Genomic DNA, 137,816 nt, shown 5'->3' on the forward strand with positions numbered 1-137,816 from the left:
ACCACAAACTACTTGATTCCATACAGATGGAGGTGGCCAAGCGACATGGGAGAAGAGGGAAGCCTGCGCTGTGTCACTGGGCACCACGGTGGTGGGGGGGGGGGGGAAGGTTAGGGACATCGATTACCACGTCACCAACTCTGGGGAGGATCAACTGTTTCTCCATCATAAGGCCAGCTGCTGCTGTGTGGGATTATCACAGTGGAGGGCCCTTTATAAGGCCAGGCAAAATGAAAGAAATCAGAAGAGCTCAGGCACGAGGTTAATGTTCAGCAGTGACTCCTGACTCATTCCAACTTTTGCGCTGAAGCACTTTGTAATCGGACTGACTCTTTGTGATAAAAACACACACAGACACAGAGTCCTTGCAGCAACTTCTTGGAAAAAAAAAGTAACCAATCGAGTGAGGCAAGGAGGTCAGAATGGGCTGGTTTGATCTAGAGTTTGATTACCGAGGCCGGGTTATATTAAAAAAAAGGGATCAGCCATTACACCCTTCTGCTGCAAAGACACTCAGAGGATTCCAGGCCCCGGGTCAGTCGCAGTCAGGAGTGTACTCCAAGGCCGGAGGTTTCGTGCTGGGGATGCCTCCCTATTCGGAGAAGAACGACCTGGATAAAGGTGAGGCGCAGATCGAGACGGTGGAGCCCGACAGCCAGTCCCAGGCCGGTGGGACGGAGAGGGAGGGCGAGAATTTGGAGCAGGAGGGTGCTGAGGAGAACCACGATTCCTACAAACGCTACCTACCAGCCGATGAGGGGCAGAGCGCGACCAGGAAGGCGGTGCAGAGGATACTCAAGATCTTGAAACGTAAGTTGAACCGTGGGGCGTTGGTCAGGCGAACAGTGTCAGATGTCAAAGCATGGAGAGTGGCCATTCGGCCAGTCATCCCCGCACCGTTACTTGCAAAGTCCAGAATCAATCCCACTGCCCCGCTCTCTCCCCATAGCCCTGTGTCAATTCCCAAACTAATCCCACTGCCCTGCTTTCTCCTTAGCCCTGTATCTATCCCCAAACCAATCCCACTGCCCCGTTCCCTCCCCAGAACTCTGTATCAACCCCAAACCAATCCCACTTCCCACTCTCTCCCCATGATCCTGTATCAATGCCCAAACTAATCCCACTGTCCTGCTCTCTCCCCATAGCTCCATATCAATCCCCAAACCAATCCCACTCCCCACTGTCTCCCCATGATCCTGTATCAATCCCCAAACCCATCCAACTGCCCCATTTTCTCCCCATAGCCCTGTATCAATCCCCAAACTAATCCCACTGCCCCGCTCTCTCTTCATAAACCCTGTGACAATCCCCAAACTAATCCCACTGCCTTGCTCTCTCCCCATAGCCCTGCATCAATCTCCAAACTAAACACACTGCCCTCCTTTCCCCATAGCCCTGTATCAATCCCCAAACCAATCCCACTTCCCGCTCTCTCCCCGTGATCCTGTATCAATCCCCATACTAATTCCACTGTCCTGCTCTCCACATAGCCCTGTATCAATTCCCAAACAGGCCCCACTGCCCTGCTTTCTCCATAGCCCTGTATCAATCCCCAAACTAACTCTACTGCCCCAATCTCTCCCCATAGCCCTGTATCAATCCCCAAACTAATCCCACTGCCCTGCTCTCTCCCCATAGCCCTGTATCAATCCCCAAACTAATCCCGCTGCCCCGCTCTCTCCCCATAGCCCTGTATCAATCCCCAAACTAATCCCACTGCCCCGCTCTCTCTCCCCGTAGCCCTATATCAATCCCCAAACTAATCCCACTGCCCCACATTCTCCCCATAACCCTGTATCAATTCCCAAACTAACCCCACTGTCCCGGTCTCTCCCCATAGCCCTGTATCAACCCCCAAACTAATCCTATTGTCCCACTTTCTCCCCATAGCCCTGTATCAACCCCCAAACTAATCCCACTGCCCTGCTCCCTCCCTGTAGCTCTGTAGCCCTGTATCAATCCCAAACCAATTCCACAGCCCCACTCTCTCTCCATGGCCCTGCTTCAATCTCAATCCAATCCCACTGCCCCACAGTGAACGGTCCAAGCATTGCTCAATGCAGCATTTCAATTGACAAGAGCCCCGAAGTTTGATAATGGTCTGGGAGCTGATCCTGGCTTTGATGCGTACTGTTCCATTACAGCGTTCATACTGTCGGTACGGAAGCAGATCCTAAAATTCGGAGAGGATTGGATTTTTCTTTTCCTGCTGGGTATGTTCATGGCCACCATTAGCTTCAGCCTGGACGTGATCACTTCAAAATTTCAGAGAGGTAACAAAGGATTTTCTGCTGGATGAGAAATTGTCTCTAAGTCTTTACTTCCTGTCGTTCAGCAACAACTTGGAAATACTAGCTTGAAAACTCATGTCAGGGAAAAGGTATTTAATTCTACCATTGAGTCACACAGGATAGACGGAAGCCATTCAGCCCAGCCAACTTGTGCCAGCTCAGAGCTCATCAGTCGGCCTCTCTCCCCTTGTGGTTTTCCCAGAGCCTCAGAGTAATATTTCCCTTTTTTATTGATTTCTCTGATTCCCCTTCTGAACGTTCCTATTGAATCTGCACCCACCGCCCTTTCAGGCAGTGCATTCCAGATCGCAACCACTCACCGCTTTTTAAAAAAAAAGAAATTGGCCTTATCTCGAGTCTAGATTACTTGCCACTGATTGGAAACTCTGTCCCTATGGTTACTGATCCCCTTGCAAGTGGAAACAATCTCTCCTTGGTTATTCTATCAAAAGCCCTCACAATTTTTAAGACCTCAGTCAAATCACCCATTGGTTTCCCCTGTTGCAGGAAAAGTGTGGAACAGTAAAGCATAGGAATGCACCCCCCCCCACCCCCACCACCCACCCCCCCCCCCCCCCCCACCACCCCCACCACCCCCCCCCCCACCCCACCATGCCCAACCATGTGCCAAATGAAACTAATCCCCTCTGCCTGTCCTTGGTCCATATCCCGCCATTCATGTTCATGTGCTTATCTAAAAGCCCCATAAATGTCCCTATCATATCCTTCTCCACCGCCATCCCGCAATGTGTTCCAGACTCCTACCTCCCTCTGTATAAAAAAACTTGCCCCTCACATCTCCTCTGAGCTTTCCCCCTCTCACCTTAAATGCATACCCCCTGGTATTAGACATTTCAACTCCAGGAAAAAAAGATTCTGACTGTCAACCCTATCTGTTCCTCTCGTAATTTTATGGATTTCTATCAAGCCTCCCCTCAGCTGCTGCTGCTCCAGAGAAAACAACCCGAGCTTTTCTAGACTCTCCTTATAGCTCATACCCTCTAATCTAGGCCACATCCACTCCTGCACCTTTCCCAAAGCCTCTGCATCTTTCCTGTAATGTGGCGACCAGAATTGAATGCAAGTGTGGCTGAACTAAAGTCTTATAAAGGTACAACATGACATCCTGACTCTTGTACTCAATTCTCTGATCAATAAGTGCAAGCACGTCAAAGGCCTTCTTTCCCACCCTGTGGTAAAGATACCTGTGTGGCTACTTTCAGGGTGGTATGGTCTTGAACCTCAAGATCCCTCTTTACATCCATACTGTTCAGGGTCCTGCCAAAACTCAACTTTTGGTGTTTCTCCATATAATCAAAGTCCCTCATTAATGGTACCTCTCTGCACCCCCTCCAAAGGCTTGTCATCCTTCCGAACCCATGGTGCTCAGATATGGCCACAAAACTCCAATGGCTTAGAGATAGTAACAGTTGGCCCTCTATAATTATATAGTTTACTTTGAGGGAGACAATGGTGTAGTGAGAGGGTCACTGGGTTAATAATCCACAGGTCTAGGCTAATATTCTGGGGATGTAAGTTCATAACCCCAACACACCAGCCGGTGAAATTTAAATGCATTTCGTCAAATCCGGCATGGTGAGCCATGACAACAGTCATTAAAAAAAATCATATAGTTCACTAATGTCCTTTAGGGACAGAAATCTGTTGTCCTTACCTGGTCTGACCTAGGTATCACTCCAGTCCCATAGCAATGTGGTGGTTAATATTTGGCAGCTGGTGAAACTTCAGTTCAATGAGTGCATCTGGAAATTGTATGTAGCTAGTCTCGGTAGTGGTCAGCATGATGACCATCAAGACAACCACCGCACAGAGGGTGGTGAGTGCCTGGAAAAGACTGCCAGAAGTAGTGGTGGAGACAAGTACAATATCATTGTTTAAGAAACATTTAGATAGATACGTGGATGGGAAAGGTATGGAGGGGTATGGACCAAACGCAGGCAAGTAGGACTAGTTCATTGTGAAAACTGGGCAACATGGATAAGTTGGGCCGAAGGGCCTGTTTCCAAGCTGCAGACCTCTATGACTGTATCATCAGTTGTTTAAAATCTATCTGGTTCACTAATGTCCTTCAGAGAAAGAAATCTGCTGTCCTTCGGTGATTTTGCCTACATGTGACTTCAAACCCACAGCAAATGGGAAGGCTGGTAAATGGCGTGGTGAGCCACTCTGTGATTTGGGAGGGCAACAAATATTGGCCTTGCCAGAGCTGCCCAATTCCTGTAAAAGGATTTCCTACTTACCTTGGTGGACCTCCATTGGGTAATCTGAGGGACAGATCACACTAGCAAGATAACCTTGCAATGTGGTTCTGCTGGCAGTCACGCTGAGAGCTTTTGCAGGGTTTCCACGGTTCCTTCATGTGATATGGGCATGATTCCTGATGAAAGGGTTTTGCCCGAAACGTCAATTCTCCTGCTCCTCGGATGCTGCCTGACCTGCTGTGCTTTTCCAATCTAATCTCTAGCATCTGCAGTCCTCATTTCCACCCACCACTGACCTGGACCAGCATTTGTTGCCCATCCTTAATTGCCCCTTGAGCTGAGGGTTCACTTCAGAGGGCAGTTGAAGTCAGCCTCGTCGTTGTGGGCCTGGAGGTACATATGTGTCAGGTCAGATAAAGACGGCGGGTTTCCATCCCTAATATTCTTCAGAGTTTAACCTGGGCCTCAGGATTACTAACTGAAAAATGTGTTGCTGGAAAAGCGCAGCATCCAAGGAGCAGGAGAATCGACGTTTTGGGCATAAGCCCTTCTTCAGGAATAGATGCTGCCCGACCTGCTGCGCTTTTCCAGCAACACATTTTTCAGCTCTGATCTCCAGCATCTGCAGTCCTCACTTTCTCCACAGGATTACTAACATTACCACAATGCCAATACTGCCACTTCCCCCTCTCACGTTCAAGATATTGAGGGGAACAGATAATGTAGAATTAGGTTTTATTGTCACATGTGCTGAAGCCCAATGATACAGCAGTGCAGTGGAATGTTCCCATTCCTAGCACCACCTTTGGTACCCAGTAGAGAAATAATAAAGTTAAAAGTTCAACATTACAGTCCTTCTTTAGCCATGTTGGAATTTTAAAGCAAAAAGGAAATATCGCTGGAAAGAGAGAGATGTTTCTGAAACTTCTCATCTTGCACCCATCGGTTTAATACAAGAATATATTTGTTTGATCGTGGGGCTGTTGGCGCACTTGGAACTATTCAGCATGGGATGCCCGATCACCGAATCATATCTAATGCCTTGCATTTGTTTTATCTTTTACAAGCACGGGGTGGTTAAGTATGGTCTATACTCTGCCTATTTTGAATACTTGAAGGAACATAGTTTTCACTTCAGTCAGCCAATCACTGGAGAAAGCACTGACAGAAAAGATACCTGGAACACGGGTGCTGTTTACCCAGAGACCATTCGTCAATATACCATCAGCCTGGCTTTTCAATTAACCAATGTCTTGGGACTCTCTCCTGAGAACATGGGGAGGCAAAAACACAAGCAGAAGCTTTCAGATATTATCGAAGAGTTAATGGCAAGTCCTGGCCACTGCCCACCTCGAAAGGTCAGAACGCAGGAGTGCAGTTGGTAATTGATCAGTAGGTGTTGGCATATTGGTAATGTCATATTGGCCACTGCTAAAGCAGTTTCAGATCCCAATACACCACAGCAGCCATGTGGAATTTAAATTCAGTGAATGAAATCTGGTTTCTCAGTCATGGTGATCATAACAGTATCGTCAATTACTGTAAAAACCCATCAGGTGTCCTTCAGGTCAAGTTGTCAACTGTCTCTACCTTCATTCCTGACCACCTATTGTTACAACCATGGCTTATCGATGGATTTTGGAATAGAATAAATAGACCCTTAACTGTGAAGACAGTTGCAGGAGACTGGTTTCACTCTGAGAGGCATGGCACAGAAGATGCCAACTCACTATCTGTAAATCCATCTTGTTAATTGGAGCAATCCCAACAGCCTGGAATGTTACCCTTCCTTCTTTTCCAATTACGGGACTGATTCCATAAGTGCTATAGCCATCTTGCTTTGCTCTGGTTCCTGTTTCACGCAGGCGAATGACTGCATGGGGTTTGCACGTTCTCCCCGTCGTCTGCATGGGTTTCCTTTGGGTGCTCCTTCTTCCTCCCACAGTCCAAAGATCTGCAGGTTAGGGTGGATTGGCCATGGGAAATGCAGGGGTAGGGTCTGGGTGGGGTGCTTTTTGGAGGGTCGGTGCAGACCCAATGGACCGAATGGCATGCTTTACAATGTAGGGACTCTATGATTCTTATGAATGACTTAAACCCAAGACAAGGGAGTGTAGTGACTACACAGAATAAGAGCTCATGGTGTTGGGGGTAACGTATTAGCATGAGCAAAGGATTGGTTGGGTGAACAGGAAGCAGTGAAGATGCATAGATGGTAATTTTCAGGCCAGTATGATTATACCTAATATGATATTTGCGAACTATACCAATCATTTGGATGGAGGGACCAAATGTCTGGTTGTTGAGTTTGCAGGTGGCATCAACTGGGCAGCATTACACACAGTATTGGCAGCAGCATAAAATTCCATCAGCATATTGATGTGATTAGGTGAATGGGCAGAGCTATGGCAGATGGTTGTTAATGCAAGCAGGCGCAAGATCGTCCATTTCAGACCAAGGGAGGAACGATCAGGGTATTTCTTCGAAGATACTGAATCAAATACACCGGGTGTCCAGTGAGATTTGGAGGGTTCAGGTGCCTAACTCTAAAATGCCACAAAACAGCCACAGAAAACAGTCAAGAGGGCTAATGGAATGCTGGCCTGCAAATCTAAAGGGGTTTTGGGGCAGCATGCTGGCTCACTGGTTAGCACGGCTGCCTCAGGGACCCGGGTTTGATTCTAGCCTCGGGTGTCTGTCTATGTGGAGTTTGCACACTCTCCCCGTGTCCGCATGGGTTTCCTCTGGGTGCTCTGGTTTCTTCCCACAATCCAAAGTTGAGCTGGCCAAGTGAATTGGCCATGCTAAATTGCCCATAGTGTTAGGTCCATTAGTTAGAGGTGCAGTAGCGCCTCGACTTATGAACTTAATCCGTTCCAGGACTCGGTTCATGAACCGAAAAGTTCGTGAACTGAATCAATTTGTCCCATTTTTCGGATAGCGTAAGAATGCTTGGACGGCTGTTCACAGCGCATGCATCAAAGACGAACTGAATGAGATCACGCAGGGCCCGAGAGCTTTTGCGTTCGACAAGCATGTAGCAAAGCAGAACAATGAAACCACGTGGTCACACACGGGCTTTTTGCATTCGTACCTTTGTTCGTACCTTGAATTTCGTACGTACATTGAAGCAAAATTTTACATATAATCCTATTCGTAAACTGATTTGTTCGTGAATGGGGTCGTTCGTATGTTGAGGTGCTACTGTATATTTAGGGTAGGGGAATGGGTCTGGGTGGGTTACTCTTCGGAGGGTTGCTGAAGGGCCTGTTTCCGTACTGTAGAGAATCTAATCTAAAAGGCTGGAGTGTAGGGGTGCAGAAGTTGTGCTGCAGTCATACAAAACCTTAGTTTGAGCCCCCTTGGAACACTGACAACAGCTATGGACACTGCACCATAGGAGGGATATTTGGGCCTTGGAGGGAGTTCAACATAGGTTTACAAGGACAATACCTCAACTTCAGGCTTAACTCATGAAGAGAGGTTAGACAAATTAGGCCTTTATTCTCTTGAATTTAAAAGGTTAAGGGGTGATCCAATTGAGGTCATCAGGGTATTAACAGGGAAAGACCTTGGAGAAAGTGAGGGCTACAGATGCTGGAGATCAGAGTCAAAAAGTGTGGCGCTGGAAAAGCACAGCCGGTCAGGCAGCATCCAAGGAGCAGGAGGGTCGATGTTCAGGAATCATGTCAATGATGCCCACATCACACGAAGAACACAGAGGACCCTTGGGAGCCCTGCAAAAGCTCTCATGGTGACTGCCAGCTGAACCAGTGTGACCCACCTTGCAAGGTTACCTTGCTATTGTGGTCTGCTCGAAACGTTGACTCTCCTGCTCCTCAGGTGCTGCCTGACTGGCTGTGTTTTTCCAGCTGCACACTTTTTGACATAGATAAAGGTAAACTATTTGCACTGATTTAAGATTCTAGAACCAGGAGACATGGTCTAAGAATTAGGGCCAGAACATTCAGGAGGGATGTGAGAAAACACTTCAACACACAAAGGGTGGTATAAGTTGGGAAGTCTCTTCCTCAAATGGCAGTCGATGCTAATTCTTTTGTTGAATTTAAATCCGAGATAGACATTTTTATTAAGCAAGGGCTATGGACCCAAGGCAGGCATTTAGAGTTAGGCCACAGATCAGCCATGATCTTACTGAGTGGCAGAGCAACCTTAGGGAGCTATTCCTGCATGTGTGTTCCTGGAATATTGTCGATTATTGCAAGGGGGATGCAATATAAATGCAGAGATGTTTTGCTATGGCCATACAGGACATTGGTGAGACCACATGTAAAGTACTCTGTACAATTTTGGTCTCCTCAGTTAAGAAAGGAATAATTTATATTAAATACAGTTCAGAGAATGTTCACGCAACAGATCCTGGGATGGGAATGGTTATCTTGTCAGGAAAGGTTTGAATATAAGTAGATAAGAAATAGGAGCCAGGGGTAGGCCATTTGGTCCCTCAAGAATGCTTTGCTATTCAACAAGATCACGGCTGCGAGTCTTTGGAGCTGTCTTCCCCAGAGAGCGGTGGAGACAGGACTCATTAATTATTTTTAAGGCAGATGTCAATAGATTCTTGACCGACAAGAGGGTCAAGGGTTATGGGGAGATGGAGGGGGAAAGTAGTGTTAAGACAGAGCATCCAGGACCTTACTGAAAAGTAAGCAAGCTTAAGGGGCCAAATGGCCTACCCTTGCTCCCAATTCATTGGGCCACATGCATGTTTATGTATGTAAAGGTTCAAAGAAAGGTTGGTTGTATGGGGGGGGATGTTGGCTGAATTATGTTATAAGTATTACATTAGATTCCCTACAGTGTAGAAACAGGCCTTTCGGCCCAACCAGTCCTCCGAAGAGTAACCCACCCAGACCCATTTCCCTCTGACTAATGCACTACAGGTAATTTAGCATAGCCAATTCACCTGACTTGCTCATCCAGGAGAGAATGTGCAAACTCCACACAGTCACCCAAGGCTGGAATTGAACCTGGGACCCTGGTGCTGTGAGGTAGTAGTGCTAACCACTGAGCCACCATGGTCTTTTAAAAGCCTCTCACTCCCCAATCATCCCTTTACCTGTGAATAGCCTCCCCCAATGAGCTTTTGAAAGGTCCCGTCCAATACCATCAAAATTAGCCTTACTCTAATTTAGAACTTCAACTTTTTAATCAGTTCTGTTCTTTTCCATAACTGTTTTAAAACTAATAGAATTGTCCCAAAGTGCTCCCCCATTGACACTTTATACATTAATGAGCTGATATGTTAAGGGTGCTGCTTGTAATGAAGGTTGTTAAGTTATCAGTGTTGAGCATAGAAGCAGGGGTAGAGCATATGGTCCTGAGAGCCTGCTCCACCATTCAATATGATCATGTCTGGTTATCCAACTCAGTACCTTGACTACCATCTATAAAGGTAAAAACAATGACTGCAGATGCTAAAAACCAAATACTTGTGGTGCTGGAAGAGCACAGCAGTTCAGGCAGCATCCAACGAGCAGCGAAATCGACGTTTCGGGCAAAAGCCCTTCATCAGGATTCCTCAAGAATTAATACGATCTTGAGTCCAAAAGGTTGCTAGTGCCCTGTGATTGGGACTGCGAAAAAGGAAGCTTTAGGCACTCTGAGATTGCGTCTGCTTAGCGGTCAGGCGATTTGTTATTTTGTAAACCTTCTCAAAGAGCTACATCTTGCAAAGAATGTGACAACAGGGAAAAGAAGGAACAGTAACAAGGTGCACAGGGTAGATTCATAAGAGTCTTTGGCAAGCTGTAGTAAAAACAGCCATAGAATCCCTACAGTGTCATTTGGCTCATCAAGTCTGCACCAACCCTCTGCAGAGCATCCCACCCCCTGTACCTAGCCCACACATCCCTGGACACTATGGGCAATTTAACACAGTCAAGATTAGAGTGGTGCTGGAAAAGCACAGCAGGTCTGGCAGCATTCGAGGAGCAGGAAAATCGACGTTTTGGGCAAAAGCCCTTCATCAGGTATATTCCAATCAGCTCTATTCCTGTTGAAGGGCTTTTGCCCAAATGTCGATCTTCCTGCTCCTCGGATGCTGCCAGACCTACTGTGCTTTTCCAGCACCACTCTAAACTACAGTCCTCACTTTTGCAATTTAACACAGCCGACCCACCTAACCTGCACACCCTCAGAACTGTGACAGGAAACCAGAGCATCCATGGAGGAAACCCATAGAAGACACAGGGCTATCTCCCAAGGCTGGGATCAAACCCGGGTGCCTGATGCTATGGGGTAGCAGTGCTAATGATTGAGCCACCCGTGCTACCCCCACAATGGCTGTTGTCCAGCTATAGACACAATGAATATTCATTAATCAGTGATTAAAGCCTCTCATCTCAAGTGTTTGTTTCTAGTTGGCATCCTACTCCAGCTGTGTCATCCTGTGCATCACAATTCGGACATCAATTTACTGGAAATACCTCTATCCACAGATAAAGAACGGTATTTAACTTGAATGGAAAATGCAAACCAGTCAGTGATCCGAAGCTAAAACAAACAGTTGATCTGCGATTGGCTTCAGTGGATTGGACCTTGTTCCTTTCAGGAAGGTCTTCATGTTCACAAATGTCTTGCTCCCATTCCATTCCAGTGAGCTGGCTGGTGAACCCAGGCACTGGCACACTCAGGGTGTTTGATGGTTCAGGTGGGCGGAGTATTTTGGGGTAGGGTGTGCACTCCCTCTGATCTTCCAGTCCTGACCTCTGCACGTTCCCAATGAGGTCTCCCTTTCCTCAATGAACCTTCTCCATCTGGCTGGGTCTCTGGCAAGGATCACTCACGAGTTTGCTGCAGGACTGTTTGTTTAACCTCCTCGGAGGGGGCAGGGGGGTGGAATTTGAATTCAATTTCTTTTTAAATGTCTGGAATTAAGAGTCTAATGATGACCACGGAAGCCATTGTTGATTGTTGGAAAAACGTCCTCCGGGGACAGAAACTGCTATCTCTACTTTTAGATTAAACAGGCCCTTCGGCCCAACAAGTCCACACTGCCCCGCCGAAGCGCAACCCACCAACACCCCTTACCTAACACTATGGGCAATTTAGCATGGCCAATTCACCTGACCTGCACATCTTTGGACTGTGGGAGGAAACCGGAGCACCCGGAGGAAACCCACGCAGACACGGGGAGAACGTGCAAACTCCACACAGTCAGTCGCCTGAGGCGGGAATTGAACCCGGGTCGCTGGCGCTGTGAGGCAGCAGTGCTAACCACTGAGCCACCGTGCCGCCCACTTGTTCTGGCCTAAGTGACTGCACAGCAATGCAGTTGATTCTTAACTGACCTCTGGGCAATTAGGGATGGGCAGAAAGTGCTGCCTAGTCAGTGATGCCCATATCTCATGAATGAATAAAGAAAAGGATAGTTGATTTGGGAGATGCCGCTGCTGGTTGGACTGCCTTCTGGCCAGCAGATTTGGAAGATCTTGTGAAAGCACCATAGTGGATTTCCAGGATCCACTGACTCAGATCGGTGGCCTTCATAGGGCAGGCAAGTTAACTGGCCATCTCCACCTCCATGATGTAAATAGTAGAGCTCCCATCTGGGGAAGAGCCCAGCATTTCTAACGTTTTGATGAGACACAAGAACAGTTTTTTTAAAATCTCCAATTTCTAGGGTGTCAGTGATGCGAGCAAGTCCTGGATTTGTTGTCCATCTCTAATTGCCCTTGAACTGACTGGTTTGCTACTATCATTCCAGAGGGCAAATAAGAGTCAACCCCACTGCAGTGGGTCTGGAGTCACGTGTAGGCCAGGCTGGGAAATGACGGCAAATTTCCTTCTCTGAGGGCATTAGCGAGCCAGATGGGGTTTTTGCAACAATTGATCATCACCATCACTGAAAGTTGCTTTGAATGTTAGATTTATTAACTGGATTGAAACTCCATCAGTTGCGACGGTGGGATTTAAACCCACAACATTAGCTGGGCTTTTGAATTACTCATTCACTGATGTTATCATTACGCTACCATTTCCCCTTAGCATGTCGAATGGATCAAGTATATCAGATGAAATTTAATGCAGCAAAGTGAACAGTGAAACATTTTGGTCTGAAGAAAGGGCAAGGCAATATAAAATGGAGGGCATAATTCGAATTGGGCCATATAATCTGAGAGAACTGGAGGTATACTCTTTTGCAAACCAGTAGAACAAGTCAATAACTAACCAACCTACTCAGAGGTGTCATGATACACCTCTGCTGCAGGTGGGACTTGACCCCAGGCCTCCCTGATCTCAGATAGGGGCTCTACCACTAGAGGGCCCTCTAGGCAGAGTACAGGGGACATTTACAAGCAGGGCTTAGAAGTCAAGTACAGGAGTTGAGGAAGATTGGATAGATTCAAGTTAGAACAGAGGAGGCCGAGGAGTGTAATAATTGGGGTGTACAATATAATGAGGGCCTGGGAAGAATCATTTCCACTTGTAAAGAGTTCATTTATTAGGGGGCATGAATTTAACATGATTTGTGCTGTAGCTGGGCATGAGGAGAAACCTAACCCAGAGGCTGGTGATTGTCTGAAATTTGCCACAGAAACCCAAAACTTATCAAAGATGAACCTGGATCTGACCTGAAGCACTGATGCCTGCAAGGCTATGGACCAGAAGATGGGATCAAATGGACAGCGAAATTTCTTTCTTTTCGGCTGCTCAATTTGATGGGTTGAATGACCATAATGTTCCAAAGGTTTCTTAAAGTTCTATGAACTGTCAAAAGTTGCTATATAAATGCAAGTCTTTTTCTATTTTCCCTTTGAGGAGAGACTGATTGGAACAAAATCTACCATGCCTGCTTAATATGTAACTACAGTGATTGGTGTGATAAACAAGACCAGAGTGACCAATTAACTATTGTAAAGATTAAGTAAACAGCTTTGCTTTTGCCAGGGTCAGAGAACAGATAGATAATGAAGACTATGAAATGCCCTCTAAAATCAGCAACCAAGAAAGTGTAGTTAGAGAGAATGACAGAGAGAAAGGACAAATCTACTGTCGAGTGTCTAATTACCTCTGTTATAAGGTTTGATCTGCAGGCTACAAACCCATGCTAATTCTCTGGGGACTTGGGGGTCAATCCCCACCAAAGGGCTGGGGAAGTTTAAATTTGATTAACGTAGGCAGCTCTAGCAAGGAATTTGAAATTATCTTTGCACTGGTTAACATGTTAACTTATTTCAATTAGCCAACTGCATGGCTGTTAGTTTGAGGTCACATGTAAGGTTGGGAGATGCCCTCCCGAAAGGAGGTTACTGAGCAAGATTTTTCTGAAAATTAACGAAGGTTGTCATTATTGAGGCGAGCCAGATTTACGTTGCATTGTTAATTGTTAATTACTGTGGGATATAACAGTGCCAATATTTATCACTCTGTTTAAGGATCCTGCTGTACACAAATTGGTTGTCATCGTTTCCAAATTATTACATTGACCGTCACTGGCTGCAAGGCATTTTGGGATGTCCTGTTTCAAATCCATTGCCCTTTCCCAGAAAGCCCGAGGTTAGCTAGGCAACCTTTACCCAATTGATAGCTAAGGTGGTTAAGCCGGCGTAAGGGATACGTGTCTTTATTAGTCAAAGCATTGAATACATTTGGTTTGTTTGCCTTTATTGGTTAGTACATTGAGTGTAGTAGTTAGAAGGCCAAATTACAGCTATACAGGATGTTGGTGAGGCCACTTTTGGAATACTGCATTCAGTTCTGGTCTCCCTGCCAAAGGAAAGGTGTTGTTAAACTTGAAAAGGTGCAGAAAAGATTCACGAGGATGTTGCTGAGCTTGGGGAGCTATAGGGAGGGGCTGAATAAGCTGGGGCTATTCTCCCTGGAGTGATGAGGGGTGACCTTACAGAGGGTTATAAAATCAGGAGGGGAACGGATAGGGTGAATAGTAAAGGTCTTTTCCGCAGGTTATAGAAGTCCAAAACTAAAGGGCGTAGGTTTTAAGGTGAGAGGTTCTGGGTGTAGGTTTGCTCGCTGAGCTGGAAGGTTCATTTCCAGACATTTTGTGACCATAGTAGGTAACATCTTCAGTGGGCCTCCAGGCAAAGCACTGCTGATGATTTCTGCACTCAGCCCCCTTGGCATCATGGGAGCCCACAAACCCACCAACACACTAAAAGCAGCTAATGAACTTGAAAGACCCTATACAGACAACAAGCAAAACTAATCTCATTTACAAAATACCGTGCAAGAACTGTAACAAACACTACATTGGACAAACAGGCAGAAAACTAACCACCAGGATACATGAACATCAACTAGCCACACAACAACATGACCCTCTCTCATTAGTATCCTTATATACAGATAAGGAAGGACACCACTTCAACTGGGACAACACATCCATCCTAGGACAAGCAAAAGAGAGACACGCACGAGAATTCCTAGAAGCATAGCATTTCAACCGGAACTCGATCAACAAACACATTGAGTTAGACCCCATTTACCACCCTTTGAGAAAAAGAACAGGAAATGAAATCACCACAGGAAATGACATCACCAACCCAAAGAAACCCAAACATATAAATAGAAAGCAGGAATCATCAGCAGGGCTTCGCCTGGAGGCTCACTGAAGACGTTACCGAGTAGGGTGACGAAACATCTGGAAATGAACCTTCCAGATCAGTGAGCAAACCTACATCCAGAACCTCAACCTGAGCTACAAGTCTTCTCAAAACTCATTGAGAGGGGAAAGATTTATAAAGGACCTCAGGGACAACTTTATCACACAGAGGGTGGTGTATGTATGAACTGAGCTCCCAGAGGAAGTGAATGAGGCTGGTGCAATTATAACATTTAAAAGGCATCTGGATGGGTACATGAATGGGAAGGGTTTAGAGAGATATGGGCCAAATGCTGGCAAATGGGAGTAGATTAATTTAGTATATCTGGTCAGCATGGATGGGTTGGACCGAAAGGTTTGTTTCTGTACTGTACATCTCTATGACTCTATAACAAGAGCGATGAGGTAATGATGGGGTTGTTAGTTAGGCCACAGCTGGAGTACTATATGCAGTTCTGGTCACCCCACTATAGGAAGGATGTGATCGCATTAGAGTGGGTGTAGGAGAGATTCACCAGCATGTAGGCTGAGGTGGAGCGATTCAGCTATGAAGAGTGACTAGGTAGACTGGGGTTGTTTTCCTTAGAGCAGAGAAGGCTGAGAGGGATCTATTGAGGTCGCAGAGTCATAGATTCATACAGCGTAGAAACAGACATTTTGGACCGACTAGTCTACGCCAACCATGTTCTCAAACTAAACTAGTCCCACCCACCTGCACTTGGCCCATATCCCTCTAAACCTCTCCTATTCATGTACTTATCCTCAAGTCTTTTAAACACTGTAACTGTACCCACATCCACCACTTTCTCTGGTGGTTCATTCCACACACTAACCACTCTCTGCGTAAAAAAGTTGCCCCCATGCCCTTTTTAAATCTTTCTCCTCTCACTTTAAAAATATACCCCCTAGTTTTGAACTCCCCCACCTTCGGGAAAAGACCTTATCTATACCCCTCATGATTTTATACACCTCTGTATGGTCACTCCTCAACCTCCAATGCTGCAGTGAAAAAACTCCCAGCCTGTCCAGCCTCTCCTTATAACTCAAACCCTCCATTCCTGGCAACGTCTGGGAAATCTTTTCTGAACTCTTTCCTTTTAATCCTTCCAATAGCAGGGAGACCAGAACTGGGCACAGTACTCCAAAAGAGGCCTCACCAATGTCCTGTACAACCTCAACATGATGTATAAAGTTCTGAGAGGCATGGACAGGGTAGATAGGGAGGAACACTTCCCCTTCGTATAGAGATCAGTGGCGAGGAGACACTGTTTTAATACCATAAGATGTAGGAGCAGAATTAGGTCACTCCACCCATCAAGTCTGTCCTGAGATTCTGATAGGGCTAGGGTTCGGGTAATATCCTTTAAGGGGAGGAGCAGGAGGTTTAGAGGCAATTTTAAGAAAACAACATTCTCCCAGAGGTATTGTCTGGAACTCACTAGCTAAAGAGTGATAGAGGCAGAAATCCTCAAGACATTTCAGAACTTTTTGGATAAGCACCATAACAAACTTGGCCATGGGCTAACTGCTGGGAAATAGAATTAGAATAGATGGGTGTTTGATGACCAATGGTGAACACAATGGATCAAGGGACCCATTTCTCTTCAGTAAAATCTCAATGACTATGGATTGGGAAATATGATATGGCACAATTGATAGATTAGATTCCCCTGCAGTATGGAAACAAGTCCTTCAGCCAACAAGTCCACACCAACTCTCCAAAGAGTAACTCACCCAGGCCCATTCTCCTACACTTACCCCTGACTAATGTACCTAACACTATGGGCAATTTAGCATGGCCAATTCACCTGACCTGCACATCTTTGGATTGTGGGAGGAAACCAGAGCACCCCTAGGAAACCCATACAGACAGTCACCTGAGGCTGGAATCAAACCCAGGTCTCTGGTGCTGTGAGCCACTGTGTGATTGCCAGAGGAGAGGTAATAAAAGCCTGGCCTAATATACAAGCAATAGATGGTTGGGGAAGCCTCTATCTGCAGGCAGTTTCCACTGTTGTTGTGTTCTGTTTAAGGGAGTTTACCTGTAAGGATTCCACATGCAATCTGTTCACAATGTTGTGACTCTGTCTGCCAGTTAGACTGCTGTGAATCTGTAGACTGCACACACTAGTCAGTTGTTAATGTAATGCCTACCTCATCATTGATAATGTGCTTTACAGTTCGAGATGAACTAGTCCACAGAGGTATTCGGATCTGGTGAGCAATTGATGGTTATCGTTAACAGGAACAACTTCTTGTAAAATTAGTTGTCAATTTTCACTGCCTCCTTCTTCTTTTCCCTGTGTCAGCCAACCTGTGGGTCTATGACACACTGGAAAATTATCGGTACCTGCAGTACTTCTCCTGGGTGCTTTATCACGTCATTCTCACCATGGTGTCCGCCGGAGTCGCCAAGTACATCTCACCACAGGCTGCAGGTACGTACTCTCTACCACCATCCATGCCCCTGCACATCGAGTGGGCACACGTGAGTCACCCATGTAATCGCCCTTTGGGAGTTTTTTGAGTTTATCAAATAGGAAAAGACTTGGATTATTTGAGGGGTTCATCCCCTTGGAGGAGTGCAGAGGGGCTGAGGGTCCACGAGTGGGGTCAGTGTGGAAGTGCGCTTTGCTGAGCTAGACTTCTCAAGCTCCGCAGCCACGTGAACTGCCAGCTCCGAGTCAAAGGGTTAGCAAATAGGACTGTCACTCCCGGTGCCTGATGAGGTGCTGTCTTCTGGCTGAGACATTAAACAGCGGACCAGTCAGTGTCATCGCAGATGAACGTATAAGAACCCGGGGCCACCCTTTGCCGAAAGATTAAAGAAAGGTCTGAATTTATGTGGTGCCTCTCAGGACCATAGACACATCAGAGGGTTTTACAGCTAATTTTACGCACTTCTCGAAGGACAGTCACAGCAGCAGTGTAGGAGCATAGCAGCCAATTTGGCATACAGCAGTGTGATAAGTGCTTGATTGAGGGACAAATATTGGCCAAAACATTGGTTGCATCTTTTAGAACCATTCAAGCAGAGATATTGATTCATTCTTTCCTGTGGCATGGGTGGGTAAGGATGACAGATTTCCTTTTTTAAAGGGCATCAATGAACCAGATGGGTTTATTTTTTTAAACAACAGTCAATGATAATTGTCGTTGACAATTGTGGGAGATTCAAGATGGCGGCAGTCTGAACAGTCTGCAGTGTTGGGTTCTGTGTCAAACCCCAGGCAAGGTGGGCTCTTACCTCACCCCCATTGGCTCCCCCCACCCCAGAGGAAAGTTTGTAATGCAAAATAGAGAGAATACCTAGAGTCCTTTTAAATTAAGATTTGACAGATCTGGAGCTGAAATGAAAACATCCAAAGGAAGGGGAGCAAAGGGAACACAGCAGGCAGGGTGCTCGATTACTATGTCGGGTACACCCACAGCCTTGACCTCAACTCCCATGGCTGCGCCATTACGTTCAGTGGAGCAACAGCATTTACTAACGGAGTTTGCAAAACTCCGTGACTAAATCGAGGGAGCGCTGGAACCAATTGCTGCCACGCTGGCAAAACATGAGCAGGAGATCGGGCTTTGGATCAGCACATGGAGGTGGTGGAACAAAGGACCACAGGGTGGTGGGGGGGGGGGAAGCCTAGTAAATACGGGTATAATCGCTGTTGTTCCTATGGATGGGAGCCTTGGTGGAGGTGTGGCAAGTGGAGTAATGTAATATAGTACAATGTAGTGTATTTTAATTTTAGTGGGTTGTAATTTAATTTAATGTTATTTTATTTAATTTGAGTTTTTGCTAATTTGGTTTAAGTTAAGTAAATATGAGACGAGTGTATCTTGAAGAATAGTAGGCAGTTTATTGTCAAGGTTACTGTAATATAATGCAATAGTACAATATTATTTCTACCTTACTGAACTTTTATAACTTCTTTTGGTTTTTTTTTGTAAAAGAGTGAAAACTTTTTTCAATAAGTATATACATCATTTGTACCGTAGCACTAGAGTAGGGCTTCCCCCCCCAAAAAAAATGGTCAAGTCCCTCAGGAGAGACTCAAACTAAACATTTGGAGTCACCAGGATCAAGGCAATGATAATCATCACAAAGTCCCAGACGAGTACCTAGCAACTAGTGGGTGGCACAGTGGCTGAGTAGTTAGATTATTTAACTACTGAGCAGTAGCTGTTCCAATATAGAAATATCAGATAAACACACTCTTGGCAAAAAGACAAATTCAGAAACAGATTGCCTCACATGCAGTTCTCCAAATCAGGAGGAAAGAATATTAAAAGACAATTCTGGGAGAGAGAGTGTAGTAGCTGGGAGGGATTCACTGCCTTCCAAACCTGCTGAGACTACAGCAACAACAACTGAAAGCTAAACCAAAACTTCCTGGATCTGTGAGAGCTTGACTGCACCCAGTCAGGCTGCTTCTATTGTTCGAACTTTAAAAAAATACACCAAGGCCTCACAAGTTGGTTATCTTCTTATAGACTGCTTGGTGCCTGTCCCTCAATCAATCTCTAAAGGAAACCAGGACAAAGCACACCTCTGAAAGCCACAGCATCATCACAACATACATGCTGCACAAATGCCAGGAAATGACCATCTCCAACAAGAAAGAGTCTAACCATTTCCTTTGACATTCAACAGCATTACCATCACTAAGTATCTCACTATCAACATCATGGGTTTAACATTGATCAGAAGCTGATGTGGTCCATGTGCACATTGTGTCTACAAGAATAGATCAGAAACCAAGAATACTGTTGGGGTAACTTACCTCCTGACTGCCCAAAGCCTTTATTCATCTACAAGATACAGGTCAGGCGTGTGATGGAATACTCCCCACTTGCCTGGATGGGTGCAGCTCCAATGACACTCAGGACACTTGACACCATCTAGGACTAAGCAGTGATTAGCACTCCATCCAGCATCTTTAGCATTCATGCCCTCCACTACCAAATCTCAGCAGCAGCAGCGTGTACCATTTACAACATGCAGTGCAGAGATTCACCAAAGTCCTTTGACTGCATTTTCCAAACCTGTTACCTCTTCCATCTAGAAGAACAAGGCCAGTAGCTGCATGGGAGCATCACCAGCTGCAGGTTCCCTTCCAAGCTACTTGCCGTCTTGACTTTGAAATATGTCGCCATCCATTCAGTGTTGCTAGGTCAAAGTCCTGGAGCTCCCTTCAAACAGCATGATGGGTGTTCCACAGACTTCAGTTGTTCAGGAAAACAGCAGACCACCACCTACTCGAGGACAATTACAAATAGGAAACTAATGTTGGTCTTCCCAGCAATGCCCACATACCATGCAAGAAATTTTAAAATTGCTGGCATTTGTACACAACAACAGCCTCCACCCAACCCTCTACATCAAAACCTCTCTTGGCATCTCTGAGACATGCTCTTTTTGCAAAATTGAGGTCTACAAAATCATGAAGGGTATAGACAGGGTAGATAGAGATAGAGCTAACACCAATTGTTACAGCTAACCTGAGAATGCAACTTTAAAAAAAAAACATTTTGTGATTTACACATGAAAGAAGTGAAACTATCATGGTATTCGAACAGATGGAAGACTCAACAGACAATCAAGGTATTTTTCAGTGTATAATTTCAGTTACATCACACTGTAAATTTTTGCTATAAATTCTATGCCTTACAATTGTGTCCTCCACTATCACCTGATGAAGGAGCAGCACTCGGAAAGCGAGTGTGTTTCCAATTAAACCTGTTGGACTATAACCTGGTATTGTGTGATTCTTAACTAGATCGAGATAAGCTTTTTCCCAGGGTGAGGGATTCTATAACGAGGGGTCACACATTCAAGGTGAGAGGTAAAAGGTTTAAGGGGGATAAAAGCGGCAAGTACTTTACACAGAGGTACCTAGAATGCGTTGCCAGCAGAGGTAGCAGAGGCAGGCATGGTAGATTCATTTAAGGGGTGTCTGGACAGATGCTTGAGTAGGTGGGGAGCAGAGGGATACAGATGCTTAGGAATTGGGCGACAGGTTTAGACAGTGGATTTGGATTGGCTCAGGCTTGGAGGGCCGAAGGGCCTGTTGCTGGGCTGTAAATTTTCTTTGTTCTCTGTTCTTTCTCCAGCATTGATAGGCTGAAGCCTTGCTCTTTCAATCTTTCCTGATAGCTCTATCTAGTTTAGTCTTAAAGTGTGACCCAATAATCCATGATACCTTTGATATAACAGCTCCTAATATAATCTGTTGTCTGTTATTTCAGCTTAAAATAAAGCTTAACACTAAATGAATGCACAGGTTGAAATTCCAATACATGTCAGAATATACTTTGCTCACCTCATTCAGATATGTATCAAGATAACTGACTGTTTTGTACATAGTGTCAATGCAGTTTTTTCTGTGGTCCTGGTATTTGTTTTTGGTTCCCGTTCTTGTGCCAGGGTCTGGCATTCCAGAGTTGAAGGTGACCTTGCGAGGCGTGGTGCTGGATGAGTTCTTTACCTTCAGGACCTTTGTAGCCAAACTCATTGGCGTCATCTGCACCCTGGCAGCTGGAAGTACCATTTTCCTAGGCAAAGTGGTAAGTGGGCACTGCATATCAATGGCATGTTCATTTCATTGCTAAGATACAGTGGTGAAGGGCATTGCTTAATCGGGGTACCTAGAGAACCAACAAAGAGAGAGTGCTGGAAAATGGGAGGATAGTAGATAGAAAACTGCTGCGTTTTCACAAATGAAACTATTATCAAAAAAAGTGTTTGTCTCTCATTTCATGTTTCATTAATTGGCTTGGGACTGAATTAACAGTGATGGCTGGTACGAGTTGTCCTTGCATCGTTGGAAGGGGTGGTTTGTGATGTTGTGGCCATTCCTCTATCTTACTGAGATCAACCCACGTTGTTAATATTCATCATGCCCTCATTATTATGCACTGGAAACTTAACTGGTCCACATAGGCTCCAAGAACAGGTCGGGAATTCTGTGCTGAATAACTCATTTCCTGACTCCCCAGATCCTGCCCACCACCGAGCTGGAAAAGGTCAGGAGTGTGATGGAACACTGTCCATCTATTTGGATGAGTGTAGTTACAAAAACATTTAAGAAGCTCCATTCCATCCAAGATAAAGTAGCACTATTAATTGGCACCCGTCCACCATTTTAAACAATCACCCTCTCCGCCCTTGATGCTGTGTGTGTGCCATCTTCAATGTACACTGTCAAAACTCATCTAGACACCTCTCGCCACCTTCCAAACCCTCTACCCCCTGGAACAACAAGAGCAACGGACACATGGGAACACCATCCCCTGCAAGTTCTTCCCTAAGCCACTCGGCATCCAGACTTTTTGGCATTCCTTCAGAGTCGTTGGATCAAATTCCCTCCTGCACTGTGGTGGACCTCCAGCTCATAGACTGCAGCAGTTCAAGGAAGCAGCTCGCCACCACCTTCTCTCGCACAATTACAGGTGGACAACCAGTGTTGGCTTAGCCCAGTGATGCCTACATCCTATAAGGAACGGGCAAGAGAAGAAATAGGCTGAGAGAGTAATGAGCCTTGAGAATGTGTTGACAGCTGATTTGGTTGGTATTAATTCAATGTTATAAGACATGGAAATGTAATTGGACCATTCAACCTATTGATGAGATCATTGCTGAAATCTGATCATCTTCGACACCACTTTCCTGCCTTTTTCCCACAATCCTTGATTCCCTTCCTGATTAAAAATCTGTCTATCTCAGTCTTGACTATACTCCCGCTCCAGCCTCTATAGCCATTTGAGGTGGATTCAGTACCATCTGGCCAAAGCAAATCCCCTTCCTCTCTGATCGAAATAGGTGATTGCTTACCCTGAGATTGTGCCCTCTTGTCTTACACTCTCCCACAAGAGGAAACAACCCGTCCTCATCTACCCCATCAAGTCTCCTCAGAATCTTGTACATTCTCATTCTTCTACAGGCCCGACCTACTCAACCTCTCCTCATAAAACAACGGGTGGCACGGTGGCACAGTGGTTAGCACTGTGGTTAGCACTGCTGCCTCACAGTGCCTGAGACCCGGGTTCAATTCCCGCCTCAGGCGACTGACTGTGTGGAGTTTGCACTTTCTCCCCGTGTCTGTGTGGGTTTGCTCCGGTTTCCTCCCACAGTCCAAAGATGTGCAGGTCAGGTGAATTGGCCATGCTAAATTGCCCATAGTGTTAGGTAAGGGGTAAATGTAGGGGTATGGGTCGGTGTGGACTTGTTGGGCCGAAGGGCCTGTTTCCACACTGTAATGTAATCTAATCTATAAACTCATCAACCTAATGAGGATTATGTGTATTGCCTCCAATGTCAGTCTATTTTTCCTTAGATAAGCGGTCCAAAGCTGTTCACAGTATTCTAGGTATGGTCTGACTAGTGCCTTGTACAGTTTTTAGCAAGGCTTCCTACTTTTAATACTCTCTTCCCTTTGAAATGAAAGCTACTTCCTTACTCCCTGTAACCTTTTTTTGTGATTCATTCATGAGTGAGGATCTAAAATTTGAATTTAGGTTGCTGTCAGAAGCAACAAGTATATGTAGATTTTTATTAACCACAAAATGGCTTTTCAATTTAAAATAACACAACAAAGTGGCTGAAAGTAATGATTTGACTCTGTGAACTTGTGCTGCTGCTTTGCTGGGTTAAGGTAAATGGATGGTAAGAGAATACAATGGATTTTTCATAATATGAGTTATAAGACAGTAATTTGGTATTCGAACTAACCTCGAACTGCTACCATGACATGACGACTTATGTAATTAAGAATCCTTTCCCAGGGAATATCATTGTATTAGCCTGTTGTCAATCACATCACCTTATTACAGTTGATTAGACTTTTCTTGTAATTAAGAACCCTTTCCCAGAAAACATCATTGGATTAACCTGCTGTAAATCATGTCACCTTATTGTATGTGATTGGTCTTTTCTTGTAATTGAGGCTGTACTATCTCTTAAAAAACATTTAAATAATGTGTAATTTTCGAATGCAATTGCACCATTTCTCCAGTGAACACAGAAGTTTTTAACCTCCTTGTTGCTGGTCAAATCAGCGCCCGCTGCCTTAATTTATTAAACTGGTAACCTTGCTTTAAACAGACCGTACCCCTAATGATTCTTTTGACTGATCTCGAACCAAGAGGCCCGTCTAGAGGGGTCCAGACTCACAAATCCTTCAGTGCTGCAGCTTCCTGCAGTCTTTCTCCATTGAAATAATATGCAGCCCCCTTGTTCTCACTGGAAAAGTGCATAAGCTCAAATTTTCCCCACATTACATCCCTTTTGCCAAGTTTTTGTTTTCAAGGGCGAAGTGAATGGTTCCCAAATGGGAGAGGGAACACACTGTAGGGAAGTGTCACCATGCTCATTAACGCTCAGTTGAAATGATCCCTGTAATTAGGTTCAGTTGACAGAAGAGATGCGCTATCATCTGCATTCCAGGACTACCAGGGACTTAGTGCATGGGGAGCACAAAGGACGTTTATAGTCTCATTCTTGAAGCACGGACCAGGTTTGATGGTACCAGCTGAGTTTCTCCTACTCAACAATGTTGGATTCTGATTTCTGCTGGGCACCACCTAAACAATTACCATCAGAGTTTCCAGCAGAGATCTTTCAGGATTACTGCTCACAGTTTCTCAACACCCACTACTGACAGGCCGATTAACCTTTGTGGTATTATGATTAGATTCCCTACAGTGTGGAAACAGGCCCTTCGGCCAAACAAGTCCACACCAACGCTCTGAAATGTAACCCACCCAGACCCATTTCCCTCTGACTAATACACCTAACACTACGGGCAATTTAGCATGGCCAATTCTCCTGACCTGCACATCTTTGGACTGTGGGAGGAAACCGGAGCACCCAGAGGAAACCCACACAGACACGGGGAGAATGTGCAAACTCCACATAGACAGTTGCCTGAGCCTGGAATCAAACTTGGGACCCTGGTGCTGTGAGGCAGCAGTGCTAACCACTGAGCCACCAGGCCCCCACTTATGGGCCAGGCCAGACCAGACCCCTTCAAAATATTGTAACGTAGCCTAGACCCTAACTTTTTCCTATTCTAAAGGCAAATGTAAAGGGCCTGGGTTCCAGATGCAATGCGACTGGTCAAACGACTTGACGTTAAGCAAAACACAATTTATTCAAATACTATAGTTAAAATACAACACAAGAAAGGAGAACTTAGAATAACAATGCTAGTGGAAGACTTAACAGAGTAATAGATGCAGTAAATATTACTAATTAACTGTTCCGATATAGTAACATCCCATAAACACACCCCTTGGGCAAATTCAGAAAACAGATTTTGTCTCACATGCAATCCAGCAGCATAGGAAGAGAATCCCCGGATTTTGGCTGTAATCAAGCGAGGGAGAAAAAAACTTCCACTTCTTCAAGCCCAAAACAGCTGAAAGCTAAAACTAAGAATCCTGGATCAGAGAGAGCTTGACTACACCCAGTCAGGCTGCTTCTATTGTTTCAACTTATAAAAAAAACCCCAAGGTGTCACAAGTTGTTTATCTCCTCATAGACTGCTTGACACTTGTCCCCCAATCTTTCTCTTAAAGAAACCAGGACAAAGCACAATCCCAAAAGCCACAGAATCATCAAAGTGGGTACTTATAAATATTGAATTGGCAAGATTGACCTGAGCAGTAGTGGCTTCTATAGGTCACTACAACAAAATGCCACCTGACTAAACAAACCTCTGGTCACCCAGCCAAATCCATTATTGGTTTATTTAGTGGTTTCTTCAAGTCAGCCAAAGACTGAATTGCGATTAGCTTCCTTGAGATTATCTATGGTTTAAACTGCACCCCTTTCAGTTGATACAAAGTTCCATCCAATCACCGTTAATTTCCTGTTTACGAGTGTGATCCTGCTACACAGTGATCCATGAGTGTGTCTCTACCCGCCAAGGTGCTAAGGATTTGACAAGTCAGACAGAGTTCTTCCACACTTTGTTATGTGGCTCAGTGTCTAATTACGTTCGACGGTCACTCCTATAAAGATCTATGAATTACTATTTTATTGGGAATGAATTTTGAGTGTATAGAACGATTTTGCTGGAGGTTAAAGCAGTAAGGGGCCCACTTGCAGAGCAGTAAACCTGGAAATGGCGAATCTTTACTGCCCACCTGCAGACATCCACCATTTCACACAGCACTGACAGTGGACATCTTGTGCTTTTTAAAAAATCTCTGTATTGTTCCACACAATTGGACAGCACGGTCAAACCCAGCATTTGTTGCCAGTCTCGGGCAAGGATGGCAGATTTTCCCTCCTAACGGGCGTTAGCGGTTTTGCAATGATCACTCCACTATTGCTGAGAGCTAACTTTCAATTCTAGGTGCTTTATTAATTGAGTTTAAATTCCACCAGTTGCCATGGTGGGAATTGACACCGTGCCCCCCTCCCCCAACCCCTGAACTTTAGCCGATACCTCTGCATTACTAGTGATGTTACCGCTGCGGCACCATCTTCTCATATAGTGCAGTGGGTGGTGTTCCTATCTCTGGATGAGATGCTCCACTGTGGAACTAGATGGCCACAGAATGTGTGTCATAATCTGGCCAAGCAATCTATAAATCCATTCAATACGCTGCTGGTGGATAATAGAGAGCCTTCCAGTCAGATGGAACCATGTGTAGCTACGACACCACGGCCTGCTCCTGTTAAAAGTCGCCATTCTCATTCTTGCGTGCAGTACCAAGCTTGACCTTATCATTTGGGAGTGGCAGTATTTGCACTGACTGGCTTCTTGTTGTTCGCAGGGCCCCTTTGTTCACATGGCAACCATCCTCGCCACGTTGCTGGGAAAGGTCATGGTCAAATTCGCAGGAACCAAAGAGGTAACCCTGGACTAAGACCCATTAGCTAGTAGGAATTCAGACACAACTGGATTAAACTGATCCTTGGTCACATCAATTCCACATAATCCAAATGGACAAATTCTTCTCAGTTCAACCTGACGTCAAAGAATCCCATTGCATTCCCCACTGAGCTGAATTCCAGTGGGCCCAGAGACTTCAATGTATAATCGAGGCTGGCACTACCCTCTAAAGGAGTGCTGCACTATCTGAGGGACAATCTTTCACCCAAGGTGTTAAACCCATTTTGTGTTTGCCTTTTGACAATCCCATGGGAATATTCTCATGACCTCTATCTCCACTGAAATTCAGCCCAATGGCACTGGTCAAATAAAAGTTGGGTTTTTTTTTCCCTGGAATCTCAGCTGTCACCCCTCAGGATATCTGTCCACTCCCAACTCGTGGTACCCTCTGGCCAATGATAAATATCTGTCGTATAGGGTCTTCGTTATCAAATGCAGGCCTCAGTGATCTCATCCCTGTGGGGCTAAGATAGAAACAGCAGGGGCCTGGGCGTGCAGATCATTCAAATGTCAGAAACGTTGGGAAGGGAGTGCAGATAAGATCCGTGAGAATGGCTTCGGGGATGAGGAACTTCAGTTCCTTGGATAGATTGGAAAAAAAAGTGGGACTGTTTTCCTCAGAAGGAGGAGGCTGAGGGGAGATCTGTTCGAGGCGTTCAAAATTATGAGGGGTCTGGACAGAGCAGACAGGCAGGACGTCCCCACCTGTGAAAGGTTAGAGAACTAGCGACCACAGATTTAAGGTCATTGGCAGAAGAAACAAAAGTGATAGGAGGAGAAAGTGGCTATACCTGCAATGTGCTGCCTGACAGCATGGTAGAGGCATCAAAACTTTCAAGTGAGTTCAATGCTATCTGCTAAGGAGTAACGAGGAAGGGGCCATGGAGGTGGGGGTGCAGGGTGAGGCAGGACAATAGCACTGAGTGCATTGCACATTCAGGGAGCTAGTACAGACATGATGGGCCAAATGGCTTCCTTCTGTCCTGCAATAATTCTATGATTCTGAGATGTACAGAACGTAACCAGAAGGGCTTTTGGATTTCAGGTTTTTCCATCTAAAGGACTGGACTACAAGGGGTTAGATGTCAAGCTTCAGAAACACAAGGCATTGGTTAGACCATAATTGGGACAGCTTAGTGGCTCAGTGGTTAACACTGCTGCCTCACAGTGCTAGGGACCCAGGGTTCAATTCCACCCTCAGGGGATTGTCTGCATAGAGTTTGCATGCTCTCCCTGTTTCTGTGTGGGGGTGCTCTGGTTTCTTCCCACAGTCCAACAGATGTGCTGGTTAGGTGGATTGGCCATTTAATTTGACCATAGTGTCCAGAAGTATGCAGGCTAGGTGGGTTAGTACAGGCTATGGAGATAGGGCAGGGGCACTGGATCCGGTGGGATACTCGTTGGAGGGTTGATGCCGAACCAATGAGCTGAATGTCCTCTTTCTGCACTGTCTGGTTTCTATGGAGTCAAGATGAGGAGTTCTGGGCATCAGAGTTTAGGAAGGAGATACTGACCTTGAAAGGAATATGGTGTAGATTCACCAGAATAATATCTGGACTTCACCAGTTAAGTTATCAGGAGAGGTTACACAGTCATGGCTCGCATTTCCTGGAATTTAGCATGTTAAAGGATCATTTGATCAAGAGAGTAAGGTGTAGAAAGGGGAGATAGAGAGAGAGCTTTCAGGAGTGAAATTAGGAAACCCTACAACACACAAAGGTCGGTCTGGGTTGGACCTCACTTCTGCCAATGGCGGATCATTCTGGATCAGTTGTTACTTGGAGATCTGAACTTGATATATTTTTGTTTACCAAGAACCTGGTTATAGATCAGCAACTGAAGGGCTGAATGGCCTCTTTGAGGCTTCTCTGTCGTGCATGAGATCCATGGCCTTTCTTCTTGTCCTCTGTGCAGAATAAAGGACGCAAATATGAAATGCTAATCGCTGGCGCAGCGGTGGGTGTAGCCTGTTGCTTTGTGGCACCGGTTGGAGGTAAGGACTTTTTCTCTCTCACTTCCTCCCATTCTTCCCAACCATTGTCCTGTGAGGGAAGCATGGACAGGCTAGGTCTGGATTTGTTGGAAATTAGAACAATAAGAGATGACTTGGTTCAACCCAATTGGAATAGACAAGATAGAAGCGGGAGATTGTTTCCATGGGTGGGTGAAACTATAACTAAGGGGCATAGCCTCAAAATAAGGGGAGGATCAGATTTCGGACTGAGTTGAGGAGGAATGTCTTTCACCCAAAGGATTGTGAATTTGTGGAATTCCCTGCCCGGTGAAGCAGTTGGGACTACCTCGTTGAATGTTTTTAAGGCAAAGATAGATGGAGTTTTGAACAGTAAAGGAGTTAAGGGTTATGGTGAGCGGGTGGGTAAGTGGAGCCGAGTCCATGTAAAGGTCAGCCATGATCTTATTGAATGGCAGAACAGGCTCAATGGTCCAGATGGCCTACTCCTGCCCCTAGCTCTTACCTTCTTATGTTAAGCATCTTGATAGGGGAAGGGATGTTTTGACCTCTGGAAGATTCTAGAACTAGGGGTCACTGTGTTCAGTTTTGGAAATCTGGTCAGTATGGACACGTTGGGCCGAAGGGTCTATTTCCATGCTGTTTGACTCTAAAATAAGGGATCACCTGTTAAAGCAGAGATGAGGCAGTTTTATTTTCTCACAGATGTTTGCGAGTCTTTGGGACTCTCCTCGAATGTGATGCCGACAGCGTGGGTTCAATTCCCACACCATCTGAGGTTATTGTGAAGGACTCTCCTTCTCAGCCTCTCCCCTTAGCAGCCCTGTGGTCCGATAAGACTCCATGGCGACTTGACTTCCTCAAGAGGCATTGGCAGCAGGGTCTTTGAATATTTTTAAGGATAAGCTGGATAGATTCCTGGTAAATAAGGGGGTGAAAGGTTATTGGAAGTCGGTGGGAATCAGATCAACCGCGATCTTATTGAATGGCAGAGACCAAGTGGCCTAATCCTGCTCCTGACTCATATTTCGAAAAGTCAGCCACACATACAAAATAAGGGGCTGACATATTATGTGGAAAATAAAGAGTAATAGCACTTACAAGCACAAAGTACAAGCCATTACAAGCTGTGACCCAGGTTAGTTAGACTGTTGAGAAGCAAAGCCAATCTTGGAGATAGAATCGATTAAACAAAGAAGTTGTGCTGAACATGTACCGAACCTAGGCTCGATCACAGATGCAGAGAACAGCAGCCGGTTCTCAATGCCGTATTAGCAAAAGAAAATCAAGGCATAGGGCAACGTTCAAAATAGGATGGGCATCAATGGCAAGGTCAGTACGTGTTGCCCATCCCTAGTTGCATGGTGGCTCAGTGGTTAGCATTGCTGCCTCATAGCGTCAGGGACCTGGGTTCAATTCCTGCCTTGGGCGACTGTCTTTGTGGAGTTTGTACATTCTCCCTGTGTCTGCGTGGGTTTCCTCCGGGTGCTCCCAAAGTCCAAAGATGTGCAGGTCAGGTGGATTGGCTGCGCTAAATTGTCTTTAGTGCAGGCTTGCTAGATTAACCATGGGAAAAACAGGGATAAGGACAGTGGGTCTGGGAGGGCTTCTTTTCAGAGGTTCAGTGTGGACTTGATGGGCTGAAATAGCTTGCTTCCACACTGTAGGGGAATCTACGAACTGTCTATAACTGAACGGAATGACTTGTGGTATTCTGATAGCCAGACTGTATCATCGGTGATCGGGTTGGGGCCTAATGGGCAAAAGTCCTGGTGAAGTCCAAAAACAGAATATCAGAACCATGTTCTGGAGAAACTCAGCAGGTCTGGCACCATCCAGAAGGCTGCGGAGAGGGAGAGAAACTGAATTCAGGTTTCGGGTCCAATATGACTCTTCTTGTGAAGCCATGCTCCTGCATGTAGGATAATAGTCAAGAAATGTTTACTTCCTCAGCATCAGTATATGGTGTCCAGTCTTTATCTGCCTAAGACTCATTTCAGAGAGTAGAGTCTGGAATCAAACATAGATCCTTTCAGGAAAGGATGATCAGACTGGGTCTCCTTTCTCCCGAAAAGCTAAGGTTCACGTTGGTCGTGAAAACGATGAAAGGTTTCCACAGCGTGGATATAGAGAGAGAGAATTTCCTTTGAGGGGAAGAGCAGGACTAGAGGCCACTCAGTATAAGAATGGGAATCAGGAGATACGCCTCCGGCCAGAGAGTGTTACCACAAGGGGTACTGGTGAAGAGGAGTTTATATGAGCATGTGTGGGGTCAGGGGAGTACTTTCCAAACCTTCTCCCAGCATGACCCATTGTAATTCCCCAGAATTCACACAGCGGAGAACATCTGAAAGTTGACGAGATGAGGCGTGGGGTGTGATTTTGGGCTTTAGCCACTGAGCAGGGTGTAGAGGACTCACGGGGAGGCTGCGTAAGAACGGAAACATTTTAAGCTACTGAGTGTTTTCACTGACCCTTGTTTGCAGCAGCATTCAGGCATCAAAGAGCTATCCGCTGGGCCATGCTCACTGGTAAGAAAAAAACACGCCATTCTCAGGCACTGTAAGTGAGAAAGAGAGAGATGCCTCTGTTAAGAGGTGTGTTGTGTCCCATTATTAGCTGTAGGATTGTTCTAATTGTTCCAGTGACAGACACAACTTTTTTGCCCTTCTCTCCCTCCCCCAGGAGTCCTGTTCAGCGTGGAGACAACAGCCACCCACTTTGCCGTACGGAATTACTGGCGAGGGTTCTTTGCTGCGACCTGTGCTGCTCTGATGTTCCGGGTGCTGGCTGTAGTAAACAACGAACACGGTACTGCTCTGGAGTTACTGAATGTCTAGGCTTCAGGCACAAAGCAAGAAACACGGCTGCTTGTTACCAGGTGGCAAAGTCCATGCTGACACTTTGAACAGCATCCTCGCCAGTCCCTGTAACGCTGCATTTCCAATGGCTAACCCACCCTAGCCTGCACATCCCTGGACACTATGGGACAATTTAGCATGGCCAATCCACCCTAACCTGCACATCCATGGACGCTATGGGACAATTTAGCACAGCCAATCCACCCTAACCTGCACATCCATGGACGCTATGGGGCAATTCAATACGGCCAATCCACCCTAAGCTGCACATCCCTGGGCAGTATGATTAATTTAGCATGGCCAACCCACCCTAACCTGCACATCTTTAGACTGTGGGAGGTAACTTGCGCAGACGTGGGGAGAATGTGCAAACTCCATACGGGCAGCTGTCCGAGGGTGGCATCGAACTCGGATCCCTGTTACGGTGAGGCAGCAATGTTAACCACTGAGCCACTGTGCCGCCCAAGCTATGGGGTAAATCTTTAAATCTGACTTCAATTGCTCTTATTCATGGGGACAAATCCCCTGAGAAGGTGGTGGTGAGCAGCTTTCTTGAATCTTAACAGCCCTTGAGGTGTAAATACACACATACAGTTTCCTTCTGGTCCATTCTTTCATGGGATGTGTGCACATCTCGGTCAAGGCCAGAATCTGTCGTTCATCCCTTATTGCCTTTGAACCGAGTGACTCACTGGGTCATTTTGGAGTCAGCCATTTTGCTGAGGCAGGCAGATGTGGGATTTTTACTCCATGAAGGTGAAAGAACGGTGGTCTGTTTCCACCTCAGGATGGTGCGTATGGTTATGAGGGGACTTTGGGCTGGGATTAGGGTTTCCCAGGTCCCTGCTGCTCCTGTCCCCCCCAGGTAGTGAAGGTTGCAATGGATGCTTAATAGTGTCACCCTCGAAGCTGAATTATGTATAATGTGCCCAGCTCTGGTCCCGAATTTTCCTTCTGACAATAGACTGGGAAGACAGTTTGAGTGGAGTTCAGTCAACCGGACCTTCCTGTTCCCTCAGAAACGGTGGCTGTGCTCTTCACGACCAACTGGAAGGTGGAATTCCCCTTTGACCTGCCAGAATTCCTTTCCTTCGCCATTCTTGGGTAAGTTTGAAAAGGTTTCACTCTTCCCAGAGAAAGGGGGTAGTCTTGAGGCATTAGGGGAAACGTCGCTGCCTGTTTTGTGGCTCCAGGTTCGTGATGCACTCCAGGGGTGGGCGACCAAGAAAGGTGTGACCATAGGACGGCCAAACAAGTCGATTATGATCCCGTTAATCTTTCCAAAATGCTTCTGGCAGGCGATAAGAGTGGGACAATCTTCTAGTCTCAGGCTTGAGCCTCAGGCTAACAATCTGCTCCAGGAAATATGAGCCAAAGAAACAGATATTCTGTCTTCATGTGTAGACTTGGGAAAGTTTTCTTTTCTGTTCTTGCCTGGGATGAGGGTGATGCTGCTGGCTAGCACTGGTATTTATTGCCCATCCCAGAACGCAGTTGAGTCAACCACATTGCTGGGATCTCAGAGAATCCCCACAGTGTTGAAGCAGGTCAGTCGGCCCATACCAAACCTCCTACCCAGACCCACCCCCATCCCCGTAACCCTGCATTTTCCACAGCTAATCCACCTAACCTGCACACTATGGGGGAATCTACCATGGCTAATTCACCCAAACCTGCACATCTTTGGCCTGTGGGAGGAAACCCATACAGAGACAGGGCGAACGTGCAAACTCCACACAGACAGTCGCCCGAGGGTGGAATCGAACCTGGGTCCCTGGTGCCATAAGGCAGCATTGTCAACCACTGTGCCACCATAACGCAGATCCCAGCATTTTGGTTGACTCTTGACTGCTCTCTGGTATGGGCAATAAATACGTATGGAGTTGTCATTTTTTTCTTTTCCATGGAGTGCAACAGTGAAATCTTGGTGACAAAATCGCTGCACGTAAAACAAAGCTGAAATGTCCATGCTGTGAATCACCTCCTACCCTGGACCTTTCCCATAGGGTCGTCTGCGGATGTCTGTGCTGTGTCTACCTGTTTTGCCACCGGAACCTCACCATATTTATGACCAACCACAAAAAGATCTCCAGGTTCATGGCTGACAAGTAGGTAACCCAAAGGAATGTCAAGGCTCTTTGTCAATTTCACATTTGGCTCTCTGTAGGACCAGACCAGTCATTAGCTGTAACCGTCTGGTCCTGTAAGTTTATTTCTTCATACATCCACCCAGGTTCCTTTGAAATCATTCACTATCTCCACTTCCACACCTTTCATGGCCAGCAAACTCGAGTTCAATTGTGTTTGCTACATAGAAGCATGTGCATCAGAAATGTGAATCCTTAAATCTATGCTCACCTGAGTCCTTGAACTATCAACCAATGGAAACAACTTTTCCTTTCCATCTGACCTAAGCCTATCATAACCTTGTCCCCTCAACTGAATTGCTCCTTCATCCCAAGGTAAATGACTCTACCTTTTCTAACCTGTAGTTAAAATTTCTGAATCCTGCCTGGTAAGTCTACCCTGCACTCTCTCAACCGCACTCACGCCCATCCCAAAGGATGACTATCTTGGAGCATTGCAAATTTTTGGGATCCCCTATCTCAGAGGGCTGGGCCGATGAGTTGATTCAAAGGTAAAATCGATGCCAAGGTGACGAAGGGATGCAGCGAGCAGATGAGAAGGTGGAGATGTGGTGAAAGATCAGACCCAAATCTTATTGAATGGTGGGGTGGGTTCAGGGGGCTGAGTGAATGCATGAGAAATGGGAAGAAGAGGAGGCTACTCAGCCCATCCAAGCCCACTCTGCCATTCAATGATATCATGTCAGTTCTCCTACTTTAACACTGTTTTATCCCATATCCTTGATGCTTTCAGGTTTGGTAGGTTCTTGATTGGTAAGGGGGAGTCAAGGGTTATGGGGTGAAGGCAGGAGAGTTGAGTTGAGAAACATGTCAGCCATGATTGAAAGATGGAACAGATGATGGGCTCAATGGCCTATATCTCCTGGTCTTTTAATATGTAAATATCTATTGATTTCAGTCTCGAACATATTCAGGAACTGAACTCCACATCTCTCTGGAGTAAAGAATTCCAAAGATTCTCCACTATCTGAGTCCTAGAGTCATGAAAGCATGGAAACAGACCCTTCGGTCCAACCAGTTCAGGCGGCACGGTGGCACAGTGGTTAGCACTGCTGCCTCACAGCGCCAGAGACCCGGGTTCAATTCCCGCCTCAGGCGACTGACTGTGTGGAGTTTGCACGTTCTCCCCGTGTCTGCGTGGGTTTCCTCCGGGTGCTCCGGTTTCCTCCTACAGTCCAAAGATGTGCAGGTTAGGTGAATTGGCCATGCTAAATTGCCCGTAGTGTTAGGTAAGGGGTAAATGTAGATGTAGGGGTATGGGTGGGTTACACTTCGGCGGGGTGGTGTGGACTTGTTGGGCCGAAGGGCCTGTTTCCACACTGTAAGTAATCTAAATCTAATCTAATCTAAACCATGTTCCCAAACTAAACCAGTCCCACCTGCCTACGTGTGGCCCATATTCCTGCAAACCTTTCCTATTCATGAACTTATCCAAATGCCTTGTAAAGATTGTAACTGTCCATCGCTTCCTCTGGCAGTTCATTCTACAAGTTCATTCCCTCCTTCTCCTCTCACCTTAAATATATGCCCCATAGTTTTGAACACCTCCACCCTGGAAAGACATAGCTTGTCATTCAGCTTATCCGTACCCCTCATGATTTTAGAAACCTCTAGAAGGTCACCCCTCAGCCTCCGACCCTCCAGTGGAAAAGGTTCCAGCCTTTCCAGTCTAAGAAAACAATTCCTCTTCATCTCACTCTGGAATTGCCTGCCCTTGATTCTGAGACTGCTTGGATCCCCCACCAAACCGGGGCAGGGGGGGAACATCCTTCCTGCATTTGTCACGTTAAACGTCTGAGAGTTTTGTGATCACCTCTCATTCTTCCATAATACAGAGGATACAGGCTTAACTTCCTCAGCTGTTCCCTGTAGGACAATCCTGTCTTCCAGGAATTAGTTGGGCGAATTTTTGTTGCATTCACTTTATGTCTTATATTGAGAAAGGAAACAGTATTTTTGTTTCTGCAGTAAGATTCTATTCGCTGGATTTGTGGCTCTTGTATTGGCAAGTGTAACTTTTCCCCATGGAGTGGGCCAGTACATCGGTTCGAGGGTAAGCAATGAACCTTCTTTCAATGCAATACAGTGCAATTTAAACCTTCTACGTATTGCCCCGCACAGTTTCTATTCCTCTGTTTGCCTCCTGTTCATGTGTCTATTAAGATACGTCTTAAACGTTGCCAACCTACCTCCTTCCATCATCTCCACTGGCAGTGTGTTCCAGGCACCCACCACCCTCTGTGTGAAAACTGTCCTCCCATTTCCCCCCCTAAACTTTCACCTTGAACCTGTGTTCTCTTGTAGTTGAGCCCTCCACCCTGGGGGAAAAAAAGCCACTGTCTATCCACCTTGTCCATACCTCTGGTAATTTTGTAAACCTCTATCAGGTTTCCCGTCAGCCTCCACCTTTCCCGTGAAAACAATCTGAGTTTATCCAACCTCTCCACGTAACTAAACTCCTGCAGACCAGGCAACATCCTGGTAAACCTTCTCTGCACCCTCTCCAAAGCCTTCACCTCCTTCTGGTACGGTGGCCACCAGAACTGCAATATCTCAAATGTGGCCTAACTAAAGTTTTGTACAGCTACGGATTAATTTGCCAACTTTTTATATTCGATGCTGTTAGATCTTAGTGCCGCTAGATTTTTAGAACGAAAATCCAGTGACAGACGCATTGGTTAAATCCGAAACCAGACATCGTAATGATTCAGTGTAAGCTTACACCTGAATCTGCCCCATGACCAGTTTCTGTCAATCCTCGCACCTCACTGATGCCAGAGATGCACAGGATCACAAACCGTCTTTCCTTGCTCTGCTATATTCAGAAATTAAACCGTAACCTCCTTGGGCTGGCGTCACAGGAGCATCTAAAAGAGATTTTGTGATCAGTACTTTTCTGGATGGTTTTATTAGTTGATGGCATTTTAGATTATGAGGTAGGGAGGGGCACATTTTCTGGGGTCAGAAACCAGGTACTGCCTCTGGGATCCGAGCCAACCCACTAACAATCCCTGGTCACACAAGTGCGAAACGAGGGGCTAGCTGGCCTTAAGACCATTATGAATGCAACATAGAAACTGGTGTTATCTAAATAATAAATCCAAATAATATACAACCAACAAGGGAATTGCACAATTTCTTCCTTGGTTAATTTTTTAAAAAATTATGTACACTTTTGAGATTTGCAATGTGATTATTTTAATCAAATCTTTAATGACAGACTTGTAGTTCTGCTGTAACACGATGTGGGAGGAGTTACAGACTGAAATATCCTTGCCATTGTTCTTGTCAATTTGCTGAAATTGCCTTTTCGTGGTGGTTCATGGAGGAGGAGATGGTCTGGGGGAAGCATCCCAGACTCCAAGTGAGGAGAACCGAGAGGGTAGTGCATAATTGGACAAGGGCAGGCATACGCAACTTGTTTCTTATTCTATTATCAGGCTTCCTGTCCTCCCATTACAAATTTCCACATTGCTCTTTACAATGGGAAAGCTTATCACAGAATCACCACGGTGTGGAAGCAGGTCATTCGGCCCATTGAGTCCACACTGACCCTCCAAAGAGCATCCCATCCTATTCCTGTAACCCTGTGTTTCCCATGGCTAACCCATCTAGCCTGCACATTCCTGCACACTATGGGGCAATTTAGCACGGCCAATCCACCCTAACCTGCACATCTTTGGACTGTGGGAGGGAAACACAGCACCCAGAAGAAACCCACACAAACATAGGGAGAGTGTGCAAATGCCACACAGACAGTCATAGAGATGTACAGCATGGAAACAGACCCTTCAGTCCAACCCGTCCATGCCAACCAGGTATCCCAACCCAAACTAGTCCCACCTGCCAGCACCCAACCCATATCCCTCCAAACCCTTCCTATTCATATACCCATCCAAATGCCACTTAAATGTTGCAATTGTACCAGCCTCCAACACATCCTCTGGCAGCTCATTCCATACAAGTACCACCCTCTGCGTGAAAATGTTGCCTCTTAGGTCTCTTTTATATCTTTCCCCTCTCACCGTAAACCTATGCCCTCTAGTTCTGGACTCCCCGATCCCAGGGAAAAGACTTTGCCTATTTACCCCATCCATTCCCCTCATAATTTTGTAAACCTCTATAAGGTCACCCCTCAGCCTCCGACGCTCCAGGGAAAACAGGCCCAGCCTGTTCAGCCTCTCCCTGTAGCTCAGATCCTCCAACCCTGGCAACGTCCTTGTAAATCTTTTCTGAACCCTTTCAAGTTTCACAACATCTTTCCGATAGGAAGGAGACCAGAATTGCACACAATATTCCAACAGTGGCCTAACCAATGTCCTGTACAGCTGCAGCATGACCTCCCAACTCCTGTACTCAGTCACCTGAGGCTGGAATCGAACTTGGTTCCCTGGCACTGTGAGGCAGCCGTGTTAACCCCTGAGCCACCGTGCCATCCTACGATGCTCTGTTTACACACTCTAGTCAGTAGCGATGCAGCAGCAGCACCTCCAATGGATGGGTTGGTGAGATGTGATGACAATCTGACAGGTTTACAGAGACACTTTTCATTATAAAGGGCCATGTCAGAATTAAAGGTGATTGGAAGGATGCCCACCATCTGATCTTTATCACAGTATGGATAGAAGCAGATTCAATGGTCAATGCTGAAGTAACCTCTCTATTTTGAGCACAAGTCCTTTTCTCACAGCTCTCGATGAAGGAACATTTGGAAACATTCTTTGACAATCGTACCTGGGGTTCCGATGAGCAGATGCTGGAGAACAACACCAGGCAGCCCCCTGCCCCGACCTATAATGCCAACTGGCTTCAATGGACCCACATGAGACTTTCATCTCTGGAGATGTTGACGTTCTTTATCATCCTAAAGGTAAATAAAAGACTTCTGTTTCAGTGACAAAAAAAATGCAGTTCAGAAAGAATGAGCTTTGAAGTTGCTTTGATCTGAGGTGTGGTCCTGGTCTGTGCAGGAACATAAGTTATTGGATCAGATGTAAATCATACAGCCCATTGCGCCTGCTCCCCCAGTGAATGCCATCATGACTGATCTTCTGCCTCAGCTATGTCTTCCCACTTCCCAAGATCCCCTGAGAGGTCTGTCTATCTCAGGCTTACATAGTTACCACAATGGGCCATCCACAATCCTCTGATGTAGACAATTCCAACAATTTATAACCTCTAAATAAAGAAATTTCTCCTCATCTCTGTCCTAAATGATCAGCCCATTATCCTGAGATTGCAGCCCCCTGTTCTAGTTTCCACAGGCAGCCTCTGTCAACCTTGACAGGATCTTGTACATTTCACTTAAAACACCTCTCACGCTTCTGAACTCCGGAGAACGTCAATTCCTCTTATTCGGAGTCCCAACATAGGACGACTCCCCCTGATCCCAGGAACCAACCCTTTGCTGTTTAGGACAATGCAAGTATATCATTAAATTGACCAGAAACTGAAACTGAACTGGATAAACACCACAGCTACCAGAGCAGATCAGTGGGGAATCCTGTGGTGAGTAAATCACCTCCTGTCTCCCAAAGCCAGTCCACACTTCACAAGGTGTAAGTCAAGTGTGTGATGGAATGTTCCCCACTTGCCTGGATGGGTCCAGCTCCAACAACACTCAAGAAGTTTGACACCATCCAAGTCAAAGCAGTTCACTAGATTGACATCTCATCTACCATTTTGGACATTCACTGCCTTTACCATTGACACAGTTACAATGTTTAAAAGACATTCAGATAAGTACACAAATTGGAAAGGTTTGGTGGAATCCGGGCCAGGAGCAGGCAAGTGGGACTACTTTAGTTTGGGAACTTGGTTGGGATAGTCTAGTTGGACCGAAGGGTCTGATGGCTCTGTGACACACAGTGGCAGCAGTATGCACCATCGATAAAGGGCACCGTCGCAACTCACCAAGACTTTGGCAGCACCTTCCAAAGCTGTGCCCTCTTGAGCAACAGACGCATAGAAACACCATCCCTGACTTGGAAATATATTACTGTTCCATCAGTGTCGCGGGGGCGAAACCCTGGAACTTTATCCCTAACAGCATTGTGGGCACAGACTGCAGTGGTTCAAGATGGTGGCGTATCATCACTATTGGTAATAAACGATGGCCTGACTGAGAACCACTAACAGTCCTTGGGCACTCCCCGCATTCCCCGTGCCAGTCTTCTTACCAACTCAAACTCCCATGCCAATTTCATAGCCACTTATTCCGTATTCGCAATGGATGAACTTCAGGGGCTTTGTGGCGATGAAAGAAAAATAAACTTCTGACAACTTAAGGCAGCTATTCCTCACACGCGTATGATACTGAAAAGAATCTTCCGTTCACAAAACCTATCTAAAGATTTAAAATCCCATGAAATATTCAATGAGTTATAAAAATAAAATTCTGTTTAAAATCCACATCGGGGGCAGATAATCCTTTAATAGTCACTTTAAACTATCACCCAAAATAATGTCAACCCCACACATCCTCACAAAGCTGAACAAGTAGCTTTTGAAATCCAGGCAAGCATTCACAATGACATCAATTATCAGCCCTTGACAAATATCAAAAAGGATTCAACAGAACAGTTAGAATTTATTTTTCTAAATACCAGATGACTCGCCAATCAGAGGAGTCCAGCAGGTAATATGAACTTAAAAATGTGTTGCTGGAAAAGCGCAGCAGGTCAGGATAGCTCTGATCTCCAGCATCTGCAGTCCTCACTTTCTCCTAGTTTATTTTAACCCTACTGTGAATCCTCTTGCAAGGATGCCTTCCTTGAAGAAGCTCTCCTCCTCCCTCTACAAGGATCTCAGTGAGTCCCTCTCTCACTGCACCCCACCCCCCCCCAGGTAATCTCCTCTACAATCTTCTTCACGACCTCTCCGCCCCACCCCCTCTCCAGCCTATCACCCTCACCTTAACCTCCTTCCACCTATCATATTCTCAACGCCCCTCCCCCAAGTCCCTCCTCCCTACCTTTTATCTTAGCCTGCTTGGCACACCCTCCTCATTCCTGAAGAAGGGCTCATGCCCGAAACGTCGATTCTCCTGTTCCTTTGATGCTGCCTGACCTGCTGCGCTTTTCCAGCAACATATTTTTAAGCTCTGATCTCCAGCATCTGCAGTCCTCACTTTCTCCTAGGTAATATGAACTGACAGCTTCAGCTGGTTTTCCAATATTTACAGGGCTGGGAATTGAATAAATGTTAGATGATAAAATTTAAACAAACCATCGTTAGTGTGTTTGCTACTGCTCATGACTCCTACACTGTGGGTTAATGGCCTTGGAAGAACAAAAATTGAATTCAGCACTGATTGCACCCTTCTGATTGCAGATTTCCCACTTGTGTGTTTTGCATAGTGTATCTTTCACCCAATGATATTTGGATCTGGAACCCATGCATCACTTGCAAAGGTCTCAGGAGATGACCTGATTCTGCAAAGCAGATAAACTTTAGATTCCAAGTTTGCGTAAAATCCGGCATAACTTCCAATGGTGCTGTTAACTGAAAGATAACTGTGAGCCTGATTGCTGCGAGGGGCTGAACTCATTGCCTTATGAAGAAAGGATGAACAGTCTGGATTTTTACCCATTGGAAGTTAGAAGAACCAGAGCTGACCTTATTGCAACATACAAGATCCTGAGGGAACCTGGACAGGAGGATGTTTCCTTTCGTGAGAGAACTGAACCTAGGGGAAGAATACCAACAGGAGAATGATTTCCTCTTGGACGGTTTTTCATCTGAGGAATTTTCTCCCCAAAAGGGGGTGGAAGCTGGCTCTTTGAATCTCATACTGTGGAAGCAGGCCATTCAGCCCATCAAGTCCACACCACCCCTCCAAAGAGCGTCCCACTCCCCTACAACCCTGCATTTCCCGTGGCTAACCCTGCACAGTATGAGGCATCTGGTATGGCCAATCCAGCTAACCTGCACATCTTTGAGCTGTGGGAGGAAATCGGAGCATCCAGAGGAGACACAGGGAGAATGTGCAAACTTCAGATGGTTCCCCGAGGCTGGAATTAAACCTGGGTCCCTGGTGCCGTGAGGCAGCAGTGCTAACCACTGAGCCCCTGCTGTCCCAGCTAGATTCGTTAAGATTTGTGATAGATAAGGGTGTGAAAGGTCGAACAGGTGTGGAGAATTGAGGCTGAAACCAGATCAGTCGCGATCTTAGTAGAGTATGCTCAAGGGGCTAAATGGCCTGCTCCAATAGCACTTCCACGGGCTGTTTTTTTTCTGCCTGAGAGGACAGGAGTAAGGTCTCACTCAAAATCAAAAGGCACCTCACTCAATCGGGTGTATCAGCCAAGAGTATATGTAACCAAGGATCTGAAAGTGATCTCTGAAGGCAATCAATTGGAGCTAAGGGAGCCAGGGCTAACTCCTCTTGTTTTTAATATTTCTTTCATTTTACCTTAGTTCTTCATGCTGCTGTTGGCTACGACGATGGTTGTTCCTGCAGGTTACTTTCTACCTGTTTTTGTCTATGGTAAGCACTCCAAAAATGATCCTTTATTAAGAACAAAACTCTTTACCACTGCGTGCTGTGTGTAACTGCGGATCATTGTTTTAGTAGTATTCCCCCATGTGAGCTGTTTCTATGAGGATCTGCACCTCCTGCACACTGTCATGCTGTGTCGGTCTAGTTAGGATCGAACAAATAACTCTGATCACAGTAACTTACCAAGTGTGGAGCACAGTAATCTCTAGCCAGTTTGTAATCCCAGTGCTGCAACAGGCTAAAACTATAAATCGGATTTATAAGAAATGTTAGAGTTTAGAGGTATGAAGGTACACTATACATGATAAGTTTTCTACTACTTTACTAGATTATTGACAGGGCTGTTCTGTGTATCTAACCCATGCAACACACACTGGGAGAGGGAGCTTTCCTCTGTATCTGACCCTGTGCTGTACCTGTCCTGGGAGTGTTTAATGGGGGGAACAGTGTAGAGGGAGCTTTACTCTGTAACTTAACCACGTAATGTCCCTGTTCTGGGAGTGTTTAGTGGGGACAGTGTAGAGGGTGCTTTACTCTGTATCTAACCCTGTGCTGTTCCCTGTCCTGGGAGTGTGTAGTGGGGACAGTGTAGAGTGAGCTTTACTCTGTATCTAACCCTGTACTGTACCTGTCCTGGGAGTGTTTAGTGGGGACAGTGCAGAGGAGCTTTACTCTGTATCTAACCCTGTAATGTCCCTGTCCTGGGAGTGTTTGATGGGGGACAGTGTAGAGGGAGCTTTACTCTGTATCTAACCCTGTAATGTACCTGTCCTGGCACTGTTTAATGGGGGAGCAGTGTAGAGGCAGCTTTACTCTGTATCGAACGTGCTGTCACTGTCCTGGGAGTGTCTGATGGGGGACAATGTAGAGGAAGCTTTACTCTGTATCTAACCCTGTGCTGTCCCTGTCCTGGGGGTGTTTGAATGGCTCAGATTTCTGTTGCAATCCTAAAACTCTCACTATTCCACAGGTGCAGGCCTTGGGCGGCTGTATGGGGAGATAATGGCCAAGATCTTTCCGGAAGGAATCATTTCAGAAGGAATTCACATCAAAATCACTCCTTCAGGTTATGCGTTGGCAGGTGACTGGGTGTATATAATTTTGTACGTTGGCAAAAATTAGGAGTTATAATCCGCCTCAGTAACCTTTGAATGATGTCACAAAAAATGAGCATTTTCTGCAACAGGTTATTAGTCTCACTGATTTTCTTCAATCCTCTCCCTACACAGGAACCCATCCAAATCTCCACTCTCTGTATTATGAATTGCACCAAGTGCCACTCTCCCATGTTCACACTGACCTCCATTGACTTTTTGTTGAGCAACATGTCTCTACTTAAATTGTCATCCTTGTTTGAAAGAATATTCCATGGCGTCACCCACTCCTTTTAATCTCATCCAGTACCACACGTTTATGAAATCTTCCAATTCTGGCTTTTCTCAGTGTCCCTACTTTAATTGCTGCTTTTTTACCTAGGCCCCAAGTGCTGGACTTTCCTTCGATTGCCTCCCTGTCTTTCAATCTGCCTGACCTCCTTTCAAGTGGTCCGAGCCTCTGGTCGTCTGACCCAACATGGTGTAACAGTGGACTCGTTTCTTCTTATTCGTTCACCGCATGTATCAAACCCCCTGCTGTATCTGTCCTGGGGAGTGTTTGATGGGGGATAGAATGGAGGAAGCGTTACTCCATATCTAACCCGTTGCTGTCCCTGTCCCTGTCCTGGGGGTGTTTGATGGGGGCAGTGTAGAGGAAGCTTTACTCTGTATCTAACCCTGTGCTGTCACTGTCCTGGGAGTGTTTGATGGCAGGGGACAGTGTAGGGGGAGCTTCACTCTATATCTAACCCTGTGCTGTCCATGTCCTGGGAATGTTTGATGGGCGGGGGGACACTGTAGAGGAAAATTTACTCTGTATCCAACCCCGTGATGTCCCTATCCTGGGAGTGTTTGATGGGGACATTGGAGAGGAAGCTTTACTCTGTATCTAATCCCGTGCTGTACCTGTCCTGGGAGTGTTTGGTGGGGGACAATGTAGGGGGAGCTTTACTCTGTATCTAACCCTGTGCTGTCTCTGTCCTGGGAGTGTTTGATGTGGACACTGTAGAGGAGGCTTCACTCTGTATCTAACCCTGTGCTGTCCCTGTCCTCGGAGTGTTTGATGGGGGACAGTGCAGGGGGAGCTTTACTCTGTATCTAACCCTGTGCTGTCCCTGTGCTGGGAGTGTTTGATGGGGGACAGTGTAGAGGGAGCTTTGCTCTGTATCTAACCCCGTGCTGTCCCTTCCTGGGGAGTGTTTGATGGGGGAAAGATTAGATTTGGCTTTACGCTGTATCTAACCCCGTATCTAACCCTGTACTATACCTGTCCTGGGAGTATTTGAAGGGGGACAGTGTAGAGGAAGCTTTAATCTGTATCTAACCCCATGCTGTCACTGTCCTGTGAGTGTTTGATGGCAGGGGGCAGCGTAGGGGGAGCTTTACTCTGCATCTAATCCTGTGCTGTCCCTGTCCTGGGAGTGTTAGATGGGGACACTGTAGAGGAAGCTTTACTCTGTACCTAACCCCGTGCTGTCCCTGTCCTGGGAGTGTTTGATGGGGGACAGTGTAGAGCGAGCTTTAATCTGTATCTAACCATGTGCTGTCACTCTCCTGGGGAGTGTTTGATGGGAGGCAGTGTACAGGGAGCTTTCCTCTGTGTCGAAACCCGTGCCGTCAACGGTTGGACCACTATTTATTGTCCATCCCTAATTGTCTTGGAGAAGGTGGTGGTAAGTTGCCTTCTTTAACCACAGCAAGATGTCGGGACAGCCATAAAGCTGTTCGGGGAGGGAGTTCCAGGATTTTGGCCCAGTGACCTTGAAGGAACGGTGCTGTATCACCAAGTCAGGATCTTGAGTGGTTTGGAGGGAATTTGCAGGTGATGGTGGTCCCCATGTATCTGCAGCCCTTGTCCTTCTAAGTGTGAGAAGTCATGGGTTTGGACGGTTCTGTTGACAGAACCTTGGTGAGTTGCTGCACTGCATCTTATCGATAAACACTGTTGCCATTTGTGGTGATGTCTCAGTGTGTTTTATAGCATTGCACATGATAGAGGCGTATAAAATCATGAGGGGCATAGATAAGGTGAATAGCAAAGTTTTTTATCTGTAGGGTGGGGAGCTAAAAACTAGAGGGCATAGGTTTCAGGTGAGAGGGGAAAGGCTTAAAAGAGACTTGAGGGGCAACATTTTCACACAGAGAATGGTTCGTATGACATTTGGGACAGGTACTTGAAGAGGAAGGGTTTAAAGGGATATGGTCCAAACACAGGCGAATGGGACTCATTTAGTTTGGGAAACTTGGCATGGACGAGTTGAACCAAAGAGTTTGTTTCTGTTTTGTATGACTCTGTGTTTTATTGTAACTGTTTAGAGTCCCAAATAGCCGTCTTCTCAAACCCCCTTTGATAACAGGTGCGGAAGTTACTCATTGCTGTAGTGGTCCCATGCTGTTTGAACTAGTTCACACTGCCATCCTCCACATACTTCAGAGCCAATAAAATGCTGAGTCCACACCCTAATATCTCCATCCCTGAAGGCACTGCCTTGAATGTAGAATACGAACCTCCTCAGCCCTCAGGACCTCAAGAAGCATTCAACAATGAATGACTCCACTTGTGGAGTGCGGTCGCTGTGGGAAGCAGTGTTGTGGGTTCAGACCCTGTCCAGAGACTAGAGAACATAATTCATAGAAACCAGGCCCATTCAGCCCTTCAAGCCTGCTCTATAATTCCAGATCATGTCTAATCATCTACTTCAATGCCATTTTCCTGCATTATTCCCATTTGCCTTGATATCATTAGTATCTAGGAATCTATCGAACCTTGTCTTGAACTTATTCAATGTTGTGGTTCTGTTCGCCGAGCTGGGAATTTGTCTTGCAAACATTTCGTCCCCTGTCTAGGTGACATCCTCAGTGCTTGGGAGCCTCCTGTGAAGCGCCTCTGTGCTGTTTTCTCCGGTATTTATAGTGGCCTGTCTCTGCCGCTTCCGGTTGTCAGTTCGAGCTGTCCACTGTAGTGGCCGGTATATTGGGTGTGCCCAATAAATACCGGAGAAAACAGCACAGAAGCGCTTCACAGGAGGCTCCCAAGCACTGAGGATGTCACCTAGACAGGGGACGAAACGTTTGCAAGACAAATTCCCAGCTCGGCGAACAGAACCACAACAACGAGCACCCGAGCTACAAATCTTCTACCAAACTTTGAACTTATTCAATGTATAAACAATGCAATAATTATGATAACTAGAAAAAACAATGCAATAATATAATGTAACAATTATAGATAATGCAATAATTATGATAACTATAATAAGCAATGCAACAATATAATGTAATAATTATAAATAAGTTTAAACAATGCAATAATTATGATAACTATAATAAACAATGCAATAATGTAATGTAAGTAATTAATATTCAAGTCTGGCTGACTCTTCCAGTGCAGTACTGAGGGACTGCTTCACTCCTGGAGGTCTGTCTTTCTGGCCAGATGTTAAGCAGGGGTCCCTCTCAGACAGATATATAAAAATCATGATCATGAACTTCTTTCCTGACCTCTCGCACCACAGCCCCAAAATATTGGCGACTTGCCTTTGGTGGTTAAAATGATATTATTGACCAGGCACCTCTTATAGATACTTCTGCATTGTGAGTGAAATTAATTGCCTATAACTTTGGCAAAGCTGTCCCTCCTTCTGTCCCACAGTCTGGATTCCCAGTTCAAAATAACAGTATGGATCCTAAACGCAGCCACCTTGGGTCAGAACTCTCCTGGGCCCCATAACTTTAACAGTCAAATCTTCCAGCTAGAACTTTCTCTCTCTCGTACTCTCTCTTCAGGGCTTGGCTATTCCAGAATCCAACTCGCTGTTTCAAGTGTGCAGCCTTGTTCTTTAACACTTTCAACCATCACGCAGAATTTCAAACTAATTCTGCTGAAAAGAGTTGTTCCAAACCAAAACTAAATCGGGCGGCACGATGGCTCAGAGGTTAGCACTGCTGCCTCCCAGCGCTGGGGACCTGGGTTCAATTCCAGCCTTAACCAACTGTCTGTGTGGAGTTTGCACATTCTCCCAGTGCCTGTGCAGGTTTCCTCCGGGTGCTCTGGTTTCCTCCCACAGTCCAAAATGTGCTGGATTGGCTGTGCTGAATTGCCCCATACTATCTAGGGATGTGTAGGCTGGGTGGCTTAACCATGGGAAATGCAGGGTTATGGAGTAGGAATGGGTCTGGGTGCGATGCTCTTTGGAGGGTTGGTGTGGACTTGATGGGCTGAATGGCCTGCTTCCACACTGTAGGGGATTCTACACTAGAAAGGGAACAACATCCTTCCTTAGAATCAACTTCCTGCTGTCATTACTGCTTTGCCCTTGTTTCTCTCCCAGGCAGCTTGGTCAGATGCTCAATTACCAGAAGCAAACTACATTTCCTCTCAAGGGACTTCCTTTCAGAAAAATCCAGTTCTTAAAGGACCATCACCTCAACATAAAATAAGGATTTTCCCCCAAAAGCATACAGACCAACAGCTGAAAAGGGGAGTAACGATCCCATTCAGGCAAAATCCCAAATGGTAACATTAACAATGTCATTGCCAGACTCTGAGTATTCCCTCAGAGTCAGGATTTCCAAGATCCTTTAATCCCGACAGCAATAGACACTGCAGAACCTTTTCTCCTTATTTATAACATTGTAACCTCCGGGTGCGTGGCCTCATTGCTGACTCCTCTTCGACTTTCAGCAGCATAGTAATTAAAACTACCTTTGGTGTATATTAGCTTCTGTCAACAGTGGGAAAATGAGTCAGGCTAGAAAAGTGGCTTACTTGAGATTGCTATGTGCTACATATGTTCATATGAAGGTACCTGTCCTCTGCAGGCAGAAGGAGCTTGTCCAGGTATTGCACTATTTTTGAATTAAACAGAAGTGTTGGGGCAGTAGTTCTTGAATGCCTCAGCCAAATTGGCGTTAACTCGCCAACCAATCAGCAACCTTTTTTCATACATGAAACGTTATCGTTCCCTTTGAAATTTGGCACCTGTCCTGACAACTTAAAGATGGAAAACATCAACAATACATGTAAAAAAAAACACAAAGGACTGTGGATGCTAGAAAACAGAAACGCAGACACAAATTACTGGGAAAACTCAGCAGGTCTGGCAGAGCTTGTGGACAGAAAGCAGAGTTGACCTTTCGGGTCCATTGACTTTTCTTCAGGATGGTTGTGAAGAAGGGTCACTAGATCCAAAATGTTAACTCTGCCTTTTGTCCACAGATGCTGCCAGACCTGCTGAGCTTTCCCAACTATTTCTGTGTTTGTTTCAACCACGTGCGTGTGTTTTCAGAGGTACTCAAATGGGATGCGGGCTCCCTACGTCCAATGAAGGACATATGGACGGTTTCCTGTCTCTTACTGTGTGTGTGGCGCTCTCTCTCCCTCTCTGTAGGGGCTGCAGCCTATTCCGGGGCCGTCACCCACACCATCTCCACCGCTGTGCTGGTTTTCGAGCTGACGGGGCAGATGTCCCATATCCTGCCAGTTCTCATCGCTGTGCTGGTCGCCAACGTGATCAGCCAGCGATCCCAGCCATCTTTCTTCGACGGGATCGTCATCGTGAAGAAGCTTCCCTACCTACCCAAGCTGACGGTGGGGAAGAGCGGGTAAGGGAAAGAATCTACGTGCCTGTGTCGCGCATCTATCTGGGGCCTGGTGAGTCACGCTCAGTCTAGCTCAGTTGTGTGTGGGCTCCAAATTGATGACGGAGCTTTTAACGGAGGTTTGAACACATAACCCAGTGCGTGACACTCCAACACTGTGCTGTCAAAGGTGTCGTCTTGTGTGTTAAGTATTAAATCATGCCTCTGATCGCCATCTCAGATGGAACACAAATGGCACTACTGGAAAAGGAACAGAGCAAGAAAAATAGGCCAGTCAGCCCCATTGGGCCTGATACACCATTCAACTACGGCACCGCTGACCCTCTGCTCCCCTGGGTGTTGGAAGGCGCTATTCTCCCTGGTTTCTCTGACAAAAAGCCTCAAATCTCAGATTGTCTGGTTGCCATCATATTGCTGGTTTTGGGATCCTCCTGTGCCCACATTGGCTGTTGTCATTTCCTACTTTACAGCAGTGACTGCACCTCCAATGTCCTTCCTCGGTTGGAAAGCACTTTGAGACTTGGGAAAGGCACTGCAAGTTATACAGAGGGTGGGGTGGGGGGGGGAGGGGAATTGGTGGGGGGCATTGGTGAATATTCAGCCCCCGGGATTGGTTAAGGTGGGGCAACTGTGGCACTGGCTGGGGTCAGGACTGGTAAAAGGGATGGTGGGGGGGGGGTTACTGTTGGAGGCTAATCATCTCAGGACATCACTTCAAACGTTCCTGGGAGCAGTGTCTGAAGTTTAACCGTGTTCATCAATCACCTTCCCTCCATCATAGAGGCCTGTTTGTTGATGATTGGAATAGGGTAGGAGGCTGGGTCAGGATGGGATGCTCTTTGGAGGGTGGGTGGGCTGAATGACCTCTTTCCGCACTGTAGGGATCCTATGATCATATGATCTCGCGATTCCATGATTGTATGATTGCCCAGTAATCAGCTTCAGTCACAATTGTTTGTGTCTATGTGAGTGCGCATCCACACACACATGGTGCCTGCTCACGACTTGGCTGTGACGCACCTTGCAGGCAAACAGCTGGACTCCGTTGACCAGTCCACGTTTACCGTTAACCACAGTACTGAAGTCCCATGAGACTCTGCAGGAGGGATGGGGGCAACGTAAAGAAATGAGAAGCCAGGAAACGGTTTATTGATAACTCGGCTTTTACATGTTCGAGCACCTTGAACATGTGGGCTCTTATTTCAGGGCTCACGATATCTACGCAGAGGACTTTATGGTGACAGACCTGAAATACCTGGCCAAGGACCTGAAATACAAAGACATCCGAAACCTGCTGAAGAACACAGAGCTGAAACAATTCCCTCTTGTTGACTCAACAGGTACCTCTGTACAATTCTGTGGACACACACACACACATCCATAGCCATGTGAATATCAAACAATTCTGTAGCAATCGATGGTGTCAATTGTGGCGATCTCACCATCGGAACAAGGCAGATTCAATATGGTTTAAAAATTTCAAATTCGGTTTTGATCAATTTTAGTTACGATTCCTTACTCTTTCATGGAGTAGTGAGTGCTACTAGCAAGGCCAGGATTGATGGCCATCCTTAATTGCCCCTTGATCCGAGTGGCTCCGTCACTTCAGAGGGTCTGGGATCATGTGAAGGCCAGACCAGGTAAGGTCTTTCCAGAAGAACACGAATGAACTGGGCAGGTTCTTACAACAAGTAATTATTGTTGTCACAGTTGCCATTATTGAGACTTCCAGATTTATTGACATTTGATTCCACCAGCTGGGGTTCGATCCGCTGTTCCCAAAGCACTAGCCCAGGCTTTTGGCTAATCCAATAACATTCTCACTAAGGGACCATCTCTTCCTCCTGTGGAACCAAGGAGGGACAATGGAGTTGAGTAACAATCTGATTGAATGACAGAATAGGCTGAGGGGAAATGTGGCCTCCTCCTAGCTACCTACAGTCCTTTACCTGCCCACGTGGAAGGAATTTCAATCAGTAGCGACGATGCCGCATAATCCGGGCGGACATCCATTACCTTTATTTCAGCTTTCGGTTGAATGTTTCTGCAGAAGACTAGATGCCAGTCCTTGGTGCACAGAGTGAGAACCTGCAGACAATTTTGGTGACCCTATTTATCTGAAGGATAGAAAGGCACTGGAGGGGAGTAGTGGAAACTTACACAGAATAATACCAGAAGTGCGTGCCTTTTCATATCGGGAAAGAATGGGCACGCTGAACATCTATACTGGTCATAGAGGTCCTCCAGAAGAGGTCTTTGAAAGGTCTTCAGTGGAGACAGAGAGAATCGTGCAGGAAAGAGCAGAACAAGGGGTACTTCTGTGTGAGATAATGTCCGAGATATCCATTCAGGAGTTCGGGAGAAACTTCCGCATCCACAGGGCGGTGTGAGTGTGACACTCATTCCCACAAGGCAGTGGTTGAAATGAATACCAGCTAGAAGTGTGAGGGAGGAGACAATAGAGGGTGGGATTTAGATAAGGAAAGACAGGGGGTAGCTCAAACGGAGCAGATATAATGGCGTGGACTGGTTGGGCTGATTGACCTATTTCTGTGCCATTTGCCTGATGTATATAATTCCCTGTGATGACAGCTACTCCCAAGGACATTCTACATTACATGGCAGATGCCAGCCCTGAGGCCTAAGGCAATCCCCAGCATTGAGGGGCTGACTTCATCTTTTACTAGCAAGGGCAAGATTGAGAAGGGCTGCCATTCTGGTAGAACCCTACCCCAGCAGATACTAATCCATTCGGGGAGATGCTAAGTGGTGTGAGTGTGAGACCCCAGCCAAATCCTTAAAGGAGAAATAGTCAGCAAGAGGACAAATCTGGGATGAGCACAAGATTGTAAAGGAGGTAAAACAAAGTTTCCTTTAATTTTTTTTTCAGAGTCAAAGGTTTTGCTGGGCTCCATTAAGCGTAAAAATCTTGCCAAGCTCCTGACAGAGCAGCTGAGCCCAGTGAGAAGGCTGAGGTATATTCTAGAACAATCCAGGCAGCCAGCACGATTTTTCTCAGGCCAGGAGGTGAGTAATTGAGGTGGGTTGGAGTGGTGGAGTTGGTGCTGGTGGAATTGGTGGTGGTGGAGCTGGTGCTGGTGGAATTGGTGGTGGGATTGGTGGTGGGGATGGAGTTGGTGGTGGGGTTGGTGGTGGTGGTAGTGGTGGAATTGGCAGTGATGGCATTTGTGGTGGTGGAGTTGGTGGTGGTAGTACAGTTGGTGGCGAAGGTGTTGGTGGTGAAGGAGTTGTTGGTGGTGGAGTAGTGGTGGTGGAGTTGGTGATGGTGAAGTTAATGGCAGAGTTGGTGGTGTCGGAGTTGGTTGTGTCAGAGTTGGTGGTGGTGGAGTTGGTGATGGTGGAGCTGATGGTGGAGTTGGTGATGATAGAGTTGGTGGTGTGGAGCTGGTGCAGGTGGGGTTGGTAGTGCTAAGAGTTGGTGGTGGTGGGGTTGGTGATGGTGGAGTTGGTGGTGGTGGAATTGGTGATGGAGTTGGAGATGGATTTCCTGGTGGTGAAGTTGGTGGTGGTGGAGGTGATTGGCATGGTGTTGATGGAGTTGGTGGTGATGGAGTTGTGGAGTTTGTGGTAGTAGAGGTATTGGTGATGGAGTTGGTGGTGTTGGAGGTGTTGGTGGTGATGGGGTTGATTGTAATGGTAGTGGTGGAGTTGGTGGTGGTGGAGTTGGTGGTAGTGGAGTTGGTGATGGCATTGGTGGTGTTGGAGTTGGTGGTGGAGATGGTTGTGATGGTGGTGATGGAGTTGGTGGTGATGAGGTTGATGATGGTAGAGCTGGTGGTGGGAGATGCTGTGGTGGTGGAGTTGGTGGTGATGGAGTTGATAGTAGTGGAGTTGGTGGTGGTGGGGTTGGTGGTGATGGAGTTGGTCGTGGTGGAGTTCGTAGTGGAGTTGGTGGTAATGGAGTTGTTGGTGATGGTGTTGGTGGTAGTGGAGTTGGTAGTGATGGAGTTGGTAGTGATGGAGTTGGTGGCGATGGAGTTGGTGGTAGTGGAGTTGGTGGTGATGGAGTTGGTGATGGAGTTGGTGGTAGTGGAGTTGGTGGTGATGGAGTTGGTGATGGAGTTGGTGGTAGTGGAGTTGGGTGGTGGAGTTGGTGGTGATGGAGTTGGTGGTGATGGAGTTGGTGATGGAGTTGGTGGTGGTGGAGTTGGTGATGGAGTTGGTGGTAGTGGAGTTGGGTGGTGGAGTTGGTGGCGATGGAGTTGGTGGTGATGGAGTTGGTGATGGAGTTGGTGGTGGTGGAGTTGGTGGTGGTGGAGTTGGTGGTGATGGAGTTGGTGGTAGTGGAGTTGGTGGTGATGGAGTTGGTGGCGATGGAGTTGGTGGTAGTGGGGTTAGTGGTGATGGAGTTGGTGATGGAGTTGGTGGTAGTGGAGTTGGTGGTGATGGAGTTGGTGATGGAGTTGGTGGTAGTGGAGTTGGTGGTGATGGAGTTGGTGATGGAGTTGGTGGTAGTGGAGTTGGTGGTGATGGAGTTGGTGGCGATGGAGTTGGTGGCGATGGAGTTGGTGGTGATGGAGTTGATGGTAGTGGGGTTAGTGATGATGGAGTTGGTGGTAGTGGAGTTGGGTGGTGGAGTTGGTGGTGATGGAGTTGGGTGGTGGAGTTGGTTGTAGTGGGGTTAGTGGTGATGGAGTTGGTGGTGATGGAGTTGGTGGCGATGGAGTTGGTGGCGATGGAGTTGGTGGTAGTGGAGTTGGGTAATGGAGTTTGTGGTGATGGATTTGATGGTAGTGGAGTTAGTGGTGGTGGAGTTGGGTGGTGGATTTGGTTGTGGTGGAGTTGGTGGTGGTGGAGTTGGTGGTGATGGAGTTGGGTGGTGATGGAGTTGGTGGTAGTGGGGTTAGTGGTGATGGAGTTGGTGGTAGTGGGGTTAGTGGTGATGGAGTTGGCGATGGAGTTGGTGGCGATGGAGTTGGTGGTGATGGAGTTGGGTGGTGGAGTTGGGTGATGGAGTTGGGTGATGGAGTTGGTGGTGATGGAGTTGGTGGTAGTGGGGTTAGTGGTGATGGAGTTGGCGATGGAGTTGGTGGCGATGGAGTTGGTGGTGATGGAGTTGGTGGTGGTGGAGTTGGTGGTGGTGGAATTGGTGGTGTTGGAGTTGGTGGTGGTGGAGTTGGGTGGTGGAGTTGGTTGTGGTGGAGTTGGTGGTGGTGGAATTGGTGGTGTTGGAGTTGGTGGTGGTGGAGTTGGGTGATGGAGTTGGTGGTGATGGAGTTGGTGGTAGTGGGGTTAGTGGTGATGGAGTTGGCGATGGAGTTGGTGGCGATGGAGTTGGTGGTGATGGAGTTGGGTGGTGGAGTTGGGTGATGGAGTTGGGTGATGGAGTTGGTGGTGATGGAGTTGGTGGTAGTGGGGTTAGTGGTGATGGAGTTGGCGATGGAGTTGGTGGCGATGGAGTTGGTGGTGATGGAGTTGGTGGTGGTGGAGTTGGGTGGTGGAGTTGGTTGTGGTGGAGTTGGTGGTGGTGGAATTGGTGGTGTTGGAGTTGGTGGTGGTGGAGTTGGGTGGTGGAGTTGGTTGTGGTGGAGTTGGTGGTGGTGGAATTGGTGGTGTTGGAGTTGGTGGTGGTGGTGGGTCGGGGGTCACATGTTGAAGAGAGACAGTCTTGTCACTTCCCAAAAATGAAAGGAATAGACAAGGCTGACATTTGACCGTGCAGGGCCGCTCTGTGGCCTCAGCTTTGTGTCAAAAAAAACAGCCTACCTGACAAAATACTGACGGCCATGTGTGAATTCCACTTGCCTTATTTTGGAGAGTACATTCTGTTCCAATAGGGATTCAACCCACTAGTCTGAATCCAAAGAGCAGAAGATAACAGGAATAACATTATGGAAGCCACTACCCCTCCCCCACCCTCTGGTGTGTGTTAATATACACCCCATGCATCGCCACTCAAACAAGGTGTAACAATGGCATTGTCTGGACTGTTAGCTGGACAGGGTTAGGTCCCATCACAAACCTTGGCAACAGCTCCCATCAATATCTCACCTCCTGACTCCCCAAAGGAGGTCCACCTTGGACAAGGCACAAGTCAGGCGAGTGATGGAATACTCCTCAACTGCCTGGATGGGGGCAGCTCCAACAACACCCAAGAAGCTCAACACTACTCAGGACAAAGCAGTCTGCTAGATCGACACTAGATCCACCACCAACTCCGTCGCAGTAGTGCGTACCATCTCTGAGAAGCACTGCAGAAATTCATCTGAGCTCTCGAGACAGCACTTTCCAACCCTATGGCCACTGTCATCTGGAAGGAAAAGGGCAGCAGATAGATGTAACACCAGACCCTGCAAATTCCTCTCCAATCCATTCACCATCCTGACTTGGAAATATATCTCCGTTCCTGCAGTATCACTGAGTTCAAACCCTGAAAAAGGTTTATCCTCCCAGTAATGCAATTGTGTCTAACTAAGACAATATTTTGTCAGGGCTGGGTGATTTTGAGTTTTGAAAAAGTAAACTTATGAAATGGAACAAATTTTGATTTAAAGGACATGGATTGACAAATTATTACATTGTTCGTAAGGGGCTGGAGACTTCACAGTGACAAATAAATTATCTGCAGTTATACCTGTGTGTTTCGTATGAGGATTTCTGTCAGTCACAAAGCTGTATCAGAACCAATTAACGTTTCTGCTAATGTTTTATTTAATTCAGAATAACTCATGTTCTGACCGAATTGGCTGTGAAGGTGAGTCATGTACATATGTATCTGTGAATGTATTTATTTTCTTTCCTGGGGATGTGCTTGTGCATTGTGTCTATAGACTTGGGTCCCCAGGTAATTTTGCATTTACTCCTGTATTGTATGTTCAATGTTTACATTAGGTTCTGTGCGTGTGTAAATGTGTCTGCATTGCTTTCTGTGCCTGTGGGTGTATCTGTACAAGGCATGATAGTACAGTGACCATGTGACTTGTAATTCAGAGGTGGGTGTTCAAATTCTACCATAACTTCTGGATGAGTTTACTTCACTTAATAAAAGCTGCAACTGACATGTAGTTTCAGTTAATGTTGACCATAGCAACTACTGCATTAAAAGCCTATTTGGGGTGGCTCAGTGGTTAGCACTGCTGCCTCACAGTGCCAGGGACCTGGGTTCGATTCCAGCCTAGGCTGATTGTCTGTGTGGAGTTTGCACATTTTCCCCGTGTCTGTGTGGGTTTCCTCCCACAGTCACAAAGATGTGCGGATTAGGTTGATTGGTCACGCTAAATTGTTGCGTGGTATCCAGCGATGTGCAGTCTAGGTGGGTTAACCTTGGGAAGTGCAGGGTTACAAAAAATAGCAGGGTGGGTCTGGGTGGGATGCTCTTTGGAGGGTCCCTGTGGACTCGAAGAACTGAATGGCTTGCTTCCACACTGTAGGGCTTCTGTTTGCTTTACTAATGCCTTTAAGGGATCTCCCGCCCTTACCTAGTCTGGCTTATATACGACTCCAGACCCACAGCAATGTGGTTAACTCTTAACTGCCCTTGGGGCAATTAGGGACGGTCAATAAATGCTGGGGCCTAGCCAATGACACCCGCATTCCATGAATGTATTTTTAAAAACTTGGATGGGGGGTGGGGGTGGGTATTGGGACTTATTAAATTCACATTCTAGACCCTCCTATCCTTTCCCATGCTCTTCCAGCCTCTCATTGCTCTCCCCAGTTACCTGCCAGTCCATCTTCTTGAAGGTTTCGATATCAAAGATGATGTGCCAATGATTGGAACAGTTCTCTGATTCTGCTCCATTGCTGACCCTCATGAATCCAATCTGTCTTTCACCTTTGCTGTCTCGCACCTCTGAAACTCCTTGGATTTTCTTCCCCGACCCCAGCACTCCCAACGCCTCCCCGCCTCCCCCCCCCCCCAACTCTCCACATGCACCAGGGGGTCAGGACATGAAACCAACACGCCAACCAACCAATCAAAGGCACTGGAGTCAGACTGAAAGTATGCATTCAAATACGCAGAGTGGTTACAACACAGAAGGCATCTGTTTGGTGCATTGTAGTAGCAACAGCTCTCCAAATGGGCAATTCATTTAGTGCCCGTCCCCCCTCGACTGAGTCTACCTCCATCACGCTCTCAGGCAGTACATTCCGGACCCTAACCACCCACTGTGTGTAAAGGTTTCTCCTCACCTCGCCATTGCTTCTTTTGGCAATAACCCTAAAGTGCGACCTTCTCATTCGCAATTCTTCCACCAATGGGAACGGTTTCTCCCTGTCCACTCCCTGTATGATTTTGAACAGCTCTCAGCCTTCTCTAATGAAGAGAGTCCCAACTTCTCCAATCTGTCCATGTGATTGAAGTTCCCCATCCCTGGAATCAGTCTCGTCAATATTTTCTGCACTTTCTCTAATTTCCTTGCATTTCTCTTGAAATGTGATGCCCAGAACTGTATACAACACTGCAGCTGAGGCTGGACTAGTGTCTTACACCAGTTCAACAGAATCTCCTTGCTTGTGAACTCTATACCTCTATTAATGAAGCCAGGGATACAGTATGCTTTACTAACTGTGCCCTCCATTTGTACTGACACCTTCAATGAATTATGTACGTACGCATCCAGATCCCTCTGCTCCTGCTCTCGTTTTGGAGTTGTACTCTTTATTTATCTTGTCGCTCAAAATAATGGGAAGAATTAAGCTTCTCTGCACTAAATTACATCTGTCTCTCCTCCGTCCATTCCACCAACCTGTCCACAAGTCATACAATCATAGAGTTCTGCAGCACAGAAACTGACCCTTCGGTCCAACTCATGCATGTTGACCACATATCCTAAATAAATTTAATCCCATTTGCCAGCATTTGGCCCATATCCCTCTAAACCCTTCCTATTCCTGTACCCATCCAGATGCCTGTTAAATGTAATTGTACCAGCCTCCACCACTTCCTCCAGCAGCTCGTTCCATTAACCACCCACATTCTGCTTGAAAACATTGCCCCTTAGGTCCCTTTTAAATCTTTCCCCTCCACCTTGAATTTTTATCCTCTAGCTTTGGGGAAAAAGACCTTGGCTGTTTGCCCTATCCATGCCTCTCATGATCTTATAAACCTTTGCAAGATCATCCCTCAGCCTCTGACAGTCCGGGAAAATAGCCCCAGCCTATTTAGCCTCACCCAGCAACATCCTTGTAAATCTTTTCTGAACCCTTTTAAGTTTAACAACATCTTTCATATAGCTGGGAGACCAGAATTGAGCACAGTGTTCCAAATGCCTTTGATTATTATTAATTTTTAAGGAACAAATGATGTCGGGCCTGGTCTCTAGGGCCAATTGTTAAAGTAAAGTCACTGTAGTCCTAGAGAACTGTAGAACTGCTCTCTCATTGGACAGAGAGATGACTGGTGAGGATTTAACCTGAGGGTCATCACATCTGAGGCAAGGGGCAAGGTTGAGAAGGTGAGGCCTTCTTGGTATCCTCAGCTGGTATAGGAATTGAACCCACACAATTAGGGTCACTCACCAGTTGTCCAGCTAACTGATGCTAACCAACCCCTGTGTAGCAACCCACTGGGCAAATTAGAACATAGAACATGGAACATGGAACATGAAACATAAAACAGTCCAGGCCCTTCGGCCCATGGTGTTGTGCCGAGCATTTAATTAATCTAAGATCAACCTAACCTACACACCCCTCAGTTTACTGCCGTCCATGTGCTTGTCCAGCAGTAGCTTAAATGTCCCTAATGTCTCTGACTCTACCATCACTGCTGACAGTGCATTCCACACACCCACCAATCTCTGCATTCAACTCCTGCAGCCTGCTGCTCTGTATTTTAGCTCAATGTATCCACCTAGCTTCTGTAACCCTTAATATCCTTTCCACCCAACTACGTTCCATCAATCTCCCAGAAGGAGGCCATTCAGCCCGTTCTGTCTGAACCAGCTCTCCTGACGTGCATTTCCAGTTTGATATTTTCAGCTGAGCCTCCAGCACCCACACACAGGAGGGTTAGGGGAAGCTCCCTATTCCCACTCCCTTCTGAATAACAAACTGCTTTTTGGCATCATTCCCGGTTGGCTCAGCTTAAGAGTGTTAAGATTTTGCCTGTTAGTCTGAACTGCCTCAAAGGGAGGAAGTAATTTCTCTCCATCTGTCCAAGCCAATCATCCTAAATGCCTCAATTAGACACATACTTGATCTTCAAAGCTTGAGGGAACTCAAGCCCAGTCTATGTAATTGAACCTCATTGATTAACCCTTTAAGCTTGCTGACCAGAACTGAACACAGTCCTACATTATTACAAAGGCCATCCACCCCACATTTATTGGATCTTTATTGCAGATGCCCAACCTCCAGAGACCCAGCAGTTAAACCGAGAAGACAACATCTACATTGAGAACGAAGAGGTAGGACACTAGGGGCTTTTTCTAGACCCATTCAACCAGTAACTTCAATTGTCTTCTCAGCTAGCCCCCTGAAAGGATAGAGGGACTTCTATGGGAGTGGCCTCCTCAAGCTGTTGTTACACCGAACCCTGCTCCCGAGGGCTCAGTCAGGTAGAGCACTTGTCTTCTGCTCGTTGGCTTTCACTGAGTTACTGGGATGGACAATCCTCTGAGACCAGTGTAAAGGGAGCTCGGAGGGCGAGTCTGCCCAGAACAGAGCACACCTCAGAGATGGAAGTAACTCTCCCAATCTCCTTCTAAGCTGGGCCTCCTGACAAGAGATGGAAAGGACTAAAGGGCTATCAATATCGGGGAGAGGGGTAGTTTTTCAAAAAAAAAAATCCTCACTAGTCTTGTATCTTTGACAGGCCAAAGCGATTCAAGAAAGTCGCCCATCAAAATCAAGCAAGCAGAAGAGGTTTCGTTGCTACACTGTGGTAATGAGGGAGGATATTAATCCAAATGGGACTGCAGTGCGGGGAGGAAGGAGTCTTAACGTCCTTCTGGCAAATCGGTCTATTTGCTGCGAGGGGCGATGACAGGGAGGTGAGGGAGGAGTGCTGCTCAGTGAAGTATGGGTAGGGCACTGGTCGGGCCACCTGCACTGCCCATTGACTCTGGCATGGGGTCGGTGCATTAAAAACACGGGAGACTAATACGCTCCATGGAGCTCCTCATAACAACCAATCAGACAAGGGTAAAGCAGGTAATTCCCTCTTGGTAGTCTTATATCTCTGGAGGGAGGATCACACTGGAAATTGAATCCCACTTCTCCTCGTGCTGTACCAAGAGTGCAAATCCTTTATTCAATCACCCAAACGGTCAATTTGTTTCTCTTTGTTACAGTTAACTGGAACAACAAGAGACTTTCACCAGGCGTTTTCCAGTAAACTCAAAAATAGCACATTTACTATAAGCAGAACTAGTCAAACAAGTGGCAAACTGGATGGCAGCTAAGCTACTGTGGAAATTAAACTAAACACACACACGCGTTCAAAGATGGAGGTGGCACGGTGGTTCAGTAGTTGGCACTGTTGCCTCACAGCGTCAGGGACCTGGGTTCGATCAGGTGACTGTCTGTGTGGAGGTCGCACATTCTTCCTGTGTTTGCGGGTGCTCCGGTTTCCTCCCACAGTCCAAAGATGTGCAGGTTAGGTGAATTGGCCGTGCTAAATTGCCCCATAGTGTTCAGGGATGTGTAGTTTAGGTGCATTTGTCAGTGGTAAATGTAGAGAAGGGGAATGGGTCTGGGTGGGTTACTCTTTGGAGGGTTAATGTGGACTTGTTGGGCTGAAGGGTCTGTTTTCACCCTGTAGGGATTCTATGACTCTGGAGAACGTGCAGAGAAGATTTACCAGGATGTTGCCCATCTGGAGAGATTTACCAGGATGTTGCCTGGGCTGGACAATTTCAGTTATGAAGAGAGATTGGATAGACTGGGATTGTTTTCCCTGGAACAGAGAAGACTAGGGGTGAATGTGTTTGAGATGTATGGAATTATGAGGGGCACAGACTGGGGAGACAAGAAGGAATATTTCCCCTTGGTGGAGGGACCAATGCCCAGGGGAATAGATTTAAGATAAGGGGCAGGATGTTTAGAGGGGATATGAGGAAACAGATCCCCTGGGAATGTGGGTATCTGAATCTCACTGCTTGTCATGGTGGTCAAGGCAGAAACTTTTCATAACACTTAGGAAATATTTAAATGTGCACATGCAATGCTGAGATATACAATGCTATTGGAAGTGCTTGAAAATGAGATTAGAATAGCTAGGTGATTGTTTTTGATGAGTACTTTCTAAATGTGCTCTAGATCTCTATGACTCTATGACTAATCCAGTAATGTCCAGAACTCCGTTTTCCAGTTCTCATCATACATAAATGTGTGGGTTCCCAACAGCTGGATCAATTAATTTGTCCAAACTACATGTCCCCCCCCCTGAAAAGCAGAGATGAGGAATCCTCTACATAGTCCTAAACTTTATATTAAATGATGCTCATTGTCTCAATAAATGCTTTTCATTTGACTTTTGTTCCAGGACGGAGAGGAGGTCTTGGACACGATGACCACATGGGAGGTAATGATGTTTGTATTCAGTAGTGAAGAAAGAGCTAACTTTTATTTACCTTTCATGTCATCACAGCATTTTCCTTTCGTTGCTGAGGCTAACTTGGCAGCAAATGGTGTACATAACAAGATCCTGCAAGGATTAAGTGGGAATGAATGATGCATTTTGTCTTTGGAGGAATTTGATTAATATTGCCCAGGACAGTGGGAGGTCTCTCCCTCCAATAGGGCCAAAAGCTACATTATGCGTACACCACATGACCAAGTTAACAGGGCCACGGTTTAACAACTTGTCCGAAAGGGGCCACACAGCACCCCCCCATGGCACTGTAGTGGAATGGCAGCTGAATGCTACACGCTAAAGCCCAAGATTTCAGAGCCCCTTAACCCAGAGAGGTCAGTGATACTGATCAAGCCAAGGTGGCCATCTAGTGGGAGAGGGACTGGACTAATCTCCTGCAACAACAGGGTATGATAAACCAGGGAGGGCCAGGCATGTTATGAATCGTCAAATATTGTGAAACTTGAATAGGGAGAGATTCTTTATGGTTAGCAGACAAAGGAGCATTCCTGAATCATCTAAACTAAAGAGAATCAATACATTGGTCAATGAGAATGAAAATGTCAGTGCTCCCAAGTGAATCATTGGAGGTTAACCATTTAATAACATCCAATTTGACCTCAGGTAGACAGACAGACCCATTTTGCCTTCTGAGAGGGTTAGTAAGGTTGTTGGGAGCTGGGTCGAAGGAGTCTCCTACACTCCCAAGCCTTAGAGCTGCATCAAGGATCTGCTTGCATCCAATCTCAGACCTCCATAGGAGCAGGAGGCCATTCAGTCCCTCAGGCTCAGTCCTCCATTCAGTTAGACCATGGCTGATGGGGGTTCTAGCGAACATGCCCTCTAGGCAGCACGTGCTGGGAGGCTCCATGCCCAACATTTAGGACTTTGGAGGCTCCTGCAGCAACAAGAAAAATGGGAGGGAATGTTGGTCGTAGCTCCAGTTACCTGTCTTGATATTGGAACCCTGAATCTTGCTACCCGATAAAAACCGATCGGTCTCCATTTTAACAGTTTCAACAGCCTCAACGTTTTGTTTGTGAGAGGAGAGAGTTCCAGATTCCCATTACACTTCGAGTGCTTCCTTATCCTACCCTTGAAAGACCTGGCTTCAATTTGAAGGCGATTCCCCCTCACCTCGACCTCCTCCCTCACTTGCCAAAGGAAATAACTACCTTTCTCAATAGTACTGTGGGTGTACTGGTGCAAGAGGCAGCTGATTCCAAACCAAATTCTGGTGCAGCCACCAATGCCCACATCCTGTGTCAGAATTAAACAAAAATTCTAATGAAATTGTTCAACCTCCGTTCAAGGGAATGGAATCCTTGCATTGTTGCCCTTCGGCCCAGTGTAGTCATCCTGTGAGCAACGCCTTCTCCAGGGTAAACCAATCCCTCCTGAAGGTATGGTGCCTGGAATTGAACCTCGTTCTTCCAGATTCCTGATGAAGAGCTTATGCTCAAAACGTTGATTCTGCTGTTCCTTGGATGCTGCCTGACCTTTCTCAGCACCACGCTCTTTGACCCTGGTCTCCAGCATCTGCAGTCCTCACTTTCTTCCAGTTAAGGACTGACCAGAACCTTGTGCCATGGATTCCATCCCTTACATTTCAACCTGCCTGAGACAAACCTAATACTCCAAACCACTTCTACATTCCTGTATCTGCTCAGAGGCATGTGTGGAAGAAGCTTTAATCTGTACCTAACCTCACACTGTCCCTGTCCTGGGAGTGTTTGATGGGAAATAGTGTAGAGGGAGCTTTACTCTGTATCTAACCCTGTGCTGTCCCTGTTCTGGGAGTGTTTGATGGGAAACATTGTAGAGGGAGCTTTACTGTGTATCTAACCCTGTACTGTCCTGTCCTCGGAGTGTTTGATGGGAAATAGTGTAGAGGGAGCTTTACTCTGTATCTAACCCTGTGCTGTCCCTGTTCTGGGAGTGTTTGATGGGAAACATTGTAGAGGGAGCTTTACTGTGTATCTAACCCTGTGCTGTCCCTGTTCTGGGAGTGTTTGATGGGAGACAGTGTAGAGGGAGCTTTACTCTGTATCTAACCCTGTGCTGTCCCTGTTCTGGGAGTGTTTGATGGGAAACAGTGTAGAGGGAGCTTTACTGTGTATCTAACTCTGTGCTGTCCCTGTCCTGGGAGTGTTTGATTGGGGACAGTGTAGAGGGAGCTTTACTCTGTATCTAACCCCGTGCTGTCCCTGTCCTGGGAGTGTGGTGAAAGTGTGGAAAGGCCTTTACTCTGAGCTTTATCTAAACCATCCTATTCCCGAGTGCTGACTTCAGTGTGTTTCTGACACATTGCTTTGGTTGCTTCTGATAGGCCAGCCCCTCCAGGCCCAGACTCAAAACTTGACTGTGCTTTTCCTAAAACAAATGAGGTTTGATCTTCTTTTCTGGGCGCAGGTGGAGAACTGGGAATACGCTCAGCTGCAGGAGGTGCTGAAGCTGGATGAGTGTGTCATTGACCCAGCCCCATTCAGACTCGTGGAGAAAGAAACCCTGTATGAGGTAAGAGCTCAGTCCCAAGAGTGGATTGATCTGAACCATCCCCTGCTCCCTCTGATTGGCTCCCTGTTGACTGAGTGAGCAGGTTTACTGCGTCCAAATAGAACCGGAGCCAACATGGTGCTCCATTCCCCAACCTGCCTGGATGTTCAGCTCATCCACCTCAGTGGGACACACCCTTGGAAGTACAGTCATGTGACCCACCTGTGCCCAATCGCCCAAGTTCCTTACTCTCCTGCCATTGGTCACCAATATGTCCGTTCCTCATGGTGCCCCAACCATCTGTTGCCTGTTAAAAGATACGACCACAAAATATAAGAGCAGAATTAGGCCATTCTGCCCTTTGAGCCTGCTCCACCACTCGATCATGGCTGCTGTGTTACAACAAGATCATGCTCTGTAAGTCTTGCTTTATATCCCCAACCCCACCCCCCCCCCACAACTTCCCAGCCAGTGTCTTACATCATCCCGTAAGAGTTGATCGCCTTCGTTGACTGCTCCCATCTGTCATATACTGTCAGACCCGACCGTTTTGTTATTCTCAGCATGGGAGGCGTAAATGTCAAGGGTGGATCCCTTTGGGTTGTTCCCTGGGCAGACTGTCGAAGTCATTTGGCAGAACGCCTCGTCACCAAAGCTTTGCAACATGCACCAAGACATGGTTTGGCTGGTGGTGAGACGGGCATTACCTGTGAGATCCTTCATGCATGCCCAGGCACTCAGCGCCACTGCATGCTGCCCTCGAGGTGGCTACAGGGGTGGGGGAAGAGACTGTCACACAAAGAGACCACGAGGAGCAGGTGAATGGTTCACTGAAAGTGGAGTTGCAGGTAGGCAGGATAGTGGTCAATGCATTGAGTGTAGGAGTTGGGAGGTCATGTTGCAGCTGTACAGGACATTGGTTAGGCCACTTTTGGAATATGGGTCGTTCACGTAAAATGCACGTTTCACTAACACGAGTTGGCTATAATGCGATTAACGAAATGGATAACACAAACTTTCTACTGAATGGGTATAGTGACTTTCTATTAGTGATCTGCTACATTGCGATTTTCTGTAATGGTTTTCCACAGTGCAATTTTCTACAGTGCGAGATTACGGAGGAACGCAACTGTCGTGTTATCGCAGAACTATGTTCAATTCTGGTCTCTCTGCTATAGGAAAGATGTTGTTAAACTTGAAAAGGTTCAGAAAGGATTTACAAGGATGTTGCCAGGGTTGGAGGGTTGAGCTACTGGGAGAGGCTGAATAGGCTGGGGCTGTTTTCCCTGGAGTGTCGGAGGCTGAGGGGTGACCTTATAGAGATTTATAAAATCATGAGGGGGTGTGGATAGGGTAAATAGCCAAGGTATTTTCCCTGGGGTCGGGGAGTCCAGAACTAGAGGGGCATAGGTTTAGGGTGAAAGGGGAAAGGTTTAAAAGGGACGTAAGGGGCAACTTTTTAAAGCAGAGAGTGGTGCATGCATGGAATGAGCTGCCAAAGGAAGTGGTGGAGGCTGGTACAATTACAACATTTAAAAGGCGTCTGGATGATTATATAAGCAGGAAGGATTGAGATGGATATGGGTCAAATGCTGGCAAGTGGGACTAGATTAGTTTAGAATACCTGGTTGGCATAGATTGGTTGGACCGAAAGGTCTGTTTCTGTGCTGTACATCTCTATGGTTCTATCTCCATCTGGAACGTGTCTTTGCAAAGGTCTGGAGAGAGATTTTGTTGCGGTTTTGTCCTACGTAGCTAGTGATGCAGAACTCTACGGGCTTTTCCCCAGGACACACATGGAGACAATCATCGACTGTGCTTTGGAGGACCATCAACTGAGTGAAAAACAGTCTGTAATCTTCCTGAAACATGTGGGTCTCCAACTGCAAGAAATTGTCTTGAACTAAGTATTACATTCTGGCAGCATCCAAGGCCAGAGTCTAGCTTAGAGTGGTGCTGGAAAAGCACAGCAGTTCAGGCAGCATCCGAGGAGCATAAGCCCTTCATCAGGAATGAAGGGCTTTTGCCCGAAACATCGATTTTCCTGCTCCTCGGATGCTGCCTGAACTGCTGTGCTTTTCCAGCACCACTCTTATCTAGACTCTGGTTTCCAGCATCTGCAGTCATTGTTTTTACCTGGTATCCAAGGCCAGGACTTTATTCTGAGGGACGAACTAAACCTTAGAACAGTCACTGCCAAAGTGTGAGAGGGAAAGGTCACTTTGAGCCCTAGTGGGCCAAAGGGGCTGGTAATGTCTGGAGCCCCTCTGGCTGTGCACTTACAGTTAAAGTACAGTTGTGCAGTTGGAACGTGGCACAATAGCAAGTATTCTGCTCAACTGAGGAAAGCAGAGTTTTGTTGTCTTTTCCACAATGTCCAAGTCGATATGTTTTGTAACTGCAGAAGGGTACCCCTTTACCTCCTCCCTGCTCACCATCCAAGGCCCGAAACAGTCTTTCCAGGTGAAGCAGGGTCTTTCACCTGCACCTCCTCCATTCACTTGTTTGTTCCATTCACTGCACCCAGCGTGGTCTGCTCTACATTTGGAGAAACCAAACTCAGACTTTGGGTGAGAGCTTTGCAGAGCACCTCCAATCCAGGACCCCGACCTTCCTGTAGCCAGTCATCTTAACACGGGGTCCTGCTCATATGACCGTCTTCGGCTTGCTGCAGTGTTCCGGTGAGTCACAGCACAAACTGAGAGGAAAACATCTCATCTTCAGACTCGGCACTTTATAGCCTTCTGGACTTAATATTGAGTTCAACCCACAGATGGTTGAACCCACTGCCATTCCTTCCCTTTCTTTTAGCTTTGCTTGTTGCATGCTCTGTCCTCTTCCCCCCACCCCAGGGGGAACTACCTACCCTTTCCAGTCTTTAGACTCACCATTGATCTGCCACCCTCACATTCCAGTCACTTAACCTGAACTGTCAACACCCTTTCTCTCCCACCATTCCACCCTCTTCCCCCAACTATTGCAGGAATGCTGTCCCCACCACAGTTCCCATCAGCTCTGATGAAGACAAGGTAAAGACAATGACTGCAGATGCTGGAAACCAGATTCTGGATCAGTGGTGCTGGAAGAGCACAGCAGTTCAGGCAGCTTCGAAATCGACGTTTCGGGCAAAAGCCCTTCAATCGAAACCTTAGCTTGCTCTCTCTCCACCTGACCCACTGTGATCACTAGCATTTTCTGTTTTTAGTTGATATGTTTTGAGCTGTACTTATAGAAATTTCATAAATAAAGAATATTTTTTACAAAAAAAGAATTATTTTACAATGTCGCTCACTGTAGGGGGCCTGGCACCCCCTTGTAAGTCTTTTTAAGTTCACTGTACAATGTCAGTGTAACTGGGGGATAAATGGGTTTCGTCTGTTATGGTATATATTAAGAACATCGAAACCAGGATCAGGAGTAGGCAATTCAGCCCCTCGAGCTTGCTGTGCTGTTTAATACAGCCAAGGCTGATCTCATCTTGGCACCAATTCTATTTTCCCGCCTGCTCCCCACACTCCTTCAACCCGTCATGGGATTAACTTCAGGCACAGCAGTGCCGACTTGCATTGATGTAGCGCCTTTAATGTTGCGAAGCTATCCTCAAGGTGCTTCACAGGGAGTTCTGTCTGCCGAAACAGGCGGTGAAAAGCAGGAGGTTTCAACGAGCAGAGAGAGTGGGAAAAAAATTTCGGAAGGAAATTTCAGCTGAAGGGATGGCCGTCAATGGTGGATTGATGACTGTTTGTTAGGCTAGAACTGGACAGATCGCGTTGGAGGGGGAGTGGGGATGGAAGAAATTGCAAAAGTAGCAAGGGGGATTAAGTCAGGGTGGGGTAAGCCCGTCTAGGTCTGTCAGGAGTTATGGATGAATGGGAGTTGATATGACAGAACATCACAGCAGAGACATATATATTACGGTTTACATAAGATGGAAGCTACAAAAGTGTTGGAGAGACAAACATCAAAGCTCAATTCGGGTGACGGTTGAACTTTTAAAAAAATAAATGAATAAAAGCACTCCTTTAATTTCAGTGTTACGACCTCTTCAATCTCCTGGGACTGAGGATAGCCTACGTGACGTCAACTGGAAGACTTGTTGGTGTCGTTGCTCTGAAAGAGGTAAGGGAAGGCAGCAATCAGTATCCTTCATCCCTCAGGGACTTTCCCCAGATTGCTGTGATTCAAAATCGTAGAGATTCACAAAATGAAAAACCCGCACTTGTATATCGCCTCTCACAATCTCCAGCGCCCTCAGAGGGCTTTACAAGTGGCCACCCATGAGGTGCTTTTGAAGCGTGTTTATTGCTGCAGTGTGTGAAACAGAGCAGGCTGTTTGTACACAGTGGGATCCCGCAGACTGCTGTGCAATATTGACAAGATAAGCCATGACTGATGCTGAATGAGAAGTACAGGATTGGCTACTTACTTGCTCTTCTTTCAAATAGCAGCTCGGGGGTTGTTTATTTACAACCATCTCAGAGACTAGGCAGGGCCCTCCATTTAATGTCATCCCAAAGGCAGGAGCAGCAACTCCAAACCAGGACAGTCAGCCCTAAGGTTGTCAAGTCATAGGGTCATACAGCGCAGAAACAGACCCTTTGGCCCAACCAGTCCATGTTCCCAAACTAAACTAGTTCCACTTGCCTGCGTTTGGCCCATATCCCTCCAAACCTTTCCTGTTCATGTCCTGATGAAGGGCTTATGCCCAAAACGTCAATTTTCCTGTTCCTCGGATGCTACCTGACCCGTTGTGCTTTTCCAGCACCACACTCTCGATTATTCATGTACTGATCCAAAAGTATTTTAAATTAGATCCCCTACAGTGTGGAAACAGCCCTTCAGCCCAGCAAGTCCACACTGACCCTCTGAAAAGTAACCCACCCAGACCCATTCCCCTACCCTATATTTACCCTGACTAATGCACCGAACACTCTGGGCGATTTAGGAGGACTGTGGGAGGAAACCGGAGCACCCGGAGGAAACCCACGCAAATACGGGGAGAATGTGCAAACTCCACACAGACAGTCACCCAAGGCTGGAATCGAACCTGGGTCCCTGGCGCTATGAGGCAGCAGTGCTAACCACTGAGCCACCGTGCCACCCCTTTTTAAATGTTGTAACTGTACCTGCATCCACCACTTCTTCTGGAAGCTCATTCCACATACAAACCACTCTCTGTGTTAAAAAAAAATGTTGCCCCCCCCATGTCCTTTTTAAATCTTTCCCTTCTCACCTTAAAATTATGCCTCCTAGTTTAGAACTCCCCCACCCGTGCTATCCATCTTATCCATGCCCCTCATGATTTTACCAACCTCTATAAGGTCGCCCCTCCTATGCTCCAGTGAAAAACGTCCCAGCCTATTTTTATAACTCAGACCCTCCATTCCCGCCAATTTCCCGGTAAATCTTTTCTGAGCCCTCTCCAATTTAATAATATCCAGGGTGACCAGAACCGAGTCTCTGGATTGGGACTCAAACCTCAGTCACCTGTCTCAGAGGCGAATGAGCTACCCACTGAACGACAGCGTCAGGTGGAATCCAGTCTGATATGGTTGCTACAACTGTGAATGTTCCTACATGGGGACCTGTGCAAAAATGACCATGTCCAGTTCCATTCTCTGAATTAAATAAAAGCATGGGGGGGGGCAATATTTACACGATCAACCAGAGTTAACCTGCCAAACCAATTAGTACCCTTTTCTCATGCAGTAGAACTCATTGCTACTGCTGATATTTGGTATTCTTGCATCAGTCCTGATGAGTCCAAGTGAAATATTTGAATCAAATCTTTGGGAGCGTAATGGAGATAGATCAAGAGTTAATGATCAGATGGACATTCACACAGTAATTTACAAAGCAAACTGAAGGTTTGCAGACAAGGCATGGCCGGAGGTGGTTGTGACTGCATCGGGTGTATTGCAGTTAATTTAAATTACACGCAGTTCTGCAGCTGGCCGGATATTCTTCCACAGCACTCCCTGTGTGGAGATGCACCGGAGTGTCACACAACCTGGGATGAGACTGTCCTATCCCTGAAAATCGAACAATCGAGGTCAGTGCGAGAGGCTTCTGGAGCCCAATATTACCAGCCCCTTACAGCTGTAACATGTCAAATGGCTTTTGTTCAACCTCCTCACCAAGTTCATGGACATCATAGTACATAAATTCACAGAACCTAATCAGGTATTTAGGAAAAGACCCATCCGCACAAGTACTGTACCTCAGTATTACAGAGCGACAGACCAGTCCCCACCAATACTGTACCCCAGTGTTATACAGTGACAGACCTGACCGCACCAGTACTGTACCCCAGTGTTATACAGTGACAGACCTGTCTCCACCAGTACTGTACCCCAGTGTTATACAGTGACAGACCTGTCTCCACCAGTACTGTATCCCAGTGTTATACAGTGACAGACCTGTCCCCACCAGTACTGTACCTCAGTGTTATACAGTGACAGATCTGACCGCACCAGTACTGTACCCCAGTGTTATACAGTGACAGACCTGTCTCCACCAGTACTGTACCTCAGTGTTATACAGTGACAGATCTGACCGCACCAGTACTGTACCCCAGTGTTATACAGTGACAGACCTGTCTCCACCAGTACTGTACCCCAGTGTTATACAGTGACACATCTGTCCCCACCAGTACTGTACCCCAGTGCTATACAGTGACACATCTGTCCCCACCAGTACTGTACCCCAGTGTTATACAGTGACACATCTGTCCCCACCAGTACTGTACCCCAGTGTTATACAGTGACAGACCTGTCTCCACCAGTATTGTACCCCAGTGTTATACAGTGACAGACCTGTCTCCACCAGTATTGTACCCCAGTGTTATACAGGGACAGACCTGTCCCCACCAGTACTGTACCCCAGTGTTATACAGTGACAGACCTGTCCCCACCAGTACTGTACCACAGTGTTAGACAGGGACAGACCTGTCCCCACCAGTACTGTACCACAGTGTTAGACAGGGACAGACCTGTCCCCACCAGTACTGTACCCCAGTGTTATACAGTGACAGACCTGTCCCCACCAGTACTGTACCCCAGTGTTATACAGGGACAGACCTGTCCCCACCAGTACTGTACCCCAGTGTTATACAGTGACAGACCTGTCCCCACCAGTACTGTACCCCAGTGTTATACAGTGACAGACCTGTCCCCACCAGTACTGTACCCCAGTGTTAGACAGGGACAGACCTGTCCCCACCAGTACTGTACCCCAGTGTTATACAGTGACAGACCTGTCCCCACCAGTACTGTACCACAGTGTTATACAGTGACAGACTGTCCCCTACCAGTACTGTACCCCAGTGTTATACAGTGACAGACCTGTCCCCACCAGTACTGTACCCCAGTGTTATTCAGTGACAGACCTGTCCCCACCAGTAGTGTACCCCAGTGTTATACAGTGACAGACTGTCCCCTACCAGTACTGTACCCCAGTGTTATAGTGACAGACCTGTCCCCTACCAGTACTGTACCCCAGTGTTATACAGTGACAGACCTGTCCCCACCAGTACTGTACCCCAGTGTTAGACAGGGATAGACCTGTCCCCACCAGTACTGTACCCCAGTGTTATACAGTGACAGACCTGTCCCCACCAGTAGTGTACCCCAGTGTTATACAGTGACAGACTGTCCCCTACCAGTACTGTACCCCAGTGTTAGACAGGGATAGACCTGTCCCCACCAGTACTGTACCACATGGAGTGCTGCTACTCGCTGTGACTCCCTTGTGCTTCTCTCCAGCTGAAGGCAGCGGTTGAAAGCTGTGTGAAGGGGACTTCTACCAGGGGGAGCTTTTCCAAGGAGGAGGACCTGCCTCAGAATATCACCCTGATCCACAACGAAGGTGCCAAGGAGAGCTGAAGGACAAAGGAGCGTGGCAATGCCTGGATGTTGGAATCTCCCTCCAGCCCTGCCTTGATCTGAACACTGCTAGAGTGATCACTTTGCCTTCTCATTGACAGGAGCCACTACTGAAAAAGCCAGAGAAAACCATGTTGCAAATGAATCTGTCACTCACCTCTTGCATTCCACCCAGCTGCCCTCTCTCCACCCCTGTTCCCCCAATGCTGTGTCTGGAATAGAGTCATAGTTTCTCTACGGAGTGGAAGCAGACCATTCAGCCCATTGAGTCACATCAACCCTCTGAAGAGCATCCCACCCACACCCATCCTCCTACCCTATCCCTGTAACCTGCATTTCCCATGGCTAACCCACCTAACCTGCGCATCTCTGGACACTATGGGCAACTTAGCACGGTCAATCCACCCTAACCTGCACATCCCTGGGCACTATGGGGCAATTTAGCACAGCCAATCCACCCTAACCTGCACATCCCTGGGCACTATGGGCAATTAGTGAGGTCAATCCACCCTAACCTGCACATCCCTGGACACTATGGGCAATTAGTGAGGTCAATCCACCCTAACCTGCACATCCCTGGACACTATGGGCAATTAGTGAGGTCAATCCACCCTAACCTGCACATCCCTGGACACTATGGGCAATTAGTGAGGTCAATCCACCCTAACCTGCACATCTTTGGATTGTGGGAGGAAACTCCGGAGGAAACCCCCACAGACATGGGAAGAGCACGCAAACTCCACACAGCCAGTCTCCCGAGGGTGGAATTGAACCCGGGTCCCTGGTGCCATGAAGCAGCAGTGCCAACCACTGAGCCACGGTGCCGCCAAGGCCACATCTCCCACTTCACCCCTCCCCTGTCAACAAGCATGCCTTTGCCCGTCGGAATCTGAGCTTTCCTCCCTCCATTCTGGTGGAGATGCTGCGAAGATGCAAGATGTTGTTGTAGTGCTTGCTGTTCTCAGTCTCGCCACACGGTGACACTGTTTCTCCATCCAGCTCTCGATCAAAAGTGCAGCTAAATTCTGTCATTGAATTCAGTAGCGACTCTCTGCTGGATGGGTTGAACAAAAAGAAAATGGTTGTGGTTGTTGGAGGTCAGTTGGCTCCATCCCATTGCTGCGGGAGTTGCTCAGGGTGAGGTTCCCTCTTCAGCTTCTCCATCAGCGGCCTTCCCACCAGGTCTGAGGGTGCGTATCTTCGGCTGGAACTGATCACATGCAGTGTTCAGTTCCATTCCCCAGTTACAGGAGCACTCCACGTCCACAGTGGGGCAAGACCTGGTTAATATCCTGGCCTGGACTGATAGGTGGCCAATAACGTTTGTGCCACACCTGTGCTGAGGCAATGCCCGTTCCCAGTAAAAGAGAATCTAATCATCGCCCCCCTCGACATTCAATTAAAAATCACACAACACCAGGTTATAGTCCAACAGGTTTATTTGAATGCACTAACTTTCAGACCGCTGCTCCTTCATCAGGTGGTTGTTTAACCTGATGAAGGAACGGTGTTCTGAAAGCTAGTGCTTTCAAATAAACCTGTTGGACTATAGCCTGGTGTTATGTGATTTTTAACTTTGTTCACCCCAGTTCAACACCGGTACCTCCAGGTCTTGACATTCAGTGGTATGGTTGTCACAGAATCCTCGACTCTCAACGGGGCTACCATTGACCCAGAAACTGAACTGGACCAGTCAATATAAACACTGTGGCTACAAGAACAGATCAGAGATTGGTAATTCTGCAGTGAATAACTCTGATTCCCAGTCCACTGTGGCCTGTGTCATATTGACCTTCTCACATGGGTAACAAACACCCCCAGAGAAAGTTGGGAATTTAGACTTTTTTTCGAGGGGGTGGGAGGGATTTTTTTGATTCAGTGATCAGTCCAGGTTTCAGGATAGGATTTCCAAATGATGGCATTGTGAACTGCGCATCCAAATTGTGCAAGACTGAGCTGCAAGCAGTCATGGTGAATCATGTAGCATCGTATAGCCCATCATATAGCCCATCGGACCTATACTGGCTCTTTGCAAGAACTTTCCAATTGCACTGGATGCAGTTTGGCGAACCTTCAATTGGCTGACTGCTGAGGTGAAGAGTTATGAGGAACTGTTGTTGGAGTTTAGAAACATGGCAGATGGTTTTATTGGAACGCATAAGATTCTGAGTCAACTGGACTGGGTAGATGCTGTTTCCCTTCGTTGGGAGGGTGTACCACACTGTTTTCAAACAAGGAGCCTCCCGTTTGCGATGGAGCTAGAGGAAATTTCTTCTCAGAGAATAGTTAATATTATTGTTTCATTTGTTCGGGGGATGTGGACAATGCTGGCTGGGTCAGCACTTATTGCCTGTCCTAATTGCCCTTCAGGAAGTGTGTGGTGAGCTGTCTTCTTGATCTTCTGCATTCCTTGAGGGCTAGGGATACCCAGATAGTGCTGTTATGGAGTGACGTCCTGGATTTTAACCCAGCAATGGTAAGCAAACATCAAAACAGTTCCAAACTTCTCCTCTGTGGAACCTTTTGGAGACTGGCTGAGGCCGAGTCATCGGTTCTGTTCAAGGCTGAGTTAAACAGATTGTTGCTGGTCAGGAGTTTTAAGGATTTATGGGAGGACAGATGGGAAAGTGGCATTGAGGCCACAATCAGGTGAGCCACGATCATATAGAATGGCGGAACAAGGGACAAAATGGCCGTCTCCTGCTCCTATCTTGTACAGTCTTAACGATAAATGAGTCCCTTACTCGTTTCCCCTTACTCTTGCTGGTCAACCCTATGAATTGTCGTCTTTTTTGCTGACTGGACATTGGTAGTTTTGAGGGGTTCAGGAAATGAATTGCCTCAGAATTACAAAGACTTGGTAGCCACAGTATTGATATCCAGTTCAGTTTTGGTGATAGATTGGTAGAAAAATCAGGGGAGATTTGAGAAGAAATCTGTTGAACTTTGGAGATTGTTGAAGGACACTGTTGTTTGCATCACCAGTTGTGGTTAGAGTGAGTTTTGTAATAATTTAAAAAATATAAATTGACACTTTCATGCGTTAGAAAAGCCTTTTACTAATTCAGTGTTAGCTTTCCTGTATGGGTTCCCAAGATCCTTAAAGATAGTGGTGGGGCAAAAGGATTGTTAGTTGTTTCCCAGAGTTGACGTGCAGAGGGAACAACAACAAATTAATGCTTTCTGGTATGGACCCCTGACACAACTGCTCTCAAAGGAGATTTATACGAATGGTTTAATTACTCTGACTGCCAGAATTGTGAATACAATGCTCACCAACCCCGTTTTCAGTAAGGCTTTTGGTGAAATCAGGGCCAGCTCACTGGTACATCTGTTGACAACAGTGTGCCAACTGATGACTAAGAGATAGGTAGAAAAACTCACAGCAATCAATCTATTCTGAAGTCTGTTCATTTCCCAGAGTTTAATTAGTGGGATGTGGGTATTGTTGATTAGGCCAGTATTTGTTGCCCATCCCCCAATTGCCTCTGGAAAAGGTGGTAGTGAACTGTCTTCTTGAGCTGTTGCAGAATGCGTGGCACTGTTAGGAAGGAAGTTCTGGGACACTGAAGGGTGGTGTGTGGCTTGGAAGGGGATCTGTCATTGCTGGGGCTCCCATGTATCCGCTGCTGTTCTCTCTCTCTAGGTTGTAAAGTTGCAAGTTTGGAATTTGGTACGGAAGGAGCTGTGGTAAATTTCTGCAGTGCATCTTGGAACTGGTGCACGCTGCTGCTATTGTGCATCGGTGGTGGAGGGAATAGATGTTTGTGGATGTGGTGCTGTACGAGTCGGCTGCTTCATCCTCGATAGTCAAAGAGTCATGGAGATGTACGCACAGAAACAGACCCTTCAGTCCAACCCGTCCATGCTGACCAGATATCCTAAATTAATCTAGTCTCATTTGTCAGCGTTTGGCCCATATCACTCTAAACCCTTCCTATTCATATACCCATCCAGGCGCCTTTTAAATGTTGCAATTGTACCAGCCTCCACCACTTCCTCTGGCAGCTCATTCCATACACGTACCACCTTCTGCCTGAAAAAGTTGCCCTTTAGGTCCCTTTTAAATCTTTCCCCTCTCACCTTAAACCTATGCCCTCTAGTTTTGGACTCCCCTATCCTGGGGAAACGATTTTGGCTATTCACTCTACCCATGCCCCTCATGATGTCATAAGCCTCTATAAGTCATCCCTTAGCCTCCAACACTCTAAGCAAAATAGCCCCAGCCTGTTCAGCCTCTCCCTGTAGCTGAAACCCTCAAGTCCCAGTAACATCCAGACATATTCCTGACCTCTGTCTCGTAGATGGTGAGAATGATGGGCTTCTGGGGAGACAGGAAGTCATTTACACACTGAAGGGTTCCCAATCTTTGACCTGCACGTGTAGCTCCAGTATCTATGCAGATGGTTTAGTTACATTTCTGATCAGTACTAAGCCCCTGCCCAATCCCCAAGATGTTGATAATTGGAGATTCAACAATGGTAATGCTGTTGAATATCAAAGAGATGAGGTTACTATGATTCGTGTTGACAGTTCTTTTGCCCGAAACGTCGATTTTCTTGCTCCTCGGATGCTGCCTGACCTGCTGTGCTTTTCCAGCACCACTCTAATCTAGTTCAGAGAGGTCAAAGACCCTTTGGCCCATCGGGTAAGCAGCGGTCACAAACAAAACCACATGCTAGAGCAGTCTAGACACCTTACAAAAATGTAAGTCATGACAGTAACTGCAGCAAAGCCATCCAGTAAAAGCAGGATAGTTTTTCCAGTGAAATACAGCCAGTAGGGAATAGTTACATAATACATAATCTGAGTATAGATTCAATCCCATTCCCGACAGCAGTGGAATTCCAGGAAGGATTGATGCCAATTACCACAATCTATCATTATAATTATCTGCCTGTTTTATAACCTGGAGATGTACAAGACCCTGATTGGTTAATAAAAATATATTTAATTATGTAAAACGATATTGGTTTAGCTGTTATTAAAGAAGATGAGCATTGTTCAATTTTCCATTAAATAGTGAGTGGTTTAATTAAAAGAAAATGGCAATCTGGAATAGTGTGAAATAAAATGGATAGGAAGGACCTGTTTCCCTTAGCAGAGAGAGTCATTAGCTGGTAAAGTTTTAACAGCACATGGGAGTTACTGGCTGGGCCAACATTTATCGCTTATTAGTCTCTAATTGCTCTTGAGAAGGTGATTGTGAGCTCCCTTCTTGAAATGGTATAGTCCATTTGGTACAGTGCAGCTAGGGAGTGAGTCCCAGGATTTTGATGCAGTGATGGTGAAGAAACGGCAATGTATTTCCAAGTCAGGATACTGTGTAGCTCAGAGGGGAGCTTGCAAGGGGTGGTGCTCTGCTGCCCTTGTCCTTCTGGATGGTAGAGGTTGTGGGATTGGAAGTTGCTGCCAAATGAGCCTGGGTGAGTTGCTAAAATGCATCATGTTGATGGTACACACTGCTGCTACCATGTGTCAATGGTGGATGTGGTACAATCACGTGGGCTGCTTTGTCCTGGATGGCGTTGAGCTTCTTGAGTGTTGTTGGAGCTGCATCCATCCAGGCAAATGGAAAATATTCCATCACACTCCTGACTTATGTGATGGAATAAGTCAGGACTTATCCACTCCTGGATGTTGGCCAGGCTTCCAGGAGTCAGGAGGTGAATTGCCTTAGAATCACGACACTCTGGTCTACTCTTGGTAGCCATAACATTTATGTGGCTGGTCCAGATCAGTTTTGGTGATAGATTTAAAGCAATTTAATATAAAGATTAGAGGAGATTTGAGGAGAAATGTTTTACTGAGAGGTTGGGGATCTAGAAATCCAATGTCCAAAAAGATGATTGAGGCTGGAACACTCACTGCATTTAAAAAGTTCTTAGATATTCACTTTCGGTGCTCTAACCTATAGGGATGTAGTTAAAAATCACACAACACCAGGTTATAGTCCAACAGGTTTATTTGGAAGTACCAGCTTTCAGAACACTGCTGCTTCATCAGGTAACTAGAAGCAGCGTTCTAAAAGCTAGTCCTTCCAAATAAACCGGTTGGACTATAACCTGTGATCTTTAACTTTGACCATCCCAGTCCAATACTGGCACCTCCACATCATGTCTATAGGAATATGGGAGCAAGGCTGGAAGTTGGGTTAGGCTGGATATCCTCTGCCTGTGCCTTACCTTTTCCATGTTTCCGTACTTACAACTAGAAAATCACGAACACACAACAACGCAGGAGGGAGTGGGTGGGTTGGGACAGGATGGATAGAGGAAGCTAAGTAAGTTTTATCAGAGTGGGTTTGATGTCAAGAATCCTTCTCAATGCGAGGTGTTTGCCTGACTCTCATGTTCTCAGTGATCTAGACTCCATTCCAGCACTTTCTAAGCCTGTGCAAATCATGTTTTATTGACCTATTGCAGGTATTACATTTATCTGCCTCCTATCAGTCTGAGCACAGGACCAGGTGTAACCTCTCAAACCTGCTCCCCCATTCACTGGTTGATCTGCACCCTAACTTTATTAACACAAGTTAGCGCCTCGTCCCACAAAAATCTATCACAGTTCTGCACAGGATCTCTGGTAGTGGAGGAGGCCATTCAGCCCAAAACATCGTTGCTGGGTTTTTACGCTCCACTTGAGCCCCTCTCAGCTTCCCACATTTAAATCTGTTACACTAATTCTAATAATGTCCCCTGAAATGCAACTAAGGAGGGAATGAGTGCCACAGTTTTACTAATCACTAGGTTTTCCTTTAGATTCAAAATATATTTTATTCATAAATATAATCTCCGTACATACACACACACACACACACACACACACATGCATGTACACACACACACAGAGTCACTGAAGCAGTTTGGTTCTGTACAGTAGAATATGAAGAAACAAATAAACATTGGAGTTTGACTCCATCCAGTAAACAAACTCTTTTACTTGTGCAAGATTAGACTTCCGTATATTTGAGGCATGCTTCAATAACTGAATGCACACCCATTCAATTTTGGCTGAAAGATCTCAGGCGATGGTCTTTGGCCACTGTGCCTTGTCAGCGGCTGCCCCAGACCTTATCCACATCAATGGAGCTGAGGTGGGGATGGTCGAGAGCATCATATTCCTAGCAGTGACAATCACCAACAACCTGCCCTGGACTGCCCATGTTGATGCGATAATCAAGAAGGCGCACTAACCTCTTCTTTCTCAGGAGGCTAAGGAAATTTGGCATGTCCATAAGGACCCTCTACAACTTTTACAGATGCTCCACAGAAAGCAGTCTATGTGAATGCTTGGTACAATAACTGCTCTGCCCAGGACCGTAAGAGACGACAGAGAGTTGTGATCACACAAGCCAACCTCTCATCCGTTGACTTCATCGACACTTCTTGTTGCCGTGGTAAGGCAGCCCTTAAAAACCTCTCACACCCCATTAATAATCTCTTCAAGCCCCTTCCATCAGACAGAAGATACAAAAGCTTGAACATACATAGCAATAGGTTCAAGAACAGCTGTTATTAGTCTTCTGGATGGACATCTCAAAATTTCAAATCTAATGTTGATTTTGCTTTTTGTGCACCTTCTTTGCAGCTTTAACTTTGCATTCCTTGCTCTGTTCAATCACCCCATGTGTCTTTGTATGAAAATGATCTGCTGTACTGCATGCAAAACAAAACTGTTCATTGTACTTTGGTACATGTGACAATAATAAATCAAATCAAATCGTAGTGTGTCCCTCAACATGTAGTCCTGGACCCTGGAAGATGCCAGTCTGCAACACCCAGTTGGGGTCAACTCCTTGCTCTGGAAGCAAGTGAGGACAGTAGATTCTGGAAATCATAGTCACAAAGTGTGGTGCTGGAAAGCACATTCCTGATGAAGAGCTTTTGCCCGAAATGTCGATTCTCCTGCTCCTCGGATGCTGCCTGACTGGCTGTACCTTTCCAGCACAACACTCTATGATTCTTTGCTCTGAATCACGAACAATTTTTGGGTGGACCAAAGAATGGCTTTCACCAAGTTGATGGCCCTCCAGCCGTGCTTCCTGGGGAAACAACGGTAGAGCACGGAGTCCTACGTCACCGAGCTGCTCGGGACAAACGCTGACAAAAACCACTGCATTTCTTTCCAGGTCTCCTTTGCAAAGGCACAGTCCAGAAGGAGATGTGTGACAGTCTCTATCCACCATCCTCCACCTACCCCCCCCCCCCCCCCCCACCCCCCCCCCCCCCCCCCGCCCCCACCTCCCATCCCCAACAGCCACTTTGAGGGCAGTGCACGGTGGCACAGAGAGTCTGGGCATAAATGAAGGATCTCACAGGTAGTGGCCTTCTCACCACCAGCCAAGCAATGGTGCTTTTTGGAAAGTTCTGGCGATGAGGCTTTATGTCAAATGCCTTTGAGAGTCTTCTCGGGGAACATCCCGACAGGATCCACCCTCTCCTCTTCCAACAACGTCTCGAGGATGCTAGGTGCTGACTACTTCCTGATGGACTTATGGTCAAAGGTATGTTGCTTTGCAAATTTCTCCACGAAGGTCAGGTGAAACAGAACTACTTCCAGCATTCCGCAGCAATGAGGCCAGACCCATCCATCACAACACTGGGGACAGGTAAAACCTCAGTACGTAGCGACACTTGGTATTGTGCATACTGAGGGACTATGTTTGGCTTGATGCAGCTGCATGCAAAGGTGGCCATCAGGACTTTTACTTGTCTCTGGCAAAGGGGTTTCTTCTGAATTACACAATCAGGCAATATGGTGGTGTACTGGAACTGTCCCCAGGTTACTAAAACCAGTGGCCCTTGCTAAGGCTCTATGGTCATTCAGTCAAATCCCAACAGAACAACCACTGAAATTTAAATTCAATTTATAAATCTGTAATCGAAAGACAGTTTCAATAATGGTGACAACGTGATTGTCATAAAAAATTCGTGAGATTGACTAATGCCTTTTAGGGAAGGAAATCTGCCATCCTTGTCTGGTCTGACCTAAATGTGACTCCGGATCTGCAGCAACATGGTTGACTCTTAACTGCCCTCTGAAACGATCCAACGAGGTACCCACTTCCAGGGCAATGAGGGTTGGACAACAAATGCTGGTCTTGCCAGTGATGTCAACATCCCACAGGGTAGTCCCATGGGAGTTTGCTTTTTATTCTATCTCATATTGATGACCTTGAGGGGTCACGCTCCCCATCGTCTCGCTAAACAGATCTGCTGTCATACATACATTTCTGGCATTGTTCTTGTAAATCTTCTCTATGTATTCTCCAGTGGCTCTTTATGCTTTACCAGACCCCCTCAAAATATGTTAAGAAGGTAGGCTAGATCCAAACATTTTGATATTTTTACAGGGAAATGTGAAATGCCATTTTCGAGATGCAATGTGACTAGTCCAACTTCTCCGTGTTAAGCAAAACACAATTTATTTTAACACTATAGTTAAAATACAAACAAAGAAAAAGGAATTTTGAATAACTTAACTGTATCGGAAAACTTAACAGACATATATACAGTAACTATTACTAATTAACTGTTCCAATACAGTAATATCCCACAAACACAGCCGTTGGCAAGAAAGGAAAAAAAAACAGATTTTCACATGCAGTTCTCCAATCTAGGAGAGAAAAAAAAACATCAAGAGAAAATTCAGAGACAGGAGTCACCAGGAGTATCCAGGAGACATTCACTGAAGCTTCCAAATCCGTTGAGATCCCAACCAGCTGATGAAGGAGCTGCGCTTTGAAAACCTGTGCTTCCAAATAAACCTGTTGGACTATAACCTGGTGTTGTGTGATTTTTAACTTTGTACACCCCAGTCCAACACCGGTATCTCCAAGTCATAGAGATCCCAATAGCTTCTGATGTTACTGAAAAAACCAAAATCCAGAAATCCTAATCTGTGAGAGCTGGCCACACCAATTCAGGTTGTTTAAAAAAAAACAAGGCCTCCCAAACTGTTTAGTTGTTCTGGTAGACTGCTCCACAGCTCTGGCTCACAACCACTCTTCAAAAAAAAAATCAGGACGAAATAACTTTTTAAAATTCACAGCATCATCACAATGGCAACCAAAACTCCATTCACAGCGTGGACTAACCAAGGTTTTATACTGGCTTAGCAGAGCCTTCCTAATTTTCAATTCTGTCCCTCTGGAAATAATGACTCGAGAATGTGGCACTGGAAAAGCACAGCAGGCCAGGCAGCATCTGAGGAGCAGGAGAGTCGACATTTTGGGCATAACCCCGACGAACGTCGATTCTCCTGCTCCTCGGATGCTGCCTGACGTGCTGTGCCTTTCCAGCACCACACTGTCGACTCTGATCTCCAGCATCTGTAATCCTCATTTTTTCCTCTGGAACTAACACCGAGCGTTTGCTTTGCGTATTTTATTTATGCTCTTGCCAAGCTGTACGTATGTATGTTTATATCTGAAGTTGAACACATATTTAAAATGGTTAATTGAGCTAAAACCTAACTCTTTATGCGTTCTGCATTGTCAACACCCAATGGGGAAGGTGCGTTATATAACTTGTCTATTTCCGCTTTAAGATCCTCAGATTTAATGTCTGATTGTGCTGAGTTAGCCAATCTCTGCTAGTAAGGCTGTCTGCATTGTAGATTCTGAAGTTCCCTCCACACCTCTTGAAATTCTCGAGTCTACTTGTGATGAGAAGCAAATTTAATGCCTATCGTGAAAGCAGAATATTCTGGATGCTGGAAATCTGAAATAAAAACAGAATGTGCTGTAAAATCTCAGTTAGATCGGCCTCTTCTTTGGAGCTGCTGTTTTTCACATTTTAGAAGTTCAATGTCTGATTTAAAAGAGGGCATTATGGGGTATCACAGCCCTCCCTCGTGAGTTCAGTTTGGTGTTAGACTGCGGCATTGGCATAGAACTGGTCAGTCCTTTGATGTGGCAACAACTTGTCCATCCCTTGCACACTTAAGGCTGAGGTAGATAGATTCTTGGCCAATCGGGAAATCAAAGGAAGTCGATGTGAGGACTGTCAGATCAGCAGTGATCCTATTGAATGGTGAAGCAGGCGGGAGTGGCTGAATGCTTTTATTTCTCATGGTCTTATCACACTTATGTTCTTATCACTGTTACTCCTTCCAAAGTGAATCACCTCACACCTTTCCACCTTAAATTCCATTTGCCACCTCTCAGCCCAGCTCTGCAGCTTACCTATGTATCTCTGTAACCTACAACATCCTTTGTCACTGTCCACAAGTCATCTGACCTTAGTGTCATCTGCAACTTTACTAACCCATCCTTCTATGCCCTCATCCAGATCATTTTATGAAAGTGACCTACAACCGTCGACCCACAATAAATCCTTGCGGTACCCCATTAGCAACTGAACTCCAGCATGAATATTTCCCATCAACCACCACGCTCTGTCTTAACAGGCGGCATAGAAAGAAAGGGAAGCCAAAGTTCCTTTGTTCCCAATAGCTCAAGAAGAGTCGTGCCCCCACTACCCCACCCTGGAGTGTTGTACAGGTTGGCATGAAGAACCCAAGTCGATGCTATCATTGAGCCATGGACTGGCCTTCTTTGTTGATAAGCAGGAGAGCTAGGTGAGTGGAGGGTGGGGGGATTGGGGTTGGGTCAGTGAGTGTCACACCCAATGCAATGATACCCCTGCACTCCAGTGTGGTACCATCCCAAAGGAGGAGGAGCACGAGGGTGGCATTGGCGGGAAACGACAGCCAAGCGTCACGTGGTAATCCACTGCTGGGCGCCGACGGTGACGACGTGGCGCAGGGGCGGGGCGGAAGGCGGGTCACGTGAGCGCGAGGCCGCCATTTTATCAGCGGCACCGGCGGCGGCGGCGGCGGCAGAGGAATGGAAATGTGAGGTAAAGGAGTTGGGGTCGTCTCTGAGGGGGTGGGGAAAAGGGTAAGAAAGAAGAGGGGGGGGAGATCTCCGAGCTGGGGACAGCCTGAGGGGAGGGGGGGGAGATCTCCGAGCTGGGGACAGCCTGAGGGGGAGATCTCCGAGCTGGGGACAGCCTGAGGGGGAGATCTCCGAGCTGGGGACAGCCTGAGGGGGAGATCTCCGAGCTGGGGACAGCCTGAGGGGAGGGGGGGGAGATCTCCGAGCTGGGGACAGCCTGAGGGGAGGGGGGGGAGATCTCCGAGCTGGGGACAGCCTGAGGGGGAGATCTCCGAGCTGGGGACAGCCTGAGGGGGAGATCTCCGAGCTGGGGACAGCCTGAGGGGGAATCTCCGAGCTGGGGACAGCCTGAGGGGGAATCTCCGAGCTGGGGACAGCCTGAGGGGGAGATCTCCGAGCTGGGGACAGCCTGAGGGGGAGATCTCCGAGCTGGGGACAGCCTGAGGGGGAGATCTCCGAGCTGGGGACAGCCTGAGGGGGAGATCTCCGAGCTGGGGACAGCCTGAGGGGGAGATCTCCGAGCTGGGGACAGCCTGAGGGGGAGATCTCCGAGCTGGGGACAGCCTGAGGGGGAGATCTCCGAGCTGGGGACAGCCTGAGGGGGAGATCTCCGAGCTGGGGACAGCCTGAGGGGGAGATCTCCGAGCTGGGGACAGCCTGAGGGGGAGATCTCCGAGCTGGGGACAGCCTGAGGGGGAGATCTCCGAGCTGGGGACAGCCTGAGGGGGAGATCTCCGAGCTGGGGACAGCCTGAGGGGGAGATCTCCGAGCTGGGGACAGCCTGAGGGGGAGATCTCCGAGCTGGGGACAGCCTGAGGGGGAGATCTCCGAGCTGGGGACAGCCTGAGGGGGAGATCTCCGAGCTGGGGACAGCCTGAGGGGGAGATCTCCGAGCTGGGGACAGCCTGAGGGGGAGATCTCCGAGCTGGGGACAGCCTGAGGGGGAGATCTCCGAGCTGGGGACAGCCTGAGGGGGAGATCTCCGAGCTGGGGACAGCCTGAGGGGGAGATCTCCGAGCTGGGGACAGCCTGAGGGGGAGATCTCCGAGCTGGGGACAGCCTGAGGGGGAGATCTCCGAGCTGGGGACAGCCTGAGGGGGAGATCTCCGAGCTGGGGACAGCCTGAGGGGGAGATCTCCGAGCTGGGGACAGCCTGAGGGGGAGATCTCCGAGCTGGGGACAGCCTGAGGGGGAGATCTCCGAGCTGGGGACAGCCTGAGGGGGAGATCTCCGAGCTGGGGACAGCCTGAGGGGGAGGGGGGAGGGGGAGATCTCCGAGCTGGGGACAGCCTGAGGGGGAGGGGGGAGGGGGAGATCTCCGAGCTGGGGAGAGGGGACTCTGAGCTGGCGACGTGTGGTTGTATGTTCGACACATTGAAAGCTCTAAGCTAGGGGAGCTACATAACTGGGGAGGGGAGGGGAGGGGAGGGGGGAAAGCTCTCAAAATCAATTGACAGCAGCAGTTCCACTCCTTGTCTTGCTATACCTTTAAATTTGTTTAATGTCTCCAGAAATGGTAGGGGGACAAATCTGGGCTATTGACGATCACCCTCCAAAACAAACAGCTCCCCTCCCTCATCAGTCTGTTAGCCTTCTTCATTCTCTCACGAGCAATTATTCCAAAAAGTTAATAGGGTGACAGGCATGTTATCTGACTTAAAAATTTTCTTATCTGTAGTCTTCTCTCCTCAGGAGACATCCTTTCAGACCAGGCAAGCTAGTCCATCTGAGTTTAATATTCACTTGTTCATGTTTGTGTCAACTTTTCAAAATAAACTGAGATTGTAACTCTCTGGAGACTTGTTTCAGTTAAATGCTGAAATTAGGGGAAAACATTGTGTTTTTGAAGAAGAATTAGAGATGAGGTGGAGCTCCATCTTGAATACACTAAAAAACTGATTGCAGTTCTCTACTCAAAGGTTAGACTAAGATTCAAGACCCTCTCCAAGTGAAGAAATTTCTCTTGAACCCAAGAAATAAATGGCCTGAGGCTGTGATCACCTAGACTGAGATATTGCAATCGGGGAGATGGACTGGGGAGGGAATAGTCTTTTTGCAAGGTCGTGTCTACACTCTCAAGCCTCCAAATATTTGTATTTTTAGTGAGATTGTCCTTCAACTCCAGAGTTACTGCCTAATCTCTTCTTAAAAGACAGCATCCTCTTTCCAGGAATCAATCTCAGAAGCCCTCAGTGCAACCCTCTGATTAACAGTTCTTGTTTGAAAACAGTGATACTCGAAACTTTAACTTCGCTCGAAATAGCTGTTGTTTTGTGTTTCACTCCTTGGAAGGCCAGTCGCACCATGATTGATCCATTTACTGAGCCAAGAAACTCAGCCTTGATCTGTACTTCAGCCGGTGTCCTTGACAAGTACTGGCTGCTGTGTAGCTGCACCTATATCAACACTGTGTGACAGATCCAGGTGTTGGTACCTGTTCTGTCTACACAGTGGAATATCTGATTAGTGGAAGTTTTTTTTTTACAAGGATTATGCTATTATTCATTAATATCTGGTCTTGTTGCTTATGTTATAATGATGGTGGTGTACATGAACAAAATTGCATTTATAAACTGCATGTCAACTGTTCACCCAGAGTTGTATTTATAAATTCTGTCTTTTCCAAGCCTTGGGCTTGAGTAAGCCATCGATTTATTCTGTTCTTGACTGAGTACATTTAAAACAAATTGCAGACATGACCTCTTGAGGATTGGAGAGCTGACTTCTTCTGTTTCTCTAAAACGTCCTGTTAGGTGGTATTTTCCAAAAGAGGTTGCTGGTTTGCCTAGGAGTGTGCCACTGCAATTCTGTGGCTTATGGCAACATTAATGGAAAGCTCTGTAACACCACTAACCAGAATGATTTTCTTCATTGTAAAGAGGGTGGCGTGGTGATTAGAACTGCTGCCTGACAGCGCCAGGGACCCAGGTTTGATTCCACTCTCGAGTGACTGCTTGCACGTTCTCCCTGTGTCTGCATGGGTTTCCGTTAGGTGTTCCGGTTTCCTCCCACAGTCTAAAGATGTGCAGCAGGTTAGGTGGTTTGGCCATGCTAAATTGCTGCAATGTCCAGGGATATTGCAGGACAGGTGGATTGGTCATGACAAATGTAGGTTATGGGATAGAGGGTGGGGGTGGGTCTGGGTGGGATGCAGTTCAGAGGGTTGGTGCAGGCTTGACAGACTGAATGGCCTCTTTCCAGGCTGTAATGGTTCCATGTATTAGATTAGATTACTTACAGTATGGAAACAGGCCCTTCGGCCCAGCAAGTCCACACCGCCCTGCTGAAGCGTAACCCACCCATACCCCTACATCTACATTTACCCCTTACCTAACACTACGGGCAATTTAGCATGGCCAATTCACCTGACCTGCACATCTTTGGACTGTGGGAGGAAACCGGAGCACCCGGAGGAAACCCACGCAGACACGGGGAGAATGTGCAAACTCCACACAGTCAGTCGTCTGAGGCGAGAATTGAACCCGGGTCTCTGGCGCTGTGAGGCAGCAGTGCTAACCACTGTGCCACCATGCCGCCCACTTATTCTTTTAAAAATGAATATTTTGTTGCAGTTGTACAGAGCATTGGTGAAATCTAAAATATTTTAGATGTTGTCTCCTTGTATAAGAAAAGACATAATTGCATTGTAACCAGTTCAGAGAAGGTCTACTTGACTGATAACTGGGACTGAGGGACTTAAGAAAAGTTGAAGAATTTGGGTCTGTGTGCATTAGAAAGGAACTAGGAGAAAGTGAGGACTGTAGATGCTGGAGATCAGAGTCAAGAGTGTGGTGCTGGAAAAGCATAGCACATCAGGAAGGTTCCTGATGAAGGGCGTATGCCCAAAACATTGATTCTCCTGCTCCTTGGATACTGTCTGATGTGTTATGTTTTTCCAGCACCACACTCTTGACTCTGCACTAGAGTTGAGAAGAAATGAGAGGTGGTATTACTAAAATGTAAAATTCAAGGGGACATGACGGGATAAATACTGAGGATGTTCCCCTTCGTGTGGGGATTCTAGAATTATGGGGCACTGTTTCTAAATAAGTGGCCTCCCATTTATTGTGGAAATGATGAGAATCTATTTGAGGGTTGTGTGTCTGTGGAACTTTCTTCCCCAGAGAGTGGTAGGGGCTGTGTTACTGAACATTTTTCAGGCAGAGCTACATAGCTTCTTGACTAACAAAAGAATCAAAGGGCAATGGGGACAGGCAGGAAAATCGAGAGGAGCTCACAACCAGATCGACCATAGTCTTATCAGGCGTGCTGGACTGAATTGATAATTTGCAAAGTGTTTCACATTAATTTACTTAGCACTGCCCAGTACCTGAAAACAATCAAGCTTCCAATAAACTTTTTTTTTAAAAAAAGCTTCTGCTTTTGCCTTTGTTTTACCAGTAAGTGCACAAAACAGGCATATATGTTGAGTGTCTCATGTCCAGCATTGGGGTCTGTTGCTCATCATTCCTTTCCTAATTATAAAGGAAGTGAAATTAGCTTCGTTGATTTACTTAAGTAACTGCTCTCATATCCCATTGGATGCCAGAATGGTAAACACTGACCACATTGTATATCATTTACTCAGCTGCAGAAGTGTGGCTGTAAGTTCTTAATTGGTTACAGTGTTTATGCACTCTCCCTTTTTTAATGGTCCATTAATTGCCTCTTGCCAAGGACCAGAGGAAATGAGACTGCATGTCTCGGGATGAGGTAAACCTGACCAACTACTTCCACCGGCATCCAATTCATGAGTAAACGTATAGTATGAGCTGTTTGTTTGGTGATGGGAGTGCACAATCAAGGGTGTGGACAAAGGAATGATAGAATTTTCAGTTCCTATTCCCTTGGTTCTCACTCACTTTTCCTTGGAGTGCTGAATAATCGTGTACATCTGCCTTTTGATGTTTTATGTCTTTGCCTGGCTGTTGAATTTGCAGAGTCGAAAAATGTGCTGGAAAGGCACAGTAGGTCAGGCAGCTTCTGAACAGCAGGAGAGTTGATGTGTCGGGCTTAAGCCCTTCATCAGGAATTTCTTCCAGTTGTTGAATTTGCAGTTATGGATTAGTAAACAGGGAGAACCTGTAACTGTTGCCTGTTGCTAGCAGGAAGGTCACTGACTTGGAGGATTCCTTTCCCCATTGTAGTTCACTGATCTTCAGAAAAATTGAAGAGGTGGTCAGCCAGAGAGCGAGTTGACATGAGCTGGGAATGATATGTATCTGGTTGTGATCTGGAATATGCTATCTGAATTGGAGGTGGAGGCGGATTCACGATGCACTTCTTAATTGTCAAGTGAAGACATTAGATAAATACTTCAAGAGAGAAATATTAGAATGAGCCAGTGGCTAATTGGTCAACTTTTTCAAGGAGCTGGCATTGGCACAATGTGCAAGTGCCAGTCCTGTATTATCCTCCCCAGTCATAGAATCTCGACAGTTTGGAAGTCCACACCAACCCACCCACGACCCTGTCCTAGTAACTGTGCATTTCCCATGGCTAAACTCCTGGCCTGCATGTCCCTAGATACAATGGGACAAATTAGCATAGCCCGTCCACTTAACCTGCATATAAAGTTATAGAGTCCTAAACCTATGCCCTCTAGTTCTGGACGCCCTGACCCCAGGGAAAAGACTTTGCCTATTTACCCTAACCATGCCCCTCATAATTTTGTAAACCTCTATAAGGTCACCCCTCAGCCTCTGACGCTCCAGGGAAAACAGCCCCAGCCTGCTAAACCTCTTTGGGCTGTGGGAGGAACCCGGATATAGCTAGGATCATCCCCTCAAGCTAGTGCTGTTTCCCTCTGACCTTCAAGATGTTGCTTTTCTATCTGCATTGCTGCCAGACACATGAACGGTTTATGTTCTCTCATTGTTCTTGTTGCTGCGCAGACCTCCAAGGTCTGTGCGTGTGGCAACAGCTTCAGGAATCAGAAGTCATTGCGTCTGTGCGCTGACCAGCAAGTGCAGACCCTCTGAGCAACTGTATAGCTGATGGTTGCAGAAATTCAGGCTTGAATTGCCACAGCGCTGTACATACTGTACATTAATGCCTTCCATCCCCTATACCCAGTCCCTTCCTTTAATTATTTACATGGGTTTGAGGGCTTCATATGAATTGGAAGTCTCTGCAAATTGTTTGGTTTTGCAAACAACTGTTAATTACCAGGAGCCAATTTAATACTTTTGATGTGCCTAATTGCAGGATTTGAGTGATTATTTATAAATAATATGCAGTTTTCTGCTTTCAAGGTTGAACTGCACAAGGACTGAACATGGAGTTGGTGAAGAACGTTCACTCTGGCCTTCCTCTCCCTGAGCCACACTCCGAAATCCAGCGGCTCTCTCTGGTCCGCGGTGATTATCTCTACTATCATTACGGCTGTGATGGGACAGACGACTGTGGATGGGGCTGCGGCTACCGGACGATGCAGACTCTCTCTTCCTGGGTTATTCTGCAGCAGACGAATATAAAGAACCACCAGGTGCCTACCTTGAAGGAAGTGCAGGAGGCACTGGTGGAGATGGAGGATAAGCCCCCGAACTTCATTGGTTCCAAGACCTGGATTGGCTCCTTCGAGATCGCGCTGTGCATCGACAAGTTCTATGACATCCCATGCAAATTGATTCACGTGCGGCGAGGGGGCGAGCTCTTGCAGAAAGTCGACGAGCTCTACCTGCACTTTGACACATTGGGGTCCCCTGTCATGATGGGCGGTGACAATGACAATGCTTCAAAGGGGATTCTGGGCATGTGCACAGGCACAGAGAACCACTACTTCCTCGTCCTGGATCCCCATTATTCTGGGAAGACCCTGGACAAGGAGTATGCCCAAAGGAAAGGCTGGGTTGCTTGGAAGAAGCTGGACTTGTTTGACCAGAATTCGTTCTATAATTTCTGCCTCCCTCAGTGTAAAGGTGTGTAACCTAGTAACTTCACTGCCGCACACTGTTACTGTTCACAAATGTCATGTCCGTCTCCTGTGTTGTGATCTATTTATTAAACAGCCATGATAATTGGCTGAATTGAAGCTTCAAGTAAACAATTCTCAGTAAAACATGCTCCCTGTCCAAGGTTAATGTACCATGGTTCTGTGTCCCATGAGATGAAGGGGTGGGGTATTCGAGGAGCAGGCCTTTCTGACTGAAAGGGTGAATGTGGGGTAACATCAAAGGAATGTCTTATTGTTCTTTGCGAGGGCCAGCATTTGTTACCTGTCCTTAATTCCCCTTGATCTGAGTGGCCTGCCAGACCATCAGTTGGCAGTTCAGTCAATGATATTGCTGACAATCTGGAGTCATATGTAGGTCAGACAGGGTGAGAATGGTGGATCACATTCCTTCAAGGTTTTTTTCAACGATCACCATCATACCCTTTCTTGTTATGATGTACCTGTATCCATTATGTGTATTCTGCTATATCACCTTAAAGTACCACATCTAGAGTGACTCATTCCTTTCTCCTTTAAACAATGTAAAATTCAATCATATTATAATAGTTGCTACCTGGGTTTTTTTCCACAGTGAGGTCATGAATTAATCCTATCTCACTACACAATACCATATCTAGTGTAGCCTGCTCCCTGGGATCAGATCCTGAATATGCTTTTCTAAGAAACTATCCTGAAAACATTCTCTGAACTCACCTATGCTATATTTATCAATCTGATTTTTCCAGTCTGTATGTGGATCAAAATCTTTCATGTAGCTTTTCAACACGTTCCATTACTTCATCTTTTATACTTCAAACTATTTTGTGATTACTGTTAAAGGCACTTTCTACCACTTCCACATGTGATTTCTTCCCTTTTATCATTTCATATTCCTAGCCAAATTGTCTCCACACCTTGGTTTCCTGAATTTAGGTCATCCATCTCTATTGTGATGATACCATCAATAACTAACACTTTACATTTCCTAGTTTGCTGTCCTGCTTTCAATGTGTATCTTCAATATTATGTACCTAATCCATCTCAATCTGCAGCCACGTCTATGTAATGTTACCAGATCATATTTATCTCATTTCAAATACTGTATGCAATCATAAATAGCATCTTTAGCTTTATTTTATTTCCCTTTAATTTTTTTTCTGTTGGAATTGTAGTCTGTCCCTTCCTGTCATGGTCTGTTTATCATTTCCCCTATTATTACTTCTCTCTTTTGCCTTGACTCTATTCTTTAATTTACCTCATCCTCCCAAATTTATTCCCTTGCCACTATTAGTTTAAAATTCCCATCCACTTGTCAAGTTATGCAGCCCGCTAGAATCAGCATGGTTCACGTAGAAGAGGTGTTCTAACAGTATAGATCCCATTCTCCCCAGAACTGGTGTCAGTTCCCCATGAACCGGAGCCTATTTCTCCCACAACAGTCTTGGAGCCACGCATTCATCCCTTTGATTTTACTCAATTGACAATCTGTATGTGGCTGAGGTGATAGCCTAGAAATTAATACCTTTGAGGAGGTTTTTAAAAATTTGGTCCTAACTACTCAATGTGACTATGCAGAAACTCCTTTTCTTTATCATATATTGCTGGATTGTTGAATCACATCTCTGTCATCTTCTACCTGGTATCTCTTAGCCTTAGCAGCTGCTAACCTGCGTTGCTATTGTGTGCAAACACATCTGTTGCTGAATTGGGATTCAGTGGCTCGGGTTTGAACTTGAGACAAAATTATACATTTGGTTGGTTGTAACTTGCACTTCTGGGATAGGATCAGGCTTAACCGTGCTTGATACTTTAGTCAGTTCCTAACACCACTCATTAGCCAGAACTGCAAGTGGTTGATTGAGATTCTGAAATCCAAGAATCAGAGGAACAAAATAAAATTACATTGTCAATTAGTTTAAACATGTTTATTTGTAGATACTGATCATTGTCAAACTGATTGGTTTCAACTTGCAAACTTGTTACTCCTAAATGTGCAAAGGGCTCTGCATAGCCATATGAGATTTTACTTGCATTCAATGGGTAAAATTAAAATAACACATTCATGTTTAGTTTTACCCTATCTGCTGTACAATACCAAGGAATCTGGATTATACAATTGGTCATATTCTTGCCTCTGAGCTGGAAAGCCCAAACTGAGGTCTCACACCAGCACTGAAAACTCCAGCCATGATTTGGTGGTTGTGGAGGGTGGGGTAGTTGTGTAAACAGTCTGCATCTGTGCTGGTCCCTCAGCCTGGATAAATGGGAAGGGTGAGCGGTTGGAATCATCTATTCTTCACACTTGCTGCTAGGTGCAATAGGGTTAGCACTGTTTCCTCATGAATCCTCTGAATTGTACACACTTAAAATAAAGATGCAAACATTTACACCAAAAAAAATTACTGTTTTATAAATCGAGTGAAATATTGTCACACATAAAATCTCACTTATCATTTGACTGTGGCCTTACTGCCCAACATTGAGAAACAAAGCAAAATTTTAACACACAACCTGCATGATCCTGAGATTATAATGCAAAATTGCAGACTTGTGTGATGAAACATGTAATGTCAAGCTAATAAACTTCATCCCATCAACTATGATTCAATTTTAATTGAAAATTGTTGCAATCCCTCAGTAAGAACTGAATGAGATCCTGTAAGAGCAGGAGCTGTTGTAAGTTGGTCTAAACTCCACACCATTTTGCTTTGGATCTCACTATTCCAAATTTTTAGCTTGTATCCTTGCTTGGGATCCCGACACCAACGTTAGAAGCTCTGTGTTGTAAATGTTGTTATATATGGATAAAGTTCCTGTGTACTTGATTAAATCGCATCAATATTGCTGTTGATTTATCGTGGCTAAAAGATGTGAAATCCCATTTTTATTAAAATGAGATCTTGCAGAACAATTAGTATTTTGGGAAATGATTTCCGTTCTTTTGTCCAGTTTTGCATAAAAACTGCTGTTTAGTGATCTGGACAACAGGGATGTTTCTCCTATTAGTCTGACATTACACTGCACCAAATATTGGCACTTTTTATTTCAACCACTTCCTCCAAAGATTAACTTTGAATAAACTTGCCAGTTTACAAAAGCTCTCAGTTCAAAAGTGATTTTTGAAGTCCTCCTGAACTTTTCAACATGTTAAAATCTTGGCTCGCAATCCAATGTAGCTCACGAACATGGATTCAAGACTTCCCTAGATATCACCTGTTCCATCGGTGAAGCTTTGAAGTTTTCTCACATTGTTATTGTAGCTCTGTTGCTCAACTTTTGCATTATCGTTCACCCAAACAGATTGAGAGGCTGAACATTTGCCTCACTATTGCTGATGCAGCCCATTCAAGGAGTAACTAACTCAAGAAAAGTTAATTCAAAACCAATAGCCAACTGCTTCACATTCCTCAGGGACATAAACTCAAACAGAACTCTCAATCCCATAAATAATTTCTAATTTTCACTTACTGATCCATTTGCTTTCTTGAATATTGAATTCTCAGTCATTAAACCAATAGAATTCATTTCAGTGCAATTATCATTCACCAGCTGCCACTTTCTGAAAGATCTCAAATTTTAATCACCTTTAATATGTCTCAGCTGTGTCACAGATTAGTTCTGAATATAGCTGTTCCATCTTCCCCGGCTCTCACTAATACCCACGTGGGAGTTATGAGGGATAACTCGACAAGCTGAGCAGAATGAACTTTACCATGTTGAGTTTCTACAGTTGAATTAAAAATATTGTCAACATGGGGTAAAATCTTTGGCTGAAGACCTTTTTCCTCTATCTGCCATTTGCTGTCCTACTTGGGCTTGATAACTTACATTTATTTATCTGTGGCCCAATTTCTTTTACAATATCTTCAAATTGTTTGACTTGGCTGTGCTAAGTAGGAAAGTTACAACTGCTGACTTCATTTTCCTGAGATATGTCTGGCACAATGCCCACAAAGTCTACAGATTCTCTCCCACTACACAGCAACTTTTCAGTTTTAATCTTGGTCTCTGAGGAAGTGCTTGATGGTCTACCTTCAGATTTTGTGGATGCTTTAGTGGAATCAGCATATTTGAGTTCCCATTTAGACTCAGCTACATGTTTGATTTTATAAAGCTCTGTGGTTGGAGAAGATTCCATTGAAGTCTTACTCCAGCTGTTAAACTGGGGGTTCTTTTGTTTGGGGACATCACAATCCTTTATATTAGAATCCCCTGGGTTGGCTGGTAACTTAACACAGTTTGTTCCAATATCCGGGTGATCCTTTGACTGGTGAACACATTTGCTCTTCAGTGTGCATTGCATGGTTTCTGTCCTTGTGCTGTCAATGTGGCCACACTGTCTAAGGTCCAGCAAGGTGCTGATGGCATCACATTCTGCTGTAGATACAGGGCGGCTCTGCTCCTGGCATCTATTCAGAGAGTGAGAAGCATGACTGACTGGAGTGTGACTGTCTCTCTGGACACTTGGAGCCACACTTGCAGACATGATGGGTGAAGGAGTGTTGAGCCGTAAACCTTGAAGCACCTGCAGAATCAATTGGATTTTAACAATTAAGTCATGGTTAATTCTTTCTCCTTGATAAAAGTGAGGATTGCAAATGCTGGAGATCAGCGCGCTTTTCCAGCAACACATTTTCAGCTCCAATTCTTATCAACTCCAGTCACAAGAGAAAACAAGTCATTCATATTTCTTGCTAAGGACAAATGGATGAAGATGGGTTTGGGTTTCCCCCAAGCACTTTGTTTTAAAATTATACCTCAAAGCCAAAAAAAAAGTCCAGACTTGGCAGAGCCCTTATTCAGAAGGAGAATTGGTAACTGTAGGGTGGGAGACAGGAAAATCATGTAACATCTCCTGCGTAACAATTCAATTAATTGAACAGACATCTGCAACTGGAAGTATCTTTCAGATAAGTTAACTTCTTTGTTCTACACAGAAAATTAATAAGAGGAGATACAATAGAAATGCTAAAAATTGTGGAGGGTTTTGGCAGAATGTATAGGGAAAAAAACTTTCCACTGGTAGAGAGGGTCAGTCTCCAGAGGATTTGGATTTAAGATATTGACCAAAAATAAAAGCAAAAAAAGGTACAGAATTTTCATTTTACATGATCTGGAACATGCTGCCTAATGGTCACGAAGGATTTAATAGCAGCTGTAGAAAGGAAATTGAAAGGACTGCAGGGAGCTTTTTCATAAAAGAGTTGGTCCAAGTATAATGGCCTGAATGGTCTTTCCCTGGGCTGAGAGATTATCATGCATTTTCATAATGTAGAAGTTACTGTAAGAGAAAAACAAATAGTGGAGCCACACCAAGGCAATAAAGTAACCTTAAGATATTTAAACAAAGACATGCACGAAAATTCTTAGAGGCATGGCATTCTAATCAGAACTTGATCAATAAACACATCGATTTAGACTCTATTTACCTTCCCTTGAGAGAAAAAAAAAAGAACCAGAACCAGGGCAGCATGGTGGCACAGTGGTTAGCACTGCTGCCTCACAGCGCCAGAGACCTGGGTTCAATTCCTGCTTCAGGCTACTGTGTGTGGAGTTTGCACATTCTCCCAGTGTCTGTGTGGGTTTCCTCCAGGTGCTCTGGTTTCCTCCCACAATCCAAAGATGTGCTAAATTGCCCGTAGTGTTAAGGGGTAAATATAGGGGAATGGGTCTGGGTGGGTTGCTCTTTGGAGGGTCAGTGTGGACTTGTTGGGCCTAAGGGCCTGCTTCCACACTAAGTAAACTGAACTGACATCCTCTGCGTGAAAAAGTTGCCCCTTACGTCCCTTTTATATCTTTCCCCTCTCACCCTAAACCTATGCCCTCTTGTTCTGGACACCCCCACACCAGGGAAAAGACCATGTCTATTTATCCTATCCATGCCCTTCATAAATTTTATGAGGGTCACCCCTCAGCCTCCGATGCTCTAGAGGAAACAGCCCCAGCCTGTTCAACCTCTTCCTACAGCTCAAATCCTCCAATCCTGGTAACATCTTTATAAATCTTTTCTAAACCCTTTCAAGTTTCATAACATCCTTCCAACAGGAAGGAGACCAGAATTGCACACAATATTCCAAAAGTGGCCTAACCAATGTCCTGTTCAGCTGCAACATGACCTCCCAACTCCTGTGTTCAATACTCTGACAAATAAAGGAATGCATACCAAACACCTTCTTCACTATCCTATCTACTTTCTAGGAGGTATGAACCTGCACTCCAAGGTCTCTTGTTCATCAACACTCCCTAGGACCGTACCATTAAGTGTATAAGTCCTGCTAAGATTTGCTTTCCCAAAATACAGCACCTCACACTGATCTAAATTAAGCTCCATCTGCATTCCTCAGCCCATTGGCCCATCTGGTTAAGATCCCATTGTAATCAGAGGTAACCTTCAGTGTCCACCAGATTTGACTTGGAAACATTATTTGTTTCTCTCCCCAGATGCAGAGTTTCTTCAGCACATTATTTTTATCTCAAATAGCGTTACCCTGGAGCATTCAAGACACCAACAACTTGCATTTATATAGCACCTTTAATGTAGTAAAATGCCCAAGGTGCTTTACATGAATATTGGGGATATACTGAAGTTCAAGTGGAAACCCATTGCAAAAATGCTGCATCTAAACGGCCTACATGTTTCAAGTGTTCCAACATTACCTGGCGTGTGGGAAGTGAAAGACGGTTGTAAACCCGATAACCAGATGGCAGCATTGGGTCAGTATAGAAAAACTCACATTGATGGATGGCCGGCACTGAAATAAAATAGCAGAACGTTGATGAAACAGTGCGCTAGATGTTTCCTTTTATTTAAGTCTCACCAATAATTTGCATTTAGATAACACCTTCCAAGTAATATCATCTCGCAAAAGTTTAAGATGAGAATCAAGAAAAAAAATGAAACTGGTTTTAAAAATAAAATCTGTGCCAACATTTATTGTCCATCCCAAAGTGCCCTGTGGAAGTGGTGGTGAACCACATTCTTAAATCGAATTTACTACACGGTGTTAGAGGGAAGCCAAGGGTCAACTGTTATAGGTCTGGAGTCACATGTAGACCTGACTGGGTAACGATAGCAGTTTTCCTTCCTCAAAAGACATTGTGAAACTATTGGATTGTTGTAAAATGCCACCTTAGTTGCCTCTACTGAGCTCATCTTTTTAAAGTACGGATTTAATTAACTGAATTTGAAATCCCCAGCTAATGTAGTGAGATTTTGAAACAAAGTTGGGTGTTTTGGGACAAAATTCTCAGAATTGGCATGAATCACCAGTACCCAAACAGAATAATTATTGTTCACAGTAGCTCACTATGTCAGTTTGCTTGCCACAATCTCAAGAGCACTAACTACAGTGGGGAGATTCTGATATATTGACAGGGTCACTGGATCAGAAGCCTAGGCTACTGCTGGTGAAACTTAAATGCAATTAACAAAATATGGAATTGAAAACTACTCTCACTGATGGTGACTATGACAACAATAATTGTTACAAAAACCCATCAGTTTCACTTGTGCCCTGTGGAAGGAAATCTATTCTAACCTGGTGTGGCCAACATTTGACTCCAGATTACAAATAAATTGACTTTTTATTGGCCTTTGAAATGGATGAAGAAGCCAGTAAGTTCAAGGGCAGTGAGGACTGGGACATAAATCCTAGCCTTGCCAATGACTCCATGCCTTGTGAAACAATAAGTTGAAACTACACACCACTTAAAGTAATTTGTTGATTTTGAAGAACTTTGGGCTTGCCCTGTGGAAGTGAAAGCTTCCATATAAATGCTTTTTCTGCCTTTTGACATTCAAATGAAGAAAGACATAAAGCAAAAAGTTAGACAAGAGAGATCTCGGATTTCATGACAGAATGTTGCTTAGCCATGCCTTGTACTGGGATTTTAAATATATGTAATGCCTGTATTACTGTTTTGAACTGGAATCCAACAGAGCTCATTACTTACTGTGAATTTCTTGAGAACGGAGGATGCTGGCTTCAGATTTCACGGTGTGGTCAGGCCTAGAGTAGGAATCAGTGGAATCTTTGTTCTTAAATCTGCAGTCATCAAATTCAGCAAAGACACTCTGTGACTGCTGAGATGAAACAGCAGCATAAAAGGAGTGAAAAGATGGGTGTGATAGAGTCCTGTTGGAGAATGGAGCAACAACACCTGAATGTGTCACCTGAACAAAAAGGAGAGACACCTGTGAGTACTCAAACAGCTGTGTGTTGATTTCAAATTGAACCATGAGATTAATGGCTCAGGGCCCAGAAAAGATCTTGCTTTCTGAAATTCAGAATCTGTTCAATGCTGCCATGACCCAATACAAGGTGTAAGGGTGGTATAAATTTAGTTTGAAAGTTGGTCAAAATGGTCAGTATTATGTGTGGATGTCCCACCTGATTATTCAAAAGAACTGGATGTTGGATGAGAAGTAAGTCAGGGTGCTAAGAGCTGCAGTCACCCAACTAATCTTATGGGCCTCAGGTACTGCATTCTTGCTCCTCTCAGGGCCCCACAGAATAATTCAACTTTATCTCTGAAGGGCCTTTCCACTCCCCAATGGAGCGGAGAACAGAACCTGCAGGATCCCGGCGGTTTTGCATAACCACACAGGATAACATTGGACAGTTCAGCACGCATAATGGCATTGCGCTATAACTTTGTCTTTGGGCAGGTTTATTGCTTACTTTAAGTCTCCCATCAATAGCCTAACCCACTGGTGGCAGTGCAGTCACAAAGGGGAGAAGAAATCCCAAAACTGACAACTAACAGTTGTGTCTATCTGCAACTCTGATGCACCTACACCAACACCAACAGGAGGTTCTCTCTCTATCTCTGACTCATGGCCCCTGTTATTGTAACCGACTCCTGACTCTCAACACCCTGTTTAGCCAAGCAAACAGCACACCAAAACTAAATACTGGGAACATACAGCAAGTCGATTAGCATTCCATCAAAAAGATGAGATGGCATTTCAAGTGCCTGCCATGGAAACATAAATGATAGCATTCCCCACTGAGTCCACATACTCACAAGTAACTAATGATGAGATCTATGGCAGGCACATTCTGGTATCACAGTCTGCAATTTTGAGGGGACAGACTGCCACAGAACACATTTCCTTGTCTAAGATTTTCTATCAGTTCCTTTTCTTTAGGGAGAGTTGCTGTGAAGCAGGCAGCTTCCCTAGAAAGGAAGGGAGGGAGGGGCAAATCAATTACAAAGTGGTATTTATGTAGGCCTGAAAACCGGTGGTTCCAAGTTGGAACAAGTGCACGCGTGGGCCCGTGAAGCGGTGGGGGTTGACAGGTGGAGAGAGTGATACCGTAAAAGTAAAGTTCAAACCTCTCTGCACTGGGAAGCAGTCCTTGAACTGGATGTGCTTGCATCTCCCACATTGTTAAATGAAGAAGATTTAACTCTGTCCGATGACAATGCAGCAAGCTGATTGTGGACGGTCTCTCCTCCTAGGTTGAAAGGAAGCATTAATTCCAGAGTTCCGTACAGCCTTTAAAGTATAGAATGATAAAATGTTGGGCATACACAATCAAAATCAGTCAGATGTCAAGGCTATTCATAGAATCACAGAATTCCTACAGTGTGGAAGCAGGCCATTCAGTCCATAAAGTTCACACCGACCCTCAGGAGCATCCCACCTAGATACACCCCCTATCCTATTCCTGTAACCATGTATTTCCCAAGATTAACCCAGCTAGCTTACACATCCTTTGACGCTATGGGCAATCTAGAATGGCCAATCCATCGAACCTGCACGTCTTTGAACTGTGGGAGGAAACCACAGCACCAGAATGTGCAAACTCCACACAGTCATCTAAGGCTTGAATTAAACAATGTCCCTGGGGCTGTGAAGCAACAGTGTGAACCATTGAGTCACCATGCTGCTCTCAGGCCCCTTGAGCCCATTCCCCCATTCAATAAGATGATGGCTTATCTGACTGACCTCAACTTCACATTTCCACAATAACTAAATTGTTGATTAACAGGAGTATCAATCAACTTCTGCTTTTAAAATATTCAATGACCCTGTTACCACGGCTGACTGGGAGGTGGGGTGGGGGTATTCTAAAGACAGAAAGAAATCCTCTTCATCTTTGATTCAAATGGAAGACTCCGGATTTTTAAATTGTATCCCCTAGTCCTAAATCTCTCCCACAAGGGAAAGTACCCTTTCAGCATCCACAATGTCAAGTCTTTCACATAAAGACAAGTTCACTCTGCCTGATTGCATTAATATTTCTAAGTGCCCTGCTTGAAAAAGATATAAATGTGTTAAAATTAAAGCGATTTCCCAATGCAATAACCAATAATAACCGACGCACAATTAAAGAAAACCTGTTACCTCCCTGTAATCTCATCAATTCTCTTACCTCCAGCATGCAGGGATGAGAAAGAACTCTTTATTCCAGGACTATTCATAGCTTTCTCAAACTCGCTGTAATACGGAAATGGGGGAGGTTCCCCAATGATTCGCAACAGGGACCTACAGTAAAAAAAAAGCCCAATGATTAGTCACAGGCTCAGAGATTTAGTTTCATCCCTCCAAAACACAAACTTATCCTTTGTTGATCTGGCAACTGAATCCATGGCCCATTTGCTTTGTTCATCAGTCCCTTCCACTGTGAGGCACTAGGTAACAATACCCATTCAGTCCTTTTAGTTTCATCAGTCATTGGTCTTCTCAGTTAAATAACTGACCCAACTGGAGTAACTCTTCTAGCATTTTGATCTTTTTGTGCTTCTGTTCCTTTACCCAGGGAATGGTGACAATGTGGCACTCTACTATAGGGAATGGTTCAGGTGTACAGCATTTTAGGCGGAAACTGTATAAACATGAGGGCAAAAAGAACAGAAGGGTATACTGATCTTGTGATATAAAAAGGAGCAGACTCTTTCAAACTAAAAAACACCAGCATGGTCCAGATACCAAATCAACTGTTTACGTTCTGTACAATCTGCTAAACATTAAATTTCCAGCAACTATTACTTTTGTTTTTTGTTCATGGAGTGCAGATGCTTCTTAGGCTTTATTTCAAACTTGTCTACATTAAACTTCCATTTATCATTTATGAGTAATGCAAAAAAACTTTCTTATAAGACCTGGACTGCACTCTCCAAGTCTAAAGCCTTTCCGCTCATTCTCCATCCAAAGCTTGGTGTTATCTACACTGAAGCCATTAGCTTTGTACATTTAGGTGTCAAATGGTCTTTTTATTGCTAATAATAAAATAGTGATACATGATGAAAACAATAGTTTTTGTCCCTGCTCCCCTGAAAATACCAATTCTAACTGTGTTGCAACCCTCCAGGGTATTTCCACCCCCTCCCCCAGTTCTTCACTGCTAAACTGAAAATTTGGAAGTTAGCAAGCTAATAGAGGGCTCACCCAGAATGTGCTTTGTGCTAGCAAGGGTAATGATTGGAACCAAAGTTGACATTCCTTCCACGCTTAGCTCAACTATGGAACTCGTATTATAATACCTTTTCAAGCTTTCATGCAACTGAATCAATTCTTTGTAGATCAGTGAATTTGCAACTTTACCTTATGGCACTGTTCATAATCATAGAATCCCTACAGTATGGAAGCAGAGCATTTGGCCCATCTAGTGCACACTGGCCCTCCAAACAGCCTTCCACCCAGACACATTGCATGGACTGTTTCAATATTTGAGGATTTTAGAGGTCAGCAAAGAGTCATTTACATTGTTGTGGGTCTGGAGTCACATGGAGGTCAGACCAGGTGAAGATCTCAAATTTCCTTCCTTAAACAGAACATTAGTGAACCAGATGGGATTTTGTGACAATTAATGTGTTTGCATTCTTGCCAATAGGCAAGTTTTTAACGTTCTAAAAATATTTATTGATTTCGAATGTGTTATGGTAGGATTCAAAATCCATGACCCCAGAACATTTACATAGCATTTTGGATTACTGGTCTAGTGACACCATCACTTAAAAGGACATTAGTGAACAAGATAGATTTAGTAAGAGTACAGCTGATACGGTCACAGTCACCATTGAGACTAGCATTTTTTTCTTAATTGAATTTAAAACCACCAAATAATGCAGTGGGTCCCATGACTCTTACTACATTTTGGTAAAAACAAGGACTGCAAATGCTGGAAACCAGAGCCTGGATTAGAGTGGTGCTGGAGAAGCACTGCAGGTTGTTTTCCTGCTCCTCGGATGCTGCCTGACCTGCAGTGCTTTTCCAGCACCACTCTAATCTAGACTCTTACTACATTTTGTCTGGGCCTCTGGATTACTAGTTTAGCAACATTAACAACTCCAGTTCCTTAACAATACTTGACTCAACATTTCTCTCCACAGTAAGAAAACACACAAGGATTTAGGAACCACTTTGGAAGCCGGCAGCACTTTAGGTAACATATCTTGCAAGGAGTACCTGAGATAGTCATGTTCTCCAGTTAATTCCTCGTCAGACAGCACACTATCGAAGTCAGAAATATAGTCATCTGAATCAGAAGATGGGGATTCTGGGCAATCCCAGCTTTGATTCCCCTCGCTCCCTGTACGTTGGTCACTTCCTTCGCCCATTGCTGGTTCATGACTCCATAGTCCTTCCTCCTCTACAGTTACAGGGATTAAAAAAAATTACAATTCCAAGTTAATTTGTGTTAAATACTGTTGGCATAAAGTTTAAAAAATTGCAGTAAAAAGGTAGGTGCAGATGGGATTCAGCTAGAAACTATACAATTGTAAGGGGAGATCTTGTTTCTTCACTAATTTTGGAAATGGTGAAGTTCCCACCTGGTGATAGCATAGGTATTAAAATCAGTATGTACAATACCACTGACTAATTTTCCCCAATTATTGGTTCATAGTACCTACATGGTGGAAATATTGAAGTGAATAATCTGTCCTTTACAGGTGGCTGTAATAAAACAGATTCAAAGTTGTTCATAAGCTTACATGACAATTCCAAGGGTAAAGGTACATTTTTTTTTACAGCAAACTTTATGAACTTGGTGGCTGCATTGAGCCACTTACCATCAGGTAATCAGTTCTACAATTCAGAGTCAATGCCCAAGCAATTCAGAAAGGATCCCCACTCCAAATTGCTATTTAGTGCCCCTGCAGGGAACAGCAGGCAAAAGGTAGGATCAGATGTGATGCCCCCTATAGTTGAATAGGCTAGCAACACACTCTTATGCTCATTCTTGAAGAACGGCCAAATTGCTGGTGCCCATGGAAACGACATGAGCCACTGCCATTAAGGAAAGGACAAACACTCCAGGAAGCTAAAAAAGAAAAGAACATGCTGGGGGGGAATAAAAAAGTGATTTTATTTTTCCAGCTGTCGAGCTCCAGTTTGCTGTTCTCGCCACAGCCATCGGTGATCACAAAAATTGGAATTACTTGCCTCCAGTGCGTGCAGAATTGAGGCTTGCTCCTGTCTTGGGTGGGCTATGACTGTCTTTGCTTGGAGTGGGGTAGTTGGCCACGTCACAGTCCGAAACTCTAATATCGGCCTCGACAACGGCATTATCGGTGTCGTCCATCTCTTGGTCAAAATGTCAGCAAAAGCAGGAGTTGCATCATGAGAGGAGGTACCAGCACTGGGAGTCTAAAGGACAATGGCAAGTTACCAATCTCCACCCACATCCTAAACATGTTTGCCAAGTTGCACATGGTACAATGATCTGCAGGTAGTACCAGCTGGACTGAAACTGGCTTTCAATCAACTCTGAAGGAAGTTTTTTTTTAAAAAAAGGCAAGTGTGGTTTAATATAAAAGTCATGTAGAACAGCTCAGATGACAGTGTACCCACTCTGTGTTATACAGGCACACGGACAAAGTTCAGTTCCCAGTCTGTGTTTGACAGAAGCTCCCACAAGGGTGGCATCCACTGATGATCTAATAGACACCAGCTACAGTGGCTGTAAAAATGGGGTAATTCTTACCCCCACCATTGGAAGACTGAGGATGGATGTTGTGCAAGAATGGGATCAGGTTTGACTGGGGTATCTCTTATGGTCCAATGGTTGTCACAAAGACATTTAAACATGAAGAATATCTACACAGGTCATGCCCACCAGCAGTGTCAGTAGTTGGGAAAGCAGAGGGGTTGCCAAGGGCACACAATGATGTTGATCAAACTCACTGGAGACTTAGTTCCTCCCTGTTTTTCCTCAAAAGAAGAAAAACAAATGGCTGAAGATGGAGGTAAACACAATCCCTGCAATGAGGGACTGAGCTTGAGCTAGCAAAAAGGGATGAGATGGCCAGTCTGAAAATGGGCGAGGGGGGGTTAACTGTCATGTGGGAGGAGGACAGCCTGAAAATAGATGGGGCTGGCCAGATACTGGCAAAAGGTGAGCTTTGTGGAGAAGGCAGGGCTGATATGGACAAGGAGCTATGGCCTGAAATAGGCAAGGAAGAGGCCTGATAATGGGTCAGGAATTGTATGGATGAGGAAGGTGGCAGGGTAACGATTAATAGAGGCGAGAAAGGGTGTGGGTGACAATTTGTGTGTCTCGGTGTGGGTAGGGGGGGTAAGTCTGTTATGTGTGAGCATCCGGCCTGACACAGGCCAGAAAGGGGTGTGGACAGGGAGGGGTGGGAAAGCAGCTATGGGTGAGGAGTGGAAAGGTTGGGTTGGCTGAAAACGGGCAAGCAACAGGCCAGAAAGGGTGTGGGTGACAATGTGTGCATTGGAGGGGGGTGCAGGGTTTGGGGGCTTGATACGGGCGAGTAGTTTGACCTGAGAAAAAGGGGGGGGGGGGGAAAGCTGCTTATAGGGGAGCAAGGGAGGAGACTGAATTGGCTGCAAAGGGCCGAGCAGTTGGCCTGAAACATGCGAGAAAGGGTGTGAATTTGGGGGGGGGTAGGCGAGCAACCGGCCTGAAAGTGAGCGGAGGTGGCCCGATACGGGCGAACGCCGCGCCCGTTTTTGTGCTAAAAGCGGCCCCTCCACCCGAAAAAAAAAGTGGACGAAGTTGGTGTTGTGATATTTTTTTTTGGGGGGGGGGGGGGTAAAGAAATGAAGCCTGTCACCGCCTGGCGATGTTGTTGGTGGGACGAGGAGGAGGGGCCTGATTCCAGCGCCGGGCCTGAAACGGGCGGCCGCCGGAATGTGCGCAACGTTGCGCAGACTGAAGCAGGGACGGGGGGGGTGGTGGCGGGAAGGCGGTAAACAACCGTTGGGCGCCCACCCGCCACAGCGCTCGCGCAGCTGTTGGAATCCTCCCGCGCGGGGGGGGGTGGAGGGGGCAACGCGCAGGCGCACGGCCCCTTTGGGGGTGCGAATGCGGACCGTGTCGGGCGGACCGCGCAGGGGAGGAAGGCAAGATGTCGCAACCTGCCGGACTCGGTAGGGGGGGAAAAAAAAAACCAAACTGGCTGGCTGGCGTCTTTCGTACACGGACGTGCGCTCGTTTTTAAACACTCCTCTTTCCTCCACCTCCTCCTCTCAAATTCTCCGGGTCTTCTTCTCACTGGCTAGCTCCCTGGGGGGGGTGGGGGGGGGGGAAGGCGGACTCTTACCCTTGCTTTGCCGCGGCTCTCGAGTTCCGCGACGAAGTGCCCCTTTTGCAAACTTGTCCCAGTCCCTCGGGGGGGGGGAGCGCAACAAACACACACTGGTCCCCCAGATTTTGAAGCCCTTACATTTTTATTTCCGTCAGGAACCCCGTGACCCCGATGGGCAATGCTCTCTCTCTCCCTCCCCCCAACGTATTAATAATAATCACCTGAGGATTATTATTATTATTGGGGCATCTTGATGGGTTCAGACCCTCTGGGACAGACAACATTTGGATGCCTGTTAAGCGCCTTTCCTTCTGTAAGAAAGCACACGAATACACATGCCCTTAAACGCACCCTAAACTTTACCAGAAGAGTCCATTCAGCCCATCAAGCTTGTTCCACACAGAGTCCAGGATTACTTTTAGGCACTTTGGGGCATAAAAATGCAGGATTGGCACTAATGGGATTACCCTGTACAGAGTTGATGCATCTCTGGTAGAATAGAGTCAAGTCCTTCTCGACATCTCCCTCGCCTTAGACCTGGTGAAAACACCACCAGTTGTCTCTCTCTCTCTAAAGTAGACAGGGCTATGGTGACTTTTACCTTTTTTTCCCACTGACCCAGTTGGATAAAAAGCTGCTTCCTGTAGTGTAAAATTTTGTGATTTGTATAGGTTATTAAAGTGTTCTTAAGGTGGGAGGGGAACTCCACCAGACCCCAAACCATTACAGTCCATTGAGACCATGTCCACCAGAAAAAGCATTATGCAGCCCTAATTTCACTTTTCAGCTCATGGTCCTATAGATTATTAGGACTTCGAGTGCATATTTAAATGTACTGAGGATTTCTGCCTTTTCTGCCCTTTACAATGGGATTTTCCACATCCCCTAGCTGTAAAACTATTCTCAACTTCCCTCTCAACCAACTTCTTCAAGTCAGTAAAAGCAAAATAAGTTGGATGCTGGATATTTTAAATAAAAGACATTTCTGGAGAAATTCAGCAGATCTGGTAGTGTCTGTAGAGAGAGAAACAGGGTTAGGGTTTGTGTCCGTTCTGACTGTATTTTGGTAGATATTGGACTCAAGATATTAATTCTGTTTCTTTCTGTTTTCAGATGCTACCAGACCTGCTGAGTTTTTCTCGCACTTCGATTTTTATTACTTTAAATCTCTGCCAGTGACCTCTCTGTTGAGGGGAAGGAGATTTTCCCTATTCTCGTGGCCCTGTGTGCTATTAATTAGCAAAGTATGACGATTGAAATCCTTTCTTTTAACTTATCAATGTGTTGCTGTTGAAAATAAGAGATCTAGTGACAAGGTAGTAGTCAATAATGAGAAAAGGTTTCTGAAACCAGTCACTAAATATACTCTTAATCACCAATTTAAAACTAGGCACTAACTCTGATCACTAACTCTAATCTCAAACTCCAATCTCAATTTTATTTCCTAACCCCAAAGTTTTATCTCAATCCCATGTACTAACCCTCACCTTAAGCACCGCTCCTAACCCTAAATGGTGCAGTTGGAGTTCACTGTGTTGTGAATAATCCCTCCACAAAGTAAATGGGTTATAAAAATGGTTAAGAAAAATTCAAATTACTGTTTTAATATTAATTTTTTAGTATGGCATGGTATCATTTCAGGGTCTAAATTCATAGAAACATCAAAAATAGTTACAGTATTAGGCCATCCGGCCATGGTTGATCGTGCAATCTAAGTATTCCATTTCTGCCCTCTCCCTATACCCCTTGATCCCTTTAGCTACAAAGGCCATGCTCAGCTCCCCTTTGAATATATGTAAAGAACTGGCTCAACAGGTTCCTGTGAGAGAGAATTCCACAGGTTCACAACTCTGAGTGAAGAAATTCTTCCTCAGCTCAGTCCTGAATGGCCTTACCCTTAGTTCTGGACTTGCCTAACATCAGGAATGTTCTTCCCGCATCTAGCCTATCCGGCCCCATCAGGACTTTGTTTCTATGAGATATCCTCTCATTCTTCTAAATTCCAGTGAATACAGCCCAGTCAATCCAGTCTTTCCTCATATGTCAGTGCTGGAATCAGTCTGGTGAATCTTTGCTGGACTTCCTCAATAGCAAGAATATTCTTTCTCAGACTAGGAGACCAAAACTGCACACAGTACTCAAGTTGTGGCCTCACCAAGGCCCTGCATAACTGCAGCAAACCATTAGTATTATGATTGGAGCGTAGTGCTGGAAAAGCGCAGCAGGTCAGGCAGCATCCGAGGAGCAGGAAAATTGACGTTTCAACCCAAAATGTTAATTCTGATTTCTCTCCACAGATGCAGTCAGACTTGCAGAGCTTTTCCAGCAACATCTATTTTATATTTTATCTCTGACAGCATCTGCAGCCCTTTTGGTTTCCTTTGGTTCAACTCATCCAAGCTGACCAGATATCCTAAACTGATCTAGTCCCATTTTCCCTTATGAACCCTTCCTATTCATGTAACCATCCATATGCCTTTTCAGTGTTGTAATTGTACCTGCCTCCATCACCCCTTCTGGCAGCTCGTTCCATACATGCACCGTACTGTGCATTCTGACACTTAATTTTTTAAAAATGCCATTAGATGATAACACTGAGGAGCAGAAGTATGCAGTTCATCCCATCAAGTTTGCTTCCCATTCATTGAAATCATGGCTGACCTGATAATCCTCAACTCCATTTCTCCGCCTTATCTCCACAACCCCCTTGATTCCCTTACAGATCTGTTTATAATTCACATAACTTTACTCATTTAGTGCTTTTAAGAGCAGAAAAATATTTATAATTCCCACAATTCTGACAAGGTTATTTGTGGTGCCAAGTGAAAGTGGTTGGGTGGGACTGGTAAGAGGCCTGTGGGACTTTACTTGCTTAAGTAGTCTGTGGACAAGAAAAAGTTTGAAAAACACTGCATTAAACAACTGCTTTCTCTGGGATGATGCTCATTATCTTGGAAGGAATAAAAACTAATTTTAATCAGTGCTAAAAGTCATTGTATCCCCTCACTAGACACTTTCCTTACTTTATCCTTACTTCTATCTTAGAATGGATGTAGATGATTTTGAAATGAAAAGGAAAAGAAAAGAGAAACTATCCACACCTGAGAAATACTTAAAAGGAGAAATAATCCAAACCAGATAGCAAAAAAAAAAATCAACCAGGGAATTCAAGAGAAAGCTCTTCATCCAAAGAGTGATGAGAATGTGAACCCGCTCCCATAGGGAGTATGTTGAAGCAAGTCATGGTATAGGCACCAGCACTATCTATATGGACTGAGTGGCCTGGGTTTGTGCTGTATATCACATGTATTGAGATTGCAGTTGGAATAATGTCATAGAAACACACAGTAAGACAATGATACTTTGAATGGAGGTCTACCTCTGGAGTTTAGAAAAATGGGAGCTGATTGTCTAGAAACTTACTTAGAGTTCTTAAAGAGTTAGACAGAGTAGATGCAAGAATGGATGCTTTTTTGTCTTGCAGTGCGGTCCAGAACCAGGGAACACAATCTCAATTTAAAATGTAAGCCATTTAGCTCTGAAGTGAGGAGAAACGTCTTCACCCAGAGAACTGTGAACGTTCAGTTGTCATTAAATTCAAGAAAGAGATTGATTGATAGATTTCTAGATATTAGTGACATCAAAGGATAGGGGAATAAGTGCAGGAATATGGCATTGAGGTAGACTATCAATCAAGATCTAGAATGGAGGAACAGGCTTGAGAGACTGAATGGCTATGTTCTTATATCGTACTCAGTTTTCTCAGCATAATTGTGGAATTACTGTTGCAGCATCCACTTTCCTAATAATGCTTCCTGTACTTCTCTCAGTTGGCTGTGGATTTGACCAACTCTGCCACAAGTAATTTATTTGATTGTTCTTACATTGTAATATTGTCTAGAACTAAAGTAATAGATTCCTACTTTGTTTTGAACTTTAATCTATGTGCCTTCCAATCCTCATATCCTGTTCCTAACAGAAGTTCCCTGGATACTTCTGCCCTGAAAGTCTGGCATTCTTTACCAGGCTTTTCCTATATCTGCCTTTTCTCCAGAGAAAGAATTGTCATCCCTAAGACTGTCAATATGCAACTCTGTAACACCCGCAAACTCTATGCCTGCATCACCTCATCTTGCTGTAGAAACATTCATTCCAGGCTTTGTATAATTTGGATTTGACTATTCCAGTGCGCACTCCTTCCACCATCTATACATGACATCCCTAATAGTGAGATAATTTAAAGTCTATTTTTCCTTAAATTTCCTTAAATTCTAAATCCATTCACCGACTGCACCTTGTGCTCACTGACATTCACCAGGCTCCTGGTCAAGTTATGCCTTGATTTTAAAACTCATCCTTATTTTCAGATTCCTTCACCCTTTTCCTTGACCTTATCTTTGTGCTCTCTTCTTGCTTTAACTCTCAGGTTATCTGTGCTTATCTCTTTTTATTTTGAATTGCACCATGAGTGGATTTGCCTTCAGCTGCCAGATCCTAAACTCTGAAATTCCCTCCATTAACCTTTCCACTTTTCTCCTTTAAAACACCCCTTAACAGCAAATACCTTTGACCAATGTGAGGTCACCTGCTTCAGTAGCATATTTGGCTTGATGTCAAACTTTGCTTTGTGATATTGCTGTGAATTGCCTTTTATTATGTCAAAGGTACGATATAAATATAAATTATTGTTTAAATCCTAATGTAGGCAATCCTTTTTTAAAAAGTCCTTATTCTTATTGGGTACTCTCCTTTCCTTTCTAGTTGCAACTTTATAAAGCATGAAATTGAACATTAGGACACCTGATGGAGATATTCCAAGACCAAACACACTACTTCATATCATTTCCTTGCACATAAAAGGTGCACTCTTAATACAATACTTCTAATGACCAAATCCCCAAACTTTACATTTGATTTCACAGATACGTACTCTGGTAACTGAGCAAGATGTTATTTACCATTTCTGTTTCACTATTTAGAATTGTGGATTGACATTGTGTCAGTTCACCAGAGACTCTTAATAAATTCTTACCCCTCAACTCCTTGTTCAGGAGCTGTCAAAAATTCACCATTCAGTCTACATCTTGAGAATGAGATGCCTAAAATTATGAAGCATTTGGACATCAGCCCATTCAAGTTATATTAACATTTTAACCACTTATGTGCATATGAAGCCATAAACTAACATTTCATTATCAACACTAGACCATTTTAGATCCTTGTGCCTGATCTTTCATTCAGTGTGAAGATCATGGCTGATCTCTCCGCTATCTTCATGTGGGCCTTTGGCAATAAACCCTTAATAATTTTGATTATAAACAAATCTTAAATTTAAAGTTGACAGTTGATCTAACATCAAATACCGATTACAGAAGAGAGTTCCAAACCTCTATCACCCTTTTAGTGTAGAAGCCTTTATTCATTGCAGTCCTGAAAGATTCAGATCTAATGTTTAGACTGTGCTGTCTAGCCCTAGATTCCTGACCAGTGGAAATAGTTTCTCTTTTATTAAATCTATGAGGCACTAGTCAGACAACAGCTGGAATATTTTGATCAGGTCTAGTTCCCTTACATAAGAAAAGATGAAAAGATATGCTGCCATTGGAAACAGTCCAGAGAAAGTTCACGAGGTTGATCTTAGTTATGTCTTACGAGGACAGGTTGAGTAGATTGGTCCTATGTTGATTGGAGTTTAGGAGAATGAGAGGTGACATACAAGATTCTCAGGTGACTTGACAGGTAGATGTGGAGAGATTGTTCCCCTCTACAGGGGAGTCTAGGACCAGAGAGTATAGTCTCAGAATAAATATCAGAATACTTTTAACACAGAGATGAGGATGAATTTCTTCTCTGAGGATAGTGAACCTGTGGAATTCTTTATTGTAGAGGCTGGATTATTTAATATATTCAGGAATGAGAAAGACATTTTTAATCAGGAAGGTAATCAAAGGTTATGGGAAAAATGCAGAATGAGTGGAGTTAAGATTGTTAGCGTAGTCATGATATCATTGAGCAACAGAACAGATTAGATGGGCTGAAAGAGCTGAAAATGTGTAGCTGGAAAAGCACAGCAGGTCAGGCAGCATCCAAGGAACAGGAGAATCGACGTTGCGGGCATAAGCCCTTCTTCCTGGAGGGCTGCACGTTGTGAGGGTGAGAGGTTGGAGTGGGAGAGGGGGGTAGACAGGTTGAGGCGGTTAATGTCCCGGTGGCAGTTGGAAATGAAGAGGTCAAGGGCAGGTAATAGGCCAGCGCGGGGTGTCCAGGTGGATGCAGTGTGTTGGAGGTGGGCAAAGGGGTCCTCGGAAGGTGGGCGGGAATCCTGATTGTGAAAGTAAGCTCGGAGGCCGAGGCGACAGAAGAATTGTTCGACGTCACGGCGTGTATTAAATTCATTGATGCGTGGACGGAGGGGGATGAAGGTGATCACCCTAACAACGCGCAGCCCTCCAATCCCTCTGCTCCAATCCCAACCTCACCATCAAGCCAGCGGATAAAGGGGGTGCAGTGGTAGTCTGGCGCACTGACCTCTACACTGCTGAAGCCAAACGTCAACTCGAGGACACCTCTTCCTACTGCCCCCTCGACCATGACCCCACCCCCCATCACCAAACCATCATCTCCCAGACCATACAGAACCTCATCACCTCAGGAGATCTCCCACCCACAGCTTCCAACCTCATAGTCCGGGAACCCCGCACTGCCCGGTTCTACCTCCTTCCCAAGATCCACAAGCCTGACCACCCTGGCCGACCCATTGTCTCAGCATGCTCCTGTCCCACTGAACTCATCTCTACCTACCTCGACCATGTGCTCTTTCCCCCTAGTCCAGGAACTCCCCACATACGTTCGAGACACCACCCACGCCCTCCACCTCCTCCAAGACTTCCATTTCCCCGGCCCCCAACGCCTCATCATCACCATGGATATCTAATCCCTCTACACCTCCATCCGCGATGATCAGGGCCTCCAAGCCCTCCATTTTATCCTCTCCAGACATCCCCAACAGTACCGTTCCACCGACACTCTCATTTGTTTGGCCGAACTGGTCCTCACCTTAACAATTTCTCCTTTGAATCCTCCCACTTCCTCCAGACCAAAGGGGTAGCCATGGGCACACGTATGGGCCCCAGCTATGCCTGTCTCTTTGTTGGCTACGTAGAGCAGTTCATCTTCCGTAATTACACCGGCACCACTCCCCACCTCTTCCTCTGCTACGTTGATGACTGCATTGGCGCCTGCGAGGAGGTTGAGCAATTCATCAACTTCACCAACACATTCCACCCTGACCTTAAATTTACCTGGACCATCTCTGACACCTCCCTCCCCTTCCTGGACCTCTCCATCTCCATTAATGACGACCGACTTGACACTGACATTTTTTACAAACCCACCGACTCCCACAGATACCCGGATTACACCTCTTCCCACCCTACCTCTTGCAAAAATGCCATCCCGTATTCCCAATTCCTCCGCCTCCGCCGTATCTGCTCCCAGGAGGACCAGTTCCACCACAGAACACACCAGATGGCCTCCTTCTTTAGAGACTGCAATTTCCCTTCCCACGTGGTTAAAGATGCCCTCCAACGCAGCTCGTCCACATCCCGCATCTCCGCCCTCAGACCCCACCCCTCCAACTGTAACAAGGACAGAATGCCCTGGTGCTCACCTTCCACCCTACCAACCTTCGCATAAACCAAATCATCTGCCGACATTTCCGCCACCTCCAAACAGACTCCACCACCAGGAATATATTTCCCTCCCCACCCCTTTCCACCTTCTGCAAAGACCGTTCCCTCTGTGACTACCTGGTCAGGTCCACATTTCCCTACAACTCACCCTCCCATCCTGGCACTTTCCCCTGCCACCGCAGGAACTGTAAAACCTGCACCCACACCTCCTCCCTCACCTCTATCCAAGGCCCTAAAGGAGTCTTCCACATCCATCAAAGTTTTACTTGCACATCCACTAATATCATTTATTGTATCCGTTGCTCCCGATGCGGTTTCCTCTACATTGGGGAGACTGGGCGCCTCCTAGCAGAGCGCTTTAGGGAACATCTCCGGGACGCCCGCACCAATCAACCACACCGCCCCGTAGCCCAACATTTCAACTACCCCTCCCACTCTGCCGAGGACATGGAGGTCCTGGGCCTCCTTCACTGCCGCTCCTTCACCACCAGACGCCTGGAGGAAGAACATCTCATCTTCTGCCTCGGGACACTTCAACCCCAGGGCATCAATGTGGACTTCAACAGTTTCCTCATTTGCCCTTCCCCCACCTCACCCTTGTTCCAAACTTCCAGCTCAGCACTGTCCCCATGACTTGTCCGGACTTGTCCTACCTGCCTATCTCCTTTTCCACCTATCCACTCTACCCTCTCCTCCCTGACCTATCACCTTCATCCCCTCCCCCACTCACCCATTGTACTCTATGCTACTTTCTCCCCACCTCCACCCTCCTCTAGCTTATCTCTCCATGCTTCAGACTCGCTGCCTTTATTCCTGATGAAGGGCTTTTGCCCGAAACGTCAATTTCGAAGCTCCTTGGATGCTACCTGCACTGCTGTGCTCTTCCAGCACCACTAATCCAGAATCTGGTTTCCAGCATCTGCAGTCATTGTTTTTACCCTGTAGGAAGTGGGTACTGAGTAGGATGAACAACCGCAATTATACTGAATGGTGGAGCAGGCTTGAAGGGCTGAATGGCTTTTTCCTGTACTTGATTTTTGTTTCTAAATAGGCATAGGAGTCATGGAAAAGTCCCTTGGTGACAAACCACGATTTGTGGAAATGAGGTAGTCTTTGAACCACCACGGCATGAGTTATCCATTATAGACAGATAAGCCAGGGCCCTGTGTAGCCAACTTCCACTGCTGGGATCTCAGTACCAACACCATGTGAACCTGTGGAGAGACACAAACAATGCTGCACACCACCTCGGAGTAACCCCTCTACAGTCTAAGTGGTAAACTAATCAACTTCAGCTCAGCAAAAAAGCTCTGTAGATCTGTACTTGCCAAAATTTGGAATCGTTAACCAATCAAATCAATAATTGGGCTAACTTCCAAAAGCAATACTGACAACAGTATGCAACATAGCAGATTATTAATTGAAGCTGACCTCAAACATTTTCCTTGGATCAGTGGTAGAATTCCTACTTCTGGAGTTTGTTGTATGGCCCACTCCAGAGATGTGAGCATGTAATTGGGGCTGAGCCTCAGTTGTGCCCAGTTAGTTGTTCCTGGTTGTAGTTGTCCCTTTTTTGAAAAGATGTTAAACCATGGCCCCACCTCTGGCCCATTGGCTGGGTGCCAAAGACCCTGTGAAGAAGAGTGGGAGCTCTCTTCTGCCCGAGACCCTAACCCCTCCCTATTCCCCTGGTGCTCTAGACCAGTATTTTGTCTTTTGTCCAATGTTACAAACATACAAATTAGGAGCAGAATCAGGCCATTTGAGCCTGCACCATCATTCACAAAGATCATGGTTGACTTTGTTCGTATTCCGCATTCCATATTCTCATCTACTCCGAATGACCTTGATTACCTTGCCTATCAGGTATCTATTTTCTCCTGCCTTAAAAATATTCAGTGAACTCTTTTCACAGCTTTCTGAGACAGAGTTCCGAAATTGCACAGCCATCTGAGAGAGAAAAAAAACCCGACTTTAAAACTGTGTTCCCAAGTTCTGGAATGATTTGGTCATAGTTAATTACTATTTGCGGGATCTTGCTGTGCGTAGACTAGCCAGCATACTTGCCACAGCCATGACACTTTAAACCTTCTTCTTTGGCTGCATACTCTCAGAGGAGTCTGAGGTTATGACAGGAACTAAATAAGAGAAGCCCGTCTCTAATAAATCCCCTATGTCTGATCATTATCTGATCTGAGTGATATGTGTGCTCCCAGATGTGAATCACTTTAGCTGTGTCTCAAGGAATTGTAACAAGCCTTCAAAAAACAGGTCACAGGGCATGTTTACTTCCCTTCTCGTCGCTCAAATGAAATTAAACACATAATTTGAGTCAAAGGCTGTTTTTGTTAACATTCCTGCCACTTTTAGTTTCATTCTTCTCTCAATCCCATCTGAATTGGTTGGGTTATTAATCGGAGCAATCACCAGTTCGCTGCCCAGACATTAATTTTAACTCTCAACCCCTGCCTGCCCTTTCTCACCTGCCACGTGCAGCAGTAGTGCCTCAGTATATTTATGTATGTGTGTATGTGTGCTAGGACTATCAGTCATCCTAGTGCCTTATAGGTCCATGGCAGGGAAAGAAGAATGTATATTCAGATGATGTCTTTCACAACCTCGGGACATCCCAAAGCATTTCACAGCCAAAAGGTTACTTCTGCAGTGTAGTTACTGTTGTAGGAAAGTAGCAACCGTTTTGTGTGCAGTGACCTCCCATAGTGAAGTAATGGCTAGATCATCTGCTTTAGTAAAGTTGGCTGAGGAGCCAGGACATGGGTACAGTTGCCACCACTTCCCCTTGAGGTATTGCCATAGGATCTTTTTATGTCTTACCCGAGAGGACAGTCTAGATTATGGGACGTGAACCCTTGCCCGAAGAGGCTTGATCATTAAGTATATTCAAGACAGAGACTTTTTTTTAATCTGTGAAGGACAAAGGACTACAGGATGAAGGCAGCAATGTGGAGTTGAGGATTATGAGATAAACTATGAGCTAATTGAATGGTAGAGCAGACTTGATGGGCTGAATGGGTTTTACAGTTTGACAGAGAAAGCAAGAACAAGCATAGACAGACACAGAAATGCATAAGGTTCTGAGTCTTGATGCCCAATAGTTGGTAGAGATGGCACAGACATGATGGGGTAAATAGCCTCCTCCTGTGCCATAACCATTCAATGATATTTGACTCTGTTGTCAATGACAGGAGCACTGTGTTGCTGCCATTGATAGATCTCCCCTAAGTTACAAGTGGTTACACCTCAACGAAACATTTAACTGTCCATCATGCATATACAGGGATAGTACACGGAAAATGATATAAAACCATAAGACTTAGGAGCAGAAGTAAGCCATTCAGCCCATGTTGATCTGATAAAATTCAATTCTACTTTCTTGCCTTTTCTTCATATTTCTTGATTTCCTCATTGATTAAAAATCTACCTATATCAGCCTTGAATATACATACAATGCAGTAGATGATCAGCTTTGATCTACTTGAATGGTGAAGTGGTTCGGGGGCCACATGACCCATTCCTTCTCCTGTTTCGAATAAATACAAGCCTATCTAAATGATAAGGGTTGTCACTGTTTTGTGGTTTTTCACAGAACGAAAAGTGGAATTTTTCCCCAATAGAAAATAAGGAAAGTAAATGAAGTGAATAAATGCTCCAGTATTTTTTTGGTGGAAGTTACGATTACCTGAGTTGGTCTGACAGACAACTGGTGCAAGCATGATAGGCCAAATCACCCTCTTCTGTACTGCAACCTTTTTATGAATCTGATGAATCATGAGAAAGTTGTTTCCAATTTGTAGAGATCTCTCCAGGTCCAAGACTTGGACCTGAGAATTAGAAAATAGCATTTTGGCCACTCAAACTTGCTCCATCATTGAATAAAAGCATGGCTGATTTGCTGGTAGCCTTAAGTCGACTTTCTGCCCTTGACCACCTTGTCAATCAAAAGTTCAATAAAGAGAGGCTGGGACTTCTTTCAATAGAATGTAGGAGTTCAGGGGTGACTTACAAATCATGAGAGGCATAGATAAGGTGAATAGGAAAGGTCTTTTCCCTCGGGTTGGGGAATTCAAAACCAGCTAGGTTTAATGTGAGAGGGGAAAGTTATAAAAAGGACCTGAGGGGCAACTTTATCTGACAGAGAGTGGTGTGTTTATGGAATGAACTGTCAGAGGAAGTGATAGATGCAGGGACAGTTACAACATTTAAAAGACTTTTGGACAGCTACATGGATAAGAAAGGTTTAGAAGGATATGGGCCAAATGCAGGCAAATGTTTAATTTGGGAAACTTGGTCACATGGACAAGTTGGACTGAAGAGTCTGTTCCCCTGATATATGACTCTATAATATTATGGGTGCTGAAGTAAAAACAAAGTTCTGGAGAAACTCAGCAGGTCTGGCAACGTCTGTGGAGATTATACATTTCGGTCTGGTATGACTGATAAAGATCATATCAGACTTGAAACATTTTCGCTGTTTCTGTCTTCACAGATGCTGTATCCCTCCAGCATTCTGTTTTGTCTTTGGCATCTGTCTTAACTCTGCCATTGAGTACACCCAGCCTTTACCACTTTCTGGAGGAAACTATTCCAAGCATTAATAATTCTTGGGAAAAGAAATTCTTCCACATCTGTCTTAAATGGGCCCCCCCTCCATTTTGAAACTGTGCCCTGTTGTTCTAGATTCTTCCACAAAGGGAAACATCCCTTCAGCTTCTATTCTGTGCATGTTCGAAGTCTTTCAATAATGTTTCCGTAAGAACACCTCTCATTCTTAAACTCGAACTCCAACCCATATAGGTTCAACATGCTGAACTTTTCTTCCTTAATCACTTGAATTAGCTGAATGATTTTTTTTCCTGAGCTGCTTGCAATGCAAGTAGATCCTTTTTAAATAATGCGACCCAAATTGTACACAATACTCTAGGTGTAATCTTCCCAACACACATTACTGTTGCAGCAAGCCTCCCCTTACTCTCTTGTATAATTTAGCTCTCTGATCTGCTCACGTGCCAACTGTGACTACACCTTAAGTAAAATACTGATGTGAAACACTTAAGACTCCAAGAGTGTGTTGAAGAATTTAATTCATGAGTCAAAGCATTCAGCCTAATCAGACCTCAACAGCTTTAATAAGTATAGAACATAGAAAAGTACAGCACAGAACAGGCCCTTCAGCATCTAGTATTCCCAATGTTCCTATGAATCAACTTTCTTCAATCATAAGGATTGTCACAAATGTATACAGAGAAATTAAATGAAGGTAAACACTGTTGGTTATTCAGCAGACGTAGTCCTGTTTAGCTGCAGAGAGCTGGAACAGTCACGATGGGCCAGATAGCCTGCTATGTTACAACCATTCTACAACAGTATGACTTTTATAAAGTTTGTGAGTATGATTACAACCTTACCTATGTTCAAGAGTGGTTGAGAGCTGATATCTCCACCTGTGAGGGATCTGCCTCTGGAAAGGGTCCACGTTGGCTGTCTCTTGGCAAAAACTGACCAGGTAGAAACTGTATTAAATTATCATCAACCTGCTCTTTCCCAGAACCAGTCAGGCGACTCGGAGATGGAGGGTGGGGGAGGAACAGGAGGCAAATGAGCTGCTAATGGCCCCATTGTCTCTGAGAGGCAACATCCATGGTCGGCTCCAGGTTGATGAATGCCCATCCCCCAAAGTGGAGGCTCAGCAGTCACATGAAAATATTGCTTTACATGTGTAAATGACATAACTAGACACTCCTTGGTCAGGAGCACTGCAAGGGAGAGGGGTGGGGGGGTGGGGGAGGTGATGGAGGGAAATTGTGTATTCACAGACCAGATTCTCTATGGATTAAATAGGAAAATCAGCCAGTAAAGCCAGTGATTTTGTTTGTTACACATATGCCAATCATGGTCAAGAGTACGTGTTATGGGAAGAGCCCAGAGTTTTATATTTTGACTTGGAGACTGTTACAGCATAGATGATGTTCATTTGGACAGTCTTATCTATGTTGACCCTCTGAAGCAGCAATTCACCAAGTGTCATTCCTCTGCTGTTGCTCAGCCCTGCAAATGATCTCTTTTCAGATAATCTAATTCTTCCTTTGAAAGGCTTGTCTGAACCTGCCTCAACTTCATTCATGCAACAAGTTCCAGATCCTAACCGCTTGCTGTGTCATAAAGGTGTCACCATTGCTAGTTTTTCTGTCTACCTTAAAAGTTTTGCATTCTCTCTGTCACTCCTTCACCAATGACAACAGTTTCTCCATATTTGCTTGTCCAGATCCCTCATGAGTTTGAACATCTTGATCAAATATTCTCTCAACCTCCTTTTTGTCGAGTTAACATTTGCAACTTAGAGTTATAGAGATGTACAGCATGGAAGCAGTCACTTTGATCCAAATTGTTCATGCCAACCAGATCAACAAATCTAGTCCCATTTGCCAGCATTTGGCCATTAAACCCTTCCTATCATTGTAGCCATCCGGATGCATTTTAAATGTTGTAATTGTGCCAGCCTCCACTAGTTCGTCTGGCAGCTCATTCCATACATGCACCACCCCCGGCATGAAAAAGTTGCCCCTTCAGTCTCTTTTAAATCTTTCCCATCTCGCCGTAAACCTATGCCCTCCAGCTTTGGATTCCCCACTCCTGGGGGGGAAAAAAACCTTGTCTACTTTCCCTATCCTCATGATTTTATAAACTTCTATAAATAAGGTAACTTCCCTTATCTCTTGATGCTCCAGGGAAAATATCCCTAGCCTATTCAGCCTCTCCCTATAGCTCAAAACCTCCAACCCTGGCAATGTCCTTGTAAATCTTTTCTGAACCCTTTCAAGTTTCACAACATCCTTCCTATTAGCAGGAAGACCAGAATTACATGCAGTATTCCAAAAGTGGCCTAAGAGATGTCCTGTACAGCTGCAACATGACCATCCAACTCCTATACTCAATGCTCTGACTAATAAAGGCAAGCGTACCAAACACCACCTTTGCTATCCTATCTACCTGAGATAACACTTTCAAGAAACTATGAACCTGCACTACAAGGTCTCTCTATTCAGCAACACCTTCCAGGATCTTACCATTAAGTGTATAAGTACTGCCCTGACTTGCCTTTCGAAAATGCAGCACCTCACATTATCTAAATTACACTCCATCTGCCAATCCTTAGGCCATCTCATCAAGATCCCATTGTAGACTTTGCTGTCCGCTACAACTCCAATTTTGGTGTCATCTGCAAATGTACTAACCATATCTCCAATGTTCACATCCAAATCATTTGTATAAATCTCTTATCTTCCTTTGCAACCAAAGTTCCTCATCCTTGCAGTCACGGGTCTGAAGTGACATGTAGGCCAGACCAGGTGGTAATAGCAGACTTTCTTTCCAAAAGGACATCTGCGAATCAGATGGGTTTTCATGACAGTCAATAGTAGACACGTGGTCACAATTAGACTAACGTTTTATTTCTGATTTATTTTCATAAGTTAATTCCACCTTCTGGAATGGTAAGAATCCCCCCCTAGGATGCCAGCATGTTATCCTGGGGTACTAGATTACTATAAGACCATGTCAGCCATTCAGCCCATCAAGCCTCCACCATTTAATGAGATCATAGCTGATCTGATAATTTTCAATTCCACTTTTTTGCCTTCTTCCCTATAACCCTAGGTTCCCTTCATGCTAAAAGAAATCTATCTCTTTCAACCTTAAATACATTTAATGACCCAGACTCTACAGCTTTCTGTGGTAATGAATTTCACAGATTCACTCCACTGGGAGAATAAATTCCTTATCATCTCTGCTGATGATCTGGAGATGCCGGTGTTGGACTGGGGTGTACAAAGTTAAAAATCACACATCACCAGGTTATAGTCCCAACAGATTTAATTGGAAGCACTAGCTTTCGGAGCACCGCTCCTTAATCAGGTGGCACAACCACCTGAAGGAGCAGCATAGAGACATAGAGATGTACAGCATGGAAACAGACCCTTCGGTCCAACCCGTTCATGCAGACCAGATATCCCAATCCAATCTAGTCCCACCTGCCAGCACCAGGCCCATATCCCTCCAAACCCTTCCTATTCATATACCTATCCAAATGTCTCTTAAATGTTGCAATTGTACCAGCCTCCACCACATCCTCCGGCAACTCATTCCATACACGTACTACCCTCAGCGTGAAAAAGTTGCCCCTTAAGTCTCTTTTATATATTTCCTCTCATCCTAAACCTATGCCCTCTAGTTCTGGACTCCCTGACCCCAGGGAAAAGACTTTGTCTACTTATTCTATCCATGCTCCTCATAATTTTGTAAACCTCTATAAGGTCACCCCTCAACTTCTGACGCTCCAGGGAAAACAGCCCCAGCCTGTTCAGCCTCTCCCTCTAGCTCAGATCCTCCAACTCTGGCAACATCCTTGTAAATCTTTTCTGAACCCTTTCAAGTTTCACAACATCTTTCCGATAGGAAGGAGACCAGAATTGCTCACAATATTCCAACAGTGTCCTAACCAATGTCCTGTACAGCCGCAACATGGCCTCCCAACTCCTGTACTCAATACTCTGACTAATAAAGTAAAGCATTCCAAACGCCTTCTTCACAATCCCATCTACCTGCGACTCCACTTTCAAGGAGCTATGAACCTGCACTCCAAGGTCTTTTTGTTCAGCAACACTCCCTAGGACCTTACCATTAAGTGTATAAGTCCTGCTAAGATTTGCTTTCCCAAAATGCAGCACCTCGTATTTATCTGAATTAAACTCCATCTGCCACTTCTCAGCCCATTGGCCCATCTGGTCCAGATTCTGTTGTAATCTGAGGTAACCCTCTTCACTGTCCACTACACCTCCAATTTTGGTGTCATCTGCAAACTTACTAACTGTACCTCTTATGCTCGCATCCAAATCATTTATGTAAATGACCAAAAGTAGAGGTCCCAGCACCGATCCTTGTGACACTCCACTGGTCACAGGCCTCCAGTCTGAAAAACAACTCTCCACCACCACCCTCTGTCTTCTACCTCTGCACTCCAAAAGCTAGTGCTTCCAATTAAACCTATTGGACTATAACCTGATGTTGTGATTTTTAACTTTGTACATCATCTCTACTAGTCTAGTAACATTAATACTGCACTGCAATGTTTCCTAATCATCATCCATAACACAACTTGCTTTTTTATTGTACTGTATGCCCCTCTTAATAAACCCAGGATGCTTTATTTTTGTCTCTTCTCCTCCTGAATCCCTAACTTCTCTTGTGCTCCCAGAGGGTTGAATGCCACAGGTATCACTGTTGCTTGTGTGCCAGCCTGAAGCTGACTCTTTGAAGACATGTTCCCCATTTGCTAAGAGTAGGACCATTTGAGGGCCAGGGGAGGCCTCCCAGACCTGCGTCAGAAAGACCTCTTGGAAATCAGTGATTGATCTCCTCAATGCTGAGACAGTGTGGAGTTGGAAGCAAGTGCGAAGGATGGTGGATTGGTGGTTAGAGGTGGTGGGAGTTTTCTCACACAAAAATATGTAAAGCCAGTCCTATCCCTTCTTCCATTGTGGCAATGGGAAACTCATCAACCATTGTGGTTTGTGAGGCTGAAAGATTGCAACTGCTACATGTGGTGTTGCCAGATTGAATCACATTGAAACAAACAGGTCAAAAGAAGTAAAGAATATACAGAGTGCCTTTCACAGCCTCAGAGTGCTTCAAAGTTCTTTGTGGTTAATGGCACACCTCCAATTTAGGAATGTCTGACTTACAAACGCTTGTATTTATGAGCATGATCCCACACATGGTCGTAAAATTTAAATGCCCATGATAAGAACATTTCCCATACTTCGAAATGGCTGCTTTCTGTTGTCCTGTATTGAGCTCTGATTTGTGAACACACAGATTTGTAAATGGACTCCAGAAGAGAACCCATTCACACCTGGTCCTACCTATATCTTTGATAAGAGTTTCCTGTTGATGCAAGGAGAGGAAGGAATGGGATTGATCTTGGAAGTCTTTGTGCAAGAAGCTTCCCCCACAACCTCCATGGGCACCATCCTTTGCATTTGCTGCTTACTCATATTGTCTCCCAGATCAGTATTGGGGAATGGGCAATTGATCTACTCGGAGGCTTTTCGGGATAGAGTTCTGGGAGCTCCATTGGCACTTTGTAAGCTACTCCCCAAGTACCACTTTCATAAAGCAGTGACTAACAGTTTATTTTAACAGGGCAAGACTCCACAGATACTGTTCTGGCAAAATACTTTACTCAAAACATCAACTTTATTAATCTGTCCACACAGGCTGCCAGACCCACTGAATATTTCCAATACTTTGTTTCCACTTTGGATTTCCAGCCACCACAATATTTTGCTTTTCTTAGTCTGTTTTCAGGATGTTCGTTGAGAGAGAAATACCATGAAAACCACTGGCTAAGTCATGTTACACCTTATATAAAGTCTTCGTTAGACCACATTGATACCTGTTTTACTGAAAGGATACGGAGGCACTAGAGAAAATGTGGAAACCATTTCTTATTTTAGTACCAGAACTAGGCTAGTTTTTTTTTGGTATCTGGTAAATGGTGAAAGTCTATTCTATATCTAAGCATTACAGAATGGTATACAATAATCAAATATTTGAAAAAGGAAACAAATAATCAAATAAATTATTTATGTAGTTAAAATGACTTATTGAAAACTTAGCACGTAATGTGTCACAGCTGCAGCATGTGGGTACCTCTGGATGCCAGGACGATCCAGGGCAAAGATAACTATTTGTATATATTTACAGCTGGAATAGCTTCAGCTCAGCGTTTGAGTTGCAGGCTGAACGACAGACACTGACACATCAGGAAGGGGACATTTGTGGGCGGCACGGTGGCATAGTGGTTAGCACTGCTGCCTCCCAGCGCCAGAGACCCGGGTTCAATTCCCGACTCAGGCGACTGACTGTGTGGAGTTTGCATATTCTCCCAGTGTCTGCGTGGGTTTCCTCCGGGTGCTCCGGTTTCCTCCCACACTCCAAAGATGTGCGGGTCAGGTGAATTGGCTATGCTAAATTGCCCGTAGTGTTAGGTAAAGGGGTAAATGTAGGGTAATGTGTGGGTTGTGCTTCGGCGGGTCGGTGTGGACTTTTTGGGCCGAAGGGCCTGTTTCCACACTGTAAGTAATATAATCTAATCTAATCTTGACCTGCATAGAGGAGGTCCCACCCCTTAGAATTGGGTCTTCTGTTTTGGTCAGGGAAAGGAGGATTTGTTAGTGAGACAGGTAAAGCGTCTCAGAGAGGAGCAGTGCAGGAGTCTTAACTTTTGCAATTGTCCAACAGGTTCTGAGGTTCTTTATTTGTTTGGATGAGAGAAGGCTGCAGGTGGATACGATAACATGGCACCATGGTAGGGGAGGCTATTCGCATAGGAGGGAATAAAAAGGACTATAGTCTTAGTAGGATGTGGTACAATGAAGGGGAGAGACAATTCTGTGCAGACATCAGCGTGAGTTCAGAAGGTTCAGGGATGGACAAAAATGTTCAGCAGGAGAGGGAGGATCCATATGTTGTGGTCTCCATGAGTACCAGTGACATAGGCAGGACAAAGAAGGAGGTTCTGCTTGGACAGAATGAGAAACTAGGACCAAATTGAGCAGCTGAACCACAAAGATAATGACCTCTAGATTATTCCTGGATCCAAATACCAATTGGTTGGGGAAAAAAATAAGATAAATGAAATAATCACGTGGCTCAGTGACTGGTATGGGAGAAGTGGGTTGCAGTTTGTGGATGAATGAAATCAGTGTTGAGGAAAGTGGGTTTCTGCATTGTTGAGACAAACCTAGTTGTGTTAGGACCAGCATTTTAGCAAACTGTATAACTAGGGACATAAAATAGGCTTTAAACTAAACAGTGAGAGCGAGGGATCGAGCTTATAGGTCCATGTAATAAATCTAGAGGTAGAGTTAAGGTAAAATAGTCACATTGAAAATTAGAGAAATATTAGAATGGTAGGAAGGAACAGAGAGTATACCTAAGAATACACAAAATGACCCTCAGATTTATTACTATTTCTGGCTACTTTAGATGCTTTTTTTAAGAATTCATAACTTCCTTTGTGAGACTACATGACATCCTGAATACGGTGTGGAGTTTTTGTTTTTGGAAAGATGTAAATGATATTGGAGTGGAAATGTATAATGAGAAAAAGTTGGATAGACAGTTTATTTCCAGAGTTCTGAACAGTTTTGACAAGGGAGACGTGGATTGTTTTCTATTGTGGGTGAGTTCAAAATTAGGGGCCATTGTTAAACAAGTAGAAGTTGCCTCTGGTCATTGAATATTCTTCAGGCAGAGTTAGATTGAGTTTTGTTAGGCAAGAGAATGGAGGATTATTGGATTTGGAGGAGAATGTTGAATTTGAACCAAAAAATGGATCTGCCATGGCTTTATTAAATGATGCAGCCTCAAGGGGTTGAATGGCCAGCTGCTCCAAATTTGTGTGTTTGTATGAACGGTTATAACGCACTGAAAGGATTGAACAGATTGAAACTGAGACTAGCTTTAAATTCAATTTTAGCTGATGAATTTGACTCCACATTTCCAGAGTCTGGACCACTGGATTACATGTCCAGTGACATTACCATTATGCTACCATATCCCTGAATTTACAGCATCTGTTGATTACATATCATTTGGTTCAAAGAGCTCGGAAGAAATACAGGAAGGAACACGAGTTGGCCATTGAACCTCATCTGCATTTTAATTTTTCTCACCTATCTCCTATTTTTAAGATCCGCACGGTGGCTCAGTGGTTAGCACTAATGCCTCACAGTGCCAGAGACCTAGGATTGATCAATTCCACCCTCGGGCAACTGTCTGTGTTGAGTTTACACATTCTTGCTGTCTGGGTTTCCTTTGGGTGCGCTGGATTCCTCCCACAGTCCATGAGAAATGCAGGGATAGGGTGGGGTCTTGGTGGGATGCTGTTTGGAGGGGTACTGTGGACTCAGAGTCGAATAACCTGCTTCCACCACTGTAGGGAATCTGAGTCAGATATGTTCTGCTCACTTCAGCATCTTAAACTAACTCTGAGGCTTGAAGATTTGACTGCTGAATAACAACAATACCCTGAGGCAGATGGAATCCCTACTGAAATTTGGCACAAATATACTTGAGATGGCAGACAGCTTTGATTGATTGCAGTAGCTGTGGAGGAATCTCCACACTGTCTAACATTGGGAAGATCATTGGAAAGAACCTCCCTCGGAACATCTTTCAGGACCATTGCGCGGCTTCCTCCCATTGAAGCATGCCACAAACATGAGGATCACTGCACTGCCAATTTAAAAGATGTGGAAGGAACAGCACCGACTGCTGTTCACAGCCTCTATTATCACCCCGATGAGAGCCTTTGACTGTTGACTGTGATGGCATCTCCTCCTCACACAGCTGCAGAAAGTTTCTGCCCAACATTCACCTTTTCCCAAGAGGTTCACTCTAAGGTGGCTTACAGCCTTAGCAAAAATTGTAAATGAATTAAATTTCCTTAGGCCCTTTAAATACTTAAACCCCTCCAAACTGAACATCTCCCATTAATAGGGCTATATCTCTGCAAATTCCATCTGCATGTTTTACCAATAATTGGGATTAAATACATGCAATATTCTATTCTCACCACTTGGTGTGCTCTTTTTCATATGCTCATTTCTGAACCTGAAGATAATGATAATTTAGAGCAGGCCGCCGAGAATTGGATACAAATTAAATTTGGGTCCCGGCAGCACTGGTTTGGATGTAAACTACACCCATGTTGGAAAACTTAACTGTCCAGGGAAAGGGAGATTAGTCCCCTTGGAACCTTTCTCCAAAAGTCAACACCTAGGGAGAGCAAATTGTTAAAGAGAAAACAACTACTAAATTAACTAAGTCTTTTACTGTCTTCACTGAAGTGGAAACAATCTGTATACAATTAGCAAAGAAGTGTTTCCTGTTGCATCATCTATTCACAAAACAAATATTTGGTTTCTTGTGATGGTGTCGTTCTGTTTTATTCTTTGGAGTTATCCTTGCTAGTTTCTTCATAGTAAATGCTCTGTCCTTTTAATTAACTATTGACTATTTTATTACATAGAAACTCAATGGTTACAGCAGAGGTGGTGGCCATTCAGCTTTCAACAGTAATTCAGCTAGAACCCATGCCCATTACTCTGCACACAATCCTATTATAGATTATTTGAATGAAGCCATGATTGTGTGTTTCATTTGCATTCTCTCACATCCTGCATACTCCAGATCCTAGTCACTCACTGCATTAAAAGGTTTTTTTATGTCACACATCACTTTAAATTGGTCCTGTCTGGTTCTTGACCCTCTGACATAAGAAACATCTTTTCCCTCATCTATTTTATTGAAATCTCTTAGGAAATCCCCACACTTCATTTCTTGAAAGCATTCTCTGAACAGACAGACATAAGCTTCCTGTCTCCAATTATAAGATGGCATAGAGTAACAGAGATGTAAAGCATGGAAACAGACCCTTTGGTCCAACTCTCCTATGCTGACCAGATATCCTAAATAAATCTAGTCCCATTTGCCTATATCCCTGAAAAGAGGGAGAATAGCTATTTGGATACAAAACTGGCTCGAAGGTAGAAGACAGAGGGTGGCTGTGGAGGGTTGTTTTTCAGACTGGAGGCTTGTGACCAGTGGTGTGCTGCAAGGATCGGTGCTGGGCCCAGTACTTTTCACCATTAATATAAATGATTTGGATATGAACATAGAAGGTATAGTTAGTAAATTTGCAGATGACACCAAAATTGGAGGTGTGGACAGAGAAGAAGGTTATCTCATATTACAGTGGGATCTTGATCAGATGGGCCAATGGGCTGAGAAGTGGCAGATGGAGTTTAATTTCAATAAATGCGAGGTGCTGCAATTTGGGAAAGCAAATCTTAGCAGGACTTATACACTTAATGGTAAGGTCCTAGGGAGTGTTGCTGAACAATGAGACCTTGGAGTGCAGGTTCACAGCTCCTTGAAAGTACAATCACAAGTAGATAGGATAGTGAAGACGGCGTATGGTATGCTTTCCTTTATTGGTCAGAGTATTGAGTACAGGAGTTGGTACATCATTTTGCAGCTGTACAGGACGTTGGTTAGGTCACTTTTGGGATATTGCATACAGTTCTGGTCTTCCTATCAGAAGGATGTTGTGAAACTTGAAAGGGTTCAGAAAAGATTTACAAGGATGTTGTCAGGGTTGGAGGATTTGAGCTACAGGGAGAGGCTGAATAGCTGGGGCTGTTTTCCCTGGAATGACGAAGGCTGAAGGGTGACCTTAGAGGTTACTGAGTTTTGAGAAGATTTGTAGCTCAGGTTGAAGTTCTGGATGTAGGTTTGCTCATCTTTAGTGAGCCTCTGGATGAAGCACTGCTGATGTTTCCTACTTTCTATTTATATGTTTGGGTTTCTTTGGGGTGACGTCATTTCCTGTCCTTTTTCTCATGGGGTGGTAAATATAGAAGCAATCATTCCCAATATCCATAAACGAAGCTGCATCAGAACATTATTTCAATGAGCCACCACACACTGCAGCACAGAGGAACTACGCAGAGGAAAATCACCTATACCGTGTATTAGCAAAGAATAGGTACCCAATGAACACAGCCTGCCGATTTCTCAGCAACAAACCCAAACAAGCAGACAAAATGCATCCAGAAACCCTAGCCACTGTCCCCCAAGTCAAAGACATCTCAGAAATTACTGGCAGACTACTCAGACCCCTTGGCATCATAGTAGCCCACAAACCTACCAACACACTAAAACAGCAACTAATGAACTTGAAATACCTTAGACAACAAGCAAAACTAATGTCATTGATAAAATACTGTGGAAGAACTGTTACAAACACTACACCGGACAAATAGGCAGACAACTAGCCACAAATGACATGACCCTCTCTCACTAGTTTCCTTACATTTGGATAAGGACGGACACCACTTCGACTGGGACAACACATCCATCCTAGGACAAGCCAAATGGAGACACGCACGAGAATTCCGAGAAGCATAGCATTCCAACTGGAACTCGATCAACAAACATTGACTTGGACCCCATTAACCACTGCCTGAGAAAAAGAACAGGAAATGACATCACCATAGGAAATGATATCAACCCACACATATAAATAGAAAACAGGAAACATCAGCAGTGCTTCGTCTGGAGGCTCACTGAAGATGTTACCTAGCATGGTGATGAAACATCTGAAAATGAACCTTTGAGCTCAGTGAGCAAATCTACATCCAGAACCTTATAAGAGGTTTATAAAATCATGAGGGGCATGGATAGGATAAGTAGACAAAGTCTTTTTCCTGGGGTGGGGGGGGGGGGGGGGAGTCCAGAACTAGAGAGCACAGATTTAGGGTGAGAGGGGAAAGATACAAAAGGGACGTAAAGGGCAACTTTTTCACGCAGAGGATGTTGCATGTATGGCATGAGCTGCCAGAGGAAGTGGTGGCGGCTGGTACAATTGCAACATTTCAAAGGCATCCGGATGTGTATATGAATAGGAAGGGTTTGGAGGGACATGGGCCAAGATCAAGTTGGGATATTTGGTCGGCTGGATGAGTTGGACTGAAGGGTCTGTTTCCGTACTGTACATATCAATGACTGTATTCATATACTCATCCGGGTGTCTTTTAAATGTAATTGTACCACCCACATGAATTCCTCCATTCTACATATGCATCAACCCTCTGCCCCATAGTTGCTTCTTAGGATTCTTAAATCTTTTCCCTCCCACTTAAACCTATGCCCTCTAGATTTGGACCAGAGTGGCACAGTATTCCAAAAATGGCCTTACCAATAACTGCAACCAACCAATAAAGCATACCAAACACCACCTTCACTATTCTATCTATAAGTGACTCCACTTTCGCAGAATTATGAACCTGCACTCCAATACTGTGTGCGATTCTGGTTTTCCTCCTATCAGGAGGATGTTGTCAGGTTTGGAGCTAAAGGGAGGCTAAATGGGCTGGGGATGTCTTACCTGGAGCTTCAGATGCTGAGGGGTGACCTTATAGAGGTTTATAAAATCACGAGGGGCACGGATAGGATAAATAGACAAGGTCTTTTTCTTGGGGTGAGCAGAGACCAAAACGAGAGGGCATAGAGGGGGGAATAATTTAAAAGGGAGCCAAGGGGCAACCTTTTCATGCAGAGGGTGGTGTGTGTGGGATCGAGGCTGGTACAGTTACAACATTTAAAAGGCATCTGGATGGGTATATGAATAGGAAGGGTTTTGAAGGATATGGGCCAAGTGCTGGCAATAGGGACGAGATTAGTTTAGGATATATAGTCAGTTTAGAAGAGTTAGACCAAAGGGTCTGTTTCCATGCTGTACATCTATGACCCATTTATTCCAACTCTTATTTGTCTGCCAATCAGTTTATATATATTTAATTGTGTTTGTTTGGAGTATTGCTGAAAGCAACATCTGTACTCATCCCAGCAATTCACAAGAATATCAGTTTGAGGTGGAAAGAAAATCAAAATCTGTTTTGCATGAGATTAGTTGTCAAGTTGACTCTGATTGGAAAATGCTCCAGTCAATGCCTCTACTAATGGTAATGATGATTGACAATTAACTGTCAACCTTTGCTTAAATGAGCAACAAGGCAGATTGACACCAATTGGTGGAAGCATTACCCTGAGAAATAAACCAGCAAATGGCTGCAACTTATTTGTTGAGTTGAAACAGGCATCACAGCAAGCCCAAAGTAGTGTTAAAATTCTTCCCACACCCAGGATTATCCAGAAATTGTCATCCATTTGCAGAATCACATCTAACTTTGGACAGTGCATGATGGGTACAGCTTTTAGTCCAAAACATCGATTCTCCTGCTCCTCAGATGCTGCCTGACCTGCTGCGCTTTTCTAGTACCACACACTCGACAGTCAAGACTTCAGCTGTTCAGAAACAAGACTAGTTACTGTACCTACAGGGCATTTTTTGAGGTGTTGAGGCATGTTGAATTTCTGGTTTTACCATCTTCCCACAAAAACAAATTAGATCAGGATAAGTGAAAGTAAATTCTGGTTAAGTTGCAAATGCAAAACAGGTGGCAGCTATATTTGCTGCTGCCGACAATAACTTTCTTGGGCCTCAAATTAGTCAGTTTCTCAAGCCTCACACTCTGCTGAACCCCTGATCATTTGCTCTTTGATTGGAACATAGGGCTGCAGAGCAGGAGGTTCTTTAAAGCCGACTCCATTTGGCTAAGCTGGTAGCCTCAACTATGTTGTCACCTTAAAAACTAACTCTGCCTGGAATAAGTTGAATGAACAAGCCTCCACTGTTTTCTGGGGAAAAGAATCCCATAGGTTAATAACCTTTAAAGAAAAAGAATTCAGTCTGAAAAAGTATACTGCTTATGTTTATAATGTATCCCCTAGTTCTAGTAAGTCACTTCTCATTTTCCAAATTCCAGTGGGTAAGGTCCAGCCTGCTCACCTTTTCTTCACAAAATATGCTAATAAATTGAGTGAACCTTCTCTGAACTGTATCTAACTCAAATATGGACACCAAAGTTACACTGAGTACTTCAGATCATCAATCAATCTTGGACTCTTCTGAACCTGTAGTATTCCTTCTATTCTATAACTTGCAATTCTGTAAAGCTTTGATATCACTCTTCTTGCATTGATCGATGTTTCTGCAATAGTAGAACCATCAAACAATCAGTGGAACCTTTTCACAAGTTAAACTGAAAGATGCCACTTTTACCAAAGTAGGTGTGTGCTGATTGCCCTCAAAGTCATGCCTCAATATTTTTCTAACTTCTACCAGAAATCAAAGCAACTGCCAATGGTTGGCTTAACAGTGTCACATGGAATTGAATCTTAAATGGTATGAAGGTACAAGGTAATATAATTTTGGCAGGAGCATATGGAAAACTTCCTTTATTAGTCAAGGCATCGAAGACAAAAAGGTGGTTATGATGGCAGTTGGGCCACAGCTGGAAAACCAGAGCGTTGTTTTAAGGTGAGAAGCAGGAAGTTTGAGGGGATTTGATAAATGCTTAATGACTGATGCAGATACAATGGGCCAAAGGTCCTCTTTCCACACTGTAAAAGTTCTTTGCTAGTGAATTACACTGCCTGCTTCTCACATCAGAACTTGCCCCATCTTGTGTGTAACCTAGGCTCTATCCCATTATCAAAAGGCATACAAGCAGGAACTGCGACTTCAATACAACACGGCTAGTGTTTACACAACCATCAACACTCCCCAAAAAGCACACCACAAGCTAAGCAATTACTTGAAAGCATTGCAGTTTAGGAATTCATGTGTTGAATGTGCCCACACATCCTGACAAGCAAAAGACCATATAACCCATTTTACTGACTTATGACACAAGGTAAACCACTGTGACAAGCTGATTGATCTGATCACAAACAATATTTTCAGAACACTTTGAATGTAATGGAGTATAATTAAGGCAATTTAGAACAGGATTATGACAGACAAAAGATTAGGTCAAATGATCGAAAGCTTGATCAGACAACTAAATTGTAAGAAGCATCTGAAAGGAGGAAAGTGAGTCAATCATGGAGGAACAAAAATAGAAACTGCTGGAAAAGCTCAGTAGGTCTGGCAGCATCTGTGGAGAGAAATCAGAGTTAACCTTTTGACCAGAAACATTAACTCCAATTCCCCTCCACAGAAGCTACCAGACCTGAGCTTTTCCAGCAGTGTCTGTTTTTGTTTCTGATTTACAGTATCTGCAGTTCTTTTGGTTTTTACTGAATCAGGGAGGGTTAGGGAGTGGATTTCAGAGCTTAACAGCTCTGGTCAAGAAAGGCACAGCCACCAATAGTGGAGCAATTACAGTTGGGAGTATCTGAGTGACCATAATCAGAGAAGTGCTGATAAACGTGGGAGGGTTCAGGTGCTGGAAATTAAAGTGACAGCAAGAAGGGCAAGGTCAAAGAGGCATTTGAAAGTAAGAATACATTGCCTATCCAGGAAACAATGTAAACCAGTGAGCACAGGAACTTGTTGCAAGACATAGGCAGCAGTCTGTCAAATGTCCAAGTTCAGGATGGGTAGAATGTGGAACACAAGCCAGCAGAATGTTGGAACAGTGGAATCTAGAAGTAATTAGGGTAGGTGCATGAAGAGTGTTACACAAAAATGTTTATAACATGTGCAGGATTAAACAATTATGCCTAGCCACCAATATGATAATCCAAACAAATGGAAAAAGATAGAGGCAAAAAAATCAGTTTCAGAAACCCAGGTATGAATTTATTTTTTTTACATTTCAAACTATGTACATTTGCTTCAGTTCTCACTTGTTCTCCCCCCACTCCCCCGACATCCCCTTCATATTCACAAAAGAACGCAAAGGTTTGAAAGACTTGTGAAAAGGCAGTATTCACAGGGCTCCCTAATCTCTGGTTTTGGGGCGGGGGGGATTTTTTTTTAAAAAGCAGGGAGAAGTTTAAAGTTTACTGCGTAGTGGGCCTTCCAATGAACAAAAAAAGTACAAGTTATCATACAGCAGAGATGTAAGCAAAATATCTACAAAGCTCAAAGACTATGCACAACATTTTTTTTTAAAAAGTACATTATACACCTGCACCCTCACTCTTTCCCCCCCACCCCCCAGTATTCATGACAGATAATCGTTGGTAAAATTAAAATCAACCACAGGCCTGTGCAAATAAGTCAAACTTCTATTCACATCCCCCCCCCCCCCCCCCCTCCCCAAAACAAACACAAAAATAAGTCCTTCATCTGCCAGATTCCTGGATGATCTCCAGAAAGTATAATGTGGCATGGCGCAAAAACTAGACAGTTTAAAATACACACTTCCACACCCTTGAAGAGTGCAGAATTAAGTTAGCTTATGTAACAAGTGGTGCTTCATATCTGATCAAGTAACAGCCTTGGATGAGCTTACGGTTCATCAGTCCCACGATCTTTGTCCTATTCAAAAATAGTTGAACACAACGGAGTACAAAATGAATCAGCATTTTTTTTTAAAAGCAGCATAGCTGAGCCCAGATCAATGCACGACCTCCATGGCCAGGGTTTTTGGTGGGGCCAGTAGTCAGTGCAGCACCCCAAATAGTGACCCGTGCAGCAGTTGATGTGTTTTGTCCTGTGCTCATCTTTCCAGAAATCTCAAGGGCTTTCCACTTGTGGTGATGTCAGTGCTGCCACCAAGCCTGCAGCAATGCTGGGGGCCCGTGAAGTTTCCATAAAGCCACATTGTTACCTCATTAGGGTAACTTAAGTACAAATAGCTCATTTGACTTAAGAACAGTGAACAAAGCAATTATACATTCCTTTGCATCCACATCTGGGCTGTTTCTGAAGAAAAGACCTAGAGTTGGACAGCGATTGGCTAAAGTACTGGTAGATGTGGATTGGTCATGGTTGGCAGAATGGTATAAATTATGAGCATTGTACATCAACATTTCAATGTACAAGTGACAATCAACCATCCTAATGACAACACTGTATCCTCCAATTCATTAGGCTAGGGTCACCAATTCTACCAAGCCAGGTGATTTATACTATTTTTTAAAAAAATGTTGTCAAGGAGAGGGCAATAATATATAACACCATGAGTGGATTGGAAGTCATATTGTGCGTTATTCCCAAATTTGCAGAACTCCATCCCTCACCTTGGGAAAAGACTCAAGTGAATCCAAGGACTCATCCTTAATTATAGCAGAGAGATGGGTGGAGTGGTTGGGTGGGGGTGGGGTCAAAAAACAGAGGAATAGTTGAGGGCACACTCTGATAGTGCCACCTTTAACAATCTTGCTGTGGCAATACTGGATTCATGGGCATTGCGTATAAGTGGGAAGATGAGGGGGAGGTGCAGGCAAGTGTGACACTTCCCTTACCCCAGTATAGGTTCAGCTCAAACACAAGCTGCACAAGCAAAGGACCAGTGTTAAAACCTTGCCTGTGTGCTTGCACCCTGTGCATGGAATATGCTCAAGGCAGTGCCAACTTGGCAATAAGAGATGGCTAAAAATAAAATCGCACTGTTCAAAACATTCAAGGGCAAGTCCACTTTATCGCACCACTTCCAATCAATTAAAGCTGCAGTACCTTCCTTATGTTTCAGCAACATTTATCACTTTTAAAAAAAATCTGTATTTTGTCTAAGGGTTAACTTACAAAGTTCAGTTGCTTGCATAAAGGTAGTTTTTTTTTCTTTTTATTAAAAAGGCTTCCAACACAATCTAAAACAAAATAATCACATAACATAAGCAGTAACCCCCAAATCAGGCTAAATGCATTTCAGAAATTCCCACCCAGAGAAGGGAAGTTACAGCTGCAACAAGTCTATCGCTCTGCCTTCTGATCTCAGCTACTGTTGGCATTCACTAACAGGAACAGCACAGAGCTGCACTATAGGTGAATCGAGAGATGAGGGCATGGGGAGAAGCACAATGAGCGGTCGGCATTCTTGTTAAGGCAATGGAGAGATGGCGCCTGTACAACCAACAGCGGCACTCTGGTAAATGATGTGACTGACAGTTCTTGGTCCCCAAGGTTCTCGTGCACAGTATCCTGAGTGGACACGAAACCTCTCTCCACCTCCTTCATGTGCAGTAGGCTGGCCCATTCCTATTTTAAACAGTGGGAGGTTTATGTAAATCCTTCCTGAAGGAGACGGATTTGGGATGGGGAAGAGAAGTTGCATTCACGAATTTCAAGGCAGCAGTATACAGAGATGCACTCACTGAACTGGGAGGAAAAGTACACTTGAGGTTTATCATAGGTAATACTGAACTGGTCTTTACAGTTACACTCAATGATATTGTAACCGCAGAAGAGTTGTGCTCAACTACTGGCAACACCCCTTTCTATTTTCCTCATGTCCTGCAACGTCTGTCTCTCTTGTGGGGATCCAGTTTAAAAAAAATCAACTGCCCTACAGGTCCAAAGGTCAAAGGCTTATTCAACCTGGCCTTTGCACAGAGACAGGCTACAAGACCAGAGGCAACTGGTTTAGTTTTATCTGATTACCACATGTATGTTCAAACCAGCAGTTGCCAGGCAGCCATAAGTAGCAGATAGCCCTACCTAGGTGAAACCACCTCCTTACAATGCTTCAGGTCCAGTTTAGCCAAGTCAAGGGGCACAGACTGTGACCTGGGATAGTCCATTACGGGTGGCTCACTGAATTAAATGGTGCACTTTCCTAGCTAAGCAGAGGAAACAGCAGGTGGGAGGGAAAGGTATTTACTAGCACTTCTTAGGCAAAGAGAAGCAGCGATAGCCTTTACCTCGTCCAACCACGCATTGATAAAACACAGGTGGGGTCCCAATCTTCCAATGGAGCATCATGTTATGAAAAAAAAAATACCGCACAGGTCCGCCTTGCCTTGCTGGATGCTATTTTTGAATGACCATGTTTCTCAAAAGCAGTAAGACAAGGTGTGGTTCACTGCGAGAAAGGAACTTGTGGGGGAAAGAAAAAGCATCATTTTAAATTGGAGCCACTCTGTTGGAGATAAAAACTAAAGCAGCAAACTCTCTACAGAGATGCACCCCATTATAACCAATTCTGGATCAACATCGATGGGGAACAGAAGTTTGGAAGGGAAAAAAACCTACCAGTAGGTCAAGTACAATGACCTCTCCCTTTTAAAGAAATACACACAAAGTCTGAAATGGTCC

The 137,816-nt window shown here is 45.3% G+C and overlaps 3 protein-coding genes across 5 annotated transcripts; 2 read left to right on the forward strand and 1 right to left on the reverse strand.

The window, feature by feature from the left end:
- The first annotated feature begins 261 nt into the window (after window positions 1-261).
- Window positions 262-72,656, forward strand: LOC140492351 (chloride channel protein ClC-Kb-like). The gene is made up of 23 exons (XM_072591272.1): window positions 262-810; window positions 2,145-2,273; window positions 17,408-17,536; window positions 21,523-21,662; window positions 26,880-26,957; window positions 28,913-28,991; window positions 31,656-31,781; window positions 32,851-32,935; window positions 33,838-33,939; window positions 35,947-36,031; window positions 38,669-38,848; window positions 42,397-42,466; window positions 43,449-43,559; window positions 48,963-49,176; window positions 50,380-50,513; window positions 52,064-52,200; window positions 55,855-55,888; window positions 59,479-59,543; window positions 59,951-60,019; window positions 61,622-61,660; window positions 64,124-64,228; window positions 68,240-68,326; window positions 71,971-72,656. Exons 1-23 carry the CDS (start codon window positions 423-425, stop codon window positions 72,088-72,090), a joined length of 2,706 nt encoding a protein of 901 aa, XP_072447373.1. The 5' UTR covers window positions 262-422; the 3' UTR covers window positions 72,091-72,656.
- Window positions 72,657-83,846: 11,190 nt separating this feature from the next.
- Window positions 83,847-93,837, forward strand: ufsp1 (UFM1-specific peptidase 1). 2 transcript variants are annotated; one of them, XM_072591409.1, is made up of 2 exons: window positions 83,847-83,954; window positions 90,247-93,837. In XM_072591409.1, the coding sequence occupies exon 2, from the start codon at window positions 90,270-90,272 to the stop codon at window positions 90,918-90,920; it is 651 nt and encodes a 216-aa protein (XP_072447510.1). In that variant the 5' UTR covers window positions 83,847-83,954; window positions 90,247-90,269; the 3' UTR covers window positions 90,921-93,837. The 2 variants fall into 2 exon arrangements, with proteins under 2 accessions (XP_072447510.1, XP_072447511.1); XM_072591410.1 differs by having other exon boundaries at window positions 83,874-83,949.
- Window positions 93,835-106,557, reverse strand: LOC140492502 (uncharacterized). 2 transcript variants are annotated; one of them, XM_072591408.1, is made up of 8 exons: window positions 106,446-106,557; window positions 104,323-104,526; window positions 103,345-103,528; window positions 101,309-101,421; window positions 100,266-100,387; window positions 98,880-99,099; window positions 97,584-97,678; window positions 93,835-95,451 (listed from the first exon to the last, which is right to left on the reverse strand). In XM_072591408.1, exons 2-8 carry the CDS (start codon window positions 104,459-104,461, stop codon window positions 94,816-94,818), a joined length of 1,509 nt encoding a protein of 502 aa, XP_072447509.1. In that variant the 5' UTR covers window positions 104,462-104,526; window positions 106,446-106,557; the 3' UTR covers window positions 93,835-94,815. The 2 variants fall into 2 exon arrangements, with proteins under 2 accessions (XP_072447509.1, XP_072447508.1); XM_072591407.1 differs by lacking the exon at window positions 106,446-106,557 and having other exon boundaries at window positions 104,323-106,067.
- Between the last annotated feature and the right edge of the window lie 31,259 nt (window positions 106,558-137,816).

Source organism: Chiloscyllium punctatum, chromosome 21 (assembly GCF_047496795.1).
Source record: "Chiloscyllium punctatum isolate Juve2018m chromosome 21, sChiPun1.3, whole genome shotgun sequence".
Taxonomy (NCBI): Eukaryota; Metazoa; Chordata; class Chondrichthyes; order Orectolobiformes; family Hemiscylliidae; genus Chiloscyllium; species Chiloscyllium punctatum.

Coding starts and splice junctions, on each gene's coding strand:
- LOC140492351 (XM_072591272.1), top strand. CDS start 423: ATGGGCTGGTTTGATCTAGAGTTTGATTACCGAGGCCGGGTTATATTA. Junction 811..2,144: donor GATACTCAAGATCTTGAAAC/GTAAGTTGAACC, acceptor GTTCCATTACAG/CGTTCATACTGTCGGTACGG. Junction 31,782..32,850: donor TGTAGTAAACAACGAACACG/GTACTGCTCTGG, acceptor CTGTTCCCTCAG/AAACGGTGGCTGTGCTCTTC.
- ufsp1 (XM_072591409.1), top strand. CDS start 90,270: ATGGAGTTGGTGAAGAACGTTCACTCTGGCCTTCCTCTCCCTGAGCCA.
- LOC140492502 (XM_072591408.1), bottom strand. CDS start 104,461: ATGGACGACACCGATAATGCCGTTGTCGAGGCCGATATTAGAGTTTCG. Junction 101,422..103,344: donor GGAGAACATGACTATCTCAG/GTACTCCTTGCA, acceptor TTTTTACTGTAG/GTCCCTGTTGCGAATCATTG. Junction 99,100..100,265: donor CTGCTTCCCAGTGCAGAGAG/GTTTGAACTTTA, acceptor CTTTTTGTTCAG/GTGACACATTCAGGTGTTGT.